This window comes from Tamandua tetradactyla, chromosome 6 (genome assembly GCF_023851605.1).
Source record: "Tamandua tetradactyla isolate mTamTet1 chromosome 6, mTamTet1.pri, whole genome shotgun sequence".
Taxonomy (NCBI): Eukaryota; Metazoa; Chordata; class Mammalia; order Pilosa; family Myrmecophagidae; genus Tamandua; species Tamandua tetradactyla.
This window is the reverse complement of record NC_135332.1, coordinates 43,831,199-43,972,439: the sequence shown is the minus strand read 5'-3', so window position 1 is coordinate 43,972,439 and position 141,241 is coordinate 43,831,199. Positions and strand designations below refer to the sequence as shown.

General features: G+C 48.0%; 4 protein-coding genes and 1 long non-coding RNA gene across 15 annotated transcripts; 2 read left to right on the top strand and 3 right to left on the bottom strand.

Moving 5' to 3' along the window:
* Positions 1-76,206: 76,206 nt before the first annotated feature.
* On the top strand, positions 76,207-87,087 carry LOC143687770 (uncharacterized). Of its 3 annotated transcripts, XR_013177679.1 has the most exons (7): positions 76,651-76,715; positions 81,161-81,309; positions 82,849-82,947; positions 84,655-85,233; positions 85,612-85,704; positions 86,480-86,532; positions 86,865-87,087. XR_013177679.1 is itself a non-coding variant. In XM_077165062.1 (5 exons), exons 1-5 carry the CDS (start codon positions 76,339-76,341, stop codon positions 85,625-85,627), a joined length of 468 nt encoding a protein of 155 aa, XP_077021177.1. In that variant the 5' UTR covers positions 76,207-76,338; the 3' UTR covers positions 85,628-87,087. The 3 variants fall into 3 exon arrangements, 2 of the variants coding, with proteins under 2 accessions (XP_077021177.1, XP_077021176.1); XM_077165062.1 differs by lacking the exons at positions 81,161-81,309; positions 82,849-82,947 and adding an exon at positions 76,207-76,401 and having other exon boundaries at positions 76,547-76,715; positions 84,655-84,787; positions 85,147-85,233; positions 85,612-87,087; XM_077165061.1 differs by lacking the exons at positions 81,161-81,309; positions 82,849-82,947; positions 85,612-85,704; positions 86,480-86,532; positions 86,865-87,087 and adding an exon at positions 76,207-76,401 and having other exon boundaries at positions 76,547-76,715; positions 84,655-84,787; positions 85,147-85,575.
* A 2,802-nt stretch (positions 87,088-89,889) lies between these two features.
* Positions 89,890-97,942, bottom strand: MRM1 (mitochondrial rRNA methyltransferase 1). 2 transcript variants are annotated; one of them, XM_077165057.1, is made up of 6 exons: positions 96,523-97,942; positions 96,232-96,325; positions 93,464-93,596; positions 93,263-93,382; positions 92,809-92,995; positions 89,890-92,350 (listed from the first exon to the last, which is right to left on the bottom strand). In XM_077165057.1, exons 1-5 carry the CDS (start codon positions 97,089-97,091, stop codon positions 92,823-92,825), a joined length of 1,089 nt encoding a protein of 362 aa, XP_077021172.1. In that variant the 5' UTR covers positions 97,092-97,942; the 3' UTR covers positions 89,890-92,350; positions 92,809-92,822. The 2 variants fall into 2 exon arrangements, with proteins under 2 accessions (XP_077021172.1, XP_077021171.1); XM_077165056.1 differs by lacking the exon at positions 89,890-92,350 and having other exon boundaries at positions 92,706-92,995.
* Positions 97,943-98,052: 110 nt separating this feature from the next.
* DHRS11 (dehydrogenase/reductase 11) lies at positions 98,053-106,820 on the bottom strand. 3 transcript variants are annotated; one of them, XM_077165058.1, is made up of 7 exons: positions 106,476-106,820; positions 103,435-103,644; positions 101,230-101,366; positions 99,856-99,985; positions 99,080-99,172; positions 98,808-98,873; positions 98,053-98,684 (listed from the first exon to the last, which is right to left on the bottom strand). In XM_077165058.1, exons 1-7 carry the CDS (start codon positions 106,818-106,820, stop codon positions 98,643-98,645), a joined length of 1,023 nt encoding a protein of 340 aa, XP_077021173.1. In that variant the 3' UTR covers positions 98,053-98,642. The 3 variants fall into 3 exon arrangements, with proteins under 3 accessions (XP_077021173.1, XP_077021174.1, XP_077021175.1); XM_077165059.1 differs by having other exon boundaries at positions 101,230-101,324; positions 106,476-106,818; XM_077165060.1 differs by lacking the exon at positions 99,080-99,172.
* Positions 106,821-109,248: 2,428 nt separating this feature from the next.
* GGNBP2 (gametogenetin binding protein 2) lies at positions 109,249-137,448 on the bottom strand. 6 transcript variants are annotated; one of them, XM_077165052.1, is made up of 15 exons: positions 137,434-137,448; positions 135,481-135,700; positions 130,199-130,279; positions 128,713-128,966; positions 126,978-127,076; positions 123,224-123,349; positions 122,991-123,104; positions 117,369-117,578; positions 116,233-116,407; positions 114,760-114,954; positions 112,110-112,257; positions 111,629-111,754; positions 111,397-111,545; positions 110,574-110,822; positions 109,249-109,490 (listed from the first exon to the last, which is right to left on the bottom strand). In XM_077165052.1, the coding sequence occupies exons 2-15, from the start codon at positions 135,571-135,573 to the stop codon at positions 109,287-109,289; spliced, it is 2,223 nt and encodes a 740-aa protein (XP_077021167.1). In that variant the 5' UTR covers positions 135,574-135,700; positions 137,434-137,448; the 3' UTR covers positions 109,249-109,286. The 6 variants fall into 6 exon arrangements, with proteins under 6 accessions (XP_077021167.1, XP_077021165.1, XP_077021168.1 ...); XM_077165050.1 differs by lacking the exon at positions 137,434-137,448 and adding an exon at positions 136,171-136,416; XM_077165053.1 differs by lacking the exon at positions 137,434-137,448 and adding an exon at positions 136,171-136,416 and having other exon boundaries at positions 117,375-117,578.
* LOC143687766 (uncharacterized) lies at positions 136,412-137,233 on the top strand. Its single transcript, XR_013177678.1, has 2 exons — positions 136,412-136,741; positions 136,897-137,233. It is a non-coding gene; the product is annotated as an uncharacterized LOC143687766 (long non-coding RNA).
* Positions 137,449-141,241: the final 3,793 nt, after the last annotated feature.

Below are 141,241 nucleotides of genomic sequence, written 5' to 3'. Positions count from 1 at the left end.
AATGTAAAATACACAATAGATCTCAAAGACAGTATGAAAAAATTTAAACGGCATATTAATAATTTTTAGACTGATGGCACATTGAAGTGATATTATCTTGGTTATACTGGTTAAGTAAAACCTCATTAAAGTTAATTTCATCTTTATTTTTACTTTTAAAAAAGTCGCTAATAGAACATTTTAAATGATAACGACAGTGCTCCTCTAGAGCGGGGGTTAGCTCACATTTTCCGTAAAGGGCCAGACAGTAAATATTCTGGGCTTTGCAGGCCATATGGTCTCTGACACAACTACTTAACTCTGCCATTGTGGTGCAAAAGCAGCTATAGGCGATAGTAAACAAATGGGCATGGCTAAGTTCCAATCATTTTATTTACAGAAGCAGGCAGCAGGCTAGATTTGGCCTGTGGGCAGTGGTTTACCGACTTGCTCTAGAGCAATAGAGGAAAGCAGCGTGTACAAGGATTTGGAGTAAGAGAAAATTTGATTCCGGCTGAAGCTGTTGCCAACTGTGTAATGGTGCATAGGTTACATACCTACTCGGAACCTTGATTTCTTTGTCTTAAAAAGTGAGAACAATAAATCTAATAGAAAGGGGACAGAGACCATGGACGGACAACTCATTTAATGCAAATGGCTGAGAAATGTAGAAAATAAGTTTTAGCTCACGGCAAGAGACAATGAAGGTGAAGACAATAATGAGATACATTTACCTCCTCCCAGCTAAAAATTTTTTTTGCTTTTTAATGATAAAGTATGTACCGAAATGTAGGTCTCATATATGGTTCCTGGGGATGTAAATCAATATAACCCTTCTAGAAAGCAATTTGGCAATAGGGATCAAGCATCTTTAAAAAATGTGTACCCTTTGACATAGCAGTACCACTTTGAGGAATCTATCCAAAGGAAATAATCAGAGACTTGGACAGAGATTTATGTACAAAGATGTTCACAGTAGCATTATTTATAATAGTGAAAATCTGGAAGCAACCTATATATCTAGCAGTTAGAATAAGGGTTAAATAAATTTTGCCATATCATTTGATCAGTTCCAAGCAAACAAAAAAAATGTGTTTAAAATATTTAATAAGGTGGAGAAATCTGCTCTATATAATGCCAAGCAGGAAAAAGGGTGCAAGACATGTTTCTTGCTATGCTGTGGTAAGAATGGGGGTGGGCAGCACATACATTTGCATAAGAATAAAAGAGTGGTGAAAATGCACCAATTTGTTGCCAAGTGTTATCTTGGGATGGTGGGATTATGTGTAATACCTATTTTCTTTATTATTATCTGTGCTTTTCTAATGTTTTTTTTATTTAGCATGGATTACTGTTATGATCAGAAAATTCACATTACAAAAACTTTAAACCCTCAGTCCAGTCGAAAAATGGGCAAAGTTTATGCACAGACGAGATCTAAAAAGGGCAGCAAAAAAGGCCGAAAAAAATGACAAATAAATATAAAGCTCCTCAATCACAGCAGTAGTCAGGGAAACTAAAACAACAAAGAGATCTTTTTAAAAAAAACACATCGGCTTAGCAGAAATGGAAAGAAATGGGATGAATAATAGTCATTGGTGCTCCACGGTGGCTCAGCAGGCAGCAATGCTTGCCTGCGATGCCAGAGGACCCGGATTCGATTCCTGGTGCCTGCCCATGTTAAAAAAAGAATAGTCACTGGTGGCAAGGATGCAGGGACCTTCTCATAAGCTTTGGGGAGAGTGTACAGCCTTTCTGGAGGACAGTTTGGTGGTAGCTATACAAATTTTCAGCAATTCCACACCGAGTATCATGCACACATGTTCATAAAAGGTCTGTATTAGAATGTTCCAGGCAGCGTTGTTCATTTCATTCAGTATAAAAAAAAATTGGAAACAATCCACATGCCCATCCATGGAAGAATTATGGTGAATCTGTTCTGTGGAATATTAGGTAGAAGTTAACAGAAAGAAATCGATCTATACAGACAGTCATAAGCATTTTAAAGACAAGCTGCAAATGATACAAACAGAATGGTCATATTCTTTGAAAAAAATTCCTCTATACATGCAGATGAGTATATATGGAAATGCACAGAAAAGGTTCTGGAAAAATTCTACCTTAGAGCTCTCACCTGTCATCTCTGAGGGGAAGGGTGTGTGGTTAGGGTGAAGGGGGGGGCTGCAGAGGACACCCCCCAGTCCTGATTTTTTTTTCCATTCTACATATATAATCAGTAATTCTTAATATCATCACAGAGTTGCATATTCATCATTTCTTAGAACATTTGCATCGATTTAGAAAAAGAAATAAAAAGACAACAGAAAAAGAAATAAAACGATAATAGAGAAAAAAAAAGTTATACATACCATACCCCTTACCCCTCGCTTTCATTTACCACTAGCATTTCAAACTAAATTTATTTTAACATTTGTTTCCCCTATTATTTATTTTTATTTCATATGTTCTACTCTTCTGTTGATATGGTAGATAAAAGGAATTTCAGACACAAGGTTTTCACATTCACAGAGTCACATTGTGAAAGCTATATCATTGTTCAGTCATCATCAAGAAACATGGCTACTGGAACACAGCTCTACATTTTCAGGCAGTTCCCTCCAGCCTCTCCACTACATCTTGAACAACAGGGTGATATCTACTTAATGCGTAAGAATAACCTCCAGGATAACCTCTCAACTCTGTTTGGAATATCTCAGCCATTGACACTTAGTCTCATTTCACTCTTCCCCCTTTTGGTCGAGAAGGTTCTCTCAGTCCCTTGATGTTAATTCTCAGCTCATTCTAGGGTTTTTCTCAGTCCCTTGATGCTGAGTCTCAGCTCATTCCAGGATCCCTGTCCCACGTTGCCAGGAAGGTCCATACCCTGGGAGTCATGCCCCATGCAGAGAGGGGGAGGCCCACCCCTGATTTTATAAGCTTTTCCCCTGTTATGAAGAACTTTGGGTAAGAGATCAAGCTCTGGAGATGGACTGCCTGGGCTTGCTTAATTCCTTGACTAACTGTGTGACTTTGGCCAAGTCGCTGGGGTCTTAGAACTACAATTTAAGGGGCACAGATTCAGTCTCGCTCAGATTTTTAAAAATTACATCACACTAAAGCAATGACAACACCCTCGAAACCTCAATTTCCTCATCTGTAAAATGGGGATAATAACAGTGTCCACTTCACACAGTTGTTGAGAAAATAAAACAAGGAAAAACAGAGACACACCTAACCCAGGACCTGGCAGCTGCTGGCCCTCAGATGTTAACTTCCACCCTTATAATCATTGTGATTAGTAACAGCACGTAAAATACCTTCATTAAATACTCGTGCAAAAAAGATAAAAATTGGTTGACAAGCCAGCAAATTTAAATCTCCTAAATGGAAATAAGGATCCCCAGCTTGGGAGGTAGGGGTGAGAAGGCAGGCACCCGGCACACAGCAGGTGAAGTTCAAAAGCTTCACCTCTAGAACCAGCCTGTTTCGGGTCCAGTGCAGGATCTCCCACCTGCTAGCTGGGCAGGTTATTCAACTTCTCTGCACCACAGTTTCCTCATCTACAGACCAGCACATCATAATAGGACCTATCTCACGTGGTTATGGGGACAAAATGAGTTTATCTGTAGTGGCATTCTTGAAAAAGTGGCTGGCACAAAGCAAGCATGAACTATTACGGTTGTTGTTATAGATATTATCATCGGAAGCATGGTTTAGGTGACAACATCTCATCCTTCTGAGCCCTTAACCAATGCCTGGCGGATAGTGGGTATTTATATATTTGCAAGGGCGTTGTCATTGCTTCAGTTTGATATAACTTTTTTAAAACAGCAGGACTCAATCTGTGCTCCCCAATTTGCAATTCTAAGACCCCAAATAAAAGCCTGTGTTGCCTTGCATAAAATAAAAAAGAGCAAGAGGTGGTCTGAGGAAGTGGGAGACCCCCTCGCTTCAGGGGCCTTGAATCCCAACCCTGGTTCTTCCCACCTGGGCGAGCTCAAGCTGCGTGTCATTGACTGAATCTCCCTGACCCTCAAGAGCTTCACCATGAGATGGTTTAATAACATTATATATCTCAAAGTTCGTTGAGAAAAATAAATGAGGTCACGTGTGAGGCCCGCAGGCCTCAGAGGGTGACCAGCAATGTTAGGTCCTTCATGCTCCTCTCCGCACGGGCTTAACCCCCAGTGACAAAGACAAAGACCCCTAAGGCATCTGGACCAGAATTAGACACCACCACACACCTACTCACAGTGTGCCACAAGGGCAGACCAAGCACCTAAGAGGAGACGGCCCCATGGATTCGGAATTTACAGAACTACGGAGGGGTGACCACTGCACAGAGGTTGGGTGGAGCAGAACACGGGTGGAGGGGGCGGCCTCTAAGTAATCCGTCGCGGTAACGACAGCATTTGTGTCCGTGCCAGGCCTATCCCGTTACATGCACTAACTTCTTTAATCCTCACAACATTCCTATGAAGTTTCATCCCTCCAACACAATCACCCCTCAATTTACAGATGGGGAAACTGAGTCTGAGAGGAGTGAAAAAAAGTGTCCCTAGGTCACAGAGCAGGAAGTGGCAAAGCAAGGGCCTGAACCCAGGCTTATCTGTTTCTAGAACCCAACCTCTTAACTTCTCCCCTTGAAAGGATAGCCCCTACCCTGACCTCAGTGGGCTGCGTGGGCTAGGGGTTGGGGTGGGTCTGTAGAGCCTCAGAAGTTTTTGCCCCATTTTGTCTTTTTTGATGGGGGAAACAGGGTACCACATAGCATGCCCAGACTCCAGGTTTAGCAGGAGCAGCCCTTGTCCTGCCTTGACACACAAAAGAATCTATACCAGTAATAGTAGTAGCAGCAGAAAGGGTATTTGTCTCTACTTTTCTGAATGATTCAAAATTTTTATAATATCAAGTCATACAAAAAAATAAAGACAGATCAGCAGACCAAAAATAATCAAGGACCAGTGACAGCAGAGAAGGTCCAGCCGTGCTGCCCTCTTGGGGCCGGCAGATGGCGGGACAGGGTCAGGAGACCAGGGACAAGTGAGGTCCCAGTTTGGTCTATGGAGCAACCCTCAAGCCTCTCAAAATCTGGAACACACACAGGCCCAGGGGCCACCCTTGGCAGTGGACCCCCTGGAACTCCCCCTGGGCATTCCTGGCAGGGATGGGTAGTCTGTTGTCTGACAGTTTTTCTATCCTGCAGGCACGAGGGCAGTCGGTGTCATTGACAGAGATGAGAAACCATGGCCAGTGAGACCCATTCATTGCCCCCCTTATTTCATCGTCGGAAGCTGTGCTTTGTGAATGGACATGACGGCTGTGTGAGTGTTTGATATGTGAGAGCAGCAGGGATAATGTGCAACCGAGTGACAAAGCCAGCCCGTGTGTGTGTACAAGTCCATGTGGGAGTGTGCAAGTGTCTGTGCACAGACACTCGTGTGGGCTTGTGCAAAGGGAAGACAGGCTCTCCCTGTGTAACCTTACAGTTTTTTCCAGACCTGAGATCTGGGGTTTCTGTTCCAGAAAGTGAGAAGGAGTCAGATGGTGAAACTGCCTACATTCAAGTGGGCAAGGCTCAGCGTGGGAAAGCATCATGCCCAAGAGTGTCACCAGGGGTGACTGTTGCTGGGCGCTGGAGCCATGGAGAGGCCACTGCTCCTTTCTTACCTATCAAACCTCCTGGCATTGACAGAGGTGAATTGGGGGTGGAGAGATCTGCCTCACCATTATCTCTGCTCTCATGGCACCTTCTCCTCCCTCCCCTCCTCCGTCTCGCCCTCCCTCCTCCCCCCGCCCTCCTCCTCCTTCCCTTCATCCCAGCCTTGCTCCCGCCTATGAAAAATCAGCAAATAAAAAGTTACATTAACCCCACCCTGACCTCGCCGACATAATACACTGCAGGCTGATGCGCTGCCTTTGGAGGCTCGCTGAGAACCTGTCACTCTCCAATGTCCCGAGCACAGCCTGGGGAGCATTTACTGGATAATTAATATATTAAATGCATGAAAAATAGTTACACAGACTTCCCCTCCCCGCCCAGGGAAGGGGAGTGGGATGCAAAAAAGACAGATTCAGGCTGTATACCATCAATATAAAAGCATCCCCCGAATAGCCATCATAAAAACTGTTCATAATTTTATAGCTTCATTCCTGTTGGAGCACCATAAAGGCAAGTCATATTTTTTACACTCAGGATGCCCCATAAAAAAAAAAAAAAAAAAAAGGAGCGAGCAAGAAAACGAGAACTTGGCAGGAGGTGCCTTCGCTCTCACCTGAGGGTGAGGGACAAGAAGGCGTCCCCCACATTCACATTTGTCCTCTCTGATCCCCTTCTTCCACACATATCTTGGTCCAGCTGTGAATTCTGATGAATCCATCAGAATAATTAATTGGATGACTTTATTGCTTTTTATTTGGCCTTTAAAAAAATTCTTTTTTGCTGACTCCATATTTGCTTTTTATGAGGATGGAGGTGGGGGTGGAGAAGGGGTCTCTCTCTCTTTGTCCAGGCCCTCATCCCTTTCACCTTGCTTCTGAGAGGTGGGAGTGTGAGTGAACTGGTAGAGTCTGACTGCACCCCCTGGATCTGTCAGGGTTCAGATGCAAGGGAGAATAGAGGCCTTGAACATGTCTTCCGTGGGAGATATTAGGGCCCCAAAAGCAGGCAACGGAGAGCCGGGAAGGAGGACGGACTGGGCAGGACGTGACTGTAGTTAGTGGCCCTGCGAAGAGGATGAGCCCCTCGGGTGAGGATGGGCAGCTCAGGGAGGAGGCACGTGAGACGGGACCCGGGAGGGCCGGCAGCGCGCAGGAGGCGGGTCCTGGCCCGTCAGCCCCGCGCGGCCCCGCGAGGAACACGGAAATACGACGATGGCCCTTCCCCAGCAGCCCGCACCCATGCCCGTCCCGCTCCCCACCGACCTGGCCCGCACCCGCCGGGGCCCTGGTGGGGGCTGGAGTGAGGGAGGGGCCGGGGAGAGCCCCGTTCTCCGAGGGGGCAGGCGCTGGCGCAAGCGCGGGAGGGAGAGAAGGGCCGACACGCACCCGCGACGCCGCGGCGAGGAGCTGCCGACGCACGGGGGAGACAGATACTCGCCGAGAGACGCGCGAGGGAGGCGCCCCGCCGCCGCTCCCAGCCCGGCCGCGCGCCCCGCAAGCCGAGGGCCCTGTGCGCGAGGGCGGGGGAGGAGCACCCGGCGGCTGGATGCCCGCGGGCGCCGGGGCGGGCTGGGGTGCGCGCGCGCGGCAGCCGCCTGGCCTCTGGCCGTGGTGCTGGAATGGCGGCCATCCAGGCACTGAGGGAACCCAGCCTCCGGCCTCCCAGCCTGACCGGGTAGGTCCAGCTTGGCACCCCCAGCCAATCCCCGCGCCTGCACTTGGACGGCTTGGATTTATTTCTTCCCAGCTGAGCAGAATGGTTCGCGCCTCCCCTCGCCGTACCATCCCTGTCAGGGTCGACGCTGCCCCTGATGGGTACCATGTCTCCTCTATAAGCCTGGGGGATCTGTCGCTGCAGAAAATCTCCTTGCTCATAAAGGCACGCTATAAAACCACGGGGGGGGGGTCTACCTCCCCAAGCAATCTGGGTAACTCTTGAAGGCAGGGCCTCGTCTCTCCCATCAGAGAAGTCTTCTTCAGGCCACGCTGCTACTCTTATTATACTAAAACCTCTCCCAAGGCAGACTTTGTCACCCCCCCCCCCCATTAGACTGGGGATTAACTTGATAGCAAGGATTATATATCCCACACTAGATTTGGAGCTCCCATAGGGCAAGAATTTGTCTCACCCACCTAACCTAACCACCCTACCATCCACTCCCCAAGACAGAGGTGGTGACCTCTCCATCAGACTGGGGATTCCTCCAGGAAGCCCCCCACCATGATCAGAACCTGAGTTTCTCTCATCACTCAGGAATGTCTCCCAGACCCGGGGATGGAACGTTCTCATAAGATTGGAGGCCCCCAGTGGCAGGGACTATCACTCCTCCATCAGACTGAGGGACTCTCAGGGACAGGACACTACCTGGAAACCCCCTCACATCAGGCTCCCCCAAGGTAGAAGGTGTGTATCCTTTGTTCAATCCTGGTGTGTTCTCACCAGGAACAGGTGCTTGATTCCAGCTATGTTTGAGTCTTACTGCATTATGCATGAACTGGACAAACATTATCAGCCCCTTCCATGTGCCAGCCATGGCCCCAGGCCCTTCACACCCATCATCTTATGGCCTCATCACCATCCTGCAAGGTAGATATCATCATTTTTTTGGCACAAGAGATGAGATTGACATTTGGGAATTCCTACTTCAAGTCCTCACCCCCAACCCTGCTACCTCGCCAACCGCTCCCCAATGGCCTTTGCACCATCCATTCCTATAAAAGCAGCCATGTGGGCCAACTCAGAACCAGAATTTCAGAGCTTGAAAGAAAACAGGCTTCAAGCAAAGAAAAGACTGTACACTAAAGTACAGTCTTCCCTCTCCTTGGATATTCAGGACTGTGGGCATTGGGGGTAGGGTGATCAGGCCGCAGGTAACCATGGAAATCACATCCTCTCAAGAAGCCCCTGATAGCTCTGAGAGTCTGCGTGCAGAATGGAGGGAAGGAGCATCACCGGGACACTCTGTAAACCAGATTTTCTGATTGCACTTTTCTTGCCAAATGAAAACCCAAGAATTCCCCTTCCCCCTCCCCGCATCCAACACAGTATCTCAGTGTATTGGAGTGAAGCAGCTATTGGTGTCTCTGTATTATATATTGTCTTCTGTGTTTTTTGTTTTTTGTTTTTAAATAAGAACAGGTCCACATCCTCTTCCAGACTAGAATTAAAAATAGGGAGGTGGGATGGGATAAGCATCCTCCTCCCCCCAAAAAGGAAAAGCATCAACTAATTTGAAAAATATTTAAGAAACTCTGGGTCGTCATCCACTCGCCTCTTTCTGCTCCATAATTACACTGCAGTGCCTGATATTTTCATGGGACATTAAACCAGGAGTCAGGTGATGGGTTCCTTCCGTCTACGCCTATCCGTTAGCCGCCAGGCCCCCGCGGACCTTGACATTATTAATAGTCCTATTCATTAAGTATTACTCTTGTAGAATGAGTAGCATAATATTGGCCTGGAGATAGGAACAGGCAGAAGGAATAAGTCAAATTAATTTTCCGGAGCAAACGCCCCGGTTCTGTAAATGACATTCTGTACTGTTAGCATTTTAAATGTGGCACAAATGGCAGGAGACACAATTTGAAAGCAAAATACTAGAAGACATGGCTCAGGGTGGAATGTGGCAGCAGGAAAATCTAAGTGCATCGGGGACTTGAGGGTGGGAGGGTCTGGTCCATGTAGTGATGGGGAGAGGAGGATTTTTTAATGGACATTTATTTAAAATGCAGTTGAGGGAGGAGAAAGGCAGGAGGGCAGAGAGAGAGAGGGCCGTGTGTGCGACAGCGAGTGTGTGGAGGGATGTCTTGTGGAATTAGAAGGAAGAAGCAATCACACTTCTCCTTCCTCCTTTCTTCCCTCAAGAGTTGAGGGCTTTTTTCCTTGGTAGGATGTTTTCCACCCGATCCAAGTCTTCCTGACCAGGAGTAGGGAAGGCTAACTCTTGCTTTCATGTGAGAATTGGTCTTCGGTGCGGGAGGACACTCACTCACTCATTCAACCCTCCATGCATCTATTCAACAATACATGCCAATTCTGGGATAGGCCCTGTGTGAGATTTTAGAGGGTGAGGCACGCACAGATTGGTTAGGCAAGGTCCATGCCTGTCAGAAGCTTAGAGCTTAAGTTGAGCCAGGAGGAGTCCAGCTAACTGTGGTACAGTTCAGCCTGTGGCAAGTGCAATGAGGGAGGGAAATATACAGGGCCATGGAGTGCTCAAGACAGAGGGAGTCCCATGTATTTGGAGAATCAAAGGACATTTCCTGGAGGTGATGGCATTCAACCTGGGATTTGAAGAATGGGCTCCTCACAGGGAGGGGCCAATCACGAGACCCTGGGTCACAGAGTAGTGGAGAAGGGAAATCCACTTGAAGAGAGCAGGCTGAACCAAGACTGGAGGTATCTAAGGGAACAATATGAATGGAGGACAGTGGGCTAGGACAGGAGGCTTGGGAAGGGTAGTCATCGGTGCTGAGGCTGGGAAGGCCAATCTCAAGTACTCCTTCCCGTATGTTAGGCATCTGGATGTTCAGAAGCTAGTCTGAGATGTGCCTTCCCTGCACTCCTGCCTCATTCTCCCCGAGACACATGGGAGGGTGCTTGCCAAGAGCAGAAGAGGACTGTGGACTTCAGCCCATGCTTAGGACTCTTTCTAGGTCTAGATCAACTGGCATTGAAGCGTCCCAGTCAACAGCCTGGTGAAAAGTCAGATTGCATGTCACAAAGTTAGGCTGTGGGCCTTTAAAAAGGTAAATATCCACCCATACCCTTCCACCGCATTCCCACCAGGGAGCCAGAAGCAGGGCCCCAGAACTCCGTTCCTTCAATACTCACTCTCCAGCTAGATTCTTTGGGCCCAACATCCATCACCACCTATTTAGGCACCCTCGGGTGTTCCAGACATCCCAAGAGAATAGACACAGCCTTCATCCTGGCTCCCACCTGGAACTGGTTTTCTATATATCTGTGTTTCTGTCCTCCTTGCCTCATCCTCACCCAAGCTCCAGGAGGCATTTTCCTCTTCTTTGGCCAGAGCAAAGTCTGAACTCGCCTAGACCCAAACTAGGACCTGAGGCCATTCAGGACCTGAGGGAACAAAATCCCTGAGGTGCACAAAATTCATCCCTAAGGAACTTGGAATTAAATAGCAGATATAAATACCCAAACAGCTTTATGCAATACAGCCTAAGATAGGGACCTTGAGGTGGCACATGTAAAATGTCAAATCAACAATAGCTATCAGCTACATGGCAGTTACAATGTGCCAGACACCGTTCTGAGTAGTTCTATGTGTATTAACTCAATTAATCCTTGCATCAACCTTAGGAAATCAGTGCTGCTATTATCCCCATTTTACAAATGAGAAACCTGAAGCACAAAGAAATTAATTAACTTGCCCAAAGTTGCACGGATAATAAGTGGCAAGTTCAGGATTGGAACCCGAGCAGCTCGGCTCCAGATCCCATTTTATTAATGCTTTACTATCTGAGGCCATAAGTCAGCCAGGGCCTAGGAGACCCAGGGCCAGGGAATTGACTTGTGAGGCTCTCAGGATCAGAAATCCCAGATGTGTTGGTATCTCAGACAGGACTGAGTGACCAAAGCAAGGCCCTGACTTCCCCAAGTCCAGGGCAGAAGATGTTGTCTTAGGTCTTGGTCATGTTTGTTCAGGGTCTGCCTGGGGCAGAGAGCTGCAGAGCCAGGAGGTTGACTCCTCATAGTCACTGGTTCTGATGCTGGCCCTGTTCACGCTACCACAAAAAAAGGAAGGGGTACAGTGGAAAGAAGCACTGGGAAGAAGCACTGGGGGGAAGAGCTGGGTCCATTGCTATGAGTCTGGGAGAAGTCATGAAGAACCTAAATGAGGTGCTTGCCTAAGTGTCCCTGAGCCTCAACACTCTACTGAAGTCAGTTTCAACTTTGGATGCACCTTGGACTCAGCTGGGTAGCTTTAAAAATTACCAATGCCTGGGCTGTACCCCTGACCAACTGAATCAGAACTTCTTGGTGTAGAACCGAGATGCTGGTATTTTTAGAAACGCCCCAGGTGATTCCACTGTGCCTTCATAGCCTATAGAACCCTGATGAACTGAAGAAGGAAGGCTGCACTTTCATTCTAGTCTAACTGGAGTTCTTGGAAACTGGAGACCATGAACCATGAGGATGGTTTACATGGTAAGGAGACCATCCCAGTGGACCCAAGAGTCCCAGACTGAGCCCCAGGACTTACAGGTCTCAAAAAACCACTGGTTAAAATCAAACCATGTTTCTATGGGCAAGTCTCCAAGCCATAACCCACATGGGATCTCTTGGGACAGTGCCTGTGGCTGATCTTTCTCTGACATTGCAGATCTTTAATGCCTACCATCTCCCCCCTATTTTTGGACACATATCCCCCTGTAAGTTCCTCCCAGAGGACTGAAGTTCCCACCTCCTCCATCCAGATCCCACTGGGGTACCATATCTCTTGGGGAGCAGGTTAGGGAGGAGGACTTCTCCCACCCAACATGAGGGGAGGAGCCACATCTACATCCCCCACGCCCCCGCCAGAACTGAATAAATACATTTAGCACCTCCTCCGCCTTTTTTCCCCCAATTTAGTATTGTTTAATATGCATTTAATCAGGCCATTCAGTATTACAGCGGCTATGTAGCGTGACTCCCCCCGCGGGCGCCGGGGGAGGGCGTTATAGGCCATTAGGCTAAAGTAATATGTATGAGGAGTCACTTTTCCCCAGGGCGCAGTAACTATTTTTGCTCCCCGGTCGTCCCCATTAAATCATTAAACCTCATGACTATACTTTCTGAACTCTACCATGATCTTTAAAAAGCCAAGCATTAAAGGGCAGCTGTCACCCTCCACCGCCCCGTCCTCGGCCGCTTTATGTATTCACTGCATTAAGTCCTTTGTCAGTCTATACATCATTGGTACCGGGGGTCAGGAAGGGGGGGGGTCCTACAGTGCAGGAGGGGTCGGCTTCCAGGCCCCCACTTCTCCCCTGGGGAGGGCCCAAGGGTCTCGTGGTTGGCCCCTCCCTGTGAGGAACCGGGTTATGCCAGGGTGGGGGGAAGTCTGGGGACTGTCTAAGGTCCTGAAGTCTTGTCCCACAGATGGACACTGACCTCTCTTCCCCTCCCTAACCAACCGTATTTGGCTTTCTCAGCAGGCAAGTCATTTCCTAACCAAGTAATTCCTGCAACTCTCAACTTTTATTCCTCTAAAATGGGTATGATACAGCCAAAGAAAGTTGTAGGGTATTGGAAAGATCTGTGGGTTAAGATTCAGAAAACTGCTTACTAGGACAATTTAGACAAGTCTAAGCATCAGTTTCTTCATTGATAAAATGGTGCTGATGACACCAATCTCACAGGGTTATTGTATTTAAATGATATTGTGTCTGTTAGAGTTATTTTCAAGCTATAAACACTGCACATATAATATTTATTAATATGCTGACAAATATCAATTTTGGTTTATCATTTGCATTTATTTTATGTTGCTATTGCTATTTTTTATTGTTGAGGTTGTTGTTGATGGGTGTTATTCAAGAACCATTCCCAAGACATTCCTTTTCCCCTGGGAAATCTCCGCCCATAGAGATGCCAAAGAGAGCTAACATCAGTAGAAAAAGGGAGATGTTGTGTTTTTATTTTATACTACCTTTATGAATTGAAGTGGCGAGGACCTTGAGTTCCTTCTCCCAAGACTCTGGTGCCCACCCCCTGGGCACCCCTGTCCAACCCTAACTTTGATCCCTCTTTCTTCTGCAACAGAAGGCTGGGCAGGGAAGGGTTAAGCATCCAAGCACCCCCCACAGGGTCCTCCTCACAGGCTGGGAAACAATGGAGCCATCAGTCTATATTTGACCTTTGCCCCCACAGCGTTTATGACTTATTCCTCTCCTCCACTGCCTGCTGCGATTCAGCCTTCAATCTCCCACCCCTCGCCAGAGCTGAGCTAGCCCTCCCCCAACACATTCCCCAGCCCTCTGGTCTCTCTCCTACCCCCTTTCTCTCCCTCCTTCCTCACCTCTCCCAGATTTCATCCTGTCTCATTCCCCACGTTCTTTTCATTTATTTATCTCCTTCCCCTTACTACCTTGGCATGCTTTCGACCCCACTTCTCTCTCCCTTTCTTTCCTTCTTTTCTTTTCTTACTTCCTTTTCTTTCTTTCTCTTCATTCCTTCCTTCTTCCTTTCCCTCCCTTCCTTGCTTTCTTGCTCTTCCTTCCTTGTTTTCTCTTTTCCCCTCTTCCTTTTCCTTCCTTCTTTCCTTCCTATTTCCTTACTCTTCCTTTCTCTTCCTTCATTCCTCCTCTTCTTTTTCCTCTCTCCTCAGTTTTTTCTACTCCCCTTACCGTTTTAATTTTGCAACTGGTATGCCAGATTTGGGTGAGGGCTCCTGGAAGGTCTCAGCCTGCTCTTCTCTCTCCCTCTGCCACTTCTGAACCTACAGCTCTCTCCCTGTTGTCCCGTGTCCCCTGACACCATGTGTCCAGAAGTGCTTTCATACAGCACAATGAAAGTGTGTAGGACGGGGTAGGTACTGCATGCATTCATAGGACAGGTGTCATGGGGGTGGGGAATGTCACCCAGCCCACAGTAGACATTAAGAGAGGGGCTCATCAGAGGAGGAACTCTGGTGTGTAAAAGTGGGAAAAGAGCACACAGGGCTAGGTATCAGAAAGAACCAGATTCCAGTCCTATCTCACTCAACTACTGACTGAGTAACCTTGGGCAAGCCATTTACCCCTTTTGAGTTTCTTCTTCCTGCCCCACAGAATGGAATGTAATAATGCTTGCCTTGACCTGGCTTGTAAGGTTGTTGTAAGGATCAAGAAATATGAAGAGTGTGAAAGTGCACTATAAGCTGTATGGAGCTCTATAAATACAAGAGAGGTGAATTCTTTTTTCTTGGAGTCTCGCCTGCTGCCCCACCCCACTTGGAACCTGCAGTGGGATAGAGGCAGTCCTGGGCCACGCAGAGATCCGACACCTTTACGGCCAGCACCTTCCAGTTTAAAAAGTACATTGACAGCTTTTTTTCACTTTTAAAACTGCCCAATGAGCAGAGGACATATCCACAGCCCCACTTTATAGATGTGGCCACTAAGGCTTAAGCAGCTTTTAAGTGACATACATGCTCAAAGCCATAAGGCTAATAAGCAATAAAGCTAGGACTCAAGCTTAAGTTTTCAGCTTCCACATTCATTATTCTTGCAACTGTGGATTCCCACTCACTTGCTTCCAGGCTCCCCAGGCTGAGGCTGCCTGTCTCACCAGTACCCTCCTTGCTCTGTCTGTTCACATGCCCACTTTCCTCCAGCAATGGTGAGTTCTCTGAAGGGAGAGAACAGGTCTGATGGGCACTCCTAAAACTGTTTGACAAGTAAATGAATGGAGGAATGAATGCCTCCAGCCATTCGATCACACAGTGTTGCCCTGGGTCAACACCCCTTGCACATGCTTTGGAGGTGCAGCATCTGGGATTGGGGGTTTGTAGTAGTAGGTGAATTACAACTTGGTCCTCTTCTCCCAGAACTCCAGGGGCTGGTCCATGGCCAAAGAGTGGGCCCTGGTCTCTGGCATGAGAGCTCCTCCTGTGGGGGGGGGGTCCAGACCCCCAGTCCCCCCACCCACACATGCACACATTGCTCTGCCCCTACCCCCAGCCCTGTGACAGCAGCCTCTATAATGAATGACTCTGCAGTGGGGCCCAGCAAAAGGACAGGAGGGCACAAGACAAATCATAGCTGCCAGGCGGTAATCTTCCCCTGGGAAAGTCACCTCCACCCCCCTCATCCATCACTGGGCACTGGGCTGCCACCGTAACCCCCCACGCACACCCAAGAAAACGCCTGGGCCCCGAGGATGCGTGTGAGAGTGCACAGAGAAGCAGGTTTCTGGGCACACGTGAGAGTTTCTGCACACAGGTAAGGGAGCCAAGGCGGGAAAGGCCCCTGTCTGGGGTCTCCCACCCCCTGAAAAAAGTAGAGTGTGATAATTTAAACTAAATCCTCTGAGCCATCCATTTGTTTAATTGCCTGGGAAATGTTTGTGGGTTTTTTTGTTTTGTTTAGTTTTTTGAGAATCTGTTTAAAGTAAAGCAACCTGATAACGGGGGCCACAGTGTGAGGAAGAGGACAGAGTCTAGTCCTGCAGGAGTCCCCAGCCCACAGGGACACGAACATGAGAGAGGAGGAAGGTGAAGACTCTAAGGAGGGATTTCTCCCAGGGGAGGGATTCAAGGGTGAGCAAAGCAGAGGTGGAAGGTGAAGGGTGCATATGAGAGGGGGCAGTGACTTGTGCATGAAGGGTGCAGTAAATCCCTGAATGTCAGGTTTAAAGTGTCCGAAACCCCATCCCCCCAGAATACACACAAAGCGTCCTGGCCTCGCGGCAAGGGGAGCCGGGCTCACTTCCTGCCGTAGATCAAGTCCGCGGCGATGCTCTAGCCACGTGCACATCTTCTCCCAGAGAAGAGGCTATGGAAGCGGACACCTGTTGCTATAAGCATGTATACACTGTATAGCACTGTACGGGGGGGGGGGTCACCTTCCCGGCTAACATTCACTAAGTGCTGTTCTGAGATCTTTCCATGCGCTGTCTCCCACTAGCACGTAATCTCCATGGAAGCAGGCGCAGCAATGTCTCACTCACGGGTGAATCACCATAACCCAGCATGGTGCGTGGCACATAGTGGGTGTACTATGAGCTTTTGTTACATAAATGAATGAATGATTGATCTCATGACCTCATTTAATATGATTGTTACACTATGAGGTAGGTACACATATTATCCCATTTCACAGATGAGAACACCGGGTCATGGAGAGGTGCACTAACTTGCCCGTGAGTCATGCATCTTGTTAGTGGAGGATCCCCGATTCAGACCCAGCTCTGTCACCGAAGTGCAAGCTCCCAGCTAACAATGCTAAGGAGCAGCCCTGCACCTGACTTTTATAGCTCAGCAGTCATTGTTATGCTCCTGGAGGCATAATTTGAACCAACTCTCTCATTATCTGCATAATCATGAATTATTACAATAAGGCACTAATATATACATTTATACATTTCTATAGTTATACACACTCAGTCGGCCCACTTTAAGAAAGCTCAATGCTAACAAAAACACACATTTCCAAAAGTAGATAAATCTAGGAGGGTTTATTTGCTTTATAGAAAAATTCTTTGCACTATACAAAAAGGGTTCATCAAAGAAATTTTAGAGTAGCAGTAGTTCTGTGGACATTGCAGTATTTACCTTAAGGGGTAGAGAGGTGGAGTGGGGATGCCAATATTTTTTGGTCACCTGCTGTGTTCCAAGCTCTTTACCACACTGTAGAGGAGATATTATTAGCCCACCTTGTAGATAAGGAAACTGCGTCAGGTTCAACACATTCACTTATCAAGACATATTCATTGAATTCTCCTTTGTGCCTGGATCCAATCCAGACACAAAGGCAATCAGATACATACCAAGTCCTTGCCCCCAAGGAGCTTAAGTTCTAATGGGGAGAGATAACCAAAGAACAGGTGAATGAATAAGAAAAAATCTTCCAGAAAATGCCTTGTTATGACAAGCGCCATGAAGGAAATAAATAGGTGGAGAATAGAGGGCTGGGGTGTACGATGCAGATTTGCAGGTTTAGGGGGGCTCCTAAACCTCTCGGCTAATAACTGACTGACATCATTTCTGGCTCCTCAGCCCCAGTACAATGAATGAATGAATGAATGAAAGCATTCGACCCACTGCTTCTATCCTACTACCTAGGCAGGAATCCAGGTGAGAAGAGTTGCTAGAGAAACATACTGTATTAGAAGCCGTTTCCATTACTGAGCCATTTGAAGTTAGCTCTGAAGCCCTGACGCCAAGTCTGTGGGAAAACAGCAAGTTTGATTTGCAAACTTTCAACTCAGCCGGCTCCGTGGGCACGCTGGAGTCAGAGTGTTGGGGCTGTGGGTAGGCAGGGTGATGCGGGCCCAGCAGTATGAGGCTTGGCGAGGGGTTAAAAACCAGATTATCCAAGTTCAATCTCTGGCTTAGCTACTTCAGGGCATGTAGCTTCCTCTGGGTTATTCAACCTCTTTGTACTCCAGTTTCCTCATCTATAAAATGGGGATAACACTACTACCCACTTCCAAGATTGTAGTGAGAATTAAGTTAATCAATAGATTTGCAGCCCTGCCTTACTTATAGTAAGCAATAAATAAAAAGGTATTAGCTGAAAGTCTAACTCTGCAAGTAAAATCATTACCCTCCCCCTGACATGGAACATGATGTCCAGAGGTGTGATGCTCCCTTGCAGTGTGGGACGTGACTCCCAGGGATGAGCCTGGCTCTGGTACTGTGGGATCGACAATGCCTTCCTGGCCAGAAGAGGGAAAAGAAATGTAACTAAATAAGGTATCAGTGACTAAGAGAATTCAAGTAGAGCTAAGAGGCTATTTTGGAGGCTACTATTATGCAAGCTTCAGCTAGATACTGTTAATTGCTAAAGAACACCCAGGGCTCTATCTGGTATTCTACAAAAGTTTCATCCACTAAGTTTAATTTTCAGAAACCTAAAACCTTCAGATGTTTCCTAGGCCAGAGAAGTCCTGAAACTCAGAGGTAGCAGTATCTCCAAGGACAGCAACCCGTTCCCTCTCCATATCCCATGTTGTTGATACCCCTTTTAACATGAAAGAAGTTAGAATGGGCATAACCCAAATAATCCTAAAGATTGGGAGAAGGATCAAAGGAGAAGGAGGAGTTATAAGAGAGAAGTTAGGATTTAACAAATGAGTATGACTACTGAATCCCTATATTGATATTTCTTTTCAGTCTCCGGTATCTTGGAGCAACTAGAAGGAAAAACCTGAAATTGTAGAACTGTAACCCATACCAAACTTTGAAATCAGTTCTATAACTACTTGTCAAAATGTACTTTAAATTCTATTGCTTTTTTTGTATATATATTATAGTTCACAATTTAAAATAAAAGAAAAGGAGTTAGCTGATAGTATTGGTGGTGGAGGTAGATAGGGAGTGTATTAGTTCATTAAGGTGCTAGAATGCAGTATGCCAGAAAGGGAATGGCCTTTTAAAAAGGAATTTAGTAAGTTCCAAGTTTACAGTTCTAAGGCCATAAATATGTCCTAACTAAGGCACCCAGAGAAAGATACCTTAATTCAAGAAAGGCTGATGGGTCCAGAACACCTGTCAGCTGGGAAGGCACACTGGCATCAACACCTGTCAGCTGGGAAGGCACACTGGCATCTGCTGGGGTCTTTGGCTTCTGGTTTCAAACAGCTTCCAGCCTCCGCTCCTGTGGGGATTCCTCACATTGCTTCCCTGGGGCTGGCTTTCATCTCTTGGCTTCCCTTGACTCTCTCCAGGTTCTGCCTTAACAACTCATGGGAAGGCACATGGTGACATCTGCTCGGCTCCAGGCATCTCCAGACATCCGTGTCTCTGTTCTGACTCTCTCCAAAATGTTTCCTCTTTTAAAGGACTCCAGTAAACTAATCAAGACCCACCTGGAATGGGTGGTGCCACATCTCTATCTAATCAAAGGTCACACCCACAATTGGGTGTGCACATCTCCGTGGAGATAATCAAGTCAAAAGTTTCTGCCCTACAATATTGAGTTCGGGCTAAAAAAAAAAGGCTGCCCCTACAAGACTGGATCAGGACTAAAACATGGCTTTTCTGGGGTACATAATAGATTTAAGCCAGCACAGGGAGAGAGAGCAGAAAGAAGAGTTGGGGAGAAGAGAGGAAAGGGGAGCAAAGAGATACTGGGAAAGAGAAAGCAAGTACGCACATAGTTACCAGGTTTCCGTTCAACTTCCACCAAAGCTTAATAGATTTCTAAATGGGCTTATTATCACTACCTATGAATTCTTTTAAAGGACCTAATTATAAAACACCAAACTAGCTAATTAGGTTTCCTGTGTGCGGCTTGACACAGGTGCAGACAGGCTCTCTAGATGGCAGCCCTGGCAAAGCCCTTAGAGCCAGTGCTGGATCGATCAGCAGGGCTGCCTGTGACCACACAATTAGGCCTGTAATTGTCGGCCCCCTCCTGCCACTGCCAGGCGGCCACAGGTGCCCGCTGTCTGACCTCTCTCACCTGGAGGAGGGGGCCCATAGAGCAGGGACCAGATTCTCTTGTGCCCTTCTAGGCTTGGGACTGAGGAGGTAGCAAGTGGGCACCCCTAGAACCCAGCTCACGGTGGGAGTGACTTCTGGGCTGGGTGCCCAAGGCCTCCAGCCCCTGGCATGCCTACATCCCTCTCTGGAATAGAAATGCCCAGGGGCAGAGTCCCCACTCCCTCGGGGAGGTCAGCTCAGGGGAGGAGAGAGGGAGATGCTGAGAAAATGCACCTGTCATACATCATGGGAAGGGTGGGTATTCTTGAGTGACAATAAAATGGCAGAGACTTTGACACCACCATTGATACTTCCCTGGGGAAATGGCTATGCTTCCTCCCTACTGGATGGGAGGACCCCTGGCAGGGGGCGGGGGTGAGGGTCAGAGCTCCCTGGTACTGGGATGGGGCCACATGAAGCCCTGTCCACTGCAGTGGTATCCAAAGTGTGGACCAGACTGGTAGTGTCAGCATCACCTGGGAACTTGTAAGAAATGTAGATTCTCAGCTACCACCCCATTGATTCTGATGCACGCTTTAATTTGAGAACCACGGCGCTCCTGCAGCCAGGGGGCCCTTCGTCAAAGCACCTGCCAACGGTGGTGCTGCTGGTGAAGGGGTGCTCAGAGGGCCTCCTTCCTTAAATTAAAGTAAACGATGGCCATGAAGGAGGCATCCCCTACATAATGAATCCTCTGGTTGCTAAAAGGGATAGGCAAAAACTGGACGACTAGTGATGACCATGTGCTTCATTGTTGTGCCTCGCCGCCTCCGAGGTCCTTCTCTTGCCTTTGACAATGGAAGACCCCTACCCTTTCGGATACCCACTGTCAAATAACCGGCATAGGGACCAAGATGACCCTGTGGGAGCTGTTCTGTGAATCTGAGATTGCATCCATCATGTCACTCCAAGGCCCCCTTGGCTTTCAGAGCACCAGCCCATGGGATAGGGGAACGCATCCTCCTGTTAAATAATATGAACCATGGAGTCACAGTGTTTGCCTTTTTGCTTTGGCTGCTAGGAAGCTCAGTTTTCCATTTAAGTGCAGAAGCTTTCGTCAGCCTGATTTTAAAAAAATGCTTTGGTTTTCCCCCCACCACATCCTCTTTTTTTTAATCCTTCTACTCATGACTATAGTCAAGGGTTGAAGACAGGGCTCAGGTTCAGGTCTAGAGTTGTGGAGGGGGATGGGAGTGCATTAGTCATTTTTGCAGACATCTGGGGTATGATTGAAGGGAATGGACAGAGGAACGGCCCCTGCCAGCCAAAGACCCCTGGTCTAAAACTGCAGGTGCTGGGAAGAGCCCTGGATAGAGGGTCAGTGAGGGAGGGACCAAAACAATGGGAGGGAGAGTGGCCCAGAGGTGAGGCCAGGGCCCCAGCTGGCCCCACAGTGCTCCATCACCTTCCCCACATCCTCAGGGCTTTGTCCCAGGGGTCTCCAGACCCTTGCTTTAGACTTAAGTCTCAGGATGCAGAGAAATGACGTAATCTAAGGTTCAACTGCTTGGAAACATATGTTAGTTAGGTCACCCCTGGCCAAAGCCCCGCAATACACTCCTTGCATCATTCACACAACAGAGACATCCAGGCTGGCCTAGGCCTGTGGGGGGCAAATAAGGTGGTGGTGGGGGCTGCTGCATCACTGGTTTCCAGACCCTGCTCCTTCGAGCCCAGGGATCCCGCGGGCCGTTTCAGGAGCCATGCAGGGAATGCAGGAGGGGGCCAGGTAGATAGGGTCCTATTCCTCCCTTATCAGACTATTTCCATTTTTACCAACTTAAATTAAACTGCTGGGAAGGATTTTGTTTAATGTTTAAACCACAGGTGCCATAGCTTTAAAGGAGTGTGGAAACCCTGGGGCACATGTGCTTGTCCTCACCCCTACCTCAGGCCTTTCCAGCTCAGACTGACCAAGGCTAACCGAAGGCCTGGGGCTCTGGACTCAGGCAAGGCTGGGCTGGGATCAGGCAGTCCTTTATTAGCTATCCATTTACTTCTGTGAGCCTCCTTCCATGCCTCTCAGAGTGGGTGATGACAGTTTTCCCTTACTGTAATGGCGAGGATTAGTAGAAACCATCCGGGGAAAGCACCTGGAGAGTGCCTGTTTCTCGGTAGAGCTAGGGATGTGGTCCCCTCCCACTCTCTCCTGTGGGTTCCAGGTGGGCTCACATGGGGCTCATTCTCATTAACCCAGACATGCTTCTGGGTTGCTCTAAACCCCATCCTCTCATTCCATTAACAAATCCTGAAGTCCAGCACAAAACACAAGTTCAACAAATCGCTGATGGGCATCTGATGTGTGCCAAGTGCCCTGAGAGTGGCTAAAGATGCAGAGATGGAACAAGAAGGGGCCCTGTACCCTAGAAGCTCAAGTCTGCTGGGGAAGACACATTTATAATGCATCTCAGAAGAAAGAAGACGAGGGAGGAAAACGTGGTCCAGAAAGTAGGGTAGCTTTGGAGACAGATTTGGGCTCAAATCTTGGCTTTGACATAAAGTCGCCAGTTAACTGGGCAGATTACTTAACCTCTGTGAGTTCCCTTTTCCTCCTTTATAAGATGAGAAAAATAGGACAAACTTCAAAGAATGAGGCTCAGACATGTTCTGGGTATGCATTTGGCACATTGTGGAGGCTCAGAAAATGGCATTATATTTACTGAGGTACTGCAGGCTCAGGAACTGAATGGTTCTGGTGGCCAGAGGCTTTGGGGTTTACCAGATGATCCTTTGACACACAAAGAAACCCCATACAGCTTAACCTCAGCCCAGGCGCGGAGGGTCTCGCCACCCAACTAAAGCTGGCCCTGAATCCTGTTCTCCATTATTGCGTCTGAAAATCCGTTAAAATTTCACACAATTTCCTGCACAGCAGTGTGCTTCATAACGCTGGGAGCCAAGCCGGCCCAGTAATTGGGACTGGAGTGGGGCAGAGTCCAAAGCAATTAATCCAGCCTCCTTCCTTGTTTGCGCCAGGATAAGCCTGACGGGGTGGAGAGTAATTGGAAAGGAGCAGCCTCCATCCCCAACTCCAAATTAATATTTTCCTGTCCTGATTTAATTCCGCCCGGGAACAGTGACACAGAGACACGCCGTGTCAAGCGCTAAGTAATCTGCCACAAGCCACCTGAGGAGGAAGAAAGGACTTTTCCTTTTCTTTGCAGTTGGTGGGGGGTGGAAGGAGGTGGCAGCTAACAAGACAGAACCTCAGAGGCGGGAGGGCCTTCCAAGGACATCTGCAGTCTAACCTCCTCCACCCCAGTGCAATGACAGCATCACAAAGGTGGGGGTGGGGTGGGGGTGGAAATCAGGGACTTGGGAAGACAGACAGACTTGAATTCAAATCCTGGCTTTGCTACTTAGGAGAGGTGTGACCCTGGGAAAATCATTTAATTCTGCTGTGCCTCAGTTTCCTCATCTATAAAATGGGAATGAATGTACCTACCACGAGTGATTGTTGTAACAACTACAAGGCATTTAGTGCCTAGGAAGTGACTGTAGAAGATAGATATTGTTATGCTGGGTTTTACTCCCAGGAGTCAAGCACAATGCTGGGCACTGAGAAAGTCAAAGAGAGTAAAACATGTGGCTCGGCGTCCAGTCTCGTGTACTTAGGGCTGGCATGTAGTAGGCATTTAAAATATGCTAGCTCCCTGACCTCTGCTGATGGCATCCCTTCACTTTTGACCCTTGATCACCCACCCATTCCATTGTTGATGCCTCTGAGCTAAGCCCCCTTCTCTTGAGCTTCTAGCTGCCCCCTGTAAATGCAATCTACTGGCTCTAGCTCCGCTAGGAAGGAGCCAGGCACAGGAATTATAACACCTGGGAATCTGGGAATTTCTGCTTCCCTGCCCCAGCAGGACCCTTCTGCAGTTGGTTCGACAACCTGTCAGTGGGGACAAGGGGTCCCAGCTAGATCCTAAGTCCTGTCACCCCTGGGGTTCAGACATGCTGGGTCATCTGAAGAACTGGCATACAACTAAGCGAATCACTCACAACTGTATCCTTCTGGCTCACTTCTCATCCCTTTCCAGAATTTCTTTCACCTTCTAAATAAACCACTTGCACAGAATCCTTGTCTCAGGGTCTGCTTCTGGGGGGCCCCAAAGTAGCACAACCAGGTATTGTGTAAGTCCTGAAACCCTCGTAGCCCTGCCTGCTGTGGGACCCCTCAAACCAGAAAGTGGCATCAAGGGACAGAGCGTGGCCGACTTGCCCCTGAGTAGCTCTGGCACCCTAAGGGTTTCAAGGCATTGGCAGAGGTGTGTGGCCGGCTGGCAGAGGTTACCTAGTAGGAACGGGCAGACTTTCTGTGCGCACACTGAGATACTGCCCCCCGCCCCGCCCCGGGCACTCAGAAATACTAGCAGATCATTCTCACAAAGGGACATGAGCCAGGGATGTATGTGCCGTTCTCCTCAGCAGGTGGGAAGAAAAGGAAGTTCAGGGTGGGGGAGGAAGAAGATGCTTCAGTGGGCTCACAGTTCCCCCAAATAAAGCCACTCAAGCCAAAGCAGGGACTTACCAGAAAAACCGGGTGTTCGATAAAACTGTAGGGAAACAGTATGCAAATGTCAAACTGATGAGGAGAGGAGGGGGGAGAAGGATAGGAATCAACTAAACATTAAATCAAATCAGTAGGAGAATAATAGCTAAACTCCTTACTTGTAGCACTCAATTCTGCAGTCGATATAGTCAGGAATGAATGAATGACCCACTTAGAGCCGCATCTAAATTCAACGTGTATAGCACCCCAAACTCCACCAGGGGACTCAGCAGACCAGGAGCGATCCTGCCCCCACGCCCACATCTCCCACCAAGTGGGAATGGACAAAGGGACAAAACCTAGATGTCCCGACGCAGCTGGTGACAGTGGGACACTGGGGAAGGATATCAACATGAGGGGCACAGATGCCCGAGGGGGTATTAAGTGGTTGGTCACGGTGCAGAGATGGGGATGAAACAGATCAAACGGGGCCCTGGTAGCAGCAGGTGCCAGGTGGTCTATGTCCCAACACGCTTTTCTTTTGCTGTGTGGGAGGAGGCAAAAAATGAGGGTGTTTTTTTGTTGTTGTTTCTTTGTTTGCTTTTTAAAAGAAATTCTGAGGGGAAGAGAGATAGTGGAGGGCAGAGAGATGCCCAGTGTGATTAGTTGGAGTGTGCTGTGTGATGTAACTTGCTCCCCTGTCTTCCCTTGCAAACCTCAATAAAAGACACACTAACCCCTACCCCTTGGGGATTGGATATATATGTGATGCTTGGCTGCGGGGTAGGCATTGGGGGTAGAGGTGAGGCTAAGGGGGCTCCGGTCTGCAGCCATGTTGCATGGAAAGCCTATCAGATGCTCCCATTATGCATTCCACAGCCCTGCGTGGATCACAGGCCACGCACCAGGCAGGTGCTCAGTCTGGGGGACAATCACTCATGGGATGTGGGCCCTGCCCTCAGTCAGAGACCAGAGGCGGACACGTGGTTAGATATATAAATTCAGCACCAACCAGGGATGAACTCTGCCTGCAAGGGCAGGTTCTAGGGCCAGAGGACAAATGAGTCTTGCTCAGGCCCCTCCAGGAGCCAGAGTGGGGTCAGCACCTAGATTTTCTCCCTCAATCCTCAGAAACTTGGCCTGCATTTCAGAAAGAACAGGGGGCTGGCTCAGGGCCACACAAGGGGGAAAGGAGAGCTGGATCTGAGGCCACTTTGCAACTTTAGAAACTACGATTTCTCATCGAAACTTCACCAGGGGGGAGCCTATGTACACGAAGACGCTGGGAGTTGGGGACACGGCACTCGTTCCCCTTGCCTGGCTCAGCCTGAGCCTTAACACCGCTGTCTCTGAACTCCGCACCTGTGGAAGAGCTCTCATCCCAGCCTGGGAATCTATCCCAGCAGTCTCCAAAATTCTAGACTTGACTAGGGGACGGAAGAATCTCACCCATTCTGCCCTCACCTGGCTCATTGTCCCTGCCCCTTACCTCCAGTTCTATAATGGACAGCTGTGGCTTTTCTCTGCCCAGAATCTATGTCTTTTGAAACAGTACCTCACATTTTCTTTGCATCCTTTCTTCTCTCTGAGTCCATGAGGTTCTACTCCCTGGAACCAGGGATAGCTCTGGGCCCGAAATCCTCCCTCTGTCCCCAGCCACAGTGATTGGTTCATGTGACCCAAACTGGGCCAGTGAAATTCAGTCTTGGGAATTAAGCTGGCACTAGTGGGAAGGAGACATAGCCTTTCCCCAGGGCCACTGAATGTTCAGGATGTAAGCCGAGCATTAGTGGCAGCCATCTTGTCACCACGAGGAGGGAGCACGCTGGAGAAAGAAGCTATCTCAGGAGAAGACAGAGATGAGAGATGCAGACAGATCTCTGATAACGTTGTGTGAACTTCGGGGTTACAACACATCTAAAGATTCCCTTAGCTTCTTCAATATACGAGTCTATAACTTTTCCTTTTTGCTTAATCCAGTTTAAGCAAATTCTCCCAAACTAAAAAAGAGAGTTAGGACCCATGTTGCCACCAACATTTCGTGGGAACTGTGCCAGCCTGTTGACCCCTGTTCGCTTGAGTCCCCTAGCGGTTCTCTTAGAGAGCACTGAGTCCTGGCCCACTTTTTGACAGTAAAGGAAATTGAGCCCCAGACGAAAGTCCTAATTATCCAAACCCACGCAGCCACTTAGAGGCGTAACTGAGATTCAAAGTCAAACCTTAAGACTCTTACTCCTGCTCCCTTTCTGGATCACCTTGTGACCCATTTGTGTCCAGTTCTGAAGAGGTCTGTACGCAGAGGAGATACCTGGGTGGGTGGGTTTCTGTGTCCCTAAGGGTCAGGCTTGTGCCACTGACATCTCCCACCCGAACTGGAGCGACGGGGTCTCCCTCGGTTGATCCCTGGACATCAAATAGAAAAGAGCTTCCTGAGGACGCCACCTGGGCATGTCCAGAGCTGAACAATAACGTGGCGCCGCGTGACGTGCTGTCTGGGGGAAGAGTGAAACCTCTCTTGAGGCTCAGGTTGATGTGAAGCTGAACATAATAAGAACAATATTAGCAAATATTGAGATAATGAGATAACTCGTGGAACTGCTTTGGAAAAGTGCAACATGCGAAAAAGAAAGCTACCAAGTGTGTTCCCGTGAAGAAGATACAATACGCAGAATCTAAATTTACCCTTGGAATTTAGAGGCTAGAGGACAGTTTTACAAAAGGATTCTCATTTTTAACAGCAGCGCTGCCACGGAGGCTCCAGGGTGGGTGTTACCAGCCTCCATTGCGGGGAGGCAGAGATGGAGGAAACAAAGAGCCTGAGAGCTAAAGAGTTGACACCTGACCCACTGAAGACCCCCAGGGAAGCAGCCAGGATCCCTGCGGTGGTGGAAGAAGAAGCCAGTGGACAAAACCCGGGACCTACAATTGTGTAAGGCAGGCACACCCACATAAAATAGCAGCCCTATGTCTAATCGAGCTAAGCCAACCCCCCGCCCCACCCCAGTCCATTCAAATAAGCCTCTGAACCCCAAATCGTGGGACAACAGAACCCCAGGGTGACTCCTGGCCCACCCAAACCCAGGGGGGTGTGGGACAGTGTGTTATGATAGTCACTGCTTTCTCTCCCAATCCATGCCTGCAGGGCCCCCCAGAGGCCTCCCTGTGGGAGGAGTGCACATCCCACCCCACTGATGCTGAGCTAGACATCTTTCGGCTAAAGGAATGGGAGCCGAAGTGACGAATGCCATGTCCAAGAAAAACTTTAAGAGCATCACATGCTCACACCATCTTTCTTGCTCTTTTCCCTGTGCCACCAGAATACCATGTCTCAGATCCGGGCTGCCTGGACCGTAGAATGAAGGCACATGGAGCAGAGCCACAGCTGACCCACAGCAGATATGCAATATGAACGAGAAATTGACTTCTGTGGCTGTAAGCCACTGAGACTTCGGGGTTGTTTATTACTGCAGCGAAAATAGCAAAGTCTACCTAATACAGAGGGCAATGGTCACAGCTTCAAGGTCACCTCTGATAACCCTTCAGATCAATGGATGCAGTGGTTTGCCATGGCGCATGCACAAGATTCACATGGGGAACTTATTCGAATGCAGAGTCCCAGCTTCAGGGATTTGGAGACTGTTCCTCTAAGGAGGGGCCCAGGAATCAGTACGTTTGATAAGCTCTCAAGATGAAATATGGGCTACCAACAGATCACATGTGAGAAGTTCTGATCTAGGGAATCCAATCCTTTCAATTATCAGAACAATGTCCAGAGAGGCATCGCGGCCTGCCCAAGGTCACACAGCAAGGTGCAGAACTGGAAACAGAGCTCCAGCTCTTTTCTCTGAAGCACACTGCCCCTCCCTGGAGAAATGGGGGAGAGGGGCAATTGGAGGGAAAAGAGAAACTCACAGATTGAAAACACAGCTTCAGAGTCATGCAGAGACCAGTGGGGACCAAATAATTCCAGGTGCACCAGGGTCCAGCTGCCCAAGTTTGAGGAGGTGTGTGGCTAGATGCACCCCCACCCCACCCGGGGCCTTTCCTGAAGGAGCAGGGGGAAAGGAGTCAGCTTACAGAGCAGAGAGGCTAGAAGAAAAAGAAAGATAAATAAAAAAATAAAAGTAGAAGGGGAAAAAAAAAAGTCCTCCAGCCCTAGTGAGCCCAAACATCCCCGGCCCCGCTGCAGGAGCCACCCCAGCCCTCTTCGATTTTGATGTACAGTTTGAAACAAATCAATAGCGGTATAATAATACTCAGCACGCTGTGTAATTTTTATATCATTAGTTTTCATTTTCCGCTCCCCATGCATCAAAAAACTTACAACGGGCTCGTAAAGTTTATTTAGTATTCCATGAATTCCTAATCAGTTTCATTTCATAATGATTCAGGAGCCGCCCGCTGCCTAGGCCCCCATGTCAAAAAATCGATAAAACCAACACAGTTTTCCTGATGGCGGCTGCAAAAGGATCTATTGTAGGGGAATTATGATTTATGCCCCAGCCTGAACCGTGAGCAGCAGCCTCCGCCCGGCGGCTCAGGGCTGAGGTCTTCGCCAATAATGATTTATGCACCTGCTGACGGCCCCACCCTAGTTCCCTCCCTGCCCCATCTGGCCCCTGACACTGGGGGGAGGGGGCAGGGCCGGCTGGAGGGGAAGGAGGGAGGAAGGAGGCACAAGGGAAGCCCCACCCATGTCTGAGCATCCCTGCCTGGGCCCAGCATCTGCCTCCAACTCCATCCACCCTCAGGAGGGTCTGAGCGGAGAAGTAAGGGGTTCGGAGAGCCCCCCCCTGACCCCAAGGGGGCTGCAGAGGGAGCAGGCCTGGGGGAGCTGTGCTTTGGTAGAGCAGGAGTGACCGTGGCTCTCCAACCGTTTCCCTCTCTCCAGTGCAGCCGACCTTCCTGGCCTCTGGAGCCTCCGTCCCCCCCCCTTCTCACCTATGCAGTTTCCTCCACTCTCTCCCTGGCCCTTGCCCCAGAGGCTCCAGGAAAGCTGAGTGGGAAAGGGGTCTCAGGAGTTTCAGCGGCCCACCCATGGGGTACAGACACAGTAGCCCTCCAGGAATTCTGAGGCTGGAACGAAAGTTCCCAAGACCTAAGAATAAGGGATGGGCTGCTCCATAAGACAGCTTAGCTTGGCTTTCATGACCCCCCATTATATCCCCTACCTCCCAGCCTCTTCCTCCACTCAGTGCTGATTAATAGGTCTCCTAGACATGTTAATGGGGGGGGGGGACATGAGGTCCAACAGTTGGTTTAATTAACAGCAACGAACCCAGCTGTGATAGAGAGATCTCAGGGTGACTTCCTGAGGGAGGGGACACCCTCGTGTGACAGGCAGCCACCAGAATTGGGGTCACCAGTCCGTGCATCCCATCCACCACCTACCAGCTGGGTCTCTTGGCCTCCACCTGGTATCTCTGGAACAGTCTGGGGGTGTTCATGTAGGTGGGCTGAGAGAGGCAGAGGCCCAGCGGCTGGTCCCTGCAGGGACTCAGTCCCGAGCCAAAATCGGCATTCCAGCCTTAGAGCCAAGTTTGAATAAGAGGCCTTCTTCATATACCTTCATTTGCTTTTGCATTCATTCAGTCAACAAACATCTGAAGAGCCCCAGGCACACTACACACCACCACCTCTCACAACCACTTGTCTTACATGCGGCTCAGAGAGGAGAGGAAACATGCCCAGCACCACATAACTGGAGTGGCAAAGCCAGGTCTGAGGGCATGGGGAGCCTGCCCACCTGCCCCACTGCCCCATACTCCTCGCTTCAGGCCTAGTTTGAGGGGTGCGGGCAGTTGAGTGTGGCAGCAGCTGTCCCTCCTTTGCCACTCCTAAGCCCATGCACACAGCAGCGTGGAAAGAGCCTGGACTTTGGGGCCAGACCTGGATTCGAATCCTAGTTTCTACCATCACCAGCTAAGTGACCTCGGGCAATTTAATTAACCTTTCTGAGTCTGGCTTTTCTCACGTGTAAAATTGGAGCAATAATTTCTGCCCCATAGACCGGTGATGAGTCAAAGGGACAGCGTATATAAAATACCCGCTCCCAGGAGGCCTCTGATAAATGTTTCCCGCCCTTCCCCCGCTCCCTGACTGTCTCCCCCCATGGCCTGGTGTTGCAGGCAGAGAGGAGGCCTGCATCTGGCCTCCCGCCTCCCGGGACAACCAAGAAACCCCAATCAGCCAGGACCGTTGAGCATCACTGGGCTCAAAGCTGAGGCCACTACGTCCTGAACTGGGGCTGAGGCGATGGGGCCAGCCTCGTCTTCATGAATCTAGGTTTCCCAGTCCTTGAGACAAAAGGCTGACTCCTAAGGCTGAAGCCTGACAGTCCACAGTCCTGGGGATTGTGTTCTAGAAACCAAGTCAGGTGCCAGGGGGTGGGAGGGGCTGGGGTGAGGAGTTTGAGATGAGGTCCCTGAGCCTGCGAAGGGGAAAGGGGAGACTCTAGCCTGGAGAAGACCTGCCTGTCCCTTCCCCACTTCCATCCCCAAAAGGGACACAAGAGGAAGCCAGGCCTTCTCCTTGGGGAGCAGAGTCCACCTGCCCACACCTTAATTACCCCCAAGATTTCAAATTCATCCCCCATGGAAATGGAGACCCTCCAGCCCAGCTATGACTGCAAAGACATAAGCAGCCCAAATGGGATCTGCAGATTCGGGATCAGGCTGCAGCGGGGTCTGCCTGGTCTCGTTTCCTCTCACCATGGTTAATCTCACTGCCTCTGCCTTCCCCGGTGAGTTTCCTCTCCTTTAGCCTCTTCTCAACTCCTTCCCTCTTCCACCCACTTCACCCACTGGGGAAAAGACACACTTTGTTTTATAAGGCCGGAGGGGATCTCACACCTCCCCGACCCTGACTGGCAATGCTAAAAGCCCTGAGATTTTGAGAGAACACAACTCTCTCCTCTGGTCCCCTTTCTGCTGCCTCCTGTGCCCTCTGGGCGGAGTGACAGCCTTTCTGAGCAGGTAGCAAAGTGGCGCAGGAGGCTGCCCAGCAGCCGGGCGAGGACAGGGTTGGACACTGACCAGCAGGCACCGCAGGGCGCATGCAGCCAAGGAGTGGGGAGTGCAAAGCACAGACCGGCTCTCTGCCCCCCACAAACGCACTCAGGCTCCTCAACCCCAGGGACCAGCTCAGCATCTCAGCTTTGCTTCCTCCACTCCCGAGAGCCAGCAGGACCTGTCCTGGGCAGCATCAGCTGCTCCCACCTCTTGATGGATGGGCCTGACTCAGGTGCTCCGAACCTCAGCTGTTTCACCTGTGAAATAGGCTCAATGAGAGTCTGTCGCAGGTCAGGACCAGGGCTAGATAATGTGCTGTGGGGATCCAGCTCAGTCCCCAGGATTGCAGGCTAAGCCAGGACCTTTTAAGGGGTGACTTTACAACTTACAGAGCTCCCCAACTGGCAGGGCCACTGGGATTAGATGCTTGTTCAGAAGACACAGAGGGTGACAAAGAAAACAGGAAAACCGGTGGGACTATGTTCATTCCTTAGGGCTGCCACAACAAAGTACCACACGCTAGGCAGCTTAAAACAACAAATGTATTCTCTCGCAGTTCTGGAACCAAGGAATCCAAGCCATGGTGACAGCAGGGTCATACTCTGGGCCCTCAGGAGGGTCCTTCCTGGCCTCTTCCAGGTTGTCCAGGTGGCCCTTGGCTTGTGGCAGCATCTCTCCAATCCCTGCCTCACTCTGCACACGTGTGTCTGTCCGGGCATCTCTTTTCTTCTTACTAGGGCTCGAGTCCTACTGGATTTAGGGCCCACCATCCTCCAGTATGACTTCACCTAACGCAGTGCATCTGCAATTGCCCTATTTCCAAATACGGTCACCTTCTGAGACACTGGGGGTTTAAGATTTCAGCACTTCTGCTTGAGGGACACAATTCAACCCATGCCAAGGACCGAAAGCGTCTTTGTCTCACGGAGGTGAGGGTCACTGCAGTGAGGAAGCAGCCTCTGGGTCAGAGGAAACTGAATTGAAAGGAACCAAGATGTCCTCATTTGTAGAGACAACAACAATCCTGAGCTCCCAAGAGTGCCCTGTGGATTCAACAGAAGTGACAGAATGGAGTGAATCAAAGACAGGGCTCTGGAGGCCAAAAGAGGTGGCTTCCAGTCACAGCGGGATGCTCGGCTTCCTGTGTGACCTTCCACAAGGGCCTGGAGCTCAAAGCTGCCCCTCCTCCTCTGTGAAATGGGAGGGACTCCCTCAGGGAGGCTGCCGGTTACAGGTGATTGTGCATCACTTAGAACACAGAGCTGGCCCACCAGGTGTCATGTAGAATTTTTGTGAAGAGGCACCTGCGGGCTCGATAGAGGGGTTCGGGAAGTGTTGACTCATGTTTTTCTTTGGCGAGTGAAGACAAGGTTAGGGTACCTCGTCTGCGTTGGTGAGGGATGGGCTCAGCCAGCTCATGCCCAGAACATCTACAACCCATCTCCAGCCATTGATTGCCCCTTTGTCCCCTGAGAAAGCAAAGACTTGGGTCCCCACTTGGCAAGTCAAGAAATGAGGTCCAGAGAGGTTTGGTGGATTTTTTAAGGTCCCACTGAGAGGGAGACAGGACTAAAACCAGGCCACTTGGCACTACTTGGGCAAGATTTCAGACTTGAGACATGAGTGCCTTCCTCCCACCTTACCGGGTGATTCCCACGTGCCAAGTGCTTGGCTAAACGCTACACAGTGTTTCTCTCATCTAATGCTCAGACACGTATGAAACAGGTGTTTCTTCTGACCCCCATTTTACAGATAAGGAAACTGAGGCACAAAGAGTGAAATGGCTTCTCCGTGATCACTTGGCTCCCAAGTGTTGGAGGTGGAACAGAAGCCCTGATCTCTGGCTGCAGAGCCTCTGTGCTCGACCACTAGGTATGCCAGCAAAATCAAAGGTGGTTTGTCCAAATCTAGGCTGCAAAGATTGTCAGCCTGATAATCCCCCTGCCACCCCAATAGGACCAACCCTCGCCCCCTTGCCCAGCCCACAGACTGCACGTGAGGGGAGCTGGAGCCCCTGACCAGCTCCGGAGCACCCCAGGGAAGAAGTCCCCACAGGCTCCCGGCCCAACCATCCTGGTACCCAGATTCAGGATGTGCACACTTTCCTGCAAGTCTAACCTAAATCCTTTACCTTCTGGGGCAGTCCTGGTGCCTCTTACTGACTCTTCCACCAACATTCCTACTCACTCACCCCTAGCCTGGTGAGAGCCTCTGGAGGGAACAAGAAGTGAGGCCAATGGCTTCCCTGCCAGCAGGTGAGGCCCATGGCCTGGCCCTCTCCCAGCCTGCCACAACCCCACAGGAAAAGCCACCCTTCGCCATCAGTCCAGTCACCTGGATTCCTTAGCTGTGGGACAAGGAAACCGTGTTGAGCAGGGAAGTTCTTTAACCTTCCTGAGCCTCAGTCTCCTCATCTATAAAATGGGACTGATCATTCTTATTGTGAGGATTAGATGCCATAATGGGCTGAAAGACCTGAGCTCACGACTCTGGGGGCCTTTGGTGGGCTCACAACAGATGCTTTCCTCTGCTTCCTCCAGGATTTCAGGCATTTCACCCCAACCACCAGGAAACCCCAAACCAACCTCCTTAATAGTTGACCTGCTCCCCACACAGCCCTCCATGATTGCTCCTTATGGGGGTGGGTGAGGACAGGCGTGGGGCGACCCCTCCCCACCTTTTCATCTTCCTGGCAGGTATAGGTGGGGGTCAGTGAGGACCAAGTTGGTTCCCACAGGGTCGGGAGTGGGAGGCGGGGTGGAGAGGCAGCTCTGGGTAGGGCTGTGCCTGAGTGTGTCCGAGAGCCACACAGGCAGGCCTTGCAGAGAGAGGATGGAGAAGGGGATGGAGAGAGCAAAGGGAGCCTGGGAGACCAGGTTTGCCCCACATATATTTCCCAGTCCCTAGGTCCTATGGAGCCCCGCAGAATTTGCTGAGGTGAAGATGGGGAGCCATTTTCCCTGGAAAAGGAAACAACTCCTGAAAGCAGTTTGTGACAAGTGAGGTTACCCTTAACCGAGTACCAGGCACAGGGCAGGGGTGCGGCATGCAGCCTCTTCGTCTATCTTCTCAACACCCACCACGAGGTAGGTTATTCCTTACAGAGGATGCCAGAATCCAGAGGGGGCTGGGCCTTGCCTTAGGTCACACGGCAAGTAAGTGGCAGGACCAGAGTGGATGTCGGAGCCCCAGGGGGGCTTCCCCAGCCCAGATCTCCCCACCCCTCCCAGGCGGCCCCATCAGACTGCCAAGCCACGGTGCAGAGACATGGTATTCCATGCCAGAGGTCATAGATCATCCACTCCCGCACTTGTTGGGTGAGGAAACGGAGGCCTGGTGAGGGCGAAGAAGCCCAGGCAAGGATGCATGGCTGAGGGACTGCGAGGCTCAGTGAGAATCACCAGCCTGCCTCAGTTAAAAGGACCTGAGCTATTCTGCTGCCAGCTTCAGCACTGACTCCACCGACTCTCCAGCACATGAGAACAAACTCCCGGTCCTGCCGATCTGAGCCAGTTCGCATTCAGGGAGTTAAGACTATTGTACTCAAACCCCAAACCCTGGGGTGGGCCATGGTGGCTCAGGAGGCAAGAATGCTCACCTGCCATGCCAGAGAACCCAGGTTCAATTCCCGGTGCCTGCCCATGTAAAAAAAAAAAAAAAAAACCCAAACCCTGGCCTGGCTATGAGTAAAACTGTTCCCCCTGGGGCAGACCCCCCTTCAGGTTAGGCCCTGCCCAGGGGGCTTATGCATTTAATTGCTTTAGCATCTGCACAGCTGCAGGTCCAATCTCATTATGCCAAAAGCCATAACAATAAAAGCCCCGTTGGTACCAAAATACTGTCAAAACCAGCCCAGGGGACATGCAACCGGTTCAGATACCACCTCCCTAAAGTACTGGGTGGAGCAATGGCTATGCTCCCATTTCACAAATGGGGAAACTGAGACTGGGCAAGGGAGGAGGTGGTGAATGACCCATGTGAGTCTGGCCATAAAGCCTGGAAGGATCTTTCCACGCCCCAGGCCCTGACACAGGTGCTGGGGCAAATGCACTGACACACTCTGAGACACTTGTGCACACTTATGTGTGTTCCGCCTCACATGTGCATACAGCTTATACTCACACACACATTCATGAGCACACACAGGCCTTGGGGCCACAGTTCCCAACACCAGCTGCACACCGGAGTTGCCTGAGGAGCTTCTAACCATATCTGGGTTCAGCCCCGCTCCTAGGCATGCTGATGGAATGAATGTTTATTGGTTATCTCTTGCTGCATAACAAGTTACCCTCAAAATTGAGCACCCTAAAAAATACATTTATTATCTCACATGGTTTTTGAGGGTGAGGAATTCAGGATCAGATTAGTTGGGTGGTTCTGCCTCAGAGTCTGTCATGAGGGTGCAGTGAAGATGTCAGCCAGGGCAGCAGTCACCTGAAGCCTTAATCAAGGCTTCAGCGTCTGCTTCCCAGTTGACTCGCACGGCTGTGGGCAGGAGGCCTCAGTTCCTCTCTATGAGTGTCCGCATGACATGGCCACTGGCTTTTGGCCGTGCATGTTGATCCAAAGAAGAAGTTACAGTATTTTTTATGACCTAATCTCCTAAATCACACACTGTCACATCTGCTTTTTTGCTTGTTTTGTTAGAAGGAGCTCACATTGATGAGGAAGGGGATTAGACTCCATCTCTAGAAGAGAGGAGTACCAAAGATTTTGTGGACATATTTTAACACCGTCACAGGATGTGAGCTGAGGCCAAGGCATTGGGATTTGTAAACGCTGCCCCGGTGGCTCCCATGTACAGCCGGGACTGAGACCCACTGGGCTGGAAAGTCACCGAGTGGAGGGGACTGAGGATGGAGACTCATGACTTCAGGGCTGAGCCAGCCCCCCCAATCCCCCTTCCCCAAGAAAGCCCACATCTGTGGCCTCAGCCCCAGTCCCTGGGTCCCAGCTTCCATCCTTTCCTGGCCCCTCCCTCACCCCTTACAGCTCACCCCCCCTGGAGACATTGTCAGAGACCCACCCACAGGCTCTAGGCCTGGTCCCCAGCCTGCTGACACCCTCGCACTAGCTGCTCTTAGCTTGGTTCCCGGCCTGTGCAAACGTGTGGGATTGTGATGGCACGTGTGCACACTTGTGTGTGCATGGACCCACATATGCCCGATGGTTCACAAACCAGGGGTTCCCTGAAAGGATGACCTGTGCCCCTATTCTCCTCACCCCTCCTCTATCTTCCTTCCTTCCTTCCCCTTTTTCTCACCTCCTTCTGTTCCCTCTCCTTTCTTTCCTTGCTCTCTCCCCTCTCGGATCCTACCGTCCCCCTCTGGTCCCTCAGAAGGCCCTGGGGCTCCTCTGTGAATAGGCTGAGGATGTCGCAGGCACAGAAGCAGCAGGGGGGGGGGGTGAATGGGGCACCGTGCCACAGCTTCCCTCCGCCCTCCAGGAATGCTCTGCAGGGCCAGCCGGGGCCAAGGAGGGGAGGCCTTGCCCACTCCCGGGCAGGAGGGCGCAGCTGGGGCGGGGGGTGGGCGCAGAACCGAGGTGGCCCCAGGCCGGCTCCACCCGCACGCCAGGCCGCCCGCCCGTCCTTCCGCACGCGGTGAGGTCCCGCCGCCGCCGCCGTCCCCGCCACCCCGGCGCGCGCTGTCCCCGATCTCCCGGAGGGGAGCCGGCCTCCGAAGGCTGCTGGAAGGGAGAGGGCTGCAGCTCCCGAGGACAGCAGCTCTGCCCCAGCAACGGGGAGCAAGGAGGACTCTGCTCTCTGCTCGGGAGCTAACGAGACCACGAAGAACAAAAGAGGCGACCAGCAGAGGCCGGAGAGGCGGGGCCCGCGCAGCCCCGCGCCGGCAATAATAGAGCGAGGAAAAATGGAGTCGAGATCCCTGTGGTAAAAACTATTAGAAGAGGCGAATTATAAAACTATTAACCAGAATGTAACTCCCAATTAAAAGATGATTTAACACTGGAACCTGATGGATGAATTTTGATTAAATGGAGAACTATTAGGAGCCCAGGGATAAGGCTGCTCCTGCCAGTTCTAAAAGTTAAAAGGCAGTTTGATATAAAAATTTATAAATTAAGGTTAATTACTTTAAATAACATGGCTGGAAGCAATGAAAGGAAATTTGTCAGAATCTCCAGAGTTTGGGGCAAGGTGGAGACAGATGTCCGGGCTGGCCCCAGGGAACCCCGAGGTCAGGGCAGGGCAGGCCATGTCTCTCCCCCTCCAGCTCCACCCAGAAGTGAGGGGCCGCCCGAGGTGCCAGGGTGGACATCGCCCCCCTCTCCAGACTTGGCCCTCACTGCCATCCGCCCCCAGACCACAGCAAGTGACAGTGGAGGCAGATCTCAGGAGCCCATCCCCTGTCCTGGGGAGCCTGTCTGACGGGGACATAGCCCCTGCCTTGCAGGCTGTTGACGGGGATGTGGCAAGGAGCTCCCAGTCCATGACGCATCACTGACTGAGCACCCACCCCATAGGCAGCAGGGGAGGCCAGCAAACCCCACCCCCGCTGAAGAGGGGTCACTAGCATCCCTGTGCCCGACCTCCCCTCCCCTCCCCTGCCCTGCACCTGCCCACCCGTGGGGCCTGCCTGGCAGTACTGAGCCCCACAAGGAGTCTGCAGGCTCCAGGCTGCTCTTTGCTGACTCCTCAGGGAGTACCACAGGTCTACCCCTGCCCAGCACCCCGGACCTTGACTAGGCTGGAGGTCTGAGCTTCCAGGAAGCCCAGGCACTGCCCACACCCAGGGCGGCCCACGAACTCTACCACGATGGTCAGACACTGGGCCCCTCCCCAGGACCCCCTCCCTTCCCCAGGGGCTTTCCCAGTGCAGGTGGGGGTGGGGGCCATCCTGTGAGTGAGGCGGTGTCACCCTCACGCCAGCAGAGGAGGGCACACAGCTCAACAGCCATAGCCCACTATCAGCCTTATGTTTGCAGATCGACCTCCCTGGGCCTCATTTCCTCATCTGTAAATGGAGATAATCTCTCCTCCCAGGATTGTGGATGGCATGCAGTAGGTGCTCAATAAACGGCCATGCTTCTCACCTCTTGTCCAGGATGCCTCATCTTGACAAGACTCCGAGCCGCAGTGCAGGCTGGTCTTTGCCCAGTGCTTCTTACCCCGGCACACAGCAAACACTCAGCGGGCACCGGTTTATTCAATCCTCCCAACAGGACCCTTTGAAGTCAGGCCTGTTGTTATTCTCATCTCACAGGTAAGGAAACTGAGGCACAGAGAGCCACAAGCCCCAGGCTTCACACTGGCGGTGGCCAAGCCGGAGTTCCCATCCATACACTCCTGCCTCAACATGATGCCGCTTCCCAGGGCGCTGTCTCCAAGGCTCTGTGACCCCTGCTCTTACTGCAGTCCCCTTGTGCCTCTCGCTATACACTTGAAGTATTATTTGAAAATAGAACCAGTAGGAATGGAAGGAGGGAGAGAGGGCATAGAGGGAGAGATGGAGAGAGAGAAAGGAGGGAAGGAAAGAAAGAAGGAAGGAAGGGAAGGAGGATAAAGGTTTGAGGGTTTACTTTCTAAAAAACATCATAGGGTTAGGAGTCAGGAGAGTTTCCAACCTTGGGCCTTGTGGGGGTGACTGGGAGCACCCACGGGGAGGTTCTGGGGACTGGGGATGTTCTGTTTCTGCTATGGGTGCTGATTATACAGATGGTTTTACTTTATAAAAATTCATCACTCTGAGTATCAATGACGTACTTTTTTTTTACATAGAACAATTATAATAAACAATTAAAATGAATATGATAATGGGTGAGTTTTATGGTATGTAAATTACACCTCAATAAAACAGTTTTGTTTGAAATGAATATGGTACATCATAAAAAAAAAACAGAAAAACTTACTTTGCTCCATGTTTAATACAGACCAGGTGTCATAAGATGAAGAGGGGCACAGAGTGATTATGTGGTTGGCCTTGGGAGAAGTTCATCAGGGAGGGCTTCTCGGAAGAAGGGTGTTCTGTGGATTCGGGAAACACCACACATGCCTGGTTACATCGCTCCCCCCCCACCACACCTCCCGCCCAAGCCTTCCTCACTTTCCTCAGGAACAAGCCCGCGGAGGAAAGAGGGGAGGACAACCTGAGGGGGACAGGCAGGAGCCCCAGACACAAGGAGCAGAGAGCGCCTACAGGCGCGAACTGCCCCCCACCTCAAGGATAGACTCAGAGCACTTAGACTGGGGAAGGGGAGAGTACGGATGGGCACGTTTCTGAAAAGCCTCCAAAAATAAGGACCAGAAAATTATCGTGTTTGAGACAACGCTAATAATAATGGTAATGATTCCTTCCATGATGTGCTATCGTTGCCATCACTGCTATTATCAGGGAAGGAGCAGGGTGAATTACTGCCTTTCCCAAAGTGAGTTGAAAGGTTTCTCCTCAATAAACTTTTTCCCCAGAGAAGGTCTGGATAATACTCTGCTTTTCTCTTGGAACTAGTCGATGCATATTAGCATAATAAAGGCTCTGAGAAGTCCTGCAGTAAAGAATTTATTTACCTTTGTTGAAAACAGCCTTCCCCTAACAGAGATGATTAGAGAACTTTTTTTTTTTTCCACATAACACTTATTATTTCACATAACACCAGGAATTGAGGCTTTGGGCATCACATGTTACGGAACCAGGGGGAATGGAGAAAGCATAAGCTCCAGATCAGGACTGGTTCAATTTTAGGCCATTTCAGCGTGACCTTGGGTAATTTGCTTAACCTCTCTATGCTTCAATTTTTCCAGCTGTAAAATGGAAGAGATAATGCCAACCTCACAAGGTTGTGGAGAGGTTTAAATTAAATGTAGTCCATAACAGATATTCAACAAATGTTTGTGCACCAATTTCACAGATGAACTAACCAGCCCAAGAATGGCTGGGGCTCAAATCTAGATCTTCTGTTTGGATGGGCTAGGGGAACCTCTGACTCATTTTGGCATGCAGGACACATGTGGTCCCTTTAGCTGAGGAGTCATGTTCTTAAGCATAAAGGATTCTGGTTACTTCTGAGACAACAGCGCAGCACGAGCTCTGAAATCAGACCTGCGGCTCCACCATTTACAAGCTCTTGGATTATGGGAAAGTTACTTGACTGTTCTGGTTTCTGCATCTTTAAAGTGGGGATAAAAATAGAACCTTCTAGATAGGGCTGTTAGGAGGCAGAAATGAGCGAATACAGGATACTGTATTCTACAGTATACTGTCAATAAATGGAAATAATTGTTTTTATTATTACTGTTCATTGCTGGGCTCCAAGTCAGGAGACATGGGAGAGGGGAGTGAAGATTTATTTTCCCAGGAGGTCCTGAAAAGCAGGGTAGCAGCCCCTGTGTGCCAGGACCCCCTCTCCTGGCTCTGTCCTCCTGATCAGTCCTTATTCTGCCTGGACCCCTCCACGTCCCTGCAGAGCCTTTACTTAGGATGCCCACCTGCTGGGATGGCCGCGCTAGGGGGACCCATGAGAGGTGGTCCTCCCCACTAGAGTTGCTGCAACTCCACCCCCAACCCTGCTCACATTGGAACAGCAGACCTGCCCTCCCGAATCACTGTCACTTCTGTAGCATTTCTCTGAGACCTTGTGTCCACAATAGGAGAAAAGTTTGCGTCCACAACTAGGAGAAAAGTTTGTATCCACAACTAGGAGAAACCAAGGCACAGAGACTCCCCCTACAGCCAGATGGGGTCTAAAATCCAGATCTCCAGCCCAGGCTGTCCCTCCTGTGTTATGGCTAGCCAAGCCCCCACCCACCCATCCCCAAATAAGGTTATTCTTAGTTGTCAGGCTGTCCCTTTATCAATGAGGACACACATGCTAACAAGTCTGAAGCGTCACTGAAAACAGTGAGCTGTGCAATCCAGATGGTCCTCAGCTCCAAGATGTCACGATCAGTAAACCTATTGCTTCAGGCCCTCCCTCTGCACAGCTCCCAGCACCACTCTATACACCGCCCCCCCCCCCCCTTAGGCTTCAAGGGAGAACTTTCCAGGGCGAACGAATCAAACTGTCATCTGGGTTCTAATGGCTCCAGAGGCCCTGGCCTGGGCCACCTCTGGCCCTGGGGATAGAGCCCAGCTGATATCATCATTCTCCAGTGTAATGAACCTCCTGCATCTCCCACAACGTGGAACTCAATGGGCATGGCAGCCCCATCCTAAGATACAGTTCTAGGGTTAGAGGTCCAGGGTTAAAGGTGTAAGTCAGGGCCAGACCCACCCCTTCCCTGGCCTCCTCTTTCCTCACCCTCCTCAGTGCTCCGAAATTCTTTAAAGCTTAGTTTCTCACCTGTGACACAGCATTTCACAGCTAGCTTGCTGTGTTATAATACGTGCAAATGTAGCTCCTGGAACCAGGATGGGCTTCCTCCAGGTGGTAGCACAACCTGGCTAACTCGGGGTCACCCTGTGGCCAGTCTCCATGCGCTGCTGCATCCGAGAAAACACTGGCCCGTCACCTGAAGTGCATCGAAATGTAGTCCCAGTTCTCACCAAAGCCGCTCAAAGGGCATCAGCATTCCTAAGACAAAGTGAAACTTCGCAGTTCTGTCCCCGGCCCGGGCGTGGCGGCCCTGCCTCCCCCACCGACCCTCGCCAAACCCAGTCCCTGCAGGTGCCTCCCTCTCCCCACTGCCTTTATCCTCGTCTATCCTCTGCACCCAAGAGGAACTCTCTGTCTTTGCTGAAGGAAATTAATCTGGGATTTCTGTGCTTCTTCCAATTTTCCTCCCTCTCTACTACCCTCGTCAGAGCAACTGGAGGCCTAAAGAGGACCAAACACAGAAACGTCCTCGTAGGCAGAGGAAGGGTCAAGGCTGGCACGCGCTGTCCTGCCCTGAGTAGTCGTTAGTTTCAGGCATATCAGCACAGTTACTGCCATCCACAGTTTTCTCCTCCTGGAGCTTATAGTCGAATTAAGGGAAAAAACCTGAAACAATTGGACCACGTGAGAGTGTGAAGCGCACACAGCGGACTTTCCTCCCGGGAGGAGTGTTCCAGAGCGGGAAGGACTTGGGCTGCGTCCCCCCAAAACGGATGAGTCATTTTACTAGAGGGCAAGTCAGGGCATCCCGGGGGAGGGCACCCTGAGTCTGCAAAGCTGCAGAAGAGAAAAGGCACAAAGAACAGACCAATCTGTCTGGAGCAGGAGAATTTGAGAGGTAAAGCCAGTGAGGCAGGCTGGGATCAGATCACGCTGGGGCTTGAAAGCAAGCTGGGGGGGGGGGGGGGGTGGTCTCGGCTGTAGTCCCTGGGTGCTGGGGAGCCAGGGAAGATTTTGAAACAAGAATAAAGCAACCAAATCTAAGTTACAGGAAACTAACTGGTGGGCAGTGGAGGAAGGTGGGAGAAGGAGAGGCTGAGGTGGAGAGCCAGAGAGAAAGATGGCTGCAGATACCCAGGTAGGGGCACTGAAGACCTGCCAGGGGCAAGGGCTGTGGGGCTGAAGAGGAAGGGCTGGAGTCAATGTGGGCAGTAACCAGACAGGGACAAAGGAAGGGAAGAGGAGGGGAAAGCTGGGTTCTTAGTGATGGCTGCCTCCCCAAGCCTGGATCTCTTATGCCCCTGTCCACTTCCCCTCTGTCAACCTCAGTTGCCCCACTTCCTCTGACCTTTTCTAACCTGGACTGGCTAATCACCTCCAGACCTGTCTGCTCCTCCCACTCTCCATCCTTCCCTTGGGGACCCGGAACACCACTCTGAGGCTTCTTTCCTTGCCAACCCCCACCCAAGCCTACCTCCATTCACTCTTTCTTGCCCTTGAAAGCACCATGGAATTTCTCAAAAGCCACAGGTTCCCAGAACATTGGAAGAGACCATCAAGTCCTGCCCTCCTGTTCACTTGGATAAGGTGAGCCCAATGAACTCACAGGTAAATAAAGTCAATTTTCAACAGTTCAGGAGTCAAGAGCAGGGGCTTTGGAATTAGAATGCCTGTATCTGAATCCTGGCTCTGCTGTCTGCTAGCTGTGTGACCTTGAACAAGTTAGTTAACCTCCCAGACCCTCAGTTTCTCATCTGTAAATTGGGGACAGTGGTGGTACCTACCCCATAGGGCGGATGCAAGGATTGAAGGGGTTAATACCATATAAGGCATTTAGCACAATGCCAGGTTCACAGCACACACTAAAGTTTGGCTCATGTTTGTATAACAGGTTCTGTGCCAGACACAGATGGATAAGGCAGGGTCCCTACTTCCATGGAGCTAGCGGGATATGCAAAGAAATAAAATGCCTTTGGGTTTGGAGTAAAAGGCAAAAGAAATAGAAAATAACACCCCCATTCTCAGAGAACCCCTAGCCTGGGAGAGGAGATGCAGGGGCTCAGCCTCTGCCTTTGAAAAGCTTCAAGTCTGATAGGAGAGACAACTCTCCACCCAAGGGGCTTCCAGCCTATTGGAGAAACATGGACTTTTACACACCAAGGTCGCTCCTCCTGGGCTGCTCCTTCCCATAGGATCACCTGGAGAACTTCTACTTCTATTAAAGCATCACCTCCTCTGAGAAGCCTTCCTTGATCCACACCAGACACAAAGAGTTTCCCAATCTCCACGCTCGCACAGCACTTTGCCCCTCCATCACAGCACTCCCTCTCTGCACTGGAGACTGTGTATGTGTGTGTGTGCATGTGCATGTGCGTGTGCGTGAAGCTCTGCCTTCAAAGCCCCATTTGTGAGGGTGGAGACCAGGCCTGACTCTGTAAGAAGAGGCCCGTCACATGGCAGATGCTGACAAGTGCCTGACGACAAAGTAACTGAGTGAATACATGGACTGGCCAATAACAGGAGAGACAATCCGGTGATGCTGGTTGGTTAAGGAAGAGGAAGATGGACACTGGGTCAAGCCATGTCTCTCTGACACAGAAAAATGATGATCGCTTCTCTAGGACCCTAGGGGAGTCCAGGGAGACAAGAGTGACAGAAATTCCAGGAAGGACCCCTGTTTGTCCTGTCCATGCCACCCTTTCCTCCATTCCCCACCGTACATGATCGTCCCCACCTGGGCTGCATACCCTGGAAAAACAACCACAAGTGTAACACAAGTCTGTTGCCAAACAAAAAAGCGGGAGCGGGCGGGCCACGGTGGCTCAGCAGGCAGAGTTCTCACCTGCCATGCCAGAGACCCAGGTTCGATTCCCGGTGCCTGCCCACGCGAAAAAAGAAAAAAGCAGGAGCATGTAGGCAGAAAATCACAGTGGGTCCCTAATCCCTCTAGAATCAGGTTGGGGCCTCTCTGCCCATCTTTTGGATGGTTCACCTGGGTCAGAACCAATAGCAAAGTAGAGGTTCAAAATGCATTAGGCGAACAAACATCTGAGGACACAGAGGCCAGAAAACAGGCTGTGATTCTTCCCCCCTAAGGGGCTTCTCCCAAGAGCCCAAAAGACAGCCTACGAAGTGATGGGCTCACATCCTACCAGATGTGTCATCTCAGGCAAGATATTTGGCTTCTTTGAGCCTCAGCTTCCTTATCTAGAAAATAGATGTAATGGCAAGGAGGCACAGGGCTGTAGTGAGAACAAAATGTGAGCTTGCCTGCCACGCCGGAGACCCGGGTTCAATTCCCGGTGCCTGCCCATGCCCCCCCCCCCAAAAAAAAGTGAGCTTGCATCTGGAGGAGCTTTATGAAGATAAAGGGCTGCACAGACAAAAAAGCTTAGATCATTTGAACTGTTTTAATATTGTTATTAGAGTAGAAGAGCAGAAGCTTGAGCCAGTGACCCCCTGACCTGTGCCTGACCTCCTAAGGTGTCCCCAGCATCTGCACTGGGCTGGATTTTCTGATCAAGGTCCAACTAGGGTGCGGGACAACTGGGGAAAGGAGAGAAGGAGGATGTGTGTGTGTGCATGTGTGTGTGCATGTGTGCGTGTGTACACGTATCAGTATCACACATGTGTGCACGCATGTGCATGTGGGTCCACGCCTGTGTGAGTGTGTGCACGAGGGTGTGTGTGGCTGTGTCTGACGAGTGGGGAGGGGAGAAGGAGGAGGGAAGAAAAGGAGAAGCCAGAAGAAAAGCAGAAAAGCAGAAAAACACTGGGAAGAGAAGGACTGAGGTATTCGGTTACATGATCTAAATTCTAATCAAACATCATTTAAAGCATGTTTTATTTCAGCCTCAGGAGAGCCGGTCCCTCCTGGCTGCTCACCATGGCAACGGGCCGCTCATTTCAGAAGTGTCATGCCACATTATCGTCCTGCCGCCTCACACGCTCCCGCCGCCTGACAACTTCGCTCTGCCCCTTGCGACAACCATCCCCGCTCTGCCAGGTTATTTTTGGTGGCAGCCGGCTCCCCCTTCCCTGCCCCCTCCCCATCATCTGTGGATTGAAAGGCAACCTCGGCCCTTCAGCCGGTGTGCATCACAGTCTGTTTGGTGATAAGAGATAATGTGAGCAGATATTTGCTTACATGTGTATGAACAACTTGCTGCATTAAGACAATTCCGTCTGGTGCAGGAGGGTGGGGAGAGGTGGCTAGTGCCCAAGCTGACAACTCCCCAGGAAGAGGAGGGAGGGGGCACCCTTCACTTCTCAGGGCTCCTCCAAACCGGGGGACCCTATGACAGTCTCACTGGCTGCTTCCCCAGCATCATCAGGAGATGTTAGGCCCTGCCACTAACTTGCTGTGTGACCTTGTGCAACTCACTTCCCTTCTCTACGCTTCCATTTCCTTATCTGTCAAAAGATGGGGCTGGGTCAGCTGAAACCTGGGATCCCAGCCAAGTGTGGCACTAGGTGAGCCAATGACATGGGGCTTTTCTGGAAGACCTTTCCCTGTACCCTGCCCGGCCTTCTTCACAGGATGCAAGACCTCTTTGAATCCCCCACCCCCACCCTATCACATTCACGCGCACAGGTGTGCTGCCACGTGCATCTCCCCCCGACTGAGGGCTAGAATGGGGGTATCAAGGCAGAGTCAGAGGAGGCTGGTAGAGAGAGGTGTACCCTGAGACCCCGGGTAGGAAGGTGGGACCTCTGGTTCTCAGAGCACGGCCCAGAGACAAGGGCTAGAAGGCAAAATAGCCCCATCCCGAAGCTTCCACCCACTAAAAACCAAGAATAATAAGAGCTGCCATCTGCCGGGGGCTTTGAAGCGCCAGGCCCTGTGCCGAGACTAAAAGGGTTTGGCGGCCCTCTCTAGATGTCGTGCCCTCCTGCTCCACCCCCATGTCAGGAGGAACCTGGCCTGGGAGAGAGTCTCAGTCGAAGGGAGCCTGCACCTTTGTTTACAGCGTAGGACAGGGTTCTTTGCCGCAGGACATGAGGATTAGAAGAAGGAAGAATAAGAGAGAAGAAGGTTGATCAAGGTATTGGGCCTAATAAAAGTCAGCCACTTGGAGTTGTCATAGTATCTGGGGTTTGAGGAACTGGGGTTTTCTGTCTATTGGGTCTCATTCCCCACCACCTCAGCCTTCTGTGCACCTGGTTTGCCCCCTGTGCCCCCAATGGGCCCTAAGGTGTCCTAAGAAGGATGGGCTCCCCTAGGGTGACTGCATCTGCCTCCTGCTCCCATGGAATGTCCGGCTCCAGGACTGTTTCAGACCACAGAACACTGCCCTGGGCACCTTCCTCTAACACCCTCAGAACCCTCGGCCCCTCTGGCCACAGCCCACACAGCCCCTCTTTTCTTCCACCTGCTTTGCCTTCTCCATCTGCCCAGGGTTGGGGGCAACCTGCAGCCTGCAGAGGCCATGAAGCCATAAAGGCAGCTGAGGACTCAGACTGTCACTTGTCCCTCATGGGTGCTTCCAGCCTGTTACTCTTTGCCTGGACACCGGGCCCCAACCAAACTCCTTAGAAGAACTGTCCTGAGGAAAACCACACTAGGGAGGCAAATGCCTGTGTCCTTTTCCATCAAGCTCTGGGTGGGCCACCCCTCTCCAGCCCTCCCCCAGGACTCAGATGGAGCAGAAAGGCAGTGGAGCTGTGGGGCGGGGGGTCTCTCTGGGGTCTGAATCCAATACCAACACCACTACCTCTCAGCCACGGAGTCATAGGTCAGGAGCCTCGGTGTCCTTATCTACAAAATGGGAATAAAGAATCTACTTCATAGGATTGCTGGGATGATTACAGCAATGTCTGCCACATAGTAGGTGCCCATTAGAAGGTAGCTATTATGAATAATGATGACCAAAGGTGTCCCAAGCTGAGTCAGGGAGCTACATTCCCTCCATGTAGCTGGGCAGGGCTGAAGGCTTCCCTGGCCAGGACCTGGCCCTGGGCTTACTCTCCTCCCACCTCCTCTCTACCCAGCCCCGCTCTGTAGCCCTGCCTGGGCCTGGGAACGGAGCCTGGCTGGGGGCTTTCCTGTCAGGTTATGCCCCTGCTCAGGCAACGCCCACGTGCCCCAGCATGGCTCTCTTTTTCCCTTTCTTTCTCCATAAAATCAAAAAAAAAAAAGAACCAAATTACTCATCTCAACTTTCCACCTGCATTTGCTTTACTCAGAACTGGGAGGTTCAAGGGGCCCACATCGGGTGAGAGGGGCAAGGTCAAGGGTCTCGGCCAAGGGAGCTTTGGCCCAAAAAGGAAGTGTAGGGTGGTCACAACGAAGGTTATCCAGATGCACCCACATTTCCGAATTTTTTTTTTATCCTAGGAGCTTGGGTTATTTTTATAACCAGGACTTCCACGCACAACAGCAGGGTGAAGTCTGCTGCGCGCCACCATTTCCCAGCACCCACAAGCACCCCACGCCACCCAAGATCCCAAACTTCTTGGAGGAAATCCAGCACTGGGGGCTGGGCGCCAGCTCGGGACCACCCACAGTCCTCGCCACCCCTTCACAGTGTGGCCGTGGGCGGGCCACCCAACCTCCTGAGCCTCAGTCTCCATTTCCGCGCTGTGGGGGTGAGGGCAGGCCCAGCCTCGCGGCCACCCCCGCGCGGAAGCTCTCCGCACAGCCCGCACACAGACGCGCCTCCCACCCAACCGCTCCTGCCAGAAGCCAATTGTCCGGTTCTCAGCTTCCTAAATCAGGCCGCTTTGGGAGGAGGCAAGGGCAACAGGGAGGTGGGGGGAAAGAGGGACGGGGTCCACTACGACCACCTTCCCCCGGAGCGCGCCGCCCTCCCCGCCGCAGGGATTCGGGGCGGGGCCTAGCGAGATGTTGGTAGGTGCCCCCTCCCCCACCCGCCCCCTCCAGGCCTTGGGGGAAGGGAAGGGGCAGGTGCCTCCGGCTCACCTTCTGACGGTGAAATGTGGCCATTTACCTTCACGCTCCAGCGCGCGCACCTAAATCACTGTCGCGGCGCCCGCTCTCAAGGTTGCTGCCCGAGCCGGCCGCCAACAAAGCCGCCGCCGCCGGGGACCCGAAACCCCCTCCCCACCAGGACCCGAGGAAGGGACGGTCCCGCCGCCCCCTCTGCGGCCGCCCCTCCGCCTTCCTCTTTCCTCTCCTCCCTTCTCCCGCCTTCTTTTTCCTTTCCGCTTTTCTTTTGGCCCAAGGACCTGTGTCAGGGAGCCTGCGGCCGCCGGGCGCCATGCTCCCCGCGAGCCTCGGTTTCCACCGCAGGAGCAGGCAACGGGGCCAGCGGGCCTGAGTGAGGAAGGCGCTCGCTGCGCCACCTTAAACTTGGGTGCCTCTGCCCAGTCCGTGCCTGGAGTGTGCGTGCGTTTACATTTTTTCAATCCTGGAAGTACCTTGTGAATAATACTACAATGTATTGATGTGTGTGTGTTACGACTACCAGTTTGTAGAAGGTAAATATGTAGTCCATCTCGGGGGCCCTGACCTGGCGTTTCTTCATTAGACACGCCCACTTCCTTTTCCTCCTTTTCTTTCCTTCTCCTCCCTCCTCCCTGGTGTTCTTCTTTCCTCTCCTCCAGCGATCCCCACTTTTCATCCTTCCAGAGATGAGGAGAAAGAGAGAAGGGAAGAGGGTAGAGGAGAGGCCCCAGGACCCCAGGGCTGTCCTGGTCGCACTGGGGGCTTTTTGGGCAAGAGGGGAGGGCAGGGCAGGGGCAGTTGGCATTGAGAGCCAGATAAGTGGTAAGAGGGACTCTGCATCCCTGCCCAGGCCTGGGGTGTCCCTACTGGGCCAGCAGTGGAAGAGGGTCAACCAGGGGGAAATGGAGAGAAGGGTAAGGCTAGGAAGGGAGAGCCCCCACCCCAATCGGACCCTGAGGTGCCGGGCGCACCAGGGGTCTGAGCTCCCCTCTTCCTCTGAGCACACAATTTGCAGCTTCGGTTTGCTGTGTCTTGCCTCTCATTCATTTACACCTTATTTCTGTTTCCTCTGTGCAGCTCCATGTCTCCCCCATCTGATCAGAATAGCCCCTAGGGCAGGGGCTGTGTTTTCCTCATCAGATTGGGTGCTTCCCAGGACAAGGGCTCCCCAGAGCCCTGAGACCACACCTGATCTAGTGTTCAAAGCCCCAAGGCTCTGCCCCTGTCTCAGGCACTAAGGTGATAAAAGCCCTCAGGTCTGGGCACAAACACAACTTCATTGTGTCTTAGCTCTGCGACTTTAGGCAAGTCACGTGGCCCCTGGGAATAACACTGCCACTGCTCTTGTGAGGCTTCAATAAGACAGCAAATGGTGAAAGGGCTAGCCCTGGGCCTGGCATATAGTAGGTGCTCAGTTAGTGCTGATCTCACTCCCTTCCCTTCGCTAGACTGAAGTCTGCTCCGAACCTGCTCTTCCAACTTAAGCCAAGAAGACAGAAGGGAACTGCCATGTAGAGGAGCGCCCACAAAACACACACTCGCTCTCTCTCTCTCTCACACTCACACGCACCAAGCAACTGGGTAGTGGCTTCCTTGGTTAGGGAAGGGGGCAGTGGCAAGGAGTTAAATGTATTAAGCAATTTACAATTAATATAGAAGTCATTCCAGAGATAGCTACTAGAAAGAGTACAACAGGGCAATTAACCCACTAATACACTAGGCTATTACATCGCTATGTCTCTTATTTTAGCCCGAGGTGATTTGAAACGCATTGGATTAGAGGATATTACAGGAGATAGCATGAAAAATAGCTTAATGTAATGAGCCATCCCGTGATGTCTGCTATTAAAGATGATTTGCAGTTGAAAACTACAACATACAGTAGTTCAGCTATTTGAGGACAGAGGGGGTGGGGGCTGGGGCGGTGCAGTTAACCCTTCCCTCCTTCCAGCTGCCCCCACCCCCTCTAACACCTCCACAACGAGATTATCAAGTGCATCTTATTAGGTGACAATGGCTTCATTGGGAGATTGGAGATTGGGGCCTGAGGTTGATAAAGAACCAATAATCTGCTAATAACCTTTAAAAAATAGATTCCCCCAGGGAGCCGTATTAATGGGCTGAGGCTGGGGAGAGAGGTTGATTGGCAATTGGGCAGCTGAAGAGGAAAAGGATGTGGGATTAGGGTGCAGGGAGGCTTCCTTGACTGGGGGAAGAGGGGTGTCAATGTGGTTCTCTTATCCTGGCCCCTCTTAGTGAGAAGGCAGAGGGTTGTACGGGCTGCGGACTGCTACACAAAGGTGTGTGTGCCCAGGTATGGGTGTGCAAAGAATTACAATACAGAAAGCTTATTTTTTGCTATTTAGCCGGCCTCTGTAGGGTGCATCACAGTTCTTCAAGGGTTTTCCACTTGCAAATAGTTCTCCGGACTTTGCATATATCCAGAGAGGTAGGGAGTTTTATATCTTCACTGTACCATAAGGCATCTGAGCTCAGGGAAAGCAAGCAGCTTAGCCAAGGTTAATGCAGACAGTTACATAATTAAACAAGACCCAAAGAGAGGTTTTCAATTTCAAAGCCCATGCTTAATGCTATGTACCTCCAGCCTCTGTCTGCTCTCCCCCAAGGTTGCAAAGGTCTTCTGTGCTTTCTTGTGGAAGTTTTATTGTTTATCTTTTACCTTTAGGTCTGTGATCCAGTTTGAGTTCATTTCTGTGTATCGTGTCAGGTGAGGTGTGATGTTCATTTTTTTTCAATTGGACTCTGAGTGCATTTGCATTTCCAGGTGCGTTAAGGAATGTGTGCAGAGAAGAGCACCCATGCATACGCTTGCTGCCACACGGAAGAAGTGGCCTCATCTGGGGGTGCACCCACGGAAGGCCTAAGGCAGAAATGTGTGAAGATGCACTGAAGGTGGAGGGTGTTTGGGCACAAGGGGCAAGGGGAGTGAGTCCTTGGGACTGGCGTGTGCACACGAGCTGCTTTGGGTGAGTGCACACGTGTATGTCACATGCATATGTGCTGGCGTGTGTGTCTGTCAACATACATGTGTGTGTGGGTGTGTGAGAGGGCACGTGTCAGACTGTATCTGGGCATATGTGTTTGTGTTCAGCATCTGTGGGCACATGATTGCTGCAGCTGCACCGGTGTGTGTGCATATCGCTGTGGGTGTGTCAGGCTATTGTCATATCTGCATGTGTGTGCCTGCGTGTGTGTGTGCACCTCATCATGCACGTGTATGGGAGTGTGGCTGCGCCCGCATGTCTGCACACCACTGCGTGTGTGTGCTGGTCTGTGTGCGCGTGTGTTGGCGCGTCTACATGAGCACATCTCTGTGCCCATGTGTTGCTGTGTGTCTGTGACTCCCCTGATGCTGCCACCTCCAACAGCTGCAGGGCCAGCCGGGAACAGCCCCCGGGCCCCCCTCACTGCTGTCTTTTATCATCATTTGCCAGGAAAGGGAGCCCAGGAGGACGGTGATAAATAAGGGCCACTTAAAATACGAGACGACCACTTTGACTTTAGGGAATATTTCTTCTGTGGAGCAGCTGGTGCCGCCTCTGTCCTTGTGGAAAGGGGTCCCAGGGGCCGCCAGCCTCTGCCCAGCTTCCTCAGGCTCCCTCACCTCCTCCCATCTCCCCTCCCCACTCCACCCCTGTCCTGCCAATTGTGGGCTGGGAGGCCTCTGGAGGCCTGGGGAAGGAGGTAGGGGAGGGACCCATCCCAAGACCTATGAGGCAGGACAAGGGTGACCCTCTCTTTGCCCCTTCCAGGTGTTCTTATGGAATGTTTGGGTTTCATGGCCTAGAAAGAGGAAGAGGCTATGGGATAGGGAGAGGCTGAAAGGGGATTGGAGGGGGCAGGCCTCAATCTTGTGACGTTTCCCTTCTAATCCCCTCTGTCTTCTAAATTCAGGGGGACGAATCCCTGGGGAGTCCGAGATAGCTGAGATGCGTGAAGACACACACATACACACCCACACAACACAACCCAGCCACACAATCTTGAGTGCTTACTATGTGCCAATCCCTGTTTGAAAGACAAAGACACACATCCCAAGTGGAGATAATAATGTACACACACACTACAGTTGTACACAAAGACACACACAGACATAGAAGAAGACGTGTGTAAGACAGGGCTGGGGAGAGGAGGAGATAGAGGAGACATGAAAGAAGGGAATCAAAGAGGGAGCTGAGAAAGGGGGAAAGGATATAAAAACATGGATGTGAAGCTACACACCGCATCAGCAGAGAGGTAGTCCCTTGGGTGAGAAGGAAGCAATGGGGCGAGCGGGTAGGATTGCCCCATACGGGTGTGTGGGTTGTTCACTGCACAAGAGGGCAAGCCAGGGCTGAAGTCCAGTCTTTGCTCTTCCAGTCAAGCCAGGCCCTGGTGTGAGGCTGTGTGGAAGGAAGTAGGGGAGGGACCCATCCCAAGACCTATGAGGCAGGACAAGGGTGACCCACCAGAAGGAAGGATGCTTGTTATTCACAGAAAGTGCCACCAACCAGCCATACCCTGTAGCCACAGGGCTGGGTGCTCCCAGAGGTGGTGCCTTTTCTTAATTTCCACTCTCATCTTTGACTTTAGGCGAGACTTTGACTTTGACCTAGCCAGACCCTGGGGTTGGGGCTCCTCAACTATGTCTGTAAGAGTTTATTTCCTTAAAAATTAAAAAGAGAGAGAGGAGAAAAGAAGGAAAAGGGAAGTGAGAACTGAGACAGAGTAGAAGGCGGAGGGAAAGTGAAAGGGGGAGAGGAAGAAGGGAGAGGAGGAGCTCGAGGAGGAGGGGGAGAGAGATCAGACCACAAAGACTTTTTCTAATCAAAGGACATGTCACCGTCACTCTGCCGGTGGAGACGCCAGGACTGATCGGGGCGGCCGGCACCTGCGGGCTGGGGAGGGCAGGTGACACATACTCACGCACACATGTGCACGCTCACACACACCTCCCTCGCGCCCTGTCTCCCTTCTCGGCCCGTCCCAGGTGGCCAGGGACCTGTCTCGTCTCATTTCCTTCTCCCAGAATAAGTGATGCGGGGAGGGGGCACCTGAAATGACCCTTTCTCCTTCAATTTCCCTCCTAGCGCTCCTCAGCCATCAGCCGCAGGCATGCTGACACCCTCATCTTCCGTGACCCCCCGACGTGCACAATGCCATGTCGCTCACCATCAGGGGCTGCCCCAGGAGGAAGGAAAGGCAGGCAGAGATGTCTCCCTCTCTTATCTAGTGCTTTCGTCACCCCAGTCCCCCGAGATGGTCCCCGAAGGCCCACCCACACCCTCTCTTCTTAAGCTTCAAATCCCAAAACCCCGCCCCATCCTTCCAGCCATCCTCCAGTTCCCTGGAACGCATCTCTGGCCTGTCTGTCCCGTGAGCGGGAAAGGGGCTGGGGGAGCTAACATTTCCTGGGCACCGACTGTGCTCCAGGGACCCTGAGCCCTTCGGTCAGCTGCGTCATCTGACGCTCACAAGAACCCTTTGTGGCGAGTTTAACTCAGAATCTCCAATTTACTGACGAGGAAAGTTCAATTCCAAAACGGGAGAGCTTCAGTTTATTAGTAGGGTTGCGAGAAAAGAAACCCAGGCCTCTCGACTTCAGATCCCATTCCTTCCACTATAGCAGCAGGCTCTTTCCTTGAAATGTCACCCTATCCATCCTCTCCATTTGATAACCGGGGGCAGTGCTAAATGTGCTAAACAGTCCACCCCATTATCTCATTCAACCTCACACCCGCCCAGGCGGAAGATTCTATTTTTTTCTCCCAATTCCACAGATGAGGAAATTGAGGCTCAGAGAAGTTGAGCAACTTTCCCAAGGTTACACAGCCTGGGAATGGCAGAGCCAGGACTCAAACTGGGTCTCCTGCCTCCTAATTAACACATGTTGCCCAATATGATAAAACAGATTCTGCTCTACCACTGGTAGCCTGGGACCAGCCACAGGAGCCCCAGTGCAGACGTCCCCACCTCCCCAGGGTCAGGAGAAAGAGATTAAAGGAGTCGAGGGCGGGGGCTCAGGCCTCAAGCAGACAAAAGGGAAGAAGATATCAGGGTCGAGGACCATGTGTCCTCTATCTTCCCCGGAGCGCCGGCCCCATTGTCCCCACAAGTGCCCTCAGATTGTCAGAGCCGGGGCCTCATCTGGCCCTCAGAATCGAGGGCTGCAGAATAATATGGCAGTTGGGGGAGGCGGAATGGGAGGCCGGGGTGGAGAGGCAAATGAAGAAGGCTCCGCACAGCCCCCAGAAGAAAACTTAATAGTCTGGGGGCTCCCTTGGGTCCTTCTCATTAAAAAAAAAAATCTCTATTTAAATGCAAATTTGTACTGGAACTGGGATGGGGCAGCAGGAGGCTGAGAAGCATCCAGACACTGAGGCCGAGGCTGACATAGACGGGCCATTGCACCCTCCCGCCTTGTCGCCCGGGCCCTGTGCCCAGAGGTCAGCCCCATCCCGAGATCAGCACCCCCACCTCCCAGGAAAGCCCTGTCCAGCTGAACCCCTCCTCTCCTCTCCTCTCTCCTCTCCTCTCCTTTCCTCTCATCTCTTTTCCCTCATACACACACACACACACACACACACACACACACACACACAGTCCCTCCAGTTTCTAAATACAAATGTATTGTGGGCATGAGGGTGACAATCTATATGCTTAGATCACAGTTTTCTCCCTGTCAGGGAAGGGGGGGTCCGGATCCCATAAACCCACCCCACCCCCGGCAGCCACACACCTGCCTCCAGGGAAACACCATCAACTGGAAAAGGGGGAGTAGAACCTGAAAAGCTTGCGCCCCGTTTTGACCCACCCTCTACTCTCCTTCCCCTCTCCCAAACAGAGCAACCTTGAATTACACACCCATACACACACCAGGTTTTAAACCAGACAATAAAACACAAACCCAACCCTCAAATCCAATTCTCAGAGGAAGTCAGGCTCAGGCAAGGAAAAACTAAGCCACAGCAGAGTCCCTTCCTCCGTTCCCCTCCTTCCTCCCTCCACGCACCCTCCTCCAACCCCCCACTTTCAGTGTCACTACAGGGAAAGCAGACATGGGGTGGCAGCCGGACCCACACCTGTCCAGCACCCACATGTGTCCACCTCCCACGGGGGGGGCATCCCTCTACTCCCCCACCCTCAACCAGCCCCTTAGCCTGAGCTTCCCTCCGCCCCTTATCCCCTGTCTTCCCCCAAACCCATTACCTCCAAGGATAATTATGTGGGTGATTCAATGGCCCTGGAGAGCTCTCCAGTGGCATTAACTCGGGATGAGGGAAGGAGAGGAGGGTTGCCCCTGGTTACCCCGCTTCCCCCTTTTTCCTCTCCCCCACCCACACACCATTGAGGGTGCTAATTTAGGGGGAGTGGAGAAGAAAATGCTATGTAAATCCATCCAGGACACAAATACCAACATCTGTCTCCAAACTTTATTTTTTATTTCCATTTCTGGATTTGTCAGGGGAAACTGAGTCAAGAGCCTTTCCCTAGGGGAGGCACACGTGTTCTTGGGGTTAAGAATCCCCTACTGGCCCTGCCTCCTTACAGCCTCCCTTGTGCAACTCGTCCCGGCTTCTCTCCTTCAGCCATCCCCTCCTGCCTTGGCTGATGCTACATCATCACCGAGTTGGGTGGATGGGCAATCATTGCCATAATGCTGTATGGTGGCCCACAGGAAAAGGAGGTTCAGGATTGGGATAGAGACTCCTTAAAATTTCCCAGTCAAAACTCCATTTCAGCCTTGCCTGTTCATGGCCCCTTGACAGCTGTTGAGAAGAGGGAAGAGCCCCGGTGGATTCACCACTGCCCGCTTCCCAGTGTTTCTGGGTCTACGCTGTGCTCTCCTGTCCACTGAGGGCTCTTGGAATTTGGAGGAAAGGGGCTTTGGGATGGAGCGTGGCCCGAGAGACAGAGTGAGGCTCGAAGTCAGGAAGGGAGAGCCGGCCCTCATGCCTCCTTCTGGTAACCCCGAGTGAGAGATAAGTAAATAAGCATAAGGAGAGAAGGTGGAACTCACAGAATTAAGGCTAGTAGAGCCTCTCACTGACTAAGAGAGAGAATTGGGGCCCAGGTGGGAGAGGAGCTGCCTTAGCTCACAGACAGTCACACCTGGAGGAAGAAGACTGGGACTCGGGTCGCTTGGTGCTGAAGCCACAGGCAGACTTTAATGTACAGGAAACAGTTAGATATATAAAATCAGTTTGGGTGTGCAAGCAGGGTCCGCAACGTGCATAAGTCGCCATGCATTTGCGCACACAAGTGAGTTGGTGTCTGAATGTGGCAGCCTGTCCAAGAGCGTGTCTGTCTACATGTTTGTGATGGGTGTGGGTGTGAGCATGTCTGTGCACACGGGGTCACGCATGGAAGTGCAGGTGTGCAGTAGGGCAGGGCACATGCCGCTTCTGGCAGGGCGAGGGAGCAGGGCCCGCCCCGCCCGCGCCTCCAGGTGCCCCTGTGTTCTGAGCATCTTCTGGGGCCATCCCAGGAGGCAGATGAGCCTACCGGGCCTGAGACAGATCCCTGCCCTCAAACGTGCCCCAACCTCTGCTGTTGACCTGCTCCTTTCAGAGGACCTTCCTGGAGGTGCTGCTGCTGAGGCAGAGGGCGAGACCACCCCCTTCTCTGACAAGCTCCCAATATGCTGGTAGAAACAATTAACTGGAAGAGACAGCTAATACCCAAAGGAAAACATTTCTAGATATAATATTACAATCTCACCTCAAAAATGGGACTTTACCATGAGGAAATACAGTTTAGTATAAAACACATTTTCTTTTAATTTAATTATTTAATCTTTGGTTGGGGGTGGGGTGGGGAAAGGTTGGCCTGGGGTGGGGGAGGGGCTGGGATGTTTACATCAATCCCGTGTCTTTTTCATATATTCATCGATCGCCCCAGGCAAATGGGTGCAAGTGAGAGAGTGAATGGAGCAGGCCCACATCTCTCTATGAGCCCCCCTAGAACACTGTCACAGGGAAGACGGCCTCAGAACCCCGGACAGGAGCACCAGCAGGCGATGCCACAAGCCGAGTCCACCACGCCGTGGGGCTAACGGGGACACAGTTTCCCTCCAGTGGTCCATTTCTCCCAGCACATCAGGCCACGGCACTCTCCCACACAGACTCCCACTCAGAGCCACTCACACCACCCACACGCACCTCACACGCACTCACACAGCACATTCACACACGTGTTCCTACACCATAGGTCCTGCCCTCAGGGGCTCACTGGGGTGTCCCACTGTGCGGCTGACATCAGGCCCGTCCATCCGTGCACAGGAAGGGCCAGGCAGGCCAGACGGACACCTCAAAGCCAGACCCCAACCCTATAACCCAACCCAGGAGAAGGGGGAAAATGCAACCCCTCTGCTTGACCACAACCAATCGCTCGGCCTTGGGCCTCTCTGCGGCCTCAGCTTCTCCATCTATCAGAGGGCTGGATGACCAGCCTCTTGGTCTTTCCTGAAGCCACTCACTAACTGTGACCCAAGGCAGTGACAAATCTCCCTATGCAACTATTTCCCCATCAGTAAAAAGGAGAAAATAACCGTGCCTCCTTCAAGGACACATGAAAATGCCTTAAGACATCAGTCAACCCTCCACTCGTGGTAAGGGCAAAATCCACGGTCTCTGTCACAATGGTTAGTTCCCAGGGAGACCAAGAAAAGTCCATGAATGATTCCCATGGATGAATCCAGACAAGGCTTAGGGACTTGGGCAAATGTTGGCAGGAAACAGGTCCCCTTTGGGGACGACTCTGACTCCTCCTCAATCTACTGCTCAGTTGCAGCCCCCACTCTCAGCCTCTTAACCACTGACCTTTACCTCCTGGCCAACTCCGATCCCCTCCTCCATCACCCATCTGCCTCCCCAGGTATGGGGCTCAGTCTAATTGGCAACAGGGGCAGCCACGGAAACCCGGGTGGCCTGTCCCCAGCCCACATGCCTGGTGCTGCCCCGATGGGCCAGGCCCAGACTGCAGGGCACCTACTGCAGCAGCAAATCTCCGCACTTACGGCCTAATGAAGTAAGTCCTATCAGGACACAGTGAAACGGGCGTAATTTTTGCAAACAATGCAGGTGATGTATGCCCGGGACTGGCACACAATAAAACTGTAGGAGAACGCAGAAAAAAATGCACCCAGTCAATACAATAAAATCAGCACAAATATACCCGTGTAAAGCAAATAAATCTCCTAATCCAAATATTTTACAGCACGCACACTGTAAGGAGGGAAGTGGAAAAGTGTGTGTGCCTGCGCCGTTCACATTTTTCCCAGAAGTCCCTAAAGGGAATAAATAAAATGACCAGTGAGCCCAAACACGTATATACATGCATGCATGCATGCATGCACACATACGAACATGCATGCGTACACACCTACCTACATGCATGCATACACACATACATGCATACACACTAAGGACTGGGGGGCTGGGCTGCATTTTTGGCCTTACACATTGTCTGGGTCTGGCAAGATGACTGGGGGCTGGAGGCCCCCCAAATTACCATTCATCTGGCCTTGTTGTGGAAATTTTCAAGGGATTTGCAGTAATTATATGACAAAATGCTTGCAAATCTCACTCATTGCTGAACAGAAACAGGCGGGTCAGGGATTGAACACTTTCAGCTGGGTAATTTGTAAATGTCAATCAGGCAACGGGGCAGAGAGAGAGAGAAAGAGAGAGATGTGGAAAAGCCAGGGAAATACTGTAGCAATCTCAGCGCAAAAGGCCTCTTCATTCTCCCAGAACCCAGGAATTTGGAAAGGTCCAGGCCAGAGGCAAGGCAGGAGGGGGAAGAGAAAGGAGGGGGGACAGGGAAGGGGGAGGAGGGAGAAGAAGGAGGAGGACAAATAAGAGGAGAAGGAAGGAGAAGAGGGGGAGAAGGAGGAAAGGAAGAGGGTAGGAATAGAACCTCTAAATAGACATAGGAAAGAGGCAGGACCTTAAAGGGAGGGAGGCGGGGAGAGAAATGGGAAAGGGGGAGATGTGGCTTGAGAAGGGAACAGATGAAGAAGGAAAAACAGTTTAAATAAAACCAGGGGAGATTAAATTAACTGATACATACATTCTAAGAGGTAGGTCGCAGGAGCAGCCATAAATACCAGCTCCCTATCTTCCCTACTCAAGACAGCAAAGAGAGCAAAATAAAATTAAAAGATATAACAATAAAAATTACAAATGCATCTGGAGAGCCTGGTACCAGAGTTCTGCAATGAAAGCACTGAGCAGAGTGAGCTTGGGGCAGGGACCAAAGAGGACACAGCCCTCCCTCAGGGCAGGAGACCTGGTAGGGGAGGAGCTGGAGGTCGTTTTATTTTGTCTGGCCCGTCACTCCAAGTTTTGCATGTCATCCAACAGACTTGCAGAGGGCCCATGGCATGTATCTGCTTACAGGATCTGGGGGAGTGGTGGTGGCAACCCCATGGCAGCTGATCTGGCATTTTATAACTTAAAATTTATAGGTTTTTCCTGGTCATCACCACCCCTCTAAGAAACTGGTTTTATTCCACCCATTTTACAGGTGAAGAAAGTGAGGCTTTGAAAGGCTATCATTTGGCTGAGGATCACTCAGAAGGTAATGGGTAGAGCAAGGATTTGAACAGAGGCCGCTGGCTCCACACCCTTTCCACCACTGCCTTTGAAGGAGCTCCTTCCTGTCCGTCTCACCTGAGAAACTGAGCACACTTTCTGAGCACCTGCACAGGGCACCACCGCCCAACCTTGTGAGGAACCTGACCGATTGTGAGCAGGCCAAGATGACGCCCTGTGAAGCAGGAGGATGCAACTCTCCAGATTCCAAACATCTTTCTCAGCAGCCGAAAGTTCCTCAACATCCCCCCCAGCCACACGCACTCACAGACACACTGGTGGTTGCAATTCTAATGCAGGAAGACAGAGGAGATGCCTAGTGACCCAAAGCCCACAATAAATCCAGGTATACTCTAAAGGGATTTTAATTTTAACCAACACCATGATCTTGACAAAGTAAAAATACAGACATCAGCCAGACAGAGTCACTGTTCATCTCCAAGCAAGGCTGGAACACCTGGAGGCCAAGAGGATACCGTGCGGTAACTTCAGGGCCCCCTTTCCCACCATTTGATTGAGACTGAGCCTTTGGCCAAGGGGGGCAGGAGGTGATGGAGGCTGGCAGGGTTAGCCCAGGAAGATTCCCCGAGGAGGGGAAATCCTGGGAAGACTTTGGAGGAGGGGAGCAGCCTGGCAGCACCAAGGCCCGTGGGAGAGAAAAGTGGGTGAGTGGTCAGGACAGCCACAGCACTCTGGCCTCACAGCCACCAAAGACCCCAGTTTACACCTTGGTCACAATCTCCAAGTGGGGATATGCTGACGGCCACAGGGACATCCAAGAGAATTGAAAGAAGAAGGCGTTTCTCCTACAGCTTTAAACTTGACTCTCACTTGGCCACATTGGAAGGCACTATTGAATCATCAAGCAGCAAAGGTGAATGGGGCACGCCCGTGGGCCAGGCAAGCTCTGTTCCAGGTGCCGGAATTCCGGGGGTGAACAAATCCAGGGAAATGAAAGCCTGCCCTTAGGGAGCTTATCTTACATTCGTAATTTTCTAAGTCTTGAAATGATTTTGTGAGCAACACTATCACATGCATTGTCTTTTGTGGGTTAAAAGTGTTAACTTGTGGAATTGTAAATTAGATTATGCTTTTGCAACCCTGTTTGGACTTTTCTTCATGGAAGCCTCAGAAATAGAAAGGGATTAGAATTTTCTCAGGCCTTTGGGAGGCTCCGAGCAGGGCAGGGGACAAGCACTGGATTAAAGTCATCCATCCAACAATAGTAGCGACAACCCTCTTAGGTGCCAAATATTCCAATGGAGACAGAGACCCCATCAGAAGGCCTGGCACCCAACCTCCTCTCCACTTAGAGCTGACTGCCTCTTCCTCTGCCTTCCCACCCTCTTCCTCAACACAAATCATAGCTCTGAAATTAAGAGTCCCTGCTCTGATTGGTTTATCCTTTGTAATACTCATCTCCTCCCAATACAAAGAGGGAAAAGTCATTAGGACAATTTGCAAATAATCCGTCATTAGGACAATTTGCAAATCATCCACTTTGACTATATAGATGTGGCCTCTGCAAAGTACAGAAACTTTGACTTTCTCTGCATCGGCACTGCTGCTTATCAGCTGGGTAACCCTGAGCAAATGGCTTAATCTCTTTGTGCCTCGATTTCTTCATCTATAAAATGGAGATAAATACTAGTAGCTCCTCTAACAGGGCTGTTGTGACTATTAAAGGGCAAAACACATGTGCTCTATAAATGCTAACTTTCATGTTTATATAACCCCTCTCTGAGGCTCATAACAGAGTGTAAAACTTGGGGGCAGGAGGGAAAGTAGGGCAAAGCTACAGCAGAGAGCAGTACAGAGAAGACTGGACTGGGAGTAAGGAGAAATGGGTCTGCCTGTTCCTAAATCTGTAATGGCCCTTCTCCAGGCCTCAGTTTCCCCATCTGTAAAATGATAAGGTTGGACTCAGGAATCTGGAACTGTCTGTGGTTCTAGGAATAAGTACTGGAGAGAACAGGAGAAGAAAGCAGGGATGGGGCCAAGGACAAGCTCAGATCAGACTCTATCCCATGACCAAGGGTGGGGTGTCAGCAACCAGGCCCTTAGGCAGGTTTTCCTGGGAATCCCATGCCACAGATGAGGAAACTAAGCCCAAATCACCACCACCCCCCACCCCCCAGAAACCCATCACCTCCACTCTCCACCAGCTAGGAAAAGGCCCAGGCCTGAGGGGAGTGGGGTGGGGTGGACGGCAGTGCACCTGCTCACCTGCCATCTTGGCACCCAGTACCTGCTCCTGTCATTAGCTCCACCCTCAGCGGAATTTAATGAATCTGAGGAAAATTATGAAGTCCCATAAAGCCACAAGTATCATAAAAAGTATAATAAAATTGAGAAAGCTATTAAGTTATAAATACAACCAATGCATGCAACATCACTCAGTTGGGGAGGAAGTTGCCATAAAATAAAGTCATTCCATAAGTGACTAAATCTCTTAATTCACAAGGCACACGCTCCCCTTTACAGCACCCAACCCCGTTGTCCCCGCCGGGAGTTTGTGTAACGTGAATTTCCCACGCCAGAGAGGGATGGGAAGTCAGAAACAGCGAGAAAGAGAAAGGCAACGGAAACCAAGACAGCCGGACACAGCCAGTAAAGCTCCAGGCCGGCGCCCGGCGCAGGGCTGGGGATTAGGAAGCTCTGCCGAGTCCGAACTGCGCAGTGGCGCCATCTCCAGATCCCAAATCAGCGACCACGTCCTTTCCCAAGCTGCAGAGATGAAGAGCAAGGAAAAACAGAGCCGACACAGGAGGGAAGTTTACAGCTGGATTTTTGGTTTGTGGATTCCCGGGAACGCTGTATCCGGGCAGGGGGGAGCGACCCCACCCTTCCTCTTCCTTCTAGACGCCGATGTCCTGGAAGCCCGCGCTGCGCCCCGGGTCACCCCAGACAAGCGCACCCCACTCCCAGTCCCTGGGGCGCGTCTCCCCCCGGACGTCGCCTAACCGAGAGACACCCACCCCCCCGCGCTATGAATATTCATAGCCATAATTAGAGAGCTCGCCCGGCGCCCATTATGGTTATTGTGCATCCAATAAAAACAAACACGCTAATGAGGTGCTTTAATGCCGGGCGGGCGCTGAGGTCCGGAGCGCCACCCTCTCTGCGGGCCTGGGGGAGTCCGGGCGCGGGGCGGGGAGACGAGGCGCTGGGGAGGAGAGGGGACGGTGGGAGAGAGGGGGAGCAAAAGAACCCAGCGGGGAAAGAGCCAAGGCCAAGGCTCCTGGGCAGCCGAGCGCACTGATGAAAGCTGAGGGCGTGCGGAGGGACGTCGAAGGGACATCGGCCACCGATGGGACGCGGGCTCCTTTCACTCCGGGCGGCCAGCCGGAACCCCACCTCCGCGCTCTGAGCGAGGGCTCCCGAAACACCGGGGAATGGGGGCTTACAGGCCCCATCCAAGGCTGGGACGCGCTAGGCACCGGTGGCTCCAAAGTCCTTGCATTTCCAAAGGCCTGGCCCCGCTCCTGGGAAGAGAGGGAAAGAAACCCAGGAGCGCTCTGGGGCGCAGGCTGGGGAGGGCACGATGTTGGAGGCGGGCGGAGGGGAAGAGGAGATGGTGAGTTCCGGGGAGGGCAGCGGGACCCGGGACCAAGGAAGAGGGGGCAGGTGACAGAGCGAGACGCAGTGACGGGGGGGATTTAAAGTCGGCCTAGTGAACTTCTGGGTGCCCGGAACTGCCTCATTGGAGAAGGAAGGGAGCAAGAGGGGGGTGCCTGGGAAAAGGGGTGGGGGGCGTCTCTTGAGGGAGCGATAGTAAAGGAGCAGAACTTCACACGGGGTGGGTCTGATGATGCACACGTGGCGCACATCATCCAGGGGCCTGCCAAGTATCCCACTTAACCAGCTGAGAATATTGAGGCCCCAACAAATTAAGGGACCATCCAGAATCAGCCACGAGCAAATGGGAGACCCCAAAGCCAATGGGCTGGCCTGTCTGCCTAATGTATCTGGGGAGCTTGTGAAGGGGCAGATTCTCACAGACCGGTGGATGGGCAGAGCTGAGACCTGAGACAGGCATTTCCAAGCCAGGTGACTGAGATGGAGTCTGCAGAAGCTGAGAGTGAGGGCCAAGACACCAGGGCTCAGCCCTGTACCCACCCTAACCTGGACCTGGCACACAGTAGGTGCTGTGTTGATGTTTATTTAAGGAAGAGACTGGATATGGGAAGATGAGAGAGTGAAGAAAAGATCTAGAAGGGAGCAGGGGGAGGGGCATGTAGAAAGTGATTCTCAAATATATTGCCATCAGATCAAGACAAATTTCTTTTGTCCATACAAAGAGTTGTACACGAATTTCCATTGCAGTGTTATTCAAAACAGCCAAGAAGTTGAAACTACCCAAATACCCACCAAGCGGTGAACAGATAAACAAAACATAGTATATCTATACAGTAGAATACTATTCAGCAATAGAAAGGTGTAAACTAATGATACATTGCTACAACATGCATGAACCTTGGAAACATTATGCTAAATGAGAAAGGCAGTCACAAAGGATTACCTATTGTATGGATTCCATTTATATGAAATGTCCAGAATAGCCAAATCTATAGAAATAGAAAGTAGATCGGTGGTTGCCTGGGGCAAGGGGTCAAGGGCGGTGATGGCTAAGAGAGTGTGGGGTTTCTTTTTGGAGAAATGAAAATATTCTAAAGTTGATTGTGATGCGTAACTCTGCGAACATACCAAAAGCCATTGAATTGTACACTTTAAATGGGTAAATTGTAAGGTATGTGAATTCTATCTCAACAAAGCTGTTTAAAATAAAACATGATGCAGAGTGAAAGAAGCTGGACTGAAGAAGTAGCCCAGAAAAGGCAAATCTCTAGAGACGGGAGGTAGACAGGCCTGGGGCTGGGAGGTGGGAAGGGATTAACTGTAAAAAGACACCAGGGATCATATTGGGGTGCTATAAATGCTCTAAACTGGATTGTGGTGATGTTTGCACAACTTGATAAATAGACTAAAAATCATTAAAACGGGTGAATTTATGGTACATAAATTATACCTCAGTAAAGCTGTTTTTTAAAAACATAGGTCACTGGATCCTACCCCCAGATTTTCTGATTCAGTAGATCTGGAGGGTAGCTGGAAAATTTGAATTTCTGACAAGTTCCCTGGTGATGCTGAGGCAACTGGCTTTGGGGAAAGGCTGAAGCCAATAAGGGGGGAGGGGCCAACTAAAAATTAAAAACAAACAAACAGAAAACACTGTGGGCACCAGCCCTCCCCACCCAGCCACCCCCTCCACCGCCAGCACAGGCGCGGGGCTGTGACGGGCAGCAGGGCGCTGCTCCTCTCTGCATTTAGCAAACATTCCTCTGTCTCCGACAGCAGCAGAGTTAATTTCGAGGCAGCCTCTCCACCATCAACCGAAATTGGCAACGTAAATAGGAACCGCTGTTTATTTGCCACTTACCTCTGTCTTGTTCCGCTTAAATACTGAGGGGAAACTGGAGCCATTAGGGTCAGAAGAAAATTACAAACACGCAGCGTCGCTGTGGGTGGGTGAAAATGATATTAGAGATTGGGGAGGGGGCACAATAAAAAAATAAATGGAGGAAGAAAGGAGGGGGGTGGGGAAAGAAAGGGAAAAAATGCCTTGCACCAACAGAGCATGAAATAAAATAAAATTAAATAAAGATCTGTTTGGTGGGTGGGAATCTTCCTCCCAGGAAATACGGGTGGAGTTTGGGGGAGGGGAGAAGAGGGGTTCTCAGGAGTTGTTTTTAAAGTGGGAGCAGGGGAGAGTATAAAATCTGATTTCTGTTGGCTGGCCTGATCAGCATGGTTGGAACTGGTTCTTTCTCTCTGTCACCAGGAAACGGGGCCAGGGGAGGAGAGAGAAGTCAATAGCCACCATACCCCCCCTGGCCCCCCACTTTTGAGGGTCTCTCCCCCATCTCTGTGATCCTGGAGCTTCTTCACTCCCAGGAGCTCCACACCCATTTCTTTCTCACCTGCCCCCACCCCGGCAGCATTTATTGGAGGCAAGAGGAACGCCACATTTATTACCTCCCCTCATGCTGCACACTAAATCTTGTGGCAATGCTTCTAAAAGTCAATAAAATGAGAAGGAAGATGCGATAAAATTAAGGTGGAAAGTGCGATGGGGAGAGGAAATGGGAATCTTCTTTTTAATTTAGCTTTAATTTTAATTTTTTGTCACCTCTCCAAGCAGCCTGCGTGCTGCCGCAGTGGAGAGGGAGCTGGGGGAGGGGCTGGCCTGGCTTTTTAAGGACCAGACCAGGCTGCACACCCGGGTGGATTTCGGGGGCCGACACTTGGGAGTGGGCACGGGTGGTGTTCTGCTTGTCAAAGTTCTGCTTATCCAGAGGGAGGCCCTCCCTTCTGTGTGCTCCCAGAGCACACTGTCCAAGGGCTTACGGCCGCTGATTTTGAGCTCCCTGAGAGCAAGATGTGTCTTAGTCATCATCATCATGTCTTTATCCACAGGGCCTTGCACGTGATAGGAATAGTGGCAGTGAAGGTGGTGACAGGGGTGGTGATGATGATGATGGTTGCTAATAGTTACTGAGCACTTGCTATGTTCCAGGCAGTTCTAAGTGCCGGCATTTACTATTTCATTTTATTCCTTGCAGTGGCACTTTGACATAGGTACCAGTATAATAGTCCCATTTTACAGAGGAGAGCAGCGAGGACAGAGAGGTGAAGCACCTTACCCAAGGTCACAGAGCTAGAAGGAAGTGAAAGTGTGCTTCAGGAAATGCATCTCAGTGGTCAAGGGGATGAATGAATGGAAATTGCTTAAGGATGCCTACCAAGTGACAAGTGGGCATGTGCCCGAGTCCTGTGGTGCCCCCACCGTTGGGCCATGAGTGCTCTGTGGATCTGAGGCTTCTCAATATTGATGGTGAAGCCCATGGGATCTGGCCAGTGTTCCTTGTCATGTGATTTCTTTCCCATTTTCAGGAAGAGTGAAACAACACTCAATCCCTCATCTCCACCAAACCAGAAGATGATCTCTCCAGAGTGGCCAGCCATGGGGAAGAGAGTCTGTGGCTCCCGTTGTCACCTCTTCCCCAAGGACAGGCCCCCACAGGCAGCACCATTAGTGGCCCATCGTCCTGGCAGTAGCCAGGTGTCTGGAAGGCCCACAGCAGGGAGTTGGGATTCAAGGCCAGAGGCTCTAAGGAGCTCAGAGACTGCCTAGTGCAGCTCCACCACTTACACACAAGGACAATAAGGTCTGAAGAGAGGGTGGTCACACAGGCAGCCGGTGGGAAAGCTGGTCTCTTGCCTGCTCCCTCCATAACCCTGAGCTTGGCTATCTCTTTCCACTTGATGGGCACTCAGAGTCAACGTTCTTAAGCTTTGGGAGTGGGCTTGGATCCTACCTCCAGGAGGTGGGCAAGAAGTGTGGGCTGTTTCCTCTACATAACAGATGGGGAAACTGAGGCCCAGAAGAGCTCAGGGACGCCTCTAGGACCACATTCTAACACTGGCATTGAGTCATAGCTGTTTCCGGTGAAGGATTCTGGCTACTGCCTACACTCAACCAAATAAAACAGTGAATTTTCAGAAGATACTTTCATCCATCAAGCTCAGGTTCTGAAGCAGCCCAGCCCCCTTCCTTGCCCCACTTTCTGATCCACAAGAGCCCACTGAGCTACCCCCCACCCCCACCGCCCACCCAAAGTTCTGAAGAACCCCAGCCTCTCCAATCGGAGACGGCAAAGAATTGTCTTCTCTTCTGCTGGTCCTCACCCCCCAAAATAATGTTACCATCATTAAAAAATACTCTTAAAGACCATTTAAGGCCATGGAAATGTGCATGTGAAGGGTTTATAGTTTAAAAAAAAAATGCTACCAAATAACAAGTAGAATATAATCCCAATTATGCTTTGTTTTGTTTAAAATACAGTCCAGGCAGATGAGTAAAAAAATATGGATAAAAAAATAAATAAATAATAGGGGGACAAAGGGCAAGATAAATTGGGTAGATGGAAGTACTAGTGGGCAATGAGAGAGAGTGGTCAGCATATGATTCTTTTTCTCTTTTCTTTTTCTGGAGCAATGCAGATGTTCTAAAAAATTGATCATGGTGATGAATACACAACTATGTGATGATAATGTGAGTCATTGATTGTACACCATGTACGGAATGTATGTCAGTGAAGATTTTTCAATAAAAATATTAAGGAAAAAAAAATACAGTCCAGGGCTATATTTATGTATGCATAGAAGAAAAGACTGGGAGATACACCAAAATGTTTACGTGGTTTTCTTCCTTATATATTTCTGTATTTTCCAAATTTTCTTCTGCGAACCTGTGTCCTTTTATAACTGCATAAGAAGAAATTATAAATGAATTTAAAAATTCTGTCTTATCAGGTTTAATTAAATACATATATATATATATACAGCTACCCCCCTAGCCTGCTGTCTCTGCCATCTCGTAAGTAGCAGCCAAGAACAGTTCACATGTGAGGGGGGCGACTCCCCCGCCCTCCCCTAGGGACTGCTGTTCATCATAACTAGGACAATTAACCATCCCCTTATTATTCACACGTCAGGATTACTAATCACCCTTATTAATATCCATGCTTTGCAAAACTAGGAGTCAGCCTGGCTCAGTAGCCTGGACTCCACAGGAATCCAGTCCTGCCCCCAGGCACGTCCCTTCCTGCTCTGCGCCTTGGTCTTCCCCATTGACCAGGAGAATCTGCCCCTTCCTCAGACCCCACAGTGAACGGTGCCCTCTGCTTCCTTCCTTGGCCAGCGCCTGAGAGCCTCACCCCCACACCCCCAAGGGGCCACTGCAGTTTGCAACTCCAGTCACCATCTTAACCACCAAGCTCCCTTCTTGTCGAATTGAAATCGTGGCCTCTTCCTTTAGTTGATCACGTTTCTCAAATCACCCACTTTGTTCATTAAATGTCCACTTAACACTGAACAGACATGTTACCAGCTAAAGTTCAGTCTGTGGTTTATCCGGTTTAACCACGTTCAGTCTCTAAACCTTGGTATCTGTTTTGGGAGATGCATTAGCAGGTCTGTGCTAAGCCAGCTGATGACAGCACTCGCCACTTGTGGCTGTTAAATTCCCCGGCTAATGTTGGATGCCCCTTTACGCCCTGGGTCATTGCAACCCTCCGTCTTTGTGGTGGTGGTGATGACTCTGATGACTCTGGGTGATGCTGAGATGAGCCACGTTATGTATCATTAGGTGGGTCCAGATTTCACCGCATGTGTACACAAAGGATTTACAAGTGTTTTAAATATGCTGGCTCTAATGGCGATCTGGGCGAAAGTGAATCTAAGTCAGCCAAAGAGGCAGCTGCCGTCCTTTGCACTGATCACTCTCTGGGCCAGGGGACCAGAGACGGACCCTCATCCCTGCCCTGGCTGAGAGGCAGAGCCCTGGCTTCCATTCCTAAACCTACTCGTGGAACATACTGGTGACGAAGAGGACCATGAAAGTAATTTGCACAAAAATACTCACAGGAGTTGCATTTTTTACAGCAAGAAATTAGACACCTCTCAGGTAACCAACCATGAGGGAGGGACCGAACTAGTGATGATCCATCAACACGATGGGACATTATGTGGCCACTAAAACGACAAGCCAGTGGGCTCTGCCACCCTGAAAATGTCTGCTTGAGCTAATGTCAGGTGAAAGCAGGAAATCCAGAGGAAGGGCAGAGGCACCCGAGCACACCGCCCTGGGGAGAGAGCCCTGCACCAGTGCAGGAAGAGCTGGGTTTCAAGCCAGCCTCTGCTATTAGTAAGTCTCAGCCCTTCCACCTGTGAAGGCAGAGCCACACCCTTACTCCCAGGGTATGTGTAGGGGTGGGGGGATGAGGTTAAATTAGGTCATGGGTGTGAATGCTGTTTTACATGCCCAGAACCTGCCAGGGACTCCTTAACAAAAATGCTCCTGAAAGCAGTAAAAATCCAGAAAGAAAGTGATCAGAATGTGAATGTTTAGGAATTAAGCTTCTTTAGATCCTTGTTTTTGGGGGGGATTGCATGGTCTGGGAATGGAACCCAAGTCTCCCGCATGGACAGTCGGCATTCGACCACTGAACCACCCAGGCACCCTCTTTAGATCCTTTTTAGAGGAAGTGCATATAAGAAAACTGACACGAAAAGGTTTGAGGAGGGGCACTGGAGCCAAGAAGATTCTCTCAGCCACCATGGAGACTTCAGTTGGTGGCTGGGCTCTGGAAGAATGGGGGAGGGGCGTTCCACCCTCCCCAGCACCCCAAAACAGGACCAAAGCCACACTTCAGTAAATGGGCAAGACAAACCCCAATCCTGGTCTAAAACGAAAAGGAAAAGAAAAAAAAAAAAACACTCCCATCTTGCACAGTGAGCACAGCGGAGCCCAAGGGAGTCACCTGGGATTTGTCTCATCGAGCAGAGACCGCAAGAGAGACAGAGGGGGAGAGAGGGGCAGAGAATGAGAGAGAGGGAGTCAGAGTCCCAAAGCATCTCCTCGGCCAACCCTGCTTTCTCCTCTCCTGCCAGCTGTCAGTCAGGGACAAGCTCTGCCAGCCTGCTCCAGGAACAAGAAAAATAAAGTAAACCCAGCAGCTTCTGACAGCAGGCCCCTCCCCCTCCTCCCTCTCCCTCCTCCCTACACTCCATCCTCCCTCTATGCCCCCTCCTCCCTCTATACCCCCTCCTCTCCCTCTTTCTGCCTTTTCTCATCTCCCTCTCCCACTATCCCCTTACTCCTTCCCCTCTTTGTCTTACTCTTCTTCCCCCTCTCCTCTGCTCCCTCTCCTCTCCCTCTGCCTTGTCTCATCGCCCAAACACCAGCTCCTTCCTTGGGTGTCCTTTTGAAGAAGTGAAAAAGTCATGAGCCGTAATTAGTGGGGACTTTTGGTGAATATTTCGGGCAGAGAAAAGGACCCTCTCAAAGACCCAAAGATGAAAACCTGGCCCCACCACCTCGCGGGCAAGGTTACCACCTGAGAACAGTTTGGGAGCACCATTCCCCCCCACAACCCGCCAGCACCACCTTCTCTCTTCAAGGAGTGGGCTTTGGTGAGGCGGGAAGAGGAATGTTCCTCGGGGACAATTTCCTTCACTGTCGTTTTTCAGTGAAGGAGCAGGGAAAAGGAGGTGGGCCACTTTGAGGAAGCCGAGCAAATCCAGGGATTTGAAAGAGCATTTTAGTAATTATCCGAGCAGTTTAACCTCCTACTCTGTTCCCGAGAAATGGCACCTTTGTTTTAATAATCCAGGAATTAGGGACAACCTCCTTCTGGTTTTCTCTCCCTTGCCCTTTGCCCTAGGAAAGCCGTCTGTTTGCAGCTTCTTGGCTGTGTCCCCAGCTTTCCCACCTGGAAGCCTTGCCCGTGCAGCTCCTTCTACCAGGCCCCCCTTTCCCCCTGCCCATAAAAGTCTGAGCCATCCTGAGAAACCCAGTTTAATACCACTCCTTCTTAGACTCTCTCAGCTTTTTACATTCTCTGCTATCCTGGGAAGGAAATACACTGCAGGGCTCACACTCTATCCCCAAACTGGATGGGAACCTCCCCGAGGACAGGAACTATGTCTTGCTCTTGCCCCATGAGCTGAGAAAAGCAGCCAGGATGGGGATGACAGGTGGCCACAAAATTGTCCCAATCCCCAGGGGGCTAAAGTTAATAGCAAAATTATAATAATATTGTTTCATCAATTGTAACAAAAGCACCACACTAACACAAAATATTAATGATAAGAAAAACTGTGTGTGAGGAGTTATATAGGAGCGCTGTATATTCTGCATATTTTTTCTGTAAACCTACAACTGCGCTAATAATTTTTTTGATTGTCCAAATCCCAGTTAACTGGTCCTATAGCCAAGGCTGGGATTCACAGACTGAGGCCTCTCGCACAGGTTATCCCATGAAAGTTGCAACCCCACTAGGGAGGTCCTATTAGGGTCCCACCTTGGCGGGGACATCCTCCAGCTGAGAAAAGATTTGAGCCCAGGCTGGCTGACACCCTTGTCCATACTCTTTCCACTACAACACACTGCCTCCTACAGCTACTTTCCTGGGGGAGAGGGAGGTGAGAAATTGGTAAATGGCTGCCACTGCCACCAACCCCAATCCTCTAGGTTCTTTGCCTTCTTTAGCCCTGGGTTCCAGCCCTGGATTCGAACCCGCCTGGCTCCACCACTCAGCTGGCTGGTAAGGCAGGCGGGTGGCACGGTGGTTCCGGGCCCTACTGAGCCCTGACGGAGGTGAGCAGACCCCTGCTCCTCAGTGTCAGGAGCCAGGATGCCCAGACATCAGAAAACCTCTGGGACAGAGCCTGACTATTGTTTTCCCCTGGCTGTTCTGTAGCTCGGCAGCAGGAATTAGGCCTGGTGGGGGAAGGGTCTATGGGGAGGTACACGGGAAAGAGGATGCTCACAGAGGTGAGGGAGGCCCCCCCTGACCTCTGCAGACAGCCCTGCTCAGCTCCCAGCCCAGAGGTGGGGGTAGGGGGTAGGGTATCTGAGTCTCATCTCAACCTCTGAGATTTATTTCTTGACTTCCCTAAGGCCTTTGCACAAACGCTGCAGTTCTCGGTCTGGGCCTCATCTCCACACTTCCACCAGAGCCTCAGTCCCAGCTGCAGGGATCAGGAAGCAGAGGTCCCGATGGGAACACCCAGACCTCATCTGACAAGCCGCCTGAGCTCAGGAGACCTGCAGGGAAGCTGGAGCAAAATTCTGGTGTCTTTGATACATGCACATATATACCACCCCAAACAACTTAAATGGACCTTTCCTCCCTGCGTATGGTGTCATTTACAAGGGCACGTCCCCTGCATTAGCTCAATGGGTTTTATTTATTTATTTATTTATTTATTTATTTATTATATTTTGGCATGGGCAGGCTCCAGGAATCGAACCCGGGTCTCCGGCCTGGCAGATGACAATTCTGCCACCAAGCCACTGTTGCCCTCCCTCAATGGGTTTCAAGCCCCACTGTAAGATCCTCTGGAGGTGGGCAGTGTAGGTGTTATGAACCCATTTCTCAGGTGAGGAATTCAAGGTTCAAAGAAGGGAAGTGCTTTGTTTAAAGTCACACTTGCAGAATCACAGATCTGGGCTGGTGGTCATAATAGTAGTGACAAAACTCACAGCAGCTCACATTTAAATGCCAGGCCCCGAGCTAAGCAACTTCCAGACATCTAACACTCACAGCAGTCCCACAAGGGAGATATTTTTATTATCCCCCTCTGCACAGATGAGGACACAGGGACTTAGAGAGGTTAGGCGATTTGCTGAAGCCACGTGGAGTCGAGCCAAGCAGCCTGTCTCCATGGACCTGCCCCGAAGTCTGGGGCTTATCTGTCTGCCCCCCTGAACCCCCAGCATCTGAAACAGTGCCTGGCCCACATGAGGTGCCCATCAAACGTTTGTAGAATGAAAGTTTGTCGAATGAATAAATTGTCTCCTCTGCCCTTTCCCTCGATTTAGTGCTCCCAGACCTTTTCTGCCCTTCTCCCTCAACTCCTTCCAGGCCTCTAGCCAACCATCTAACACCTCTCCCTGAGGTGTTCAGGGTAACAGGCCGCTTGGGGCCTGGGAAGTCAGTTCACCACCCCACTCCCTTACCTGCCAGCGTTCAGGAATTTGTGGTCTATCCCCATGGCTCCCCGTTTGCCTCAATTGCCCCACCTGTGTCAGAAATGTGGGCAATATGCCTGTAGACTGCTGAGAAAGGGGCCTCGGGCAAGTCTTTCCCTCTCCTTCCTTCTCCCTCAAGGAGAGGCTAGGGTCCCCTTTCTCTTCAAATCCCACAGTCTCAGACATTGAAGAGGGGTCTGCCAGGGGAGCGTTACAACACAGGCACGTGTGTTTTTAAATGGGGAAAATGTTAAAATCTGAGGGCAGGAGTGTCTCAAAGGAAATACCCTACAGGTACGAGGTAGGGTTCCAGCTGGTCCCACCACCAGGTGTGTGTTAGTTAACAGCACTGAGTATTCACCCTGCCCTGCAGGCCGGGAAGAGAAGCGAGATGCCATTTCTGCAAAGTCTCAGATCAGGCGAGGCCATGTCTGGCATGCTGAGTGTCTTTGTGTGTATGATCTCACTTAAGTCTCCCAACGACTCGGAAAGGTGCTATTTTATACCTGTTTCACAAAGCACGAAGCAGAAGACCATGGGGCTAGGACACAGAGGAACAGGGAATCTAGGTCCTTCGAGTCCTGGGCCTGGGTTTGCCCTTGTAAGGCTGTTCCCTCTCCAACATCCTCCGAGGCCTCCTTTCGTTATAACAGCTGGAGGCATCACCGGTAAACCCGGTGAGCCTCTTACCTGCCCCCAGGGCCACGGGCATCAGATAAAATAGGACTGAGAGCTCTGATCCCTGCCTGCCTGCACCCCAAACTCACTCGCATTGCCTCCAGCTGGACCCTGAGCTTCAGTGGTCAGTGAGAGGCCAGCCTTCTCCATGTCCTAGCTCAGTTCAGGGTCACCCACACGCGCGGCTGGACTACTGGCCCCACCCTGACCTCTACCCCCACCCAGTCTTCTGGTCTTAGTGTCCCTCCCACTGCTACTGATTCAGCCCCTACTCTGTGGGGTCCCGTGGATGACCAGCAGGATATGGCACGTACCTGGTCTGGGTGGGAGGAGTGGTGGTCCTGATGCCCAGCCTGGCTTCGGACGTGTCCAATGCCCCCTTGGCCCAGCCCTAGCCTGGGGTGTGAGGTCCAGTGAGACCTGCCTGCTCCCTCTCAAAGCCATTCCTTTGCTCTGCCCTCTGGCCACTGCACAGCCAGGAGCTCCGAGGATTGACCAATGTCAGAGCGCCACCTAGTGTGCCCAATGTGTGGCCGAGACTTTCGCTGGCCCTGACAGGTCCGTTGCTTTGTCAGGGGCATGGCCTCTAGGGGGTGGGGTGGGGGTGGGGGTGGGGTGCAGGAAAAGTGGGGTCTCTAGTCGGAGAGACCTATTCTCCAAGGCCCACAAATCTGGACTTCCGACATTCACTCCAGGTGACACACCTCCTCCATTCAGAGAGGGACCCGGAGTCCAGTGAGGACCATCCCCTCGCAATTTGAAAGCTTCACCCCATCACAGGAGCACATCAGCTGCAGGGCCCTAACTTCGCTATTGTTTGTGAGGCTTGCAATTACTTTTCAATTGACCCGATCACATTGCATTATCTTGTGTTCTTTGGTGAAACATAAACTTTCCAAACTGGCCACAGTTTTTGTGGCCCCTCTTCGGCAAGTCTTCATTTTTAACAAGAGCCTCGAATAATGAATGGTGGCTAAGACCACACGGAAGAAGCCTTACCCCCATGTTTGAATCCTGCACACTATGCCTTGCTCGGCCTGTTTCTTCTCTCTTTCTCTCTCTCTCCTCTCTTCCCTACAGCCCCTTTCTCCTCTCTCTCTCCATCTCCATCCCTCCATTCTTTATCCAGCAGGCAGCCTGATGAAGTCAAAAGAGCCCCGAGCACGGGCAAGGAGGCAAGCCCTCTCTGCACTAGCTGTGTGACCTTGAGAAATTCACCTATGCTTTGTAAGCCTTCATTTCCTCATCCCGTAAGATGGGGCTGTGATGGGCATCGGGTGAGATAACAAATGCGAAGCACTCAGCAACGTGTCAGCCACTTACCAGAGGCTCAGTCGCCGCCGGCCTGGCCCCGCGGGTCCCCAGGCCTCTGTCGCGGAGCCGACCTCTGGGGCACCTCTCCCTGGCTCGCCACGGCCTTCTTGGTGCCCCCCCCCCCCCCCCCCCCCCCCCCCCCCCCGAGCGCCAGGCGCACTCTTGCATCCCCGCCGTCTGCGGATACGCCCCTCCCTCCCCGCCCCAGGCTCCCAGCCGCCTGGGGATTGCTTCCTCTCTTCTTCCGCTCTGGAAGCCCAGGCCCGGGCAGCCTGTGGCGCGTGGGGACTGACGTGGGGCTGAAGGCAGGTCCCCAGCCCACCCGGGCGTGCCCCGCCAGGACAGCCCACTGTGCAGGCCGCAGGCTGGACTGACCCAGGCCCCTAGCCCTGGCAGAAAGCACATTTTACCTTTCAGAGCCTCGGTTTTGTCCCCTGCAGAGCGGTACTTACGCTCCCGGCTTGCACGATGATTACAGAGATTAAAGAGAGGACACTCGCGAAGGGCTTGGTGAGGTGTAGAACAGTACAACTTATAGTTCTATATAACAGGATTGATTATTAAGATAGCTTAGGAGGCCAGGTTGGTGTTCAAAACTACGTCCAAGGGAGACAGGAAAGACAGTATCATCTCAACTGTGCAGCTTCAACAAAGATACTGGGGCAAGGAGGCAGAAAGCAAGGCAGGGAGGGCGGGATGTGGTTAGACTTGGCAAAAATTAAAACCCAGTCAGGATCTCGGTCAACAACTTATCTAAGGGTAAGACTGAGCATGGGCCGGGGTAGCGGCGTTGGGGGAGGCGTCCCTTTCCCCGGGTGGGGACGGGAACCAGGCCAAGAGGGGTGTGGAGGGGGGAGGGGGTGAGCAGACTCTTTATTAACACAATTATTTTATTTGCCGAAAGGTAATCATCCTAAGTGAGGTCAACGGCAGCTGGCACAGGGAACGGCCCTGCGGGCGGCTGGCCCACGTTGCCATGGCGACGGAGCCCGGTGGTCGCAACCAGCAGCTGCGAGGGTTGCAGCTTCCTGAGGAAGGAGACCCTAGATCCCTCTTCTTCCTCCAGAGAGGAGGTGAGTGAGAACTATGGGTGTCTGTATTCTCCCTCCCAGCTCCCAAGAGACAGGCCAAGAACCCTCTAGGGGGGCACATCCAGCCCAGCCCTGCAGGGGCTCTATCCCAGGGGACAAAGGCTCTGCAGCTATCATCTCATTTCATCCCACAATAATCCTGCAAAGAAGGGACTGGCTGTGGCCTGAGTGTTTATAGAAAGCTGTGACTCAGAAGGGCTAGAGACCTGCCCACAGACACATAGCAGGAGGGTTGGAGGTTGCGGCACAAGGTCTGAGGCACCTATTGCAGCTGCCCCAGAGCCAGGGACTGTGACAGTGACAGAGAAGGACTGGGCTAGGGTCCCAAATGAGCAGAAAAACTGGTGTGGAAGAAAACATGCTAATCTGGAAGTCAGTGAGGTCTGGGTTCAAGTGCTGACTCTCCCTCCCCCTTATGTTGCTCTCAGCCAAGTTGCCCCTCTTTGAGCCTCAGGTTATCCAATGCATCCTGCACCTGTGATTTAACAGGCCCTGCAGGACAGAGCAATGATTACGACACATTTTCCCATCTGTAAAACGGGCCAACTAAGCCCTGCTTTGGGGACTTAGGATGTCAGTGGTGACAGGTAAACTTTATCGCAAGGTACAAATTGTTAAGAGGCTAGTTCGGCAATTTTCACCCTAATCTCAAACGAAGTCTCAGCTCTGCAGAGTAGGGTACAAAACATCCATTCCCCAAATCCTCCACCTGAAGTCCAGAGGTGAGGACACAGGGTGGGAAGTCCAGGAGACAACACAGCTGAGAAGCAGGTAAGGAGGGATTCATTGAATCCTGTTTTCCATCTTGCTTGTGCCCATAGCATCTATTACCCTCTGGTGGAAGGACTACTGTGCCAGCAGAGGGAATCAGATGGGGGCGGGGGAAGCTGCTGTAACTGGAAGAATCAGGGAAGGCTTTGGGAGGTGGTGAGACTTGAGCTGGTTCCCCCTAGAAGGTGGTCAAGGGTATGAGAGTGGGAGGGAAGGCATTCCAGGCAGCGGACACTGCTCCAGTAAAAGTCTCCAGGGTATGTGTAGTTGGGGAAGAGGGCGTTGTTCTGGGAGGTAGCATGAAGGGACTTATAAAGACCCAAGAGGAAGAGGGAACCAGGTTAGGGCATACTGTGGGCAGCTTTGATCATGAAGCTAAAAGAGTCTATACTTCATCCTGGAGGCAATGGGGAGCCATTGAAGGTTTCTGAGCAGGGACATGATATGATCTGATTCAAATTTTAAGTATATTATTTGAGTGGGAGATCTAGAGTAAAAAAGCCACCACACTGCAGCCACTACAATAGCCCCTCTTCCCAGCACGTTGTTACTCACCAACAACACAACACCCGGGAGGCTCAGGGGCCAGCTGAAGACTTTATGAAGCCTTTTCTCACCCTTGCACACCAGGTCCTAGGCTGGGTGGGCTCTCTTTTAGCTTCCTAGCTGCTGAAACAAATGCAAATGCAATACAATGGGTTGGCTTAAATCACAGGAATTTATTGGCTCATAGTTTTGAGGCTAGGACAAGTCCAAAATCGAGGCACAGCAAGGCAATGCTTTCTCCCGATAAATGTGACATTCTGGAGCTGACCGCCAACCATCCTCAGTCCTTCGCTTTTCCAACACATGGCAATGCACACGGCAACATCTTCTCCTTTCTCTTCTGCTCCTATTGACTTCCAGCTCCTGGCTGCTCCCCGTGGCTTCTCTCCATGCTGTTTCCTTCTTTCCATGCTTATAAGGACTTCAGCCACATCGGATTAAGGCCCATCTTCGTTCAGTTTAGGCACACCTTAAAGAATAACATCTCCAAAGGCCCTATTTACAAATGGGCCCACACCCAAAGAATCTGCATTTTGTGGGGAACATGATTTAATCCTCAATAGTCCACCCTCTGGACCCCAAAAAGACATGTTCTTCCCACATGCAAAATACATTCATTCCATCACAACATCCCAAAAGCCTCAAGTCATTTCAGTAGCAATGCTAAATACAAAACCTCATCGAAATCAGTTATGGGTATGATCCATCTTGGCACAAAATTCTTCTCCAAAGAACCCGTGAGACCTGGAAACCAAGTTGCCTGCTTCCAATATACACTGGTGGTACACTGGAATAAATATTCCCATTTTCAATGGGAGAAACTGGAAGGAAAACAGGGGCACAGCTCCAAAACAAGTTTGAAACCCAACAGTGCAAACTCCATTAGATTTCAAGGTCTAAGAGTGATCTCTGGATTGATGTTTTGTCCCACGGACCTACTGGAGTAGCAGCCCCACCCCTTCCAAGAACTTCCAAGAACCATGCTTTCCCTGAACACTGGGGTATAGGCACCCATCTCCCCCTTCTCTGACACTGGGATGCCAGCTGGACTGTCCAAGAATGCTGGAGCACAGGCCCTACCTTCTCCAAGTATTAGGGTGGCAACACTCTCCCTGAACAATGGGATGCAAGGCCCATGCTTCTAAGAACTGGAGTGGAACTGCCCTGTCCACACACATGGCTGGGCCACTCTCTTGGTCCAAGGAGATCTCTTCTGTCCAGATGTCCCCATCCATGGTTCTTCCCTTGAAGTCATTCTTCCTTCAGCTCATCCCTTTTCTGTCCCTCTCAGGTATTGCTTCTGGTCATACAATTTTTACAAAAACTTTATTGGCTTTGCATGCAGTCCTAGGCAGTCCAAACCATCAGACAATAGGATTTTCCAAAGATCCTTCCCAGAAAACTGCACTTCTGATCCTGACTTCCTCTGAGATGTCCGCCTGCATGCAAGTTCAGGCACAGCCTCTCTAGCAAAGGGCTGCTCAGTTAAACATCCACATGGACCCCTGTCCTCGGGGGATTCACTTCCCAGGAACACAGGGAGACCCTGATAGAGCTTTTTCTGACCCTAGTCTCAGAGCACACTATCTAGATAGGCTGAGAACTTCCCAGAGTATTAATTGCTGGTTTCCTTATGCTCATCCTCAGTGCATCTCTCTCCCCTCTCATTTCACTATAAGCTACAAGGAGAAACCAAGCTGCACCTTCCACATTCCTCAGCTAAACATCCAAGTTCATCGCTTATGAGTTCTGCCTTCCATCCAACATCAGAACTCAATTTCACCATGTTCTCTGCCACTTTATAACAAGGATTGCCTTTTTTACGATTTCCAATGATACATTCATCATTTTCTTCTAAGGTCGCAGCAAAAGTAATTTTAATGCTCATCCTTCTACCAACACTCCATTCATGACAAATTATGTTTTTTCCAAGACAATATAAATTTTCTCTACAGCTCTCACTCATTTTCAAGCCCTCACAATTTTCCCAACCTCTGTTACTCAATTCCAAAGCCATATCAACATTTCTAGGTATCTGCAATAGCAGCACCCCACTTTCTGGTACCAAAAGCTGTTTTAGTTTCCTGGCTGCTAAAACAAACCCCATTCATCCAGTTGGCTTAAACAACAGGGATTTACTGGCTCACAGCTTTGAAGCTAGGAAAAGTCCAAAATCAGACACTGTGATGTGTTCTCCCCCAAAGGCTATGGCATTCTGGAGCTGGCTGCCAGAGACCTTGGCCCTTGGCTTTTTCCCATCATGTGGCAAGGCATATGGCAGAGGCTTTTCCTTCCTCTTCTGAGCCCCCTGACTTCCAGCTTCTGACTGCTCTCTGTGGCTTCTCCTTCTGTGTCCGATTTCCCTTGTGTATAAGCATTTCACCCCCATTCAGTCTGAGCACACCTTAAACTTATAGCGTCTTCAAAGATCCTACTGACAAATGTTTTCACACCCACAGGACAAGGAGTTGAGGCATGAACATGCCTTTTGTGGGGAATGTGATTCAATCCTCAACAGGTTCCCTGCCTGGAGGCAGGCAGGGTGGGATGGGGTGGGGTAACGCTCTGGACTCGTTCCCACCCCAGCCACCTCCTTCCTGGTATGGCCATTTCTTTGATTAAAAAGAAATGTGAGTGCACCGAAAGACGAAGGGGGAAGTAGAACTGGGAAGGAGGTAGGGGGAGAGGAGGCCCCATACATTGGGTCCTGGCGATCCTGGGAAATGTGTGCCCTGAGGTAATTACCCGTGATCCTGGGGAAGAAACAATAATTAGAAATAACGCAAGACCCCAAAGTTCAGGATACAGCCCGACCGTGTCTGACTGCAAGGTTCCTCCTTGATTACAAGAAGAGAAACTGAGGCTAAAAGGAATCAACTCCACTGCCTCACGGAAGGAGGCCCAGTGTGGCCCAGACATCACAGAGAGGCACTGGGGAGGTCCTGTCCCCCTCCAGAGCCCCCTCCCAGCAGTCCTCTCAGCCAGCTCCATCGGGGTCCTCAGCCTCCTACCACACAAACACACACACACACTCACACGTGCCCATGCCTTGAGAGATCTGGGGCATCGGAGACATTGACAGGAGCAATTCATCTAACTTCCTATTTTAGATTCATCAGCTTCAGCTGAGTCTGCCAACTGGAGTCCCGTCCTGTGCAAGATGACACTGCGCAAAAGGCAGCAAATGGCAGGGGGTTGCTCAGGCCAGGGTCCCAGCACAGAGCCAGGAGACCCCACCACGTGCCTTGGAGGACCCCAGGTGGGGGACCTGGCTGTCAGGAGAATTTGTGAGGACAGGATGGGTGATGGGTGGGGGAGAATGCTTGTGGGGTGACTCCCTCCCCTGGACTAGCCTCACAGAGGCCTCTCCCAGGTGGGCTCCTCGAGGGTAGTGAGGCCAGCAGGCTGAGAGAGGCAGGCATCTGGGGCGGGGCAGAGGTTAGCAGAGGCAGAGGGCAGCATCCGAGACAGGGTGAGGGGCACAGAGAGGGAGGGCATGGCTGTAGCTTCTCAGCCAGGCCTCCAGAGCCCAGAGTGTGGGCTGCACCCAAGCTCCATGCCCATGCACTCCGACTCACTGGTGATAGCGTCAGCTCTGGCCTAAACTTTAATCAGTGGATCTAAGGCTTGGTTACAATCAGCAGCAGGGAAGATTAGCAGAGACCTGGGAGGGGGCAAGGATGGGAGGGAATGTGGGATCTATGCAAGCCGCAGGGGGTCTCTCAGTGTCCCCTCCACAAGGCCTGAAGGGGGAAGTGGAGAGGAGGTCAGGCTGAGCTATGCCAACAGCCAAGGAAAAAGCCTGGCCCACTGAGGCTCAGCTAGTCCCAGAAATTCAGCCTCCAATCCTCTCTCCCCTAATCCCAACAAGCCTCTAGTGAGACACCAGGAAGAATTTATCAATCTCTGACACTGACCGAGCAGGGGCAGCCCAAGGTGTTCACCCCACCCTTAGCTGGGGGTGGGTAGGCAGGGAGGAGTCTCAGCTTAGGAGTTGGGCACCCCCATTCTCTCCCTCAGGCCCAGCTGGACAGAGGGATGGACAGAATGGGCCATATCCCCACCCCCCAAGTGTTCTGGAGAGAGGGAGGAAAGAGGGAGGGACAAGCCTGTATCATCTGCCCCACATAACTTATTAGCATCCAGGCGAGATTAATCAAGCCCAGAAACCTTGAGCAGACCCCTAATTAGTTGCTACTGATAACTATATTTGTCATGCTCTCCAATTATTCCACTGTAAATTTCAGAGTTTAATTGCACCTTGTTCTTCATTGAAGTGTCACTGTTTGCACACGCTCCCCTAATTCTTTAGCAAATTTGACAAAATTCAGCATTAAATATAGATTATCTTTAGATTTCCATAATTAACACAACCAAACTGTCTCAGGCCTAAATATTTCTCCCAGCGCCATAAATCTGACCTGTCTCTGGAACCCGAAGCGCGGCTTCCAGCTCCCTGGCAGAGGCCATGGGGAGAATGCGCACAGATGCATGAACTTACATGACATGCCCTGCAGGGATGGGGTGGGAGGTGGTGGGTGAGGCTCCTCTGAGGGTACATAACCCACCCCCAAATTTTTAGGGGGCCCCATCAAGGCTGATTCATGGGGCATGGGGCACCTCGGCAGTGTCCCGGGTCCTGGAAAGCCAGCCCAGCGCCGTGCTGACCTCCAGCCTTAGCAGGCGGGGTAAGAGGCAAGGTCTTGGACTACAGTCAGGCTACAAAGCAGCCCCCTGCCCCCCACCCCAAGCCGCATGAATGGCAAAGGACCCCTGTTTATGACTTTTTCCCATAAAGGCTGGCCGTGATGTTTGGTGTGAACCCGGGGACATGACCCAGGCAGACCCGGATGCCCACACAGCACCCCCCTCCAGGGCAGCTCTCCGGGCTCACAAGGTCAGTACACAGCCACTAAACTCTAAACACACCATGTGGAATTCTTTATTTCAGATTGGGGGCCCTGCCCCACCATCAACGGGCTTGGAATCTTTTCCACAAGCCCCCCCAAACCCCAAATCCAACACCCCAGTAAAGTCAGCAGGTCCCATCCCAAGATGGCCTAGGGCAGGGAGGGAGAGAGAAGCCTGTGCCTCTTGGCTACGGAGGAAAGAACTGTATCTTGGGTTTATCCCAAGTCAAGTCCCTTCCCCAGACTGACCATAGCATGGGCAGCAAAGCATCCAGAGTTCAACTACAAGCCAAGATCCCTTGCTGCCTTCATGCAGATGCACACACACTGAGACATAAACACATACAGAGCTCAATAAAGGTACACACACAGAGACACACCACAGAAACCTACAGTTCATGGGGACATGTGAATTCACCCAGACTCTCTCTCTCACACACACACACACATACACACACACACACACACAGAGAAGCATACACTTCTCTGCCCAAGTCCTGCTGGAAGATAGGGGCAGCCAGATAAATATTTACTCCTTAGAAACCCTTATCCAGGGTCTTGCCATGCAGGTGGGGTGGCTCCAGCCCCTGTGAGGGGCAGATGGTTCCCCAGTCCCCCTCGCCCTCCACACGGCCTGCGAGCCTCATCCACCCGTTTCCTTGGCAGAGCTGTGGTGGTGATGGATGGGCTGCAGGAGGAACAGGCAAGAATACTGAGGAACCTCAACACGTATTTGCAGCAAATTTGGAGGAAAATCAATGGCCTTTAATGAGTTTTTATTTTTCTCCACGATGGTCTGGGCTGGGAGTTACATGGGGGATCTCTGGTTGCAATATGCAAGGAAATGATCTGGAGCAAAGAGTACAGGGCTGGGCTGGGCCCTGGCCCACCAGGAGGGAGGAAGTTCCAGGGTCAGCAGACACAAGGTCAGGCAGAGGCAGAAGGACTAAAAGACAGAAAGGATGCCAGGAAGTCACGTAGTGCCACCCGCCAGGCCCAGAGGGGTCCCTGGGCCCACTTAGGTCTCTACTGAGGCCGATCTGGATTCTGGCCCCAGCAGCCTGGATTCTCTACCCTCAGAAAGAGATTAGCGGCTGAGGTCCACCGGGTCAGAGCGCCGGGCAGGGGCTGTTAGCCTGGGAAGGGGCCACCCAGGGGCGGGCTGCGCTACCTCCATGGGCTCACCGATAGTGAGAAGTGGTCAGGGGCTTGGCTTACTTCTCATCACTCCAGTTCACTCAGCACCTCCCAGGCCCCAGGCTCCTGCTATTGCCATCCTGCTAGAGAGGTATCAGTCCCTCATGCAGATGAGGATTGGAGAAGCTTTAAAAAAATTGCCCAAAGCCACACAGCCAGTGAGTGGCTGAGGCAAAATCTGAACCCAGGTCCACCAGCTCTCAAGTCTGCCATTTCTCCGTTCTGTCTGCAAATAGCACCTAACTGGGACGAGGGAGCCCATATCTTCCTCTTCTCTTCCCCTCTTCCAGCCCAGGTCTCTAAAATCCATGGGTGTGCGGGGTCAGAACTTGGGCTCAAGCTCTGCAGTGATGAGAACTCAGGAGAATCTCCTCCATAGCTGGACTCCATCCAAAGCACAAGACTTTCCCAGGCACAGAGGAGGGGATACCTATCATTTGCAATCCCATCCACCCTATCCCATTTGCCAAAGCTTTGAGCTTCCTCTTTCCTTACAGAATCACAGAAGGGATCCGAAACTATCACACCCAAGTGTGACATACCCTGTGTAAAGCCCCCGTGCAACATCCTCCTTGAGTGGTCATCTGATGCTTGCATACCTCCAGTGACAGAGAGCTTACTACCTACAAGGTACTCCATTCAACCTCTGGAATCCTGTTAAATTGAACTGCTATCAGTCTTCTGGAGCCTGCAAATTTACTGGTCCCAATCCTGTCCTCTGAGATCACTGCTCTCTCCTACCCCCACCACATGGGGGCTTCCATTCTCCTGGCTGCATACTTCTTTATTCCATCAGCTATTTCAACCATCCTCAAACCACTCACCTTTGTGTCAGCGGAATTGCTAACAGCATGGGGGCGTAGTTAAAAGCAATGATTTTGGAGTCAAACAGACTGGGATTTGCTTTCCTGTTCTGCTATTTCCTAGCTGCGTGACCTTGGGCAAGTTGCCAAATGTCTTGGGCCTCAGTCTGCCCATCTCTACAACAGGGAGAAGACAGCAGCTCCCTCGTTGATGAAGCAGATAACGTGCCTGGGGCATGTCGCTGTTGTTTTGATCTTCTGGGAGTGGTCAGAGTATGGAAACATGTTCTGGAAGCTACCCTTGGGCGGAGACTGCTTAGGTTGTGATGGGGCAGCTGTCATCCCAGACAGACTGCCCATTCACAGGCATGCACGCCTGGCCCCCATCCCTCTCTGACTCACCTTCCTCACTTCAGGGATCTTTGCAGACGTGCTCACTACTATATCCCCCCAGCAAAGAGGTGCTCAACAAATACCTATCAAATGACAGCATAAGCTAAGCCCTGATCTTCTCCTGACCTCACAGGGCTTCTGCCTGCCCTCTCCCCTACTCCCATCCTGCAGGGCTCTGCAGCTTTAAGGACTCCCTCCCCCAGGGCCCAGCAGCCCCAGGCTTCCCCCCCCCACCCCCCACCCCCGCCTCTCCACCAGAGCCTGGGCACTGTGAATTCCAGCTTCCAGCAGCTACACTTGGACGCCTGCCCTGATCAATAACCAGCGACTGTCATTGATCAGCGCCCCCAGGTATCAGGAACTGGGGGGGAGGTGAGGAGAGGGACTGGCTGAGTGAGGAGAGATGTGCAGCCCCAGCCCCAGACACACGGCTGCAGCAGCAGACAGGGCCTAGAGCGTTGGAAAAGAGCCGGAGTGAGGGGCAGTGACACGAGACCCTCCAGACAGGGAGGCAAGGGGGCAGGCGCAGAGACCCCTGAGGGAGAGAGAAAGAGGAGGCAGGCAACGAAGAGCTGGTGAGGAGCAGCTGCGTGCCCAGGGCATCCTCTCTCACTCCCCAGCACAGCTCCGACAGAAAGCGGTTACAGGCACCATTTTACAGGGAGGAAACCGAAGCTCAGAGACTAAGAAACTTGCCCAAGGCCTGAAATTTTGGATTTGGGAGCAGAGGCGGGATTGGAACTCTGGTCTGGGTGTCCCTGGAACTGAGGCTCTTGGCAGCACCCCATGGTAGCCCTGAGCTGTCACTCCTGGCTGGGGGCCGGGACCCTCCTAGCACAGTGCGAAGCTGGGCTCACAGTGGGAAATGAGCCCCCACGGGGATGGCCCACTTAGAGCTTGGCGCTTGTCAAGATGGCACTGCAGCAGGGAGAGTTTGCTGGAGGCAGGGGGCGAGGGGACATTGAATGTTTATTCGCCTTGGCCTCAGCATTGGGCCTTCAAGCTGGTCCTCAGGCTGGAGGCTGTCTCTCCCCAAACCAGCTCCCCACCCTGCCGTGATCGCCACGGCAGGGTCTTGGGCAAGCTACTTAACAACGCTGAGCCTCAGTTTCTCACCTAAAACCAGGAATAATGACTGGAACTACCCCAAAGCATCACTGTGAGGATTAAATGAGAAAGGTACGTGTAAAATGGTTAGCACAAAGTAAATACATGAGTACATAGTAAACGTCTGTGCCATCATCACATTGCATTGCTGTCCCCCCTGCTCCAAGCACACCCCTTCCAGACCCCACACCTACAAAACCAGACAGCTGGAGGTGTGAGTATCAGTCCCAGGCTCTGACTTAAACAAGAGCCAGCCCCTTGCCCAGTGCCTGACTTGCGCCTGCGCCCCCATCTGTGGCATGGCCATGAATACAAGGCTTGGATGCAGTGGGTCTCGGCAGAGCTGGGGGGCTGAGGGAGTCTGCAGAGTGCACCCTCACCCTCAATTATCTCCCCTGTTTCAGAGACTCAAGAGTGGCAAATGATCCCGTTTGAATTTCCCTGTGGCTGGGGAGCGGCTTTGTGAACTGTCTCCTCTGAAGCCATCTGGAAGGGGGAGGTCAGGGCTGGCCGGAAAGGTGGTGAGGGGTTTACCCGCCAACCCAGAGCTGAGGAAATGAAGGCAATTTGTCTCCAACCTCAGGACTCATGTGCTTGTTCATTCAATATTTATTAAACACCCGGTATGTACCTGGAGGTACAGAAATGAGTAAGGCTAATTCCTGGGCAGAAAGTCCGGGAGTAGGGAGGGGCTGTCCTAGAGCGGGAGGCACCACGGTGCCTGCAGAGGTCTGTGTGGGGCCAGTGGGCAGCTCAGCTGTAGGGGGCAGGGGGGCTGTAGGGAAGGGGACCTAGGCACCTTTGCCGCCTCTCTTGCTCGCTGACCTCGGCATTGAGTTCTTCCTCAAGGAAGGAGTTCAGCCCATGGAATTTTTTTTGAGGTTGCATATAAACTACTTTTCATGGAGTTTCTCTTTTGACATGCACGAACCTCAGAAGAAAAAGCTGCTTGGGAGAGGGGGCTGCAGAGGTGGAAGGGGGAAAGCTGAAGGGGCCCAGCTCGGCTGGCTGGTCAGGGCGGGGCAGGGAGGGGCCCAGCCGCCGCTGGTGAAGGCGTCCTCTGAAATGGAATACAGGGTCAGAGGGCATGGGAAAGAGGCAAGGACAGGCCTTGCTAGAAGAATCCTTCTTGGAATATAGTCCAGAGGAATCTTGTTTAGAAACAGCCTTTGCTGAGCTGGAGGTGTCGGTCTCCTGGTATTAATTTAACAGCCAGCCCCACTCCCTCTCCCAAGCAGAGGAAGAAGTTGGGACAATTAACTGGGGGCAGAGCTCACACCCTTTCTACTTTTCTGGAAAGGTTAATGGTCCTCAGGTTTCTGGCACTCTTCCCCTCTTTCCACACTACTTTGCTAAACAAGGTTCTATTCTCTCCAGATAATTCTGAGACTGAGAGTTGTAAAATTACAACGACTGCCAATTACCAAGTACTTATGTTTACCAGACACTGCTATCCCAGCGTAAGGTACAGAGAAGGAACTGAATGTCTTGGAGGGTAAACCGCCAGGTCATCCAGCTAGGAAGGGTGGGTCAGGATTAGAGCCCAAGACAGTGCCAAGAACCGAGTTGCAGCAGGTTCAAAAGGAAGGAAAAGTGGCTGAGTTGGGAGGCAACGGGCAGCACCGGAACCTACGGGGCGAGGGGAAAGGAAGGGGCAGCCCCGATGCTCCATCTCCGGCAGGCCTCTAGGTTCCTGGCAGGGCATGGGAGGGGTGGTAGCAGTCTCCTGGTCCATGGCCACCGAGCCCTCACAAACCTCTCTAGAGGCTCCCCTCCAGAGAACAGGCCTGGGAGTGGGCGTGGGGAGCACTGGGCCCTGGGCTGGGGAGGAGGTAGTTAGAACTTTCCCGAGCACCTCCCCCAGCAGGATAAGCTGAGGACCACCAGGGAGGTGTTAATGAAACAGAGAAGCTGCGAACAGACCCAGGAGTGATTCCAATCTGACACCTCCACCCCAGCCCCCTGCCAGTAATGAGCTGGTACCTGCCCCTCTCCCCAGAGAGGGGGTGAGGGGAGAAAGAAAAGTCCTTGGGCATTTTTGTAACTTCCAAGCCTCCAGTCTTTATCATCATTATTAATATCATTGCAATACAAAGCTCACATTTATTGAGCACCTACTACGTTCAGGCACCATGCTAAACTCTTTTCATAATCCTATCATTTGACCTTCAAAACAACCTATGTGGTGGGAACTACCTTATCTCCCTTTTACACATTAAGGGGCAGGCCTGAAGTCGAGCTGGCATTTGAACCCGGGTCAGTCTGACTCAGAAATCTGTGTTCTTATGTTCCCCTGACAGAGACAAACTGGGTCTCAGCAGGAGGGTGGTGGAATGGGGACCATCCTGTCAGGGGAAAGGTGGGGGAGGACCCACAACTGTGGCCCCCGGGATGGGGCTGGGGCAATGCAAAGGGCACTGAACCTACAACGTGTCCTCCACGTTCCAGAATCGGGAAGAAGGAAGAGCCTGGTGATTTTGCCTGTTTTCTCCCTGAATCTCCTTCCCACATGTGTTCAATGAGAGTTGGGTCAGGGGCTGCCTGGGGAAGGGGATGGAGAAGGGGTTTTGGCTGAGGAGGCTTGAGGAAGGAGGATGGGCCGAGAAGATGCTGCCTCTCGGTCCTGGGAGGGAGGGGCTGAGCTGCTCTGCAAGTGGAGCCCCATGTTTGTAAACATCATTAATCAGGGATTAGCAGATGGGCATGCTAATTGCACCTGTGGAAGTGAGAGACCTTGAGGTTGATTACATTTACAAACTGTGGGGATCCCTGGCGCCTGGCCCTGCGGGGGTGGGGGTGGTTGGGACTACTTTAGGACCCTAGCCTGGGTTGGTAGCATTTTAGCCTCCTGCCAAAAAAAAAAGAGATTCCCACCCTGGGAGGGGGTGCTGGCCACAATTCAACTGCTCTGGAATATCAAGTTAGTGCAAATCCTTCTGGGACACCTTTCCCTCCTGGCCAGGAGCCCTGGCAGGAGAGGATCCTGCAGAAGTCATTTCATCACCCTCCCTTCCTCAACACCCTCGAGCTGTTCTAGGGGTAAGTCAGCATGATGCAGCTGGAAGGGACCTCAGAGCCTTTGGGGAAACAGGCCAGGTTGGTAGCAGAGTGGAGACTGGAACCTTACCTCCAGGTCTGTTTGGAGGTACAAGAACAGCTGCTGAGGACTTGACCTGTGTCACTTCATTTAGCCCGTACCACAGTCCTCTAGGTGGCTACTGTTGTTCTCCCCATTTTACAGCTGAGGAATACTAAGCCTTGGAAACTTAAGGGACATGTGCACATCTATGCTGCTGGCAAGACACGAAACTGGAACGCAATCAAGCACTGCTTAATGCCCGGGGCCATGCTCTTCGCCACCTCTGTTCCCTCCTCTGGCTTTATCCCAGCCCTGCCCTGTGGGGATGGACACCGCCCCCCCCCCCCCCCAACACACACACAACTCGGCCCAGACCCGTGGCCACAGTTACCCCAGCTCCTGCGCACCGAGCAGTGGCCAGGCATCAGGCACTACAGCAGGCCTGTGTGCGTGTGGGGGAGAGCTAAATTACCACCCCAATTCCCTTTAGTTAAAGTGAACTTGTCTCCCCAGAACCCAGTCCGTCTGCTGCCCCCAGGATGGGGCAGGGAGGAGCTGGGCCTGTCAAGGGTGAAGGAGCAGCGTGGCTGGGTCAGGTTAGGCGGGGAGGAGTCTGTTGGCAGGAGGGGCTCTAGGCTCCAGGGACCCCCTTATGCCAACTTCTAGGATTCATGGGGTCTTGGTCTGAGAAAGCTGGCTCAACTCTGCACCCCCAAGTGGAGGAAGCAAGTGGCGTTCATTTGCATCAAAGTTTATTATCTAATCCTGGGATGCCCAGTCTTCTAAGTATAAAAGTATAAATAGATATACTTTTTATAAAAATATAAATATACTTCTAAGTATGAAAAGAATACCTTTTAATTGATATTCTCTCATTTTATTTTTACAATGTCCCCGTTGGGGAGGGGTAGATAGGGTGGGGGGGTATTAATGGTATTATCGTCATGTTACAGATGAGGAGCCTGAGAAGCCACCTAGGTAGGAAGTCAGGGAGCCAAAGCCGGGACTTCGGGGACACATGAAAGGGTCATCTCAGGCACAAACGTTCAGGCTTGAGCCCAAAGCGCAGGCAGGAGTGGATTTGGAAGCAGCTTCTTGGATGTTAGCAGAAGGCTCGAACACACGTGATTCTGGAAACTGGCTGCACCCTAGACAGCTAGAGAGCTTTAAGAAACACTGCTGCCTGCCCCTGCCCAGAGGTTCTGGCTCCAAGAGTCGGGGGTGCCTCTGGACAGCTGGCAGAGTAAAAGCTCCCCCTGGTGGCTCTAGGTAAAACTGAAATTAAAAAAAAAACAACAAAAAACCATGGCCCTGGGCTCTGGCCAGGAGGGCAGCAAGGACAGAGAGGCTGAGGGAAAGGCTTTCTCCCTATCTTAGGGGCTTAGACTTTAAAGAGATCTTAAGCCTTTCTTAAGCAAATTAAAATGTCTTCCTAAATTGGCACTGCCATCAGAATTCCAGATAAATCCATTCTGTGGGGGAAGGAGGCGCTATCTACTGGGCACTGAGTCCTTCTCTCTCTCCAGGGACCCAGGAAGGGAGGATTATCCCCATTTCATAGAGAAGGAGACTGAGGCTCAGATGAGTCTAAGAGACTTACCCAAGGTCACACAGACAATCAGGATTTAAACTTAGGGCTGCTGTTTCCCAAACTCAGACTCTAGGGTAGTGGTTCTCAACCAGGGACAGTTTTGCCCTGTAGGGGCCATCTGGCAATGTCTGCAGACATCTTTGGTTGCCGCAACTGGGCGAGTGTCTGCTGATGTCAAGTGGATAGAGCCAGGATGCAGCTAAACATCCCACAGTGACCAGGGCAGCTGCCACAACAGAGAAGTATTTGGCCCCAAATGTCAACACTGCCGAGGTTGAGAAGCCCTGCCCCAGTGGTTGCCAGCCTGGCTGCACATCACAACCACCTCGGGAGCTCCAAGAATCCCGATGCCCAGGTTGCACCAGCCCAATTACATCAGACTCCCTGGGGCTGGGTCCCCAGTGGCAGTTCTTTTTAAAGCTTTCCAGATGGTTCCGATGTGCAGCCAAGGTTGAGAACCGCCGCTCTAAATGGTTCATGCTGGTGACTTCTGCTCCGTTTGTGGGACTCTGGGGGACGAGTGCCAGGTTGGTCTGGGTTATACAATAAAATAAACAGCCATCCTGTCCTCACCGCCTCACAGAGTCAAAGGGCTTTGGTTCATTGATCCCTTCAATTGAGGTGAACTCACTGAAGGTGGGGTGTGGAGGGTTGAATTGTGTACCCCAGTTTGGACATGTTCCGTAGTCTTGCTCTGCATTCTGGTGGGAGTGGACTCATTGTAAGTGAGATCTCTGCCAGATGTTACTTTAGTTAAGGTATGGTCCAAACGCATCAGCTGGGCTTTAATCTGGATGACGAGGTCCTTTACAAGCAGAGTGAAAGTCAGATGGAGTCAGAAGCCACGGGGAGTAGCCAGAAGTTGGAAGTCAACAGAATCCCCGGAAGAAAGATGCCACCAGGTACAATGCCATGTTAACAGGAAAGGGAAGGAACCCAGAAGTTTGACAGCCAGGCAGAAGATATCAATGTGGGGAGGAAGCCAACCTTCTAGTCTATGAAACCGTGAGCCTATAAAGTCCTGTGGTTAAGGCAACCCACGGTCTGGTATGTCTTAGCAGCAGAGAGACTAAAACATGGGGGAAGCTTGGGGTCTGGGTGGGGTGGGAAGTGTCTGGTCATCTTTCCCTTTTCCTCTCCTAGGGCTGCAGCCAGAAGCCTCCTCCGGAGCCTTGGAAAGCGTCTCGAATAGGCCATGGACTGAAGAGCGAGGCTGCCACCTAATGGAGGAACGGAGCGGAATGCAATGCCTCTGCCAGGGGCACCAGGGGACTATTGGATCCCCACAACAGCCCGGGGAGGTAGGTGCAGACAAGGACCCTGCAACACATAAGGATGAGGCCGTGGGTGCGCAAGGACGTGCAGTGGGCCTGAGTCCCAGCCTCGAGTCACACCAGATCTGTCAACTCCATAGGGACCCTGGTCTTCCCTCCACATTCCCACACCCACGTTCAACACAGGCTACAACAGGTTCAAGAGTAATAGGCCCCCGCGGGCCAGGCTGCCGGCCTCCCTCCTGATAGCTACACCTGCCCCTGACTTCCAGGCAGACCCCTGAATGCCCATTCTGGAAACGACCTGCTTCATCTCCAACTGCAAGGCAACACCCAAACAGGAAACTGAACGCCTGGTTCCCATAGCCAAGGTCGCTCCCCACCAGCTGCCCTCTGGCACACACTTGGGCAGTCCAAGTCAGCTCCCATTTTGCCTCTTTTTTTCTGATCCTGAAAACAATCTTGGGTCCTGGGCCACTTTGGGTTCATCAGACATGGCTGAAGGTTCTTCGGTGTCTCTGAAAAGTTGCTCTCTTTTTCCCTCTCCAGGGAAACCCTTCCTCTGGGTGCAAATGGAGTGAAGAAGAATTCCTGCAGACAGAGAGAAAGGAAGGGGCAAGAGAGGGAAGACGGGGGAGAGAAAGGACCATGTACAGAGTCCTTGATGTGTGCCAAGGACTCTCCCACTTCATCTTCAAAACCATCTCAAGACGTGTTATTTCCCCCATTTCCACCTGAGGCACAGAAGGACATAGTAACTTTTTTTAGAATGAGATAGCCAGTAAATGGGACCAGCGAGAAACCACACCTGTACAGTTAGAAAGAGAGCAAGCAGTAAGGAAGGGGCAGCGGACTCACCTGCAGCCACGGAGACATTCAAGGACTCAAGCCCAGGAGGCAGCTGCCGCCCAGGTAGGATGGTGAGGAGAAGCTGGCAGGAGGCCTGCACCTCTTGGGACAATCCACAGCCCTCGTTCCCTGCAGGGCAAGGGAGCCAGAGGTTAGAGACACCCCTAGTGGTCACCTGTGTGCTCAGGAGAAGCTGGGACATCTACTTACCTAGCACTAGCAGAGTGGGCCGGTCCCAGAGAAACTCTAAGCAACTAGTGATGGGGACACGGGAGGACTGGAGCACCTCAGGCCCTGGGCAGCCCACTGTGCCTGCTACCAGCCAGCCCTGCCGGGCCTTGGCCTGAAAGGAGGAAGAAGAGATCATGTTCTCTCTCACCAAAACTTCTTCAGAGCCCTGACCAAGGAGTCCAGCCTGGCCCATCTTTTCATTCAGTCAGCAATCCACCCAGGTCAATCAGGCTCCGTTCCAGGCATGAGGAAGGTATGGCGAACGAAACAGAACGAAATCGCAGTCTCCTGGAAGGGTGATCAAGGAAGGCCCCACTGAAGTGACATTTAAATGTAGACCTGAAGGAGAAGAGGGAGCACTATGCAGACATCTGGGGGGAGAGCACTGTAGGCTGAGAGCTGGATAAGCACAAAGGCTGAGCTGAGTGCTAAGTTGGCTATTTGAAGAGCTGTAAAGGGGCCAGGTTGGAGGGAGTCATGGAGAGACAGAAGAGGACACAAAAGGCTAGATAAGGCAGGACTCGCAGGTGACTGGGAGGACTACGGCTTTTACTCTGAGAGAAGCAAAGGCTTTGAAAACAGAGAAGTGACACAGTCTGACTTAAGTTTCAACAGAACCACTGCCTGCTTGCTAGAGGTAAGGGCAGACGCGGGAGGTTTCCGCCGTAACAGAGACAGGACACAACCGTGGCTTAGGCCAGGATGGTAGCAGTGGAAATGGTGAGGAGTGGCGAGAATATGGAAATAATTTTAAGGTAAAGCCAAAAGGATTTGCTGATTGGACATGGGGTGTGAGAGTAAGACGAACCAAGAACAATGCCAAAGTTTTGGGCACAATTAAAAAGATGGAGTTGCCATCAATTTAAGACAGGTAAGCCCATAGAAGGGACTGTGTTGTTCAATTTTGTAAACAGTAAGCTGGAAATGCCTGTTAGACAGCAAAAATGAACTGCCAAGCAGGCAACCAGATTTGTGAATGTAGAGTCTAGGAATGAGATCCAGGCTAGGATATCCATGTGGGAGACATTCATGTATAGATGGTTCTATATAGATTTAAAGGCTTGAGACTGGATGAGACCACCAGGAAGTAAAAAGAGAAGAAGTCCAAGGTCTGAGACCTGGGAAGTGCTAACGTTCAGAGGTCAGGGAGTTGAAGAGGAATCGCCAAAGACTCCGGGAGAAAACACGGTGAAATAAGAGGGAAACCAGGAGAGTGAAGTGTTCTGGAAACTGGATAGGCTATCTCAAGGAGGAAAGAGTGATTATTTGTGTCAAATGTTGCTGATGGGTCAAGTTAGACTGAGGACCAGCCTTCAGATGTAGCAACGCAGAGTACACTGATGATCTTGACAAGTACTCTGATTATACTTAAGAGTCAAATCGTGACTTTTGCGAAATCAAGAGAGAATGGGGGTGGGCAACGGCGCCTCAGTGGCAGAGTTCTCGCCTGCCATGCTGGAGACCTGGGTTCGATTCCTGGAGCCTGCCTATGCAAAAGAAAACTAAAAAAAGAGACAGAGAGAGAATGGGAGGAGAGGGATTTTTGTTTGTTTGCATGCTGTGGAGAATGATTCAGCAGAGGGTAAATCAATGCTGCAGGAGATAGCAGTATTGCTGGAGCAGTGTCTTTGAATAGGCACCAAGGGACGGCATCCAGGGCACAAGAAGGGCTGGCCTCTGCTTGGGACACCTCCAGTTCTCCCATAGTAACAGGAGGGTAGATGGACTCTATGGGCCAGAGCTGGTGGGAATAGATGTGATGGTAGGAGTTTAAGTAAGTGGTCTGCAGAATGCTTCTGTTTTCTCAGAAACTACTTGCTCAGAGGCTGAAAATGAGAAGAGGGAACCCCATCTCCTATCAGGTTTGGCTGGGCCATATTTCTTCTGAAGGAGTGAGAAAGGGAACTCCCTGTAAGAGGAGTAAAGCCAGGCACAGCTTCTAGATATGTGCTTTCCGAAATGATAGTCATTAGCTACATGTGGCTATTAAGCAATAGAAATGTGGCCAGTTCAAATTGAGATGTGCTGTGTGTAAAATGAAATTGATAACATGTTGACATGATAGTATTTTGGATATGTAGTTACTGGGTTAAATAAATAATTAATATTAATCTTACCTTTTACTTTTTAGTTTGGCAACTAAAAACTTTTAAATTACATTATGTGGTTCCTATTATATTTCTATTGGACAGAGCTGTTCTAGACTCATCCTAGAGTTCTCCCCTTTTCAAAGTGTCTAACACTCTGAAGTGGGAATTGCTCACCACCCAGGATCAGGGGAATCGACAGAGGGCTGCGAAACACAGGGCAACACTGCTCTCTAGTGTCCAGCAAGGGAAGCACAGCTGTAGACAGACTCTTGGAACAGTTCTTAGGATTGCTAGATATCAAAATTATTTCTGTGGGGAGAGCGTAGAGAAAGAGGAGAAAGGAATAGAGGACTCCTTGGTCAGGGAGGATTTCAAGCCAGGCCCCTACTCCAGGAACCCAGGCCTTCCTATTCACCAGCTCCCTAGAGCTGAACAAGAAATTTACCGAAGATCTCTCAGTAGGCATTGTGGCACTGAGGCAGGGGCAAAGTATGCCTGGAAAAGGACTGCATTAAAAGGAACGAGACTAGAAAACTGTCCCATTTGTGGTTTTAAGAACTCCAGCATTAATCCCCTCTCAAAGGGGGTTAGAAGGCCTAAAGAAGCAACACCAACATGCACCCATGCGTGCACGCACACACACACACCTGCCAATACCTGCAGAAAACCAGCCAGGTCATCAGTGGAGAACACGTCCATCACCTCCATAGATCCCGCGCTGGCCTTGCTGACTACCGGGGTGAGGCGGCAGCTGCAAAGTTCCCCATAGTCCTCATGAGACTGGTGGCTTGCCCTCCCCCAAGCCTGGGGCCCTGTCCTCCCCTGACCCCAAGCATTAGGGTTGAGAGTTGGGAGGCCTGGCCCTGGAGACCACCCAAGGGTGAAGATGCTTAGAACCTCGGCTGGGTCTCCAAGTTGGGGCATATGGAGAATAAGGGGCGTCCATGCCTGTTTCTCCGACTGGTGATGACCTTATCCACTCCGAGGAAGTGAGCCGAGCGCAGCACAGCCCCAAGATTCCGGGGATCCTGGAGCCCCTCAAGGACAAGCCATAGCTGTTGAGGGTCGCCGCCTGGCCTCGCCTCCCCGGCCTCAGTCCAGGGCCGGGGCCGCAGCGGGCTCACCTCCATGCAGACGCCCTGGTGGACCTGGTGGTGACACAGAGCGTCCAACTTCCGTCGTCGGGGCCGCAGGACTGGGATGCCCCGCGCCTCGGCAGCCCGGAGCAGTTCGGCCCTCTCACCCTGCAGCCTGGCATTGCTGGCCTGGAGCAGAAGACGGTTCACATGACGGCGGGCGGCCTGCAAGGCCAGGAGGCACGGGGACAGACCAAACAGGAGCTCCAGTCCCCCGGCAGACCGCGGGGCCGGCGCCAGGTCATCGAGAAGCAAGCGGCTTAGCTCCTCCCCGCCGGGCCGTTCCCCACGCCCCCAGGGCCTCGCGGCTTGGGAGAAATGACGAGCGAGGAGGCGCCCGGAGCACCAGGTCGCGCCCCAGACGATCGGGTGCAGCCGCATGGCGCGGGCTGCACTGGTGACCCGATGCCCCCTACTGCGTCCCCGAGAGGTCACTACCGCCTACAGAGTGAAGGCAACCCCGACGGCTGCCCCAACCCGCTCCCTCAGGCAGAGGAACGGTCAGCTGCGACTCTGTGCTCTCAGATGGCCCAGGACCCGACAGCCGAACCACATCCGTCTTCTCCCTGCCTCCCACGTGGGCCTCCCGCTTCCTGGTTCGCGCGTCCCACGCACTGCGCACGCTCCGCAGTACCCACGGCGCCCCGCAAGGAGGCGGTGCTCGAAACGCGCTGACCGGCTTCGTTGTCACTTCACTTCTGCCGCCTAGGCCTTGGGTCCTCCACCCTCCCCTCCGCTGGTCTTCAAACGGCCGGTCGTAGCTGCAAAAGGTGGGGCGCGCATTCACCCAGAAACCAGCAAGACACTTTTGGTGATTAGCTTTTCCTGTTCAACCGAGTCGGTCTTAGAGCTCCCCTCCTCACGTCCAGTCCCTCCTCTGCGCCCCACTGCCTTGTCAGACCCGCATCCAGCAGGGCCCCCAGCAATAACTTACTGTCCCATGGCTGCTGCTCTCTTCCTTAGTGACAGCTCTGTGCCTGTCCCACCCCTGCTGATAAACCAACTGGTGCCCCTGGTCCACAGTAAGGTCCAGATTCCTTTGTTCAGTATTCTGACCCCCAGTGGTTCATCCACAATCTACTTGTCCAGCCCCATCTACCTCCTACACTAAATTCTGTTATTCTCACAGTATTGCATATTCTTCTGGGCCTCCCAGCCTTTTTCTTCTCTGGAGGGCAAACTCCTACCCACTCTTCAAGACCCAATCCAAGGTAATCCATGCTCCCCTAGTGATGCCTGAAACCCACCCACCTTTCCACTCACCTGGAAGAAATTCTAAGATACAACCATTCTTGATCAGAGAAGAGGAACAATTGAAAGATACTCCTGAGGCTAAGGTAGGTTGGTTGAGATTTTTTTAATTATCACAGTGAAATTCACTTGGGAGCCAGGCCTAGAAATCTGCTTCCATAGTCAGAATGGAGTGATAGAGTGATGACCCCACCCCTTGCCAAGAAGCCAAGATTGGGCTGGAGAACTGGGAAGGAGGAAGAGAAGGGAACAGGGGGCGCAGCATGGCACTGAGAGGAGAAAGCCTGGGGCACTGGATAACCATTCAGATACGCGGTGAAGGCCTCTCTCTGCCACCCCACCCCTGAGGGGGCATGAGAAGATAGGGGAAAGCCCTTCTTTTGGCCATAACCCTTCCCTGGGTCAAAGGGAAGAGACTGAGGCAAGCCAAGGAGCCCAAGAAGGGAGCCAATAAGAAATTAGATCAAACAATCAGGGACACCATCTCCTCACCCTAACCCATTTTCACATTTGGAAAGGAAACAGTTTGACAAGATGATAGTAAAAACCTCAAACAAATTTTCTACCCCGTGGTGTGGATGGGGAAGAGGAATCCAGGAGTCCAGAAATCAACACCTAAAATCCAGAGGCAGGAGCCAAGCCAGGGGGCTAGGTAGGGAAGGAGGGGCTCCCCACAGGATGCTAGGTCACCTGCTCCGTGGGCCTCATCTGAATGTCTCCGATCTGCAGAAGGCACAAGGCTTGAGGCAGCCAGGGTACTCTCCACTCCCCCAGCAGCCTCCTTGCTACCCTCCTCTAGCGATGGCTGAGTTCCTTTAGGGGGTGGACAGTTAAGACCAGACTCACCTGAACATGTGGAGGGGTGCTGAGGACGTAGATGACAGCCTCGGCCACATCCTCAGGTTTGAGACACTAAGAGCACCAGGGGGAAGGGTTGAGAATAGGATGGACACAAGTTCCCTCCCACCATTGAGGGCCTCTCTGGCATCCACGTTCCAACCCCAACCCTTTGGGAGAGGCAACAGGCTGGCTGGAAGGATGGTGTTCTGAAGACCAGGGTTCCCTCTGCCTTCACTTAGGGAGTGAGTGGCTTCACTGGGCCCAGAGGGAGGCCCCACCTTTATGTTTTCATAGGTGGCAGCTGCCTTTTCAGGTTCCTTGTCAAGGAGTTTGAAGGCGAATCGTGTCTCCACCACCCCTGGAGAGATGCACTGGGCCAACAGAGAGGGCCTGCTTAAGGGCTGAGCTTTGTTCCACCCCTGCCCCAACCAGAGACCCGATCTTCAGGGAGGCTGGGGGAAAGTGATGGCATCCACAGGCCCCAGCTTCACAGTGATGGCTACCCAATGTCTGGCAGTCACCTTCTTTCTCCAAAGCTGCCACCAGCAATTATCACGATTCCTCCCATCCACTGAGCCGTTACTTGTATGCCAAATAAATGTTTTACAAAATGGTATCCCCTAAAACCTCATGACCAGGTAGGTATCATCATCTCCATTTGGGCAATGAGAAGACTGAGGCTTGGAGAGGTTGAGTGACTTGTCCAAGGTCATGTGGTCTTTGAGGGGGAAGAGCCCAGAGTCCAGGCTTTCATGCATTATACACCTGGTTTCCCCAAATTCTTCACTTTCTTTTAGTTCACCCTACCATGTTCAGGTCAGCCCCTCCCTCCTCAAAGTTGAAGTCTGGTCACTGGCTCCTGGATCAGCAAAATGGGGAAACTCCAGTACTTAGAAGGGCCACGGAAATGGCAGTAAAGCCCAGAAGTTCTGTACTCAGCCCACTCCCAGGAACTGTAAGCAGCAGCACACCCTGGAGCTTGCTGGGCTGTAATGGGGGCCAGTGGGGTGTTTGCCCCCACCCCATCCCCACCAGGCTTGGGTCACATCCTCACCGTGGCTCGTATGTGGGTCTGGGCCTCCCGAAGCTCTTGCCTCAGGCCTTCTGTCAGCGCAGTGACAGCGTACTTGCTCGCACTGTAGAAATGGACCATGGGCTGGGGTTCCACTCGGTGGCCAGACATGCTGGGTAGGAGGGAAGGGGAAGGAAGGGGGAGTGAGGTGTTTAAAGACCAGCAGTGCCCCCTGTGGTACCAATCAAATCTCCAAGCCTCTGCTTCCAGCGGGGAATCCTAAAGGGGATCTTCATCCCCACAGTCCACTAAATTAATCTGCCTTCTATTATTCAAGCCGCTCCTGGAAGCTTTGTGCATTTTGAAAGGACTATGTACCCTTAAAAAGCCATGTTTTAAATCTGATCAGTCTTGTGGAAGCAGCCATTTCTTTTAATTCCTATTCAGCACTGTAGGTTGGAAACTTGATTAGATTATCCCCCCCAGATGTGACACACCCAATTGTGGGTATTAACTTTGATTAGAGGGAGATGTGACTCCAACCCATTCCAGGTGGGTTTTGATTAGTTTACTAGAATCCTTTAAAAGAGGAAATATTTTGGAAAAAGCTTGTGAGCTTCAGAGCCACAAGAACCACAAGAGCCCTCACAGCCAGAGACCTCTGGAGATGAAGAAGGAGAATGTCCCCTGGGGAGTTTCATGGAACAAGCATCCTGGAGAGAAAGCTAGCACACGTTGACATGTTCGCCATGTGCCTTCCAGCTGAGAGAGAAACCCTGAATGTCACTGGCCTTCTTGAACCAAGGTATCTTTTCCTGGATGCCTTAGATTGGACATTTTTATAGCCTCGCTTTAATTTGGACATTTTTACAGCTTTAGAACTGTAAATTTGCTTCTTAATAAATTCCCCCCTTTAAAAGCCATTCTGTTTCTTGTATATCACATTCTGGCAGCTGGCAAACTAGAACACCTTTCCAGAAGCCCTCCCTGTGCTGACCACAAACCCGGGTCTCCTGGTCATGCATCTTTCAATTCCAGCCAATGGTTCTGTTGGGAGATCTTGGGGGGCTGGGACCACGTCTCCCTCCTTGGACTGTGGACTCGGTGAACGCAGAGACTGTGCAGTCTTTCTTGGAACACAAGGTGGGGTTCATCCCAGGGCCTAAGGAATGGCCAGCACCCAGGCTTTTGGCTGCAAAGGGGAGGGGCTGAGCTTAGCAACCCATTCCAGTCAATTATGTGTTGGTACTTGACATACATTAGTCTTCCCCTCACCATGATCATGCAGATAGGGGTAGGAAATCCCTGTTTTGCCAACGAGACTGAGGTATAAAAAGGTAAATGAGCTGCCTCAGCTTGCCCAGCTCTGAGGGTGAGTGGTGATCCGAACTCTGCCCGTCGGTCACCTGCCCTCACCAGTTGATGTTGATGATGTGCCCGTCGTCCACCTTCCGCTCCTTCATGGACTGGTAGGCTTCCCGGGTGCAGATGCTGAGGGCCAGCACGTTCACCTGCGGGCCAGGAAGGAAGGGGTGTCCCCAGCGTGGCTCCATCTGAAGGGGTAATGGAGCCACATGGCACCCTGGGGACAGGGGTGGCATTCCACAACAGGGTGTAGGTCCTACCAGAGGCTGACATGCCCAGGGCTTCTTATTTAACCTTGGGAATCATCTCCTTGTCTTCCCCAAATACCCTGCTCTTTTCTGGGGCAGGATCCCTGGCCTTTCTCTATCCCCAACAGCCTAAAAGTCCCTCCTAGGATGGCTGAAAAACTTCTAAAGCACAGACCCTATTCTCTCCCCACCTTATTCAGCTACTCTCTGCTCCTGTACCCTCCTGTTCCTTGAGACTAAAAGCGAAGAAAAGAGAAGGCCTGATCCTCCTGTAACCTGTGTTCCATCTACAAGACCAGGCACAGAGACTTTAGAACCCGAAACAGGGAGGGCAGGGGAACTCACGGCACAATGGGGCTTCCTACCTTCCTTGGCCCCTTGGCCCCTGCTCAGCCTGCATCCTACTTGCTCTGGCAGAGGTGAGCCCAGAGGCTTGAAGAAGTATCTCTGCTTAAAAAACTCCTGCCTAGCTCTGCCATATCAGCCTTACCCAAGAGGACAAGCAGAGATAAACCCTTCAGTAGGTCTTCATGTCTCTCCCCTTGGGAAGAGAGGGAACCAGCCAGGAGATTAGATGTTTCTCTTTATCAGCTGTCAGAGCCTGGCATTGGGAACTAAACAACCTCAGTAGGAACCTGCTTCAGCGTTCCTGACAGTAGGAGGCGAGACATATACCAGAAGGGCATGGGAGGTTTGCAGCCCTGTTTCTGGTCGTGCTGGCAGTGTGGATTTATGGGGCAAAGACCTCAACTCCTCAGGGCAAAGGCGTAGGAGAAACGGGTGGATCTCCTGGGCCTGGTGGTTGGGGTGGGGGTGGAGCAGATGCCTCACAGGACAATCCTAATAGAATCAGATAATGTTCAAGCTGAAGGGGGCCTCAGGTATGTAATATAATTCCATATTTTACAGATGAGCAAGTTGAGACCCAGGCCGAGAGGCCCACTTGCTGCTGGTGAGGACTCCGACTCTGATCTCCCAGAGGGCTGAGGGCAGGGGCAGGACTGTCTCATTCACTGCTTCATTCCCAGGCCCAGGCACCTACCTATTAGGTGCTAAATCTAGTGTTAGCAGATGTGCAAAGGGTTGTGGAAGGAAAGCATCACACTTACACACTGCTTTTAACTTCTCAGGACACTTGCACATCCTAGTATCACCCTATAATACAGCCCAGAAGTTGAAAACCTGTGTCCTGACAGCTGTGTTTGGCCTGTACATGGTTTTAAAATATTTGCAATTAGTTTCCAACATTTACTGGAAGGTCGTGCTCATTCAGTAAATATTTATTGAATGCTTATTGGCTGAGGCTATATCAGAGAATAAAGCAGACAAAAATCCTTGTGCTCATGGAGCTGACATTTTAGTGAATGGAGGGATGGGTATTAATAAAATCCAGATTCCTTGCATCTCTTAAATCATAAGATTTCTTTGGACCCACTCTGTCATAAAGCAACAGTTCTGGACTCTGGCTGTGTACGTGTCTGCTCACCACAGATCCCGCATGACCCACCTCATTTATGAAACCTGCCAGGCCCTGGGGCATTTGAATTTGTGACCCCCAGATATTGATGGTATTGATGTGTTCATCCCAAATAAACATGACAAGACAATCTCAGAGGATAATTAACCTGCCTAAAGTCACACAGACAGTAACTGGCAGAGCTGAGTGAGAACATCGTCTGCTGTCTCGTGGTCCCTTTTCTTCCCAAGCACTCAGTGTAGGACTGACATGTGGGGGACACTGAATAAACAGGAGTTCTCTTCCCTACCAGTCTTTCTTCCGACAGAAAGAAATTGGCCTAGACTTTAAGGACGACATCCAAGGGGCTGTTCATCCACTCACCATCCCTCTCGTAGGGAAAGATGCAGAGGGAGAGCCACAACATCCCAGGTAGGAAGCCAAAGCTCCCTCTTTCTAGGTGGCCCACTGGTTCCCAGCAACCCTCCAACTCACGCACCCTTGGTTCCCTGCTCCCCACCCAGCCTCCCGCTTCCAGCCTAGGACACTTACATTCAACATGTCCTTCCAGCCGCTCGTGCTGCCTGAGAGCAGGGTGTCCGGCCGGGCCAGGCCAGCATTGTTGATGCAGATGTCCACACCACTGTGCTGAGAGCGGACGGCCGAGAACATGGAGAGGATGTCCTCCTCATTTGACAGGTCACATCTGTAGGGGATCAAAGTCCCGGGGTAGCCTGCACTCTTACATTCGGCAGCCAGCTCCTATGAAACCCAACAGGGGTCTGACTGGGGTAAGCTGCTCACTCCTACCCCTCCCTACCCAGAGACAGCCCACCCTCCCCTGACACCCCTCGTAGAACTCTCTCCTTCGGTAGCCTTTCCGCCACAGAGATGCTGGGACTGCCCAGCCCCAAAACTTGTCCCTTTAGTCAAAGTGCAAGGGATGAACGTATTCCCTAGGTGAGGAAGTGGCAAAGTTGAGCAAAGGAGGAAACCTGGGTTGTAGTGTCAGGTTTCAGGGAATTCACATATAAACTAGTCTTCAGTTAATAAAAAGGGAGAAGGCCTGGGCTCCAAGGGGGCCAGAGATCCTGGGAATTGAGTAATACCTTTTCTCCCTCTTCCTACTTTATTTACCAGATAAAGTAGCCCCTCTCAGCCAGGTCATGCTTCTCCACTGGTGCTAAGGGCTGGTTACTACAGGGTCTCAAGGCTCTCTTCCCTCATCACCTCATCCAATGCCCCCAGAAGAGCACATCTCTCAACTAACAGAGGAGAGAACCCTTCTGTCCCCCAAAAGTTACAGACCATTGGCTCTGGAGTTCTCACACATACCTTTCAATTGAGCCCAACTGCCCATCTCCCCTCTTTCTACCTATAGGAAGGGTCAGGAAGTCAGGACAGATTATTTCTCTGTCCCGTGGTATACCATCCTTTACTCCAAGGTTTCTTTGGAGACTGTGAGACAGGTCAGTTTGCTGGTGACATTGGGCAGTGGCCTCAGGAGACAGGGGCCCCTTGTGCAGCCACAGGGCCCTCACCACAACTGAGGAGTTGGGAGAAATACCTGAGAAAGCAGAGCCATCAAAAGATGGTTGTGAGGGAAACTGACATCCAGAAGCAGGAAGAAAATCAGCTGTGTGGCTCTGAAGGCCAGTGACAGGGCCCTGGAGCCTTTGAGGGTGACTCTGTGCATGGTGTGTGTGGGGTAGCATAGGGTATCCTAGAGGAAGGCCTGTTTGTCCTAGCCCTGGAGTCCCTTCCTTCCCCCAAACTAAACTGGAAATGCAGTGCTGGATCAAGTGACTTAGGAGATCCTCTTCTGCTTTAACTTTCTGTGAATTCAAAAGGTATAGGGTGCACTGATGGCTCAGTGGTAGAACGCTTGCCTTCCATGCAGGAGACCCGGGATCGATTCCCGGACCATACCTCACCCCACCCCCAATTTCAGCTACTCCTACCACCTCTGGAAATGGGCCTCTATGAAGCCAGAAACCAAACTTTGCTTTAATAATAATAATTAAAAAAAGAATCAATAATAGCAGACTGTGGAAAAGGAAGCCTGCAATTCTCCCATCCTTAGCATAAAACTTCACCTTTCCTCCTCTAGACTCAAAGTCCCTAGCTGGAAAGCCAGGATGGGGTAACTGAGAATATATTTTTCCCTGTCACTGCCTTCTCATTGCCCACTTGTGACACTTGGGCTATCTCCCCACCTACCCTACCCTCAAAAATGACCTGGGGGAAAAAAAAAAGACTTGCTGAAGTTCAGAGGCGTTCTCCCCTCATGAAGTCATGCTGGGACTAAGTGCTCAGTCTGCGAATCCCCCCTACCTTGCCTGGGGTAGAGGAGCAGGAACAGAAGGCAAGATTGGCTTCAGAATTAGGGAATCCAGTTGTCCAATCCCTGGCCTGACACTCTCTGGGCACCAAGGCTGGGGCTGGACCCTGAGCAACTCAGAATAGGGGAGAGGGAGGGACAAAGCAGGGCAATGTCGGAGCCAGGTGACCTTGGGATTATCTGGAAGGCCATAAAGTGTACCTTTAGTCAGCAGCAGGGAGGGGACAGTCCTCCTTCCTGTATACCTTCTCTCCCTGCCCCCATCCAAGGTCTCCTTACCCTTTCCCTGCCTGGGGACTCTGACAATGGTGGAGATAAAGCCCTTTGGTTTAGCACTAACCCAAACCCTAAGAGTGATCCTGCCAGGCCACTCTTTTTAGCCAGGGCAAATCCAAAAATGATTGATGATGGGAATTTCTCGGCTCCTTCCTCCCAGATCCAAAACATGGCCAGCTTGGTTTCATATTTCTCTGAGCTCTTGTTGCTCATAACTCTGGGGGCTTCCAACCTCACATTAAGAAAAAACCCAGGAGGTCCAATTCCACATGGGTTTGTCCCCTTAGAGTTCACATGTTCAACACCTGATTTCACCTAATCAGTCTCACTGACTTCACTGACCAAGACAGTAAAAAAGGAGAAAGGTCTATCCATGAATATCCCATTCATCTCTCATGCCCACTGCATATGAATTAACTCAAGAGATTAGGGGGCAGTGGGGGGAGGTAGGCTAAGTCTCTTTAGAAAAGCTCAACTCCCACCCGTACCCTACCCTCAATCCTAGGTTAAAAAAAAAAACAACTATGACTAACTTTTCTAGCTCCTGTGTACCTGCTTGGCCAACTCACTTTGTCTGGCTTGAGGGGTAAGATCTGGGAACCACAGAAAGCCATCAGCACCCAACACAGCTACTGAGGCCATTCCTTTTCCACTGCTGCCTAGCTAGTACCCGATTTCTGATTTTCCCTTTTCTCAGCCCAAATCCTGGGGAGTTGAAAACTGCCGGAGGTCTTAGTACACTGGAGCACGGCTGTCAGCAGAAAATGGCTCCTTGAATAACACTGCTTTTTAAAAGGTATTCAAAAGGCTTCCCCTACTAGGTAGGTATCCATCCCTCCTGCCCTGGACCCCCTGCAAAAGGCCATGGGGTGGCGGGCAAGCGAGAGTAGCTCGGCCATTCCCCTCCCCCACCCGGAGCCCTATCCCCGCGGAAACGACGCGCCCAGAGCGTCCCCGCTCCCCGGCCGGGCCTTACCTCGATGTTGCCCACGGTGCGGGCACAGCCCACCACCTTCAGTCCCTGCTGGACTAGTGCTCGGGCCACGGCCGCGCCGATGCCCCCCGAAGCGCCCGTCACCAGTGCCAGCCGGTCGCGCCACCGCTCCATGCCTGCCCTGGCCATATTCCCCAGTCTCCCGCCCACCTCGGTCCCCGAGCTGGGCACTTGGATCGCGGTGTTCCGCCCCGGGTCGGGGAGGCCCGGCCGCTCTCTGGTCACCGCCGCCGACCGGCCCGTAGCGGAGCCTCGCCCAGTCCTGCCCGCATCTCGGCCGGCCTCGGGCCGGGGCTCCACCCCCCGGCCCTCTGCGCGGGGCCACATCCCGCGGGAGGACGGCGGCGGCCTGGCAACACCGCCCCCTGACCGCGGGGCAGGCACCGCCCCTTCCGGTCCCGCCGCGGGGAAACCGCACCTCCTGCGGGGGGCGCCCTGGGAGCGTAGTCTGCTTTTCCCCGTGAGCTCTCAGCCTTGGAGTTTCAGAGAAACTGAGGTTCAGCAGAGAATACACATGCTTTCGCTTCCGGCTCAGTCTCCCTTCCTAGGTCCTGACCCCTAAGGCCGAGATGAGACATTAAGGGCACCTTAAATGACTCCAACGCCCACCCAAACCAGCGGGTGGCAGATGGGAAAGCTTCTGCCCAGACAGGCTGAGTGTCTCGGTCATCAACCCTGGTTGACCTTGGGACGAACTCCAACCTACCTCACCCTTGGGCCATTCTAGCCATGGCAAGTGATTAAAAATAGAAACATCCACAACACATGCTTATTGGGGGACTTCGTCCCTAAGTGGCTCCCCTGTTGTTTTAGACCATTTCCTTCACCCCATTCAGGCTAAAGAAATGTATCACGTTGTATACCAACAAGTAAAGCAGTAGCTAGCATTTATTGAGGGCTTACTGTGCGACTGGTACTTAAGAGCATTTTACATTTAATCTGTACAACCAGTGTATGAGATAGGTTCCATTAATATCTTCGTTTTAAAGATGAGTATACTGAGATGAAGTGGTGAAACATCGTTTGGACTGCAAGCTGTCCAGTATTAGGCCAGGGATGTACTTCTAAATAGCTTCGAAAACTCCATTCATCTTTTTGTCCTTCATAGGGCTGTTGGCTTTGTTCACAGCAGTGCTCACTTGCCTATCAGACCATTCAGAACGTTCCATCAGACTGCTGAAAACTACCCCACTTCTGCATTTTTAATATATCTATCCTTCCAAAGAAAAGTAATCCAAATCAACACTGGAACCCCACCCCAGCAAGTAATGAAATAAGTAATGTATGTGGCTGGTTTATTCATTCAGCAAGCATTTGTTTGCTCATCCAGTGTTAGGCCCCCGAGGGCAAAGATCAAATCAAAAGAAAGTCAGCCTTTGCCTCAAAGGATCTCCAGAGAACACAATGTAATAGGTGGCTTCTAACCCAATGGGTGTGGTAGGCCGTCTAGTTATTTTTCATGGATTCCAGGTGGAGCGAAAGCAAACTGTGAGAGAAGAATCAAGATCATCTTACATCTGTCCCAACCATTATACAATACTTAGATTTGAAAAGACAACTCACGAGGTAGATCAAAGAAACAGCACCAACTACAAAAACTAAATCTCACTAAGCTTGTGCTTTGTCCACTTGAAATCTGACTAGAAATCTGATTAAGGGGTAGAAAGCCCAGCAAATTCACTGCATCCCTACTGCACAGCAGTATTGACCATCCCACAGCTTGTCTGCTACCCACGAAGTATTATCAACATGCAGACACAAAGCTCTAAGTTATGTGTTTATTGAGCTATTGACTCAACCTTTTAAATGGCAGCCAAATGTTAGTCCTTAGGGAATCTCTTTTTTCAGCACTCACACAGACAGCCTGTGACAGCAGTAAACTGTAATGCCACAGTGACTTTATTGTTGGAAACCAGATAAGGCTGAACATGCTGAGTGCAACCCTCTGATCCTAGTTTTACATGCAGAGTAATTACATACCAGGCAACCCTTCGTTGAAATTCTGCCAAGTTTTGTTTTCATTCCTCTGGGTCAATATGAACTTCTGAATTTAAGGTGCTTTGAGTTATGCATCAGGGAACTTTTAATAATAGCAATTAAAGTCTCATGAGAAATTACAATACTAGCCAGTATTTAAAAGTACTGCAGCAAATGTATTCTTTCAAAACAAAAGAACAAGACCTGCTTTCCTGGCTGTCAACTCTAATGAGGGGAAGAATTCTGTCTTCTGTTCAATCTGTATCTAGCCTCATTAGCTCTTCATCCATTCTAACATCAACACTGGCTAAGTACCAAGTTCACAAGTGGCACACATTAAAATACTGCCACACGTTAAAGTAGAAACATGTACACCAAATTTTACTATGCGTATTAATAAATATTCTTTATTTTAAATTTTGCACATTGCGCTTTAACATTACATCCAAACATTTTGCAAGTGGATGTCTACTTTGTAAAACCATATATTCAGCTCATTGTCATTTCTGTACAGAAGTATAAGTACAACATTACTTTTTGCCACTAAGTTGCTTTAGTAAGTCTCACAGGAAGAGAAACATTTAATGAAAAGAGATGGCTTAAATCATATGGCAGACTTGCGCAGCCACGCAACTAAAGACACAAGCCTGAAGAAAGTACAAACTAATGAGGTTACCTCCACCGTCTCCCAAAACAAGAATCACATTGATTTAAGATAAAAATTTGCCATAAGTCACTAAATTAAGAGTTTTTTGAAAGAGAAGGCGCAGTAGTCATCTTGAATGTTTCATTGAAAGACAGAGCTATTTTATTTATTTAATTTGCTCCAGCCGTTGTCAACCAGCCACTACAAATGGGCCTCTTGTGATCATTTAAGCGGCAGTATTTATTAAATTTTTCCTTCAGATGCTGTCGGTATTGTTCTCTGTTGCTGTAGAAAGACTGGTTATTAGCCATAAATGACTGTATTTCATCTTGTGAGATAAAGATTTCCTCATCTGAAGTACATTCAGACTCATCCTGCAAATTAAAGCAGTAGTTAAGACTGACAAATCAGACTGCAAAATATTATGCTGATGGAGGACAGTTAAAATAAGCATTCTAGCCTTTTAATTACAATTCAGTCAACTAAAACCTTTAATTGGAGTATTTACAGAATAAATAGCATGTCATTCTTCTGCCTTAGTTAAAATAGTAAGGTGAGAGTAAAGTCCAACCCACTTGATTTGAAGCAGTGGATCTTTTATAGTTGATCCTAAAAGCCCATAAGCCTAGCAGACTCTAGTCTTCTTAAAAAAGGACTAATTAGAGATGGTTACAACTAGTTAACAAATTTTATTATAATAATAATCAGACATCTCTACCTCGCCCTGTGCTGAGCTGAGACTTTTCTCTCTACAAACTAAGTAAAACATAACCTTTTTAAATTTAAATAAGTTATACAGCATCAACATTAAACTTTGCAGTCATATAAAGAAGAGAAAATTAGCATTCCCAAAGCATTTGGTTTTATAAGGACCCTAGTCACTCTAGATAAGTCACCGTCCTTTCTCCACTCCCCCCTCCCATCACTGCCACATACACTATGCACTGAATCACTTGGAATCAGGTATAATTCACGTAAAGCCTCAAGAATTAGAGTCAATTATAAAAGATTTCCATGTTCACTTGCTTGTTTCTTAACATGACACCTAAAGGAGGTAACCTAGAAGGTGGACTCCTGTATAGATTCCATCCTCTTTCCTGGTCTGGAATGGGAGATACCATAACATTGCTATTATCATAAACTGCAGTTTGTTTACATTAACTCTCTTCAAGGAGGAAGACTCCTGGACATAACGCTACCTTTAAACCTCTCTCAACTAGTCCCTTCCACCTTTGAGACAAAGGAGGACAAGAAAATATGCTCCAACCATTAGTAAACCACGAGTGTAAGAACAGAAATGAAGTCACCAGGGAATAATGGAATATTGCTCTTAATTTCTTAAAAGCTTTCCCCAACTCCCTATCCTAAACACTCAAATACCGCCACCTCCCATCTCTCTACTGCCCCACCCCCACCCCGAAGCAAACAGCTGCATGCCATGAGTCTAAAATACTTACAAGGAGTTCAACTAAGCTCTTGGCACCTTTTCCGGAATCGGGACCAAATGACGTTTCTGTAGGTTCTGCAAACTGTGGAACATTTTTCCTATGCTCGAACCAAGGCAATGGCTGCCCAGCCTTTTCAGAGTTGCAGCAGCTTTCAGGATGTGCATCTTTGGTCTTGTCACGGTGAAACACTGTGTGCACATTATTTCCTGAGGTCTCGCGATTACCTGAATCTGTAATACAGCTTCCAAGCTTTTGGATCTGAAACCACAACAAAGGATTTCCCAGGTAAAAAGGAAGAAGATTCTTTGAAAGTTATTCTTTAAAGATTAATTTTTTAAACAGTTATTTATTTATTTAATTATCTATTTATTCTTCTTTAAAGAAACAAATGCCCAATCAGAGAGTTAAATCTTTAGAAGAAATATTGAGTAATAACAGCAGCTAGCATTTATCAAGTACTTACTCTGTACCTGACACATGCAAACCCTTCAATATGATCTCATTTCACATTCACCAAACCTAATCTGACAGCAGCTATTATCACCATTTTACAGATGGGAAAACTAAGACGAAGCAAACTGCTCAAGATTGCATAGCTGATGAATAAAACAGCATCACGAAAAAAAAAACAAACTGGATTTATGACTCACATGGACTGTTTTTGGACAAATAACCACATCAAGTGAGCGTACACACAAAAAAATCACAAGATGAACAACTATGGGAACTGCATAAAGTACTCATTTTAAAAAAATCAAATGCGACTCCAAGGCAAAAAGATTTTTCTCCCTTTAAGTGCAAAGGTTGAAGAATTTCAAGTTACAACACTTACATGTTCATCACATTTTAACATCTTGCTTTTCTTTTTCTTCTTTTTATTTTTTCCTTTTATGTTACTCTCTTCAGAATTTGCCCAACATTCGACACAACTATCACCATCATCCTCTTTGTCTTCACAATGATGAACACAGGAGTCATCACCTGAGGAAAATAACACCTTATTTATTTATGCTCTTAAATCACACATGTAGTTGAAATAATTGGGAAGTTCAACCTGAACCTACCATGTTCATCATGATTACAAATGCCTTCTGTGCAGGCTACATCTGAACCCTCTCGAGAACCTGTTTCACTCCCTTCCATGCTGGATGAATATCCACAATCACTACCATTACAGTGTGGAGATAGGCCTGAAAATAAATCAGGTGTGAGTTACATAGAGCTGCAACTAACATACTGATAAATATATTGAAACAAAGAGTGAACCAACCGGGGCCCAAGAAAAAAATTAAAACTGACCGCTTAAGTTCTAAATTAAATAATGAAAATATTATTAGGGATGTTACAGTTTTTTGTTTTTGTCAACTACAAACAAATCAAAGACCATAAAAAGAAAGAAAACATTAGGAGTCTAAATTATATTATATTCTTGGGGTTAATAAGCAGTTCCTAAATTCTAGGTTCCAGAATCTCTAACACTTTCTACATTTAAAAGTAAAAAGAATAGACCTGAATTAATTTTTAAAATAAACTACATTTCCTTACCTTTCTTTATTTTAGGAGACCCCAAAAGATTGCCACTGCTAGGACAGGTACATGATGTATTTTCATTGGTAACAATTACTTCTACACAATTATTACCATCTTCAGTGCTGCCACAGGCTTTGCAGCTATTTTCTATGAAGTCTGTTTCCTTTAAGGATCAACATGAAGTCAAAATAAAAACCTTTACCTCCATAAAGATACATTTTAATTTCCTTAACATTAACCAATTAGATAGAAGTTATGAAGTTAACAAGTGAATAAACTATTCTCCTGAAAAATCACAAATTCACTTCATAACTGTGAACCAATTAAAAGCAAGTTAAACATTAATGATATCAGGTAAGTATAGAACAGTCTTCAAACTATGGTCCACTAACCCTTGTGGGTTCCCTGATCTTAGGAGTTTGCAAGGTCAAAACTATTTTCATAATAATATTGAGATGTTATTTCCCTTTTTCACTCTGTTGACATTTATAATGGTGGGTAAAGTTGTTGTTCCTTAGCACAATTCAAGGTAGTGGCACCAAAGTGTAGTAATAGGTATTGTCGTCTTCTCTTAACAAACATTTTCAGAATGGTAGATTTTGCCTATGAATGTCCTTGATGGAGTGGTAAAATTATTAATTTCACTACAGACAAAATAGGAAATACGCTTAAACCACTTCTGCTACATACCAAAGTACAGTGGTTTTCTCAAAGAAAAGTGTTCTGTAATTGCAAGCTGAATTAGTTGCTGTGTTTTTTTTTTTTCATGGAACATCAATTTCCATGAAAATGAAGGAACAACAGAGATAAACTACGATTACTCAGGCATGGACATTTAGCAGACATCATCTCAGAAAATGAATGAGGTCAGCCTGTCATTTCAAGGAAAACAGACAGCATCTGTGTCAATGACAAAATTTAAACACTCAAACAAAATATTACAATTTTGAAAACTCATATACAGCACTGTGAACCTGAAGCTTCCTAATAAAAACTTTTCTCATGAATCAGAGGTCATCTTAACCTATGTGATTTTCTGATACTGTATAATGAAATGTCATTATGTATAAGATCTACATGCATAACTGAGGGAACCATATCTTTCAAATGACTGATGCATAATGTCACAAAATCATTTATGAGTAAAAGATCCATTCAAACTGCAAGACCGTCAAAAGGATTTTAATTTAATAGAGTATGAAAAGGTCATTGATATGGTATCAGATTCCATATTGCAACTAATCTTCAGAAACTACCACTTGTCAAGTTGCAGTATCAAAGAATATCCAAAATCATCGAAGGCGTATATTAAAATAGTCTTCCCTTTTCTTCACATATATATGTGTGTGTGCAGCCAGATTTTCTTCACATGCTTCAAACAAGCAACATATGGAAACAGACAATGCTGGAAGCAGATCTGAAAATTCAGGTAATTCCTTGAGTTGTGCAAAATTATAATAATGCCACTCTTCTCACTTTCATTTTCTTTGTTTTGAAAAGTTATTAAAAAAAAACGTTATTCATGTTAACATACAAATGGGCTTTTTGCTGGTTTGAAAAGATGTATGACCCCTAGAAAAGCCATGTTTTAATCTAAATCCCATTTTGTAAAGGTAGAATAATCCGTGTTCAATACTGTATGTTTGAAACTGTAATCACATCACCCCCCTAGAGAGGTGATTTAATCAACAGTGGTTGTTAAGCTGGATTAGGTGACGACATGTCTCTGGCCATTTGGGTGGTCTTGATAAGTTTCTGGAGTCCTATAAAAGAGGAAACATTTTGGAGAATGGGAGATTCAGAGAGAGCAGAGAAGAAAGACACAGCTATGAGAAGTAGAGAGCCCACAAGCCAGTGACCTTTGGAGATGAAGAAGGAAAACGCCTCCCAGGGAGTTTCAAGAAACACAAAGCCAGGAGAGAAAGCTAGTAGATGACATCTTGCTCGTCATGTGCCCTTCCAGCCGAGAGAGATGCCCTAACTGTGTTCACCATGTGCTTTCTCACTTGAGAAAGAAACCCTGAACTTCATTGGCATTTTGAACCAAGGTATCTTTCCCTGGATGGATACCTTTGGACATTTTTATTGACTTGTTCTAATTGGGACATTTTCTCAGCTTTAAAACTGTAAACTAGCAACTTATTAAATTCCTCTTTTTAAAAGCCATTCCATTTCTGGTATATTGCATTCCAGCAGCTAGCAAACTAGAACAGGCTTATTATTTTTAAATTAATAATTTAAAATATTCTCAGTTTTAAATTTTAATACAGTAAAAGCAATACAACCCACATAACCAAATGCTCACTGGGCACCTTAGTCTTCAAGAATGTGAAGGGGTCTTCTTTTCAATATGTATGAATGAAAATTCTATCTGATACAGCAAAACAAAAAACAAAAAAAAACAACAACCAAAGAAGAATGTTAAGGTAGTCTGAGAACAAAATGTTTAGAACTGCTAGACTGGGTCAGGCACAGAGGTAACCTTCTATATTTTGAACAGCATATCAAAGTCTGGTAGAAAGATAACTATCCAGTATCATCTTTTATTCAAACTACAGAAACTTGCATCTGAAAAACATCGTTAAAATGTGCAAATTCAGCAAAAAGTTATCCTTCTAACTAAAACAATACCATACATTTCTAAGTTGGTATCAAGGAATATTACCTTCTCTTGGCTTACTTCCTTTTCATCTGCTGTTTGTAAGGGAGCAGGAATATCACATACACATTTATTTTTTCGTCTGTTCTTCCGTTTTTGGCGTTTCTTTTCTTGCTTGAGTTCTCTTACACGTTCCTCCTCTGAAAATTCTTCACAAAGTTGTTCCAATCGGCTTATACCTTGTACTTTTTCCACAGTCATCTATTATAAAAACAAAGTTGAGAGTGAATAGGGGTCAGAACTTCCTTCATTTCCCATGGAAATTCTCATCTGTTAAACTGAAATGATTATCACATATAAAGTAACTGATATTTTTATGCTGCAAGTTTGTAAGGCTGTCTCCATAAAGTATTTTAAGCTTTAATATCTTAAATGATGCCTATTTTAAAATCTATGCAGGAAGGCAACATAACTAATTCTAGTGAGAAAAGGCATACTTTTACAGACTTCTGTTTCAAACCAGTAATACTATAGTTTCAAATTTCAGAATTTTAATACAGCAAAACAAACATTATTTCATCTCTTCACACAGTGAGAAAACTATTGAATCTAAAGGATCTAGTCTCATACAAAGAGAAAATAAATAGGATGATTAAAATCTGTTCACCAAGAACCAGAATAGATTTCTTCAGACTCCCCAGAACAGGGGCTAAGCCCATGAGAATGGGTTTTTGAAAAAAGGGTTGATAGTTTTTATTCCATTCTGAAAAGGGGCCAGTGACCTAATTATAGGTTTACAACCATGCCCTAGAATATAACAAAATATTCACTTGCCAAAAATTTATGTTCTGCAGAGTATAATTGAAAAAAAAATTTTACCAAAGCAAACCCATTATCAGCATTATAAAGAGAATTCAGTGTGCATCTCAAAAGTAGTTCTTATACCATGGGATTCAGATAGCATTTACTTTATATACTTCATACTACTGGACATTAGCAGACAAACTGGGACTCATTAAAGGTATCTAATTTTGCTACTTTTGTTTTTTTGGTTGCTTTTACTTTTCATTAGTTATGTTTCATAAAAGCATCTGATTAAATAATAATTTCAGTTGTCTATTCTGAGAATATTGGGAAAAAAAACAAGGCTGCAAGAGTAAAAGGATTAAAAAATAAAGAGGAGCCCACAAATTTCTCCTTTTAAATATCCCAGACCCCCAGAGCCACTATATCAGTGGATCATAGCTCTTTGAGAAAAGGCAAGACTGATAGCTTAAGATTCAGTCCAATATTTCCTGTATTCGTTTTATTTCTTTTTCTGTTGTCTTTTTATTTCTTTTTTCTGAATTAATGTAAATGTTCTAAGAAATGATGAATATGTAACTAAGGGATGATACTGTGAATTACTGATTATATACGTTGATGTTTTATTTGGTTTTTAATTTTTTTAATTAATAAATAAATTAAAAAAAAAAGATCCAGTCCAATAACTTGACTAAGCAATTCTGGATACTAAAGCAGTTAGCTCACTTATCTTACCTCAAAACTCTTGCGTAAAGCATCAACACCAAGATAGAAAAGCATCTGCCACGTCTGCTCTTCTGCCCGCAGTTTTTGCCAGATTCGATGCAGTCTTTCATAAAGATGAATTCCCAGGCAGGTCAGGACTTCTTCTTGAGCTATATCTATTGTCTTAGCATGTCGTTCTCTTCGTCTATAAAGGAGAATGAATCACACACAATTTCTAATATCCTTAACGGAAACAGTAAAAGATGGTTATCACATCTGCAAGTTCAGGTTTTAAACACAACCAGCATACCTAATAAGAAATAACTAGAAAGGTAAACATTTACACTCAATTAATAAAATACATAAATACACAAAGCACACACATATATAAAATCAATGACAAATACATGCATGTAGAGCTCAATCCTAATATTGCTTAAAGTAAGGTAATTCAGGAACTGGCACTAAAGAGATGGTTTTTGCCCAAAGAATGGAGGCAATATCAAAGTGATTCAATCATGGGCAGAAGCCTTCTTGGCCAATCTTTAGTAGAATTGCTCAAGAATTTTAGTGATAAAAGAAGTCTTTGTATTCTAAAAGCCTAGTGGAAAATAGGCACTCAAATGAAGGTTGACATATAAAACACAAGGGAAAATGGATTTGATTCATTCTATTTTTTCCAATTTTGTCTTCACAACAAAGTCAGAGATACCATTTTAGGTTTTTATATAATTTCATAATAATATATATTCAGTTCATGAACTACATTCAATAAAGCATTTTTTACATCTCTGTGGCAAAATCTCACTTCCTAAGCAAAAAATATCATAAGTGAATAAAATGTAAAATGCTACTGCATGGATGGAGGGGGAAAAATCCCTTTTAGCTAATCATTTTCAAATGAAAATGATAATCTATAAATAATGAAAGCCAAAACAGCCTGCTTCCCTTCAAGCAACAAAGAGCAGCAGAGAACTGAGCCAACACCACAGAATACTATTTTTATTCAGTCAATTAAGAATGCATTTTTTTTATAGAAAGCAATTCTTTACAGACACAATTTAATTTATGCATATACCATAAGTACTGAGGCAAAAGATGGAAATAAACTTTCAGTAATAAAATGAAGCAAAGCGCTAGATAGCCCATTCTAGCAAATTACATACTCATACCCTCCTGCGAACTCTGGCTCAGCACGACCCAAAAGATGTGCAATGAAGTCTGTTTCACAGCAAACATGTATGTGTCGTTCATGTGGGCAGCACCGTAAACCTTCGTATAGTGCAGCACAGTAGCCCTTCTCTTTGCTGCAATCTAGTTCACCAATAAGGATATTGTATGCTCGCAACACTTTATTTTTGCAATCAGTGCAAAACCTGTTGAAAAGAAAAGTCTCACAATTAAGAATTGGCTGTATAATGATTTCATGTGACATATAACAGTGTACTAAGTGATGAACTCCCCTCCCATCTACAGCGTTTTTTAAAAAAACCATATATACATACTAAAAATACACTCATGGAAGGTAAACATAAATTTAGAGGCTACATGAGTATAGCTATATTTCCATTTGCAAATTATATTTAAGACAAAAGGAGTACTCAATCTAAAAGAATGAGACAGATATATACCTACTATTTTACAAAATCCATGCCCAGAAAACATTAGCTGCCAAGGACTAGCACATTTCCATTTCAAGAGCTATTTGTACACAGACTACAAACCAATGACTTTCAGGCTCCCTCTCCTTCCAGTCTCTGAAAAGTTATATTTAACTAAATTAGTTGGTATCTTCAGCCAGTAAATCTTGATTCAAATTTTTACTAAAACATTTTAATACATCTTTAGCTAAGAATTTGGGGGCGGAAGAGAATGGGAAAGATAGATGTATTTTTATTTTGTTAGTAATTTCCAAAATGTCAAATTCTCTCTCCCAAATAACATATTTCTCAATACACAGACATAACATAAACACAGACTTAGGAATGTGGTTTATACTTAAGTGTATGTAACATGGCAATGGTGTAAAGTGGTCAAATGAAGAAGAAGAAGTAATTTTCCTATAAAAACCAAGTATTGATCAGAAGGAAAAAAAGAACAGAACCTAGTTTATCTTTCAATTCCTGAAACAAGGAAGAACTTGGTCCCATGAAAAAGCCAGCCTTACAATAATTAAAAGGATGAAAAAATGGGCTGTGGTTGAAGAAGGAAATTTTTATTTATTTGATCTAAATTCATCTTCCTAGATGAGCTCACCTACTTCCATGGTTTCAGTCAACATGTCTACAAACATAACTCTTGATTCTATACAGCTCTGTTCAAGCCTCTGCCCTTGCCTAAGGGCCACTGATAGTTTGTGGAACATCACAGATGTTCAACGGATAATACCTTAAACTCAGTGTCCAAAGCCAAGTGCAACACGTTCTCTTACTGTGCTCCCTCCCAGCCTTATTAAGCATATCAGTCAGTCACCCAGGCCAGACAGCTTAGTCAATTCTAATTTCTTAGGTCCCCTTTTAGAAAGGATGCATTTGTTGGTTTAAATTGCCTAGACTGTTAAAACTCCCCACTGTGTACAAATAAAGTTCAAGCTCCTTATCAAGGCATTCAATAACTTCTCTCTTACCCAACCTACAATTTCCCAAGACTCACCTCTCCTTGCATGATTTCCAGAATTTCACCCTGCCCCTATACATACACCACATGAACAAAAGACTACTCCTCTAAATCTAGCTGTGTCCCTACTTCAAAATCTTTTTCTTCTGCTTCCTTCCCACTCCTCACATCCTCCCAAATCCTGTCCACCTTTAAAAAAGCCTTCTGCAGTTCCTACAACTAGAATTCAACTTCCTCTGTGTTATTATTCCTGATTTGCACTTCTTACTATAGTATTTACTCTTATACTACCATGCATTAGTTTGATACACACATCTTTCTGGTCCAAGGATAATTGTATTTCTTGAAATGACTGCATATTAAAGAAACTTTTAAGTCCACTGGGTAAACAGAGGGAATAATGTTGACAACTAACATTAAATCATTGTGATTTACCAATGCCTTGAAAATGGACACATTTTCCCCTTTATTTATACAGCTTTAAGCCCTGAGTAATTTAATAATGATTGTATAACTATAAGCATATAAGTAAATAGCAACTTTAAAGCATTACTTGAGAGGCATAAGAATGAAAGTGATTTTCCCCTTTCAATAGTGATCCTGCACATAAATGCTAAAAGAACATATACATATTTTTTCTTGAAGAACAATAAGAATTTTTAAAGATATCCATGAAAGGAGTATACAACAATGCATTTAAGACACAAATACAAAAACAAAAAAAAACAAAAAAACAAATCTTGACTGGATAAATAACTTGAGAGCCCCTGCCTATAAATACAGCACTCAGGCTTATACAAATGATAAAAAAATACCTACAGGTTTATGAACATAAGAATGATATGATCATCTAGATCACATATGAGGTTTTGATAAGTGTTTAGAGATATTTCTGTTATAATAGCTCTTACATTTATATCATCAGTCCTTGCAGGAGCTTTGCATGAATAGGGTTTTTTCTTGTACAAGTGTTGCTATTTTAATTAAATCTAATTTTAGTCTATGTGCCTTTTATTATGCACTGGACTCACATTTGCCTAAAAGAAGAAAACCTTAAAAATTTACAAGGATTGCTATGAGCTCTGTCACCAACAGTTTTGGTATTTCCATTTCTGGCATTGCATTAAAATTTCTCTGGTGTGAAAGGATAAATACAACTTTTTAAAGTTATGTGATGTAACTGTATCAATATACTATCATTTATAGAACCAAATATAATAAATATTTTTACAAACTCAAAAAAAAAAAAAAGAGGACTCTTGAATAGAGCATGAGATCCTGGTGGTTTGTACAGGTTACTGCAATGCCACAATACATCCCAGAGTAATTTAGGCAGAGAACAAAAAATTATTTGCAAAGTCCCTTTGGGGGATTGGGGAGAAAGGAAGAAACACTCAATTTCCCCATTTGGAGAATTCCTGACATTCTCACAAGCAGTGATAACAACCAATTCAATAGGCTGAGCCCTTGATCTTGGGGTTTGCTCCTATGAAACTTATTCCTGCAAAGGAGAAGCTAAGCCTGCTTATAATTATACCTAAGGGTCATCCCCAGAGAACATCTTTTGTGCTCAGACATGGGCTCTCTCTCTAAGCCAATTTCAGCAAGTCAACTCACTGCCCTCCCCACTACATGGGACACAACTCCCAGAGGTGTAAATCTCCCTGGCAAAGTGAGACAGGACTCGTGGGATGAACCAGGACCCAACAACGTGAGATTAAGAAAGCCTTCTTGACCAAAAGAGGGAAGAGAGAAATGAGACAAAATGAAGTTTCAGTGGCTGAGAGAGATTTCAAATAGAGTTGAGAGGTTATCCTGGGGTTTATTCCTACGCATTATATAGATACCCCTTTTCAGTTTATGGTGTATTGGAGTGGCTGCAGGGAAGTACCTGCAACTATTGAGCTGTGTTTCAGAAGCCTTGATTCTTGAAGATGATTGTATAATGACGTAGCTTTTATAATGTAACCATGTGATTATGAAAATCTTGTTTCTGTTGCTCCTTTTATTCAAGGATGAGTGATAAAATAAATAAATAATGGGGGGATAAAGGGTAAAAAAATTGGGTAGATTAAAATACTAGTGGTCAATGAGAGAGAGGGGTAAGGGATATGGAATGCATGGGCTTTTCTTTTTATTTCTTTTTTTTGGAGTGATGCAAATGTTCTAAAAATGATCCTGGTGATGAATACACAACTATGTGATGATACTGTAAGCCACTGATTGTATACCATGTATGGACTGTATATGTGTGAAGATTTCTCAGTAAAAATATTTATTAAAAAAGAACATATATATGTTTTTAAGGCAGTGGTTTCATAGTTTCTTCTCACCTAATTTCTAATGATGTACTATCACAATACTCAACTGCTTAAACAGTGTTATAAAATATTTACTAAAAAATGCTTAGAAAGTTCACTAAATAAAGTGGAAGATGCCAAAAAGATACATCATTTACACATTTAGAAATAATTTTTGACTATGTCTTAAAACTCAAACTGTACTACAACAACAACTAGAAATACAGGAATGACAAGGACTTGCAAATCTGGTATGCTAACATCCATTTATAGACTCATCAATAGGGAAAGTTAATTCCAAAATGAATTGAGTTTTGCAAAATCGCTATCTTTTTTGGGGCTCCCTATTTGTTATTTCCATAACTACTCTGTAAAGGCAACACCAAAGAGAAAGCAAATGCTTAGTATGAGGGGCATTATTTGTACCCTTTCTTTCATTCTTTCTTAATGAATTACTATTTACTCACATTAAGAGTTCAGAATAGAGTGGTAGGTAATAACTTCTCAAGAAAATATTAAATAACACGTTGATAATCATCATAGTAATTTCCAAATCTGATGTCCAGAATCACCTGGAGAGCTTTTTACAAATTCAAATTCCCAAGCTTTAGTCCAAATGTCTGAAAGTCTATGGGCTCCCCTGGGATTAGCATTTAGGAACAACTTACATTCATTAATAATGGTAGCAAGTATATATTAAGTGCTTACTATGTGCTAGATTTGTTCTAAATAGGTCTATTATGTATCTTAATCCAAAACAAATAACAAATTTAAATATAAAATAATGCCCCCAAATATAGAGAATATTTACAACCATTCTAGGAAACTCCAAAACATTAATTCTGATCACCGAAAAAAGCTGTCTCCTTATATTATAAACTAAGCTATAAGGACCAATTCAAACTGAAAGAGGAAGAATCTATGATGAATCTATACAGTTATGTCTCATGTCTATACAGTCCCCTCAAAACTTCAAATAAAAGACACATTGTCTATTCTCTTAGCTATAACCAGCCAAAAAGGCAAGTAAACAAAAAATTTTGTAACTGAAAAAAGAAAAACACCTAATTAATAAACTTGGTAGGCAGGTTAAAACATTAGTTAGTTCACTATCATAGAAAATAAACATCAATCTTGATAATGCCAGTTTTTATCATTTACTTTATGCTTTTCATAAATGTCCCCAAAATAAGTGGGTAACTGACCCAAGGTCAAAACACCATATAGCCACAAACTCAACATGTGACAAATTTATATTAAAACAAAAGAATTCCCCCAAGAATGCCATCTCTAGATGGCTCCCTTACCAGTTCCTTTTCCTACTGCACTCTCCCTCCCTACAAATTTCCAAATGTTAATGCCAACCTCAGAAACTCCTTTGTAAAAGCAGCATTCTAAAAAGAAAAACCTAAAATTACTTTTATAGTATATGAAGAACAAGAATTCCAACTCTATTTTTAGATTTTGAAAAACAATTACAGAAAAAATAACTCAAAATAGTACTGAATAAAAAGCTGCCAATTTAATTTTGAAAATACCATCATAAATTATTCTAAAAGAAAAATAAGGAGTACCAGAGTTCTCCAAGTGAATGAAGTACACTCTACTCAAGTCAATAATTCTGTGTCCCTTGAAAAAGCTGGTCTGGGTAAAAAAGATAAAAAGAAGATGCTGTCTCAACATAAGACAGGCTAACACTAAAAGTCATCCCACAAAGGAACTGCCTACTCTGACATTAAGCTCGATCCCGTGCCAGCTATCAATGAGAGAGGCAGAGTATTGTTATAGGAAGGGGGGTCAGTAACAGGCCAAGATAGATGACTGATGGGTAAGGCGCCCACTATACTAGCCTGTGATGACCTTTAGACTTACCTGTGTTTTCGCAGATATGTTTCTAGTGTTTCTAAAAGACAGCTAGAGTCAATTAAAACTACTTCATCCCTGCATTCCTGGGACATTAGTTCCCATACGTCCATCCAACAACCTCTGCAGAAACAAAAAAATATCAGTGAAAAAAGGAATGTATAAGAGGTAAAACATTTTAAAAAAAGAAAGGAGGGGGTGGGGGTGGGGGTTGGGCAGAGTAAAGGATTGCTTGATTTTACCTGGCTGTTCCCTGGAAAGGTCCATAATGGAAAATGATCCTACACTTGCTGTCCTTCCTGTGGTCTTCACTACTTCTCTTATCTGTACTTAACTTCTCTGAACTGACACTGCTACTGCTCCCTTCACTGTAGTACAGTATAGTACAAAGCTTAGTGACACTGAGATAATCTGAGGGAATAATTTCTACAGTCTAAATTAAAATCATGAATTAAGATATTAGTAGGATAAGTTTGCAAGTCTGTATATGATTACATATTCACTTCAACCACATTAAAATGTTATTTAAACATATGCTCACATCTTTGTATAAAAACTTCTACTTGACTATCAAGTTTACCTGATACAAGTTAACAACATATTTATCAAGATAGCAATTGGTTAATATGCTAAGCACTTTATGAGCAAATCTCTTTGGAATGTTTTAAAGTCAAAAAGGCTAAAAGAAATTATAAAAATATTTCAGCTATACATATGGATCCATCTTTCACAAACTGAAAATTCTAACAATTTTTGATCTACTTAATGTGATTTTTAAAAATCACTGCTTTTTACAGCCCATGGCAAAACAAATCTTATCTACCTTCACATTTACAATTAGTTGAGATAGTTACAGATTAATCTAATTATAATAAATATATTTTTAAATTCACTAATATAAAGATAGCATACTAAGATGAATACTTTACACAGCCTAAATTAGTAAAAGTACTATACAAATAATTTTTTAAAACTTACTAAAAACTTCCCAGACTCTCCCTCCCCCACAGGTTTCAATGTGGCGCTGGTCATGCATTTTGCTTTGTTGCAGATGTGCATTCCAAGAGAAATGTGTGTCTATATTCCATTCAATGATTGTCTTCTTGATTTTTCATCATTCTGAACAACTGGCTCCTGCCTGTTCTTCTGTAGGTCTCACTACAATCCTAGAAATTCATTGTCTTGGATGCTTGAGATGGAAAAAGCTCTGAATATTACTGACACTACCCTATAAAACTTAATATGCATTTCTCAACCCCTTGCTCAATATATAAGGTCACAAATACAGTTCAGATCCTTACTCCCAAAGGCTCAGGCCAACTCTGACATCCCCTTATTTCTGACAACAAAATCTCAACTCCTTCCTGGTGCCTGCTCATGCAAACCTTCCACTCCAGATTCCCGTATTTCCTCTTTTGCGAATTATGTTTGAGGGATCCACAATTTCTTGGAACTAAATATATCTCAAACTCAAGTTCTCATATTTGAGAAAAAGTTTCACAAAGAGAAATCAGAGCTAGGGAATGATTAAAATATCATCAGAGTATAAAAAGCTTTAGTCTAAAAAAAAAAAACAATCCTTAAAAACAATTCTAAAGCCCAAATCAGGATTTTATCCATAATTTTTCTAGACCTTAATTTATTTCCATCACTCCTCCTTTTAAAATCAAGTTTTTTGAAAAAGTAGGCATTCCATTTCCTTGTTCTACCTCCATTCTTTCCCCTCATAGCTTAACCCATTAAAACCTTACAGGGCATTCACTTTTCCACCCATTCCAATCTAGATTCTGCTTCTACCGACCACTAGATTGACTCATCAAGATCACCAATTATCCCAATTTTGCTGAATCCAGCGGACCCTTTTGGGTCCTTAATGACTCAGCATCATTCAACACAACTGGCCAAACCTCCTTAGAACATTCTTCCCTTCATTTTCCTCTACCTCTCTGGCCACTCCTTCTCAAGTTTCTTTACTGGCAGCTTCTTTTCCACCATTAAATTGAATTCCTTAGCATTCTTTTCTCTCACTCTATACTCTTCCCCTAGGTGATCTTATATGTCATTCTCTAATATGATTCTTTTTATTTTTTGGGTGCATAGTCTGGGAATGGAAGCTAGGTCTTCCACATGGAAGGCAAGCATTCTACCACTGAACACCCATGTACCCTCCCAATATGATTCTTAATCATCAGCTACAGGCCTACAAAACAGCCCAGACTTTTCTTTTGAATCTCAAACTTATTTCCAGAGATACAATAACTTGCGTTAGTTTTGCAGGGCTGACTTGAATTGCTGCTGCTCTTTATCAGGCTGAAACCTAATCAACTATTTTTCAAACACTTTTTTCAACTACTTATCAAATACTTTTCCTGGAGAAAATGTAAACAAACAAACAAAATCCTCAACTGTGTAAATACATAAAATGGAGCCATAAGAGCATACAATGGCAGTGACCATCCAAGAGGAGGAGAGGGAGTCTCGGCTAAGCAGACAGTTCTTCAGGGCCTGCTATCCATATGGCATGGGGAAGTAAATGAAGCTACCTTACTACTGAAGTTCAACTAACTCCATTCATACTGATTCCCTGCTCAGTAAACAACCTTCTAAACATTTGGCTTCCCATGTAGTGGGACCATATAGCTGGAGAGGGACATGAAGTCAGTGGAGATTTTTGTTTTTAAGCTGAAAGATAGGAAAACATACCTGCATGTCAATTTAATAAAAGTAAATAACTGACAAAGCAAAGTCATTGAAAGCAAGAGAGATGGAATCCAGGGCAAAAGTGGAAGGACTGGTCTTTAAAGAAAAGCAGCAATAAGCAGAGATGTATATGATGTTAGGGTACCTGTTACTTTTTCATTCCTCAACAATGAATATGCATAACAAAAAAAATGTAAAGTCAAAATAACCAGAAGGCAGGCTTTTTAGTCCCAAATTCTTTATCATATTATTCTGTGGCTTCAGCCAACAGGTCATTCAGATAAAAGTTACTGTCAAATGAGAAAATTAGACTGAATTCTGCAATCTTTAGAGAGTAGGAATTATCTAAAGGTATTAGCATACCCAGTATATGAATAACAATTATCCTTAGAAAACCACTTTTGGAAAGAAAATGTCCATATATTTAGAGATGCATGTTTAAATACGCAGTAATAGTAAAATAATGTCTGGTACTTGCTTTAAAATACTTCAGCAAAGAAATGCTGGATAAATGAAACAAATGTAGCAAAATCTTGGTAACTACTGAATCTAAACGAAGGTAAATGGGAGTTCCTTGTGAATTTTCTCTACTTTTGGGTATGTTTGACAGTGTTCATGATAAAATTTTTTAAAAGTGATTTCTGAGTATAGAAAAAAAAAATTTGTTTATAGATAAACAACACATCCAAAAACTAATTTTTAAAATTAATTCAGAAGTATAGTTTTATATTCTCCTGTTCTCTTCAAAATAGAAATTACTTCTTAGAAACCCTTCAAGCTCCAGAGATTTTCCTTACCACCTCCATCCCCACGAAATGTTGTAGGGGACAATTATGGCACTGTGCTGGGAGATGGGGGCAAAAGCAACTTTAAACATTACAGTATCTAACCAAGGAAAAAAACTCAAAATTAGTTACATGAATACACATTGCCATAACTGATTCAAGACTTTTAAAAATCCTTGATACATTATTAGGGAGACCTAGAGAGAAACACAAGAAAAATAATTTATACATCATGACTATTACATGGATCAAAAAATACTAGTACTTCTTTGAAAAACTTATTATTAGCTACATAAATGTCTGCAGTCTCAATCTCCTTTCTCTGAAACACACTTAAAATATTTCTTTTAAAAAAGTCCATAAAACCAGAAGACATTTATTTTAAACTGTCATACAGTGTAACTAATTAATGAAATAAAATTAGCAGTACATTTTTTTCCTTTTTATTAAACATGATCAGCACTTACACTCTTAACATTAAAAAAGCATCTTGGTATTCAATTCTACTTACCCCAAAGGTTTTGGTTTATGTGTATCTAAGGAGTGCAACTGACATCTCTTGTTCTTCTTACTTTTTGGAATAGCATCTATCATGTCATTTAGTTTGGACCTAATTAAAAATAAACCATTAAAAGTTTAATTAATATTAATATTTTCTTCATAATTTTAAAGTATTACAGACACATCACCTACCTTGAACATTTCTTGCCACATAAATTCTAGCCCAAAAGGTCTGTACACTCATCTTTCCACTCCACTCTCAGCCTTATCAAAATGTTGAGAGACTCATTCTATTCAATGTACTCTTCCCCCCAGATTTCATCTGTTCACCGACACAATACACCCAACCAATCTACAAAGCCTGTCAGCTCTTTTAAATATATCCAGAATCCAATCACTTCTCACGACCATCACCATTACCTGCCTTGTCCAACCCACCGTATCTCTAGCTTAATTAACTGTAATAGCTGGTCTCTCAGTCTCCTTGCTTCTACCCTTTGCCCTTTACAAGTGTAGACTCTACTCAGCAGCCAGAGCGATCCTTTCAAAACATAAATCACATTATGTTACTATTCTGTTCAAAAACTCTTTCTTCTCAAGCAGAGTAAAGTTCAAAACCCTTACACCCACCTTCAAACCTCTTTTCTCTCTTTTTTTTAATCTACACTCACTCTGTGTGATCTTTCTAGTCTCATGGTTTTAAATACCATAGATAGGCTGACAGTGCAAATGTACGTCTACAGGCCAGACTTCTATTGAAGCCTGAACTCTACTTTGATGCCCAATGGGTATCTCAAACTTAACATGTCCAAAAATGAGCTCCTCATCTTCCCCCCAAAACTGCTTTTCCCACTCTTACCCATCTCAGGAAATGGAAACCATGTATCCTGTCCTTTTACACTTCAAATCATTCATCCTTGATGTCTTTTTTCATAACCAGTCCATCAGCAGCTTGTTGGCTCATTTCTCAAAATATATCCAGAATCTAGCCCATTTCTTATTACCTCTGTGGCCATCAACCTTGTCCAAGTCACCATCATCTTTTATATGAATAGTTTCCATCCCTACCCGTCCAACCCCGAACAGTACTCTCAGTACAAGAGACAAAATAAGCCCAGTAAAACTTCAAATCGGGTCAGGTCTCTTACCTGGTCTGTGAGTGACATGTGAGTGAAACTCCCAAAGTTTCCCCATTTCACTCAAAGTAAAAATCAAAGCCTTAGGATGACCTACAAGGCATTACATGATAAGACCTTTTTTTACTTCTCTGACCTCATTTTTTATTAGTGTTCCCTTTATTCATTTGGCTCCAGCCACAATAGTTTCCTTGCTGTTCCACAAGTTCTAGCCTCTGAACCTTTACACTTGTTTCCCCCCAGATATTTACACAATTTGCTCAACTCACCTTATTTAAGTCTACACTCAATGTCATTTTATCATAGAGGCTTTCCTTGACCAACCTCTCTATTAATTCTACCCACATACTATCTATATCCCCATTCCATTTTCTATTCCCTTTATTCTGCTTTTTATTTGCAACATCATATCTGGCATTTCTGTATTCGCTTACTGTCTGTATCTCCCCACATGAGAGCAGAAATTTTACATTCACTTGATACACAGAAGTTATCCAGTGAAATGCTGAATTGGACTCAATTTTTCTCTAATCTAATTTAGGAAAAAAAATGCCAATGTCACCAAGCTATTTAAAAATTTAACAACTTTTCTTAAGTAGTTACACTTACCCATGTACATAAAATAATGTATAAAGCTTCTTTGCATCAGTCATGCAGCTTCGAGTTACAGACAGGACTCCCTTTGGCCCTACTGTCAAGGGTTCAAGGGCAGGATTTCCAGACTCTACAAGCTGGGAAAAGAGGCGCTCCACACTGCGACGACAACCAACACACGGGACAAGTTGAGAAAGTGCACTCAAGACTTCACGTGATGTCACCACCATGGCAATGCTGAGATCTTGTTGCTTAAGCATACTATGTCGCTAAAAGAAGGAAAGGAAAAATCAAGAGATCTCAAGAAAGATATAAAATTACTCTTTCGGGTGGGCCACAGTGGCTCAGCAGGCAGAAATCTCGCCTGCCGTGCTGGAGATGCGGGTTTGATTCCCGGTGCCTGCCCATGCAAAAAAAAAAAAAAAAAATTTACTCTTTCACTACTACTTCTCTTCCTATACTCTGGGTAAGCACAACCTAAGCAAGGCTTCCTGTTTCTGTCTGCAAATTAATCAGAAAAGCAGGCTAGCCAGCCACACTGTGCTGGGTTTATTCTACAAGCTCCCCTATTCTAGAATGTAGGGTATAAGAAACTATGTTTAGGATGTCAGGCATGTTATGTGCCACAACATGGCAAAAAAAAAAAAAAAAAAGTAGCCCTGCACCTGGAAATTGAGGGCTTGTTCAGTGAGTATTAAGCCTAATACTTTCAGTAAAAAGAAAAGAAAAAAGATACAACATCAGGTCTTCTTTAGCTATAGAAATTGAATTAAGATGGTGATCATATGGACAGGTATGTTAGGAATTAGTGGGAGAGAAGAGGCCTATCTTACCTATACAGGATAGGATCTTGAGGAGAGTACCTAATGTGCTAGGGGACATATGAATGTTTTCTGTTGGTTATGACAACGTAGAAAATGACCGATAATCAAATCCGTAGAGAAACGGGCAAAATTCTAGTAAGTAACTTCTACCGGGATGGAGTTATAGCTACGCTACAATTAATGTCTCCATATTTAGAAAAAAAGTAGATAAGTAAGATAACTGCTAAGAAGCATTTTCTCATGTTTACCATTAACCTTTCTTTCACCATTTCTCCAAAAGTAGGAACAGTGTTTTCGTATACGTTAACAATTTATCTTTCATTATCTTGATTATATACAGAAGAATACTTAGCATTGTATTGCTCTGGAACTAAAATCAGCACGTTCATAACAACATGATTATTTCTTACGTGAAAAAAACATTTACTACAGAAGAAAACCAACAAATTCTTAATAAACATACAAAATGTTAACACAACACCACCAAATCTGTCACATGACAGGTACTTAAATCAGGCACACAAGTATAATCAATGTAGCAACAGTAAAAAAATTTCAGAGCAATCTTTAACAACCTAGGGAGTGCTAAAGAAAATTAATACTTATTGCTAGAAATTTAAATGACTCAAAACATATACACACACGCTCCACTTAAAATACTAACTAAAAACTATTACCTGAATGAACTGCTTTAGTTGCGCACCATTATTCTGATGCCCATCGAGATTTAACACATTGTCAGGAAATTCCATCACCATCTTAAAATGCAAAGAATAAAAATCAATTACTTTTATGCTCTTCAAACACATGATATAACCTGTTTTATAAACTCACAGGAAAAAAATAAACCTTTAATGTCAGATGTGTCACACACACACACGTTTTTTTAAAATCCGAGTTTATACAAGGTTCTAAGGCCAGAATGGTACAATTTATGTTTGCCTTCGCTAACATAAGGCAAACATAAATTCAAATCCAGACTCTAGCATTTATAACCTATGGCACGACTCTGGGCAAGTTACTTTGTTTCTTCATTTGTAAAATGAGGTTAAGAAATAATTTCTAATATCTACTCTCAAAGAGTGGTTGTAAGGATTAAACAATATTTTAAATTGTTTGTTGCAGTGCCCAGTAATAGCATTTAATAAATGAAATAACCTGACATTTTTAGTTATTACTCCTGAATATGTAACATAATAAATCTATGAGTAATAACTGTTAAATGAGTTTATATATCCATATATATATATACTACTCAGAACAGTACCTGGAACACAGTATACATTTGCTCAAATTATGAGCAAAAAGAAAATACCAAGATATTTACTGAATTATCAAAATTCACTATCAGAGAAAGAATATGATGCTTAGATATTTCAGGATATCAGATAATGAGAATTAGTAATTAGCACATTTCACTGATTTGTTTCACCAATGATTTTAATATCATAATTCTGTACCACTAAAGAGTCATTATAACGGTAAAATGTCATCAAATTAAAGACATTCCAATTTCAGAAATTTATATCTGAACTATTTAAATATTAAAGATATCAAATATAATGTGCTAGAACAACCTTCTATTTCCAGATGACAAGGGCCATAAACTCCTATATACCCAATTACTCCCAGAAGAGTGAAGTCAGGACAAAGAGAACTATTTGAGGCAAAAACAAACAACAAAAAAACCAAAGTAAACCCATCCAGTTGAATGGATGTTATCAAGAGCTCTCCTCATCCCAACAGTATCACAAAGACATACTTCTTTAAAGGTGGTGACCATTCCTTTCCCTTTACATTAGTAACAAAAGACTTGAAATGTGCTCTTTCTAACAATAAACTGTGAGGACTCATTAAAAACTTGGGCAAGTGTAAACAATAAATAAAAGATCATTTCTTGATTTGATAAGGGAGATACTGGCTACGTGAAGTAGATAGACAAATGGATACTAGAGATGTTGGAACCAAAGAGAAAGGCCATGAATTACAAACAATGACTTAATAGTCCAGAGAACTTGATTGTATTTCCCAGAACCAAAAACGGTATATACAATATGATTTAAACTTTTGCACGTATATATTTTATTTTGGTACTATTTCCCCCCCATTCTTTAAAACCACTTCTTTGACTTAATCTTCAGATTCCAGATTATTTAAAGAAGACAGTCCCATAAAATGTTTCAGGGTTGGTTTCACAGAGGAATCATCAGTGCTCAGCTTCATGAGGCTGCCTATCCATAGCTAGCCAAAAATAGAACCAGTCACTATGCTGCAGTTACTGCTTTGTAATATTGACCGAATATTACCCGTTTTCACTCTTAAGCTTCTGTCTTGGTTTCTCTAGACCACAAAAACAAATCATCTGTTTTTAGTGCATCCTCAAAAGTGCTGACAATATTAGGTTTGTATTACCAGAATCATTTTCCCTTTAGTTTTACTTTTTTTGTCTTCCTCCACGCAGTTATTTGTAACATCTAATACCCTTGGTAAAATTAACTACTAAATCAAGAGTTAAAAGATAAAATGTTATATGCTAAGCACATAATCCCCAAGTGGATATACTACCATTTATTATAATTTAAAGTCTCAGTTTAATACTCTGAGAGTTTCTAGCCCATTCTAATTGGTTCAAAGTAGGAGGGTAAAAGCATTCCAGAACTACTGTAACAATTTGACGTTAGTTATCAGGAGCTTTATGAAAGTTCTTACGCTTTGTCCCAGTAACTGCCATTCCAGAAGTTAAGAAAAACTTTTAAGTTTATAATATTAATGCATTATCTACATTCCTGGTAGTATTTTCCACATATATCCACCTTTCTGTACAATAGAATAATATATAAATTATGAAATGTATGCAATAAGATATTACACAGCCATTAAAAATGCTTCAGAATGACAAGAGATAATGTTCTCAATATTACATTTAGTAAAAAAAAGGAGGATACAAAATAGTACAGAAGATAATTTATCTCAACTTTGCATCTATGTATCTATGATTCGAATTTCACCAAATGCTGCAATATCCTTAATTACCTTTGAGGAGTAGGATAAAGGTTATTTGTCTTCTTCATTTTGTGGATCTTTTTCAGGATAATTTTATATGGAGTACATATTTTCATTCTATTAGTCCTTTAAAAAAACTTGCTTAAAAATTGTTATTCTTCAAAGATGTTTTTAAAATTAAACCTGTATTCTATCACCTGCTTCTTTACCATTCAATAATAATAGTAAGAAGCATTTTAGCCACATAGCAAAATACATTTCTAAATATTTCACCAATTTACTTATTTGGGATTTTCTCGAATACATCTACATCATCACAGCACTCAAGCGTTCAAACCACTAACCTCGGATGCAACGCGGCACATAAAAGAGGTGGCTACTTTGTCACACATAGCTTCTCAATTTCATTTTACAGATCCAAGTTAAAGTCTCCAACTTAACAAAGCTATAGGTTTATGCTTGTTACTAAAACGATAAAACATGTAACTCATTATTAACTGACTGTAAACATTGTAACTACACTGTAACAGCTAGCTGCTAACATTATTCCAAGTCTACTTGAAATAAACAATCATTTCTTTTTCTCTCCCAAAGATTAGTTTTCCCAGTGCATTACCTATGGACCCTAAAAACAAAGACCAAACCAAATGTTAACTTCAGGTATATACTGCCCCCAAACTATCAATAGACAATCTACAGAACTTTTATAAAGCTACAAACTCTTTTACAGATATCTTCCCCATTTCTTCTCCCTCCTCAAAACAGGTGTTTTCCTTTACATTTTCCCTTCAAGTAGCATTTGGTAGAATGGTCCTGAATGAAATTGGTTTTCCTAAAGATAGTGCATTCTTGATAAGAACTTGCACGAGCCAGATTCAATGACCGTACAGAAGTTCCAAAACAAAGGAATAAATGAAATGTCCCATGCATTTTCAGTGATAAAAATCAATTCCAAACTGTAGCTTTTCTTGAATAAAATGTTTTGATATTTAAATCAGCCTAAATTTTATTTGCCTTGGTGACTAGTCCACCAGGCCCAGCCACCAGGTACAATTCAATCCACACTTCTCTAGAGAAATAAGGGCAACACTAAACTACACTGCGAGGTTACATCTTTCTCTATGAAAAATTTTGGAAATTAACCCCATTGTGGAGAGAATAAAGTATAAGAGCTCCAAAAAGCTGAGTATTTCCAAATGCTGTATGATGGCTGTATTAATGTTGCATTCACATTAAACGTAATTATGTGGGTATCAGGTGGCTATCTGGACCAAAGTGTCTTAAAATTTTGTAAATATTCATATTTATGTTGATTCCCCCTATGTTTTAATGTACTCTTAGAAGAAGCGTTATATCACCCATTTGAATTCTTTTTTTAACTTCGAAGTCATTCTGGGATAAGCAAAAGGTTGACAGCAAACAATGTGTTTTGGAAAACTGGCTATGTGAAAGGGAGAGAAAAGAAAGAAAATAACAACAAATGACCTCTTATCAGGAATTTTCAAACTGAGAGATGCACCATTTAATTAGATCAGAGTGCTAGGTTATGGGATTTTTTTTACAATTTAAAATGCAAGTCTATTATATTTTTAATGCAAACTGTACAGAAATCATAACCGAACATTTCTATAACTTCCAATGCATCACTGGAAATTCTGTTTACTCTATGCCAGGCTAAATTATTCTACCTTTTTCTTGTTTAAAAAATGCACTTGAGTAATTAAAGATCATTTCACTTAAAAAGTTCTAACAAATTAAGCCATTCAATAATTCTTCTAATGCTTTTAAAAGTCCTGCAGCTCAGTGAAGGCTTAATTGAGACTGGCAAACAAAAAGACACAGAGTGGTATCTCTACAATGACTTGCATTTTATATAAAATTTGAAAAAAAAAAACCTTTAGTAGATAGCTGAAAAAAATCAGGAACAAAATAGATCAACTGCCTTTGAATGACATAAAATCAAAGATATTCAATATATCTACACCTTATCAAAATTGGCAAATGTATAATCCGAAAGTTTCAGCACCATCAAAATGCAGATTTCAAAAATATTTAGAGAAAGATTCATTTAATTTCTTATAAAATAGTGACAAACAACTGCACTCTATTTCCTGTTCAGATTCTATTCAAATTTCTGCTGTTTCCTTTCAAAGAAAATAATACAGCAACACAGGTCGATAATGCTATACAACCACCAACTCTAAGAAGGAAAACTGCCCAGAACTGGTCTTGACACTCAAGATAGGCAATCAGCTTTTTACAGTACTCATACACACACAAGTATTTGACTTCCTGAAAAAAACGAAAAAAAATCAAGGAAAAAAAAGCCTACTTGTAAGCTAAAGAATAACTAATGCCAAGAAAGCACGTTTTAAGAAGTCATGGTCTAGCAATATAATCATTTTAGAGTTTTCATGTGCTAAACAACACAAGGCTCTGTACAACGAAATCAAATAATTTTAGTGTAATTTCTACTATGCAGGAGCATGTCACTTAGCCCTCATAATTATGCTTATGTAGTGAGAGTTACAGTATTAAAATAGAAAATACACAGGTAGCAGTGCAGCTGCGACATTTCCAGATAATTAAGCCTCCCCGAGGGTAGGTGGTTTCTGTAAGGGATAGGCCCTAAACGCCCAAGATTCTTCAACCCCATTCCGAGGCGCGTGCTTTGGCAAAAGCAGCGTGTCCTGAAGGGAAGGGTAAAGGAAGAGGATTCAACAAGGAAGGAAAACCAGGGGCGAGGGGCTCAAAGTGCGTACAGAACGCTGGACTTGGGGCCCGCAGACGTTACCGAGCGACCAACTGCAAAGGCGAGTTTGTGGGGCCTGCCAGAGAGAAGGCCTCGCCTAGGAGTTGCAACACACTCTTTCTCCAGTGCGCAGCGCTCGGGATGGGGGAGGGGAGGAGGGAAAACAGCTGCCAGGGGAGCGGGAGCCCGGCCCGGCCCGCTCACCGTGAGGGTGTCGTCAATGTAGAGGGGAATCTGTCTCCTCTCGAAGGGGAACTCCTCCTCTCCGTCCCTGCAGACAGCCACCAGTCGCGCCATCGTTTCCGACGCTGCCGTTGCCACCGTCACCACCTCCTTTCAGCTGCCGCTGTTGCTGCTGCCGCCGCCGCTGCTGCTGCTCCTGCTCCTGTCGCTCCCGCCGCTGCCGCCTCCTCCCAGCTCTTGCCTGCAACAGCCGAACCCCGCGAGCGTAAGCACCGGACGCCGCGCAGCACATTCGCCACGGGGGGGGGAGGGAGTCGAGCAGAAGGGGACCGGAGAGCCCGGCTGCGTTTCCCATCACCCGATTCCACACGCGCTCAGCCAATCAGAGTCGAGCAGCGACGGGACCCGCCCCCTCGCGCCGTTGTCCCTCCCCACCCCACCCCACCCCCTCGCCGGCCTCTAGCCCAGGTCCAAAAGAGAGGCGGAAGCGACCCGCCGGTCTGGGGGCTTCCCCAGCCCGTCATGGGAGACCCGGCCCCACGACTCCACCCTTGGCCGCAGCTTCACGGCCCACTCTCCGCTTCCCACTGCCAGGGTGCCTCCAGCCCACAGCTGACCCTTTCTGCCCCTTTCTTGGTGCGCCCCGCCCAGCCAGTCCCCAGGGCTGCAGTTGCCCAGCACGACCCCGCCCCTGGGAGGGGTCGACCCCACCTTAGCTCTGCGGAGGCCTGGAGGAGAGGCTCAGACCCTTTCCTCACCCTTTCGGAGGAAGCTTCTCGGTCTGACCTTCACCGTTTCGTGGTCGCCTCCCTGACCCCCACCTCTGCTCCCCGTTACCGGCTGACGAGGTCAGCGTCAGGGCCGGCTTGGGTGGGAGCGCGGCTCCGAATGCCGTTTCCTCTCCAGGATCATCGGCCGCTCGCGCCACGGGCAGTGGGGGAGGGAAGGCGGGGGACGTGGGGAGGGTGGGGCAGGGAGGGGCCCTGAGCGCCGAGCGGAGCCCCGCCTCCTCTCGCGAGACTGTTGATGCCGCTCTCGGGTCGCCGCCTTCGAAACCCTAGCGGAGGAGGTGGGGGGTCCTTCTCCGGCGATCAAGAGCCTGTGATCAGCGCTCTACCCCCAGTTTAGCTGCTAAATAAATCCAAAGTAGAACTCATAGGGGAAGTAGTCGACCTAAGCCTCAGTACTCCGTCTCTCGAGGCCGGGGGAGTAGGGGGCGGCGAAAGGAGCCGAGCCAGGCAGACTCGGCGGACCCGACGGTCGAGGTCCGTTGAGGATTTAGGTAAGTGGTGAGGAGCTGAGGCCTTCGAGGTCAGTAAGCGTGAAAGGCGAGAGAGAAGGGACGGGGAGACAGTAGTAGGTAAAGGGTAAGAGACCAAAGCTGAGGTCGGTTTCCAGGTACTTGACGCCACTTAATCCGTTTTCCTTTGTGGCAAGACTGGAGAAATGGCCCGCGCCGAGACTCTCACACCGTGATTCACCAGGAGCCAGCAGCATAACTGCCTCGGAATCCCGCCGAGGGCACCGAAAGTCTCAAGAACTGACATTTTTGGTTGTTACAGCAGAGGCAAATAGAAAACCTACCGTTTCTTTCCATGAAGGGTGGTTTGTGTATGTGCCCTAATCAGGGGAACTTCTTGGGCTGGGTAAACATTAACTTAGGGGTTCAGACTGAGGAACCAGTTCGGGCACAAAACTGATCCTAGCCGAAGGCCTTTCCCTCTGACCATCTCTTGAGAAGCAGAGCTGCTGTAAAAATAAATTTTTTACACTCTGCCTGCCACCGTTTACTCAGTTTTTACCTTGAAGGCTTTTTAGGCCTCTTGTAAAGCCACGATAGTTGTTGAGAAGTCTTTTGCATATGAAAGTTTTTAACTTTTTTAGGATAAATTCTTTTGCTATCCTACAGCTAAGTAATCCTAAGGACAAGTCTTTATCTTTCCTGGAAGTATAGAGTAGTACCGTGATACTGACCCTTAAAAGGTATTTTGATCATCACATGAAGCCTTAGAAATTCACAACAAAAAAGCCCGTAGTGCATCCTTAGCCATGTTGGCTTATGACATTGTGTGGTCACTGTTAGAGTAGGTGACATAATAAACTGGAAGAACCATTGTTCAGTCCCAAAGGTGTGATTGCCCAGTAAGTATTTGTCTTTTGTTAGGAGAGCAGAACTGTGTGATCATTAGCTTAAATCCAATAGGCATATGAGACATGCATGGAGCTTCTGACAGCTTAGACTGCATAGCCGAAGCTTGAACATTTTTAGAGAATCTCGTAGTTTATGTAAAAACAAGCTTAAAGAAAAAAAGATGCTTGTGGCCATTAAGGTCTAGAGGCGCTTCTATAAAGATGACATCAATTAGTTTAATGGGGTCTACAGTCTACCCTTTAAAATTCCTTTGAATCATGTTCAGCAATGTTGAGAATTACTAGTTCAATATATAGGTGCTAATTTTAGTAGCTTTTATTACAAAATGTAAACTGGGTACTAGCAGTGGAGAAAATATTCACTCGGGAAATGCAGTTAAATCTAGATATAAAATATGCTGAAATGAGAAGACCAAAACAATCTTACATCTGAGATTTCTTGCTTTCCCTCATTTGGGTCTGACTTTTGGTCTGCTGAGCACGTTTCTTAGTATCTTTGGAAAACACTTCATCTACTATGGTCGTTCAATAAATTGACTTGCTGTAAGGCTAAAAAGTTGGATACTTTGCTATATAAGTTGCTGTTTCTCAAGGAGTTAGTGTGGGTGCTATGATATAAAATTCAATATTCAAGGAAAAATGCTTAGAAAATTATTTCACTGCAACGCAATTTTAAGTTTTTACTATGTATCTTCCCAGTTTTATATCAGGCACTTATTTTTACTTTCACTATTAATCTGTGTTCAACTGTCACCAACACTTATTTCTTAAAGTATTGTCCTAAGCTGTTTAAAATGAAAAGTAACTGCCTTTAGAGAGCTCACCTCTCATTCATAAAATAAGTGATAACTACATAAAAAGCCTGTTGTTGCCTATTTTTTAATTTTAGTATTGGCATTGTGAAGGGCAAGGTAAAAGGATTTGAAAAGCTAGAAAAGAAAAAGCAATTAACAGCAGAGCACATGATGCTGGTACCTAATAAAGAACAGTTTGAGTGATAGAATATGATAAATGATCAGCAAAATACCATTCTCTGATTTTCTTAGCTTTCCATTGTCTGAGGAAACCAGCCACAAAACTCAGTCATAGATGAAATATGACTATTCCCCAAGCAACCTAAAAGAAAAGAAGAGTACTGATTTATTCCTTACTCTTTCTGATCTTCCTAGTCTATACGTAAATTACTAAGGAGCAAAGTGTGTTGTTTTTCTATGACATAGACAACATATTGGGCATTGATGCTAAATGAAAGTGGTTGTCATCTTCTGAATACAAAATTATTGATATATGTGGTTGGTATCCCCAGTTTATAATTGTGTAATATTAACATCATAGGAATGAGTCACTTTCTGAAGGTCACAGGTAAGACAATGTCCTAGATCCAATTATATTCTTCCTAATTCAATCTCCACTTTCTTTTTCATTCTCCCTTCTCTGTCCACAAAAGTTGGTAGTTGATTAGAATTCTGTGATGGTTTGAAAGTATTATGTACCCTAGAAAAGCCGTGTTTTAACCCTAATCCAGTCTTGTGGGAGAAACCTTTTAATCCTGATTCAACACCGTAGGTTGGAATTATGATTTTGATAAGATACCTCCATGAAGATGTGGCATGCCCAATTGTTGGTGTGACTTTTGATTAGATGGAAATGTGACTCCACCCATTCCAGATGGGTCTTGATTAGTTTATTGGTATCCTTTAAAAGAGGAAACATTTTGTAGAGACAGAAAGGACAGAAGCCTCAGAGCCGACAGAAACCACAGCAGCGCTGATACACATATGGACACGTGGAGAACAGAACAGACACACAGATGTTTGGAGATGCTTGGAGCCCAGCAGAGATTGCCATGAGATGTTAAGCAGGCCAGAACTTGGAGAGAGCCAAGGGAAGCCGAGAGATGAAAGCCAGCCCCAGGGAAGCAAACTGTGGAACCCCCCCCACACACACAGACAGAGACTGAAAGCAATGAAGCCCAGGAGCAAGGGACCAGCAGATGCCAGTCACATGACTTCCCAGCTGACGGAGGTGGTCCTGAGCCATCAGCCTTTCTTGAGTGAAGAGAGCCTCTTGTTGGTGCCTTAATTTGGATATTTTTACTTCCTTAGGACTATAAACTTGTAACTTACTAAATTCCTCTTTTTAAAAGCTGTTCTAGTTCTGGTATATCGCATTCCAGCAGCTTGCAAACTAACACAGTTACCTTTGTTGGTTTCAATATTATAACCATGTTTTTTTATATGGTAGTAAAATCAACAGCAGAATGTGATTTAAAATACCTCAATTGTTCAAATATGAAAGTCTGTGAATTGGGTTTCCTTTTTCATGACACTGAGGAGTACTGTTTTAGCTGCCAAAAATAGATGCACAGGGTGGGTCACGGTGGCTCAGCAGGCTCTTTCCTGCCATGCCAGAGACCTGGGTTCAATTCCTGGTGCCTGCCCATGCCCCAAATAAAAAGATGCACAAATAAAGTCCACAACTTAAAATGTACCCTCCTTGAGGGCAACAACTTGGTCTTATTTTGCCTTATCCCTAGCAACTGTATGTGATACGTAGGAGCTCAATAAATCTTTGTTGAGTGATCTTTCTCTCCTGTAAAACTAGAATCAAGTCAGAGAGGCCTTTGCATACTAATTTTTCTATTTGTATATACTATTACATTAGGTTTTCTTATATTGCTTTCAGAGTTGAAAATGGCAAAAAATGAAACCTGCAGCTACAGAAATTTTAAGTTTGGGACAATATAAACTCCTCTTTTGGTCTCATACAGCAATTGAAGTTCCAAAATATAGACAATATCTTCCTCTACCCCACCCTCTGACTTACCCTAGTATTAGGGCTTATTTTTGTCTGTGCCCATTAGCTATTCTAAGTTGCCAGTTTCTTCAGTTCCAAGTCTGGGATATATATGGGGCAAAAAGAATACCACCATGCCATTCCTCAGGTCCCAAGTCCCCAAGTCAACCTGCATTCTTCTCTCTGTCTTTCAGCATCTTCTTACGTGTTGTTTTATATAAATGTCCAGGGATTTTAGTTGTAATAAGTGTGAGGGATAGGGAAAAATACATCTATCCCGTCTTCCCAGAAGCCCTCAGTCTTTTTCTACATGCATAATTTTCCCCCATTCTATCATAGTTCAACTCTTCTCTAATTGATGGTTGAATTATATTCTTTGATGTGATAAACAATACTGTGATAGTTAGGTTCAGGCGTCAACTTGGCGAGGTTATGATACCCCATTGTTCTGTTGCTGTGGATTTAAATCATCATATGTGAAATTCATCTGTGGCTGATTACATCTACAGTTGGCTAAAGAGAGTGCCTTCCACAATGAAAGGACGTAATTTAATTAGCTGGAGTCTTAAAAGAGAGCGGTCAGAAGAGACCTCCGCCCAGCACAGCCCAGGTAGCTAAGTGTACTCTCATCTCAAGGCTCGCACCTCAGCCCAGACCTTTGGAGATGCAGAAAGTAATAGCCCCGGGGAAAGCCATTGAAACCCAGAAGCCAGGAGTAGCCCAGTAGTCATGTGCCTTCCCACATGACAAAGAAATGCAGATGAAAAGCTAGCTGCCTTTCCTCTGAACTGTAAATTTGTAACTAAATAAATCCCCTTATTTAAAAGCTAAAAAA

Excerpts from the sequence above, each read along its gene's own strand:
- LOC143687770 (XM_077165061.1), top strand. The coding sequence starts at position 76,339 with ATGTGGTTAGACTTGGCAAAAATTAAAACCCAGTCAGGATCTCGGTCA. Across the intron at positions 76,402-76,546 it reads GGTCAACAACTTATCTAAGG|GTAATCATCCTAAGTGAGGT; the intron begins GTAAGACTGAGC and ends ATTTGCCGAAAG. Across the intron at positions 76,716-84,654 it reads CTTCTTCCTCCAGAGAGGAG|AATCACAGAAGGGATCCGAA; the intron begins GTGAGTGAGAAC and ends CTTTCCTTACAG.
- MRM1 (XM_077165057.1), bottom strand. The coding sequence starts at position 97,091 with ATGCGGCTGCACCCGATCGTCTGGGGCGCGACCTGGTGCTCCGGGCGC. Across the intron at positions 93,597-96,231 it reads ACCTGGCTGGTTTTCTGCAG|GCCAAGGCCCGGCAGGGCTG; the intron begins GTATTGGCAGGT and ends TCCTCCTTTCAG. Across the intron at positions 92,996-93,262 it reads GAATGTCTCCGTGGCTGCAG|GAATTCTTCTTCACTCCATT; the intron begins GTGAGTCCGCTG and ends CTCTGTCTGCAG.
- DHRS11 (XM_077165058.1), bottom strand. The coding sequence starts at position 106,820 with ATGTGGCCCCGCGCAGAGGGCCGGGGGGTGGAGCCCCGGCCCGAGGCC. Across the intron at positions 101,367-103,434 it reads GCTGGAAGGACATGTTGAAT|ATGGAGCCACGCTGGGGACA; the intron begins GTAAGTGTCCTA and ends TTACCCCTTCAG. Across the intron at positions 99,986-101,229 it reads CACATCATCAACATCAACTG|CATGTCTGGCCACCGAGTGG; the intron begins GTGAGGGCAGGT and ends CCTCCTACCCAG.
- GGNBP2 (XM_077165052.1), bottom strand. The coding sequence starts at position 135,573 with ATGGCGCGACTGGTGGCTGTCTGCAGGGACGGAGAGGAGGAGTTCCCC. Across the intron at positions 114,955-116,232 it reads CTTTACGCAAGAGTTTTGAG|ATGACTGTGGAAAAAGTACA; the intron begins GTAAGATAAGTG and ends TTTTTATAATAG. Across the intron at positions 110,823-111,396 it reads TGTTAAAATGTGATGAACAT|ATCCAAAAGCTTGGAAGCTG; the intron begins GTAAGTGTTGTA and ends TTGTGGTTTCAG.